Source organism: Ruditapes philippinarum, unplaced genomic scaffold, assembly GCF_026571515.1.
Source record: "Ruditapes philippinarum isolate M1 unplaced genomic scaffold, ASM2657151v2 ctg516_1_1_1_1, whole genome shotgun sequence".
Taxonomy (NCBI): domain Eukaryota; kingdom Metazoa; phylum Mollusca; class Bivalvia; order Venerida; family Veneridae; genus Ruditapes; species Ruditapes philippinarum.
The window spans coordinates 151,273-271,517 of record NW_026861855.1 but is presented as its reverse complement, the minus strand read 5'-3'; the positions used below and the strand labels follow the sequence as shown (position 1 = coordinate 271,517).

Here is a 120,245-nt window from a genome sequence, read left to right as displayed (position 1 = left end):
TCACGTTATCATAGTATTACGTATCGTCATTGTGATTCGGCGTTTTCATCATCGTACTAAGTATCGTTATTTTAACGGACATCTTTTGGAAAGTCCATTCTTGTCCTCAGAATACTTTCACTAAACGTCACATGCCTGATAACTGACATGTTAGGAGTCTTCTCTATATTTTCCTTCTCCTATAAAACCCCATTGTGGGCCTCTACATACTTAATGAATAATTTGAAGTATACGTGTTCCTATTTATATTGTTTATATTATCATTCTGCACCAGGAATGCTTGTCATACTCTAATGCACCTTGCTTGATCTTCTAATACAGTAAAACATTCCTTTAAAATACAGATAATGACATTTAACGATCACGCGCTTCGAATATCTAAAAAAACAAAAAAAAAAAAACATGTTTCTCTTACAGTTCTGTTGGGCAATACATTATTAATATAATATATTTTAGACAATCATTATAATCAATAATGTTTGTAGGTTTTTGTGTAATGACCGAATAAAGTTATGATCACCATCCCCACAACTCACCATCCTTTATAGTTATTGTTAAAAATGCTGTAATATATCTACATGTATATAGTATTACAATTTTGTGCACAATTTATTACAAAATGAATGTTTTGTAATTCTTTTTTTTTTTATGCCGTTCGTAAGTTACATTATTGGTCATATATCGGCGATCGATCCACTCACCGGCTCTTGGAATTCCTCCGCAAGCGACGACTACTTATATAACCCATCACCGACCCCCTTCCCCCCTGATTTCTGAATGTAAAAAGGCCATGATAATTGAGTGTCCTAGGTCAATTTTCACTAAGAAATTGCACCTTTCTGGAAATCGCACCTGCAATCCCTAGATTACGTATTTGGTGATCTTTCTATTAAAGACCCATTATACCACAGAAAAGCTTAAATTGGTTTAATTGACCTGTTATAGTTTCTGAAAGGTTTCTCATTGTCCAATCACCTGAATTATATTTGCGGCTGTTGCTGTCTAAGAATAAGTTCAGTTATAGTGATGTAATATTTTGTATGGACGTCAAAATATTATATTTTTGATACTTTAACGACAAAAAAATGTTACAATCAGCGCTACTCAGGCAATAAGCATCTAACATGCCCTATCACTTTATACTCATGATTTTGCCGGGTTTTTTAATAAGGAAATAATCATTCCTTTCTGGGGCATAATGTTTCTTTAAGCCTAGTGGACAGACAATAAAAATAAATAACCGGGAAGGCAATGGTGCTTTCTAACGTTGTAAGTTTAAAATGTTATAAAATTTAATATTAGGCCTAAACAAACGAACAAACAAAACAAATTAAATATTCCCATTTACGCTCCAAATTTTTTTATTTTCCGCGAGTGACATATGGCAACCTAAAAGTAAATAAGATTATTTTTCGTATTTTGCGTAAACCCCCAATCGCATCATCTCGGCCCTTCCGTCAAACTTTGGATGAGAACGTTTTTCTTGATAATAGCCGAGGTGTTCCGATTGTTGCGACAATGAGTCAATCAACGGGTATTAAATTTTCGTTATTTATAATGCTGGAGATAATGATTCATTCTGACTGTTTGCCGGTGCACAAGTATCATGATTCATTTCATGAAAGTTCCATGAGTTTATTGCCACCAATTTCAGGTTTATATCACAGGTGAACGTCGCGAGGTCATGACTTACACTATACCCCCGATTGTTAAGATTGAAAAATTGATGAATATATATGCGCTGATAATCGAGATGCTTGTGATATTTCTATGCAAAATGAAAGTAGATTAAAATACCTTTATAATTTTTAAGAGTTATAATTTTTTTTTTCATAAAATTTATTTTTGTCAATACTTATGATGTTTGGATGATGTTTAAGGGTTTTTGAGTTGTAGAGGGGGAACGGGGGTATAGAGTAAGTCATGGCCACGTGACGTTCACCTGCGGTTTATATATATTAACTCAAAAGTTTATTTAATTAATTTTGACATGACAAACAATATATCAGTGCTGCAGTTTACTTAATCAATATACAACTGTCTCCGCCCTAGCGTAATATTTATAAGCCGGAAATCAATTTTTGCCGGGTTTATAATATAGAGTAGATACCACTTGATAACTAGAAAAGCAGTCATAATAAAAACCACATTGGGTGAGGGGAATTTTTATTTCTTCGATAAACCTTGAAATTGATACAGTACATTTGTAAGGGATATGCCATAATGTTATTACTTAATGTGAATAAATATATTTATTTATTTATTTATTTTCAAAAAATAAGATAAAAAAATTGTAAAAATTATTGAAACTTAGCATCCAATCCTCCAATTTTTGTAAAAGTATATGATTTGTACAAAAACAGCACAATTTCAGTCACTTTTAACTATAATCTATAAGATTTTAAGTGCTTATCCGGGTTTGAATACATTTTCTTACTAAATACCTCTTACGTTTTTAACAGAACAGAACATGTATTTTTAGATTTAAACAGAACAGTTTATCATCATCAACCCATCAAGTATATACATACAATAATTACAAATAAATAAGTAGCATACATAGTATATAGATGATAACGAATTTAAAATGTTAATTGAGAGAGAGTAACATAATAATTGTAAAATTGCATTTAAATTTGAATATTCGTGTGAGAATCCCTAGATCACCCTAAGGCGCTACATATGTGATATTTCTTTTGTTCATGAACAACGTTCATGTAACAGCGTTAAACTCCGTACAATAGACAGACATCTTTACGTAAATAACATGATAAAATGTCTTCTATCAAAAATAAGAGAGAAGTACCTGTCGTCGTGATGTGTCTTTAAAACACTGAATCATTCACACTGCAGAAAGTAGCACTTCGTTATCGATCGACGCGCTTAAATACACCCCTGCGAAATATTGGAGTCAGCCTGCGCGAATGTTAGATTTCGGATTTCATTAGAGACAACACTGCCAGAAACACGTGTAGTTAGCAGAAGAAAGGATTTAACAAAACTGTGGTAGAAAACAAACACAGAACAGGTCAGTGTTTTATAATGTTTTCTTTTCCTTTGTTCATTTTCTTCATTTTATTCACCGTTTACAATTTATATCTCGTATAACCCTTAAGGAAAAATAAAAAAGGATGAAATGTATTATAATTTAATCGATGCGGCTCTTTTTTTTAAGAAAGTAAACCCCGATTTCGTCTGTACGTAAGAGGACAAAGGCCAACAAAGGGATTTTGAATTTTAAGTGTGTATAAACGGGATTTTGTTGCGTGTACGTCGTAGTGAAGTATTAAGTTGTTACTGTGAGCAGTCATAGTTTAAATTAACGGAGCAGATGTATGTTAATGAATGATAAAAAGCAACACATTTTAAGGTCAAACAAACCATACAGCTTGTTTCTGAACCAATATTTCATTTTCTACGGATTCAATATGGCAGAATATTTACATAACAAATTACATGAAAACAAGGGGGGAAAGAAATAGGAAAATAAAGCCTTTGTTTAGAAAAAATGATTTATGCGCATCGGCTGCTTTAACATCCGGGTATTTTTTCTCCTCGTTTGGAGTAGGAGTTAAGTTCTGTATAATTGGACATTAATTTCTAATTTTTCATAAATTATGCATGAATCGGGAGGCGTGCTGCTTTTTAACATTTACTACGCTTGATATCTTAATATTATCTAGACTGAACCTCTCAATATATTTAGGGATTTTTTTTAAAAAATTATGAGGATCGAACAGCGACCAGTCGTCTTGACGGCGAATATGACATTGGTTTGACCAGGTCGCACGAGAAGATCTAGTTGCCGACAACAGGGTAAATGTTAAGCGCAAATAATAATAACAATAATAATAATAAAGACTTTATTTAACGAGAGAACTCATTTGAACAACATATTAATCTTCCATGAGCCTAGTCAAAATATATTGACGTGCCGTGATATTTTTGTTCTGGGGCAGAATCTCGCTTTTTTGTAGAGCGAGACACGAAAATAGCACAATATCTCGTTGCGCAGTACAATTTGTTGGACTATCATGGGCCACGAGGTCCTCAACATGGAAGAAAATGCGCATAGTATATCTATATCTTTTAAAATGCCATCAGACGGATTGTGAAAATAATTTATTCGCTCTTAGACATATTGATTTTTGTGACCTTGACATTGATATCGCAAGAGACATTAAGAAAACAAAGAAGCCATTGATTACGTTCATGCAACTTCATAGTGATATCTATGGGCGAAATTTCGTGTACCTCTGAAAGCCAACTGTACATACATGTATCAAATTACTAGTTAATTATTATATTAGGAGATCTAGACATCACTGAAAGATTCGACAAAGGTGCTTAGGTATTATATAATGTTTGACAAATTATCTATAGATAATGAATGATAAGATGACACTTTGTTTATATACCGATCAAACTTGTGTCGATTGAAAATCGATTGAAAAAACAGACAATTTTAAGGGCATTTATTGGTAAAATTATAGATTATTCGTAATCTTTATATCAGACGTGCATGTCACTTAATATCACTTTCTTTAATTTATGTAGAGTTTGGTGGCTCAGGGGCCATGTTTGCTTGCAGTCGTTTATAATGGACTTAATAACGGTTATTAACCTGTCGAAAATTATTCTTACAATTGATGTTATACTCTTCTGGTCAATTCTGATTAATATGAAGCTAAAAACACCAACACACCGCCCAGATGTATCTGTTCATCGGAACAGAATGTGTAATCTATCCGGATCTAAGGCAATCCGAAATTACATCTTTATTCTCTCACACCAATAACACAATATGATATAATCCTAATCCTTTATTGGTCAGAGGTATTAAATGTTTTTAAGTTTTTAGAAAACAATCAGCAAATGTGAGTAGGGCAATATATGTGTTGAGTGATCCACCGGAAGTACTTGAAAGACAAATTGTTCAGACACCAAAACTTACATATTTACAAATGATTTTCTCTATAGTCACTGTATTATGATTGTGTAATGTTGTGAAATAATCAATTAAATTATTCATGGCTTTTTTGTTATTGTTTTTCTTTTCTTTCATTTGTTGCTGCCACGAACTTTAGTAAGCAGTGTAACAATACTATACTAAGAAATGACGCCAGTTATGTCACTTAAATGCTATGGTCAAAAAGCTGAAAATATATTTCAAATATATTACACGCTTTTCGCAAAGTTATTCTAATTGCCTTACACTACATAAATATACGAGACTTATAGGGTTTGATATTTTATTACGTTATCTTTATACGTTATCTCAACGTTTATTAACGCCATGTACTCGCTATCGGAGTTAAACGTATACAAAACCGTCACACGTGTTATTTAACAAAGGGTCTGTTCTCAATGCAAAGGAGCAAAGTGACAAAGTGCAATCACTGGCTCATGGCTTCAAACAATATGATAATTGAAATCCTGTTGAATGGTAACAGATAGCTTAGATAAGATACGCTTGTTACTATGTTTGTAAGTTGTTGGTAGTCAGTGGATATCGGGTTATAATTATCAGTATTTTTGTGATAATATGCTGTCAATACATAGCCACAGAGCTATATTTAAATACTAGACTAGTATAAGATATGTAATATAAGCTTTACTTTTGCAAAAGGAGTGTGTTAATAAACAGAATGCATTCACATGTTCAAACATGCCTTACTTTAAGATATATTGTTGGGTTTTTTCTACTAAAGATCATTTCAAGTGCATTGTAACTGAAAAGTAAATATATAAAAAGTTCATTTGCTTGACCCTTTTAAAGTCGTACCAGAGAAAAATAAAGTAAGCTACGCTATAAATGTGGGAAAAACATGAAAACATGGACATAGCTCTGTGGCTCGTTTCAGAGAAAGAAAGTAACTATATAAATATGGAAAAAAACATCGATGCAAAACACGAAAGAAGGAAAATATAGATATTGAAAAAAGAAAACATAAATATACACATGGAAATGAACCGCCTACTTGAATAAGCAACTAGCATTAAATGTAGAAAAAATATAACCTTAACGATATACATATGGAAAAAAAACCTATACGGTATAAATATGGAAAAAAGGTTAGAAATACATTCTATCGCAAAACAAAAACCAATATAAATGGAAAATATGATGGAAACCTTGGTACATGTATAAAAAAAATGAAAAACCTTTGTGTACATATGGAAAAAAATATATATATAAAAAAGTAAGGAAAAAACCCGCTTAAATATAGATAGACACAGTAAACACTCTGAAAATTTGGAAATTATTTCAACATAAAAACAGTATCTCTTCACTACACAATCCCTTATCAATAAAATAAATGTATCTTTATGAGTATATTGTTACATTGATACACATGTAGTTTCATTTAAATTTACTTTTGCGTGACATAGTTTTCGTAACTATTGACTTGTACATGTTTTTTATACGCAACTGATATTGAATGGCGGATTTTTTTTTATTTTTTTATATTTCATTTTAAGGATACGTTTCAAATTACTTTTTGCCTAGTCCGTACAGAAGATGTTATTACATTACAAAGAATGTTTTGTAAAAGGTTTTTGAGAATATATGGGAGGAGAAAAGAGATTCAAGTGCATTCGGTTATTACCAGAATTCATCTCTGATTTTATGCGGATTGAAAATGGTTCTACTATTTGAGCCGCGCCATGACAAAACAAACATAATGGGTTTGCGACCAGCATGGATCCAGACCAGCCTGCGCATCCGCGCAGTCTGATCAGAATCTATGCTGTTCGCTTTTAAACCTTTTAACAAGTAGAGAAACTGATAGCGAACAGCATGGATCCTGATCAGACTGCGCGGATGCTGGTCGCAAAGGCACTATGTTGGTTTTGTCTTGACGCGGCTCATTTATGTTAAGATAGACAGAGGTAATAAGTAACGGACAGCAATTGGCAAATAAACTGTATTAAAGGTAGTTTTATGATTAACAAGAAGTATCCTAAAAAAAGATACGCGGCCGAAGTTAAACTGCCTTTACTTGCGTAGGTTATTTTGGAGATGTTGTGTATATACATTTGTACATGATGACATAAAAGCAGTGACTGCTTAAACACGACAATTATTATATGTGCAAATTCTCAGTTATTGAAAGGCTATTTAGACTTGGAAAATATAAAATTGTAAAACATAAAATTAATAAATCTTCAAAGCCCGTTTTACAGTATTTTGTGCATGTGCCTAACCTAATACAAAGGTTAACTATACTGCCACAGAAAGTTTGATTCCATTTAGTTTGTTAAAGAATTAAGTCGTTTATAGATTTTAGTAAAAATCTTTTATATAATTTTACAAATTTTTGAATGGCCAATGAGATTTCTGGATTTCAGTTTGTAATTTTAAAATGACCAATGGAAATCCAACTTATATTCATTTCCTCTCTGTAAATTTTACAGGAAGTCAAACCGTTCTCAGACGAACTTCGTCCGAAAAATAAGTCTGACAAACATAATCATCTTTATAATACCCATTTACAAACTATTTTAATTTGATCGAAAATAAAGTCTGCTTGTTACAATTTATGTTATTTGTACTTTGAAAATAATTCGAAAATAAACCATGTACGTTTTACAATCTACATTTGGAAACCGGAAGTCCCGGGTTTAGATCGACAGTAATTTGATTTATAAGACACATTTTGTAATCAAAATATTACCAAAAATAATTTTATATTTTCCGACATATGTCTTTACTCAATATTCAAACTTAAGACTACATCCTAAAAACTTGATGGTCGTCTCGTAGATCTATTTTCAATCCGAATTAACTCCGAGATGATTACGAATAATTGGCGAGTTGTTCCAAATGGTGCCAATTGATGTGTGCGTTATTTAAGTGCCAACTGATGTGAAAGCAATGTTAATGATTGGTATCATATTTCTGAAATTAATAAATGATAGCAGTGGGATGCCGATTTATTTGCTTGCTTGATTTATTTCACTTTCAATTTTAACGATTCTATATTTTTTAAAGTGGGCGCCTGTTACGATTTTTTGAAATAATAGTTTAATGTAATTTGACGATCTGTAATTTGATGTACAAATCGATCGCATCTTTTCGACCCTTTTCATACATGAAAGGACTTTAAATACACAGAGCAGATACGGTATTTCGTTCCGTTCTGGGCTAAGAAACTAAACAAGTAAACAAATAGAAAGATAACAACTTCTGTTTTTGTTTACATAAAAAACACGTGGTAGAACTACTTTCAATCCTTGTTAAGTCCACGATTATTATTATTCAAGGTTTTCTGATAAGTCAAAACTCCTCTCGGCTTTTATTTATAATCCCGCAGTATGACGGAAAAGGCCGAGAAGATGCGATTTTCACATAGTGTCTACCGAAATAAAATTCAGTACATGCTTTAACTTTACAGTTTATTTACACTTATTTATGAAAGAACCAGTTGTTCAACCCAAAGAACATTTTATCACAAAGGTCATTATTATGAGAGTCATTAGCCGATAAAACGTTATTGGGGGGAGGAGTTCATACCGCACCTGGAAACATATTTCCGCTGAGTACGCTGATTAGTTGTATTGTTTTGACACAAACACCTAATCGAAAGTCAAAAAGTAAGATTTCATTTCATTTATGAAATTCAGAAATATTATATTGTAATAATAATGAAGTCACGTGTTTTAAATACCAAGCAACGCTAGAGAAAGTCTTTGTTTATTTTACCATATTGGAACCAGTCAGTACTAATTGTGTCTGACATTAATCCTGTGTTGGGAAACAGCCAACAGAAGAAAATCCCATGAAATATTCTCAAATTCTGCTTTTTGTTTAAAGCCATGAAAACAAAACATCCGATTGAAACAAAATGTTCAAGTTTACAACGCAAATTTCAATCAATTATATACAATTGTTCTCTGAAAGTTCAAGATCTCTGGAAGAAATTACATCTGATAAGGCTGGACTTTCATAATGATTGTATTTCTGGCAGAAATGTGGTGTTTATGTTTCCATAGGTTACTGACCGATATATAGATTTTTATGTTGTTTTTGTTGTTATTGGAATGCAGGAGAGAGACTAGGAGGAACCTACTTGTTGTTGTTGTTGTTGTTTGATCGCGTTCAAGGTCACTCCGATAGACAACTCTGAGAATTAGTGTAGATTCATTGTCTTTTTAAAATAAAATTGAGCCGCGCCACTATATAACCAACATAATGGGTTTGCGACCAGCATGGATCCAGACCAGCCTGTGCATACGCGCAGTCTGATCAGGATCCATACTGTTCGCTATCAGTTTCTTTACTTGTTATAAGGTCTGTAAGCCAACAGCATGGATCCTGATCAGATGCTGGTCGCAAACCCACTATGTTGGTTTTGTCATGACGCGGCTCAATTTAATTACATTAAGTCCATGAAATAAACTGGCGTAGCAATTGACGAATCAAGACATTCCTAGACTGCTAGGTAAATAAATTTGTATCATATATCATCCTCGTGCTTAAAGGTCTCATGTACGGTAAAATAAATCAAATGTTAAGTTGTTAACAACAAAACATGTACCGTATAACTTTTAAATTTTGTCATTTGTAGCCTGTTACTATGTTTAGAGCGTTTGGCCTTGATTTCCACAATTTCTCAACCAGCACAGATTTCAACAATAGTTTGGAACAAAAATATGAACACGAGGTTCCAAAAAAACCGGTTAAAACTGGTATCAAGTGAATATACTTGAATATACTTTCGATATGAAATGTCAGTACGAAGAGAATATGAGCCGCGTCACACAAAACCAACACAGTGCGTTTGCGACCAGCATGGATCCAGACCAGTCTGTGCATCCGCGCAGTCTGATTAGGATCTATGCTGTTCGCTTTCCAACCCTATTAAAAGTAAAGAAATTGATAACAAACAGCATGGGTCCTGATCAGACTGCGCGGATGCGCAGGCTGGTCTGGATCCATGCTGGTCGCAAACCCACTATGTTGGTTTTGTCGTGACACTGCTCATATAGTTACTAAATAGGAAATAAGATTGTTTATTTGTAATATTCTATTCAGAACTTTATACATACATATAAATGTACGTGAATAGACATTACAGCAATCTTTGCAGTACTGGAACGATCTAAAGATGTTTTTCGGTCAGAGGCTTTGTGCGACAGGCTTGACTTCCTGAAAAATTCACAAGGAAGAACTGAATATAAATTGTTGTATCATAGTTTGGGGACCTTTCTGTTGAAAATGTGTCAGAGTAAAATCGTATACATATACATGCACAGTGCGGTAACTGGAGTGCAGGTATCAGTTACCCGCACTCCAGATCATGCCCATTGATTGGTTCATTTTGTCCGTTTACATATTATGACGACAGAGAAAGGGATAGCGATGGAAACGTCATATTCAGATGCTCGGTCATTGGTTACTTTTTTGTGGGGTTTCATATTTTGGTATCAGGGAACGTGTTTTTATGTTTGACTATGATACAAAAGAGAAAGAACATCAAAACACTCGGCAATCTGATTTATACTCGGGGGCTACGCCCCCTCGTACAAATCAGATAGCCTCGTGTTTCGATGCTCTTTCTATTACAAATTTCATAGGTCATATTAATCATTTCTTCTCACAAGCGGCCTTAGGCCAAGGTCACGCGGTCAAGAATATGATATTTCTACAATAACAATATTCAATGTCAGTGGTGGTTGTAACCAGAAAATGAACACATTTGTCAAAGTTTATGTACGCCTGGTGGTATTTTCTTTTAATCAGAGTTCCAAACATTTGATTAACCAGAAACTTTCCGCTCTCAACAGTTTGCAAGGTAGTACGTTTCATTCTCCGTGACCGTGGCTATTTTTGATGTTTAGATAGTCGATATCACTTTAGTGTGGAAAATACTTTGCGGGTGTTAACAGTTGCTAAGTAGAAGGAATCTTTTCGGTGAAATTTCCCCAAGAATTTGTCTTTTCCCGCACAAATCAATATTTTCCATTACCAAGCGCCATCGTACGATCTCTATTATTGGCGTCCGCGCCGAAGCGCGGCGCTCTTATGGAATGAGATCAGATTTTGTGAAAGGGCGACAGCAACTTCTCGAGCCTTTTAGTCGGTCATAATAAAAGCCGAAAATTCCGATCGGTATGAGGTGCTTGATTATTAAATAAGAATGAAATGTCGCGATATGTTACAATGAATTTTCGCAATGCAAACATTTACAAATGAAATAACCTTTTCCGTCAATAAATCGCGCTCTTCGGGGTTTTTTATTTATCATTTTGTAGTACACAGTCGGTTATCATGTCATGGTATGTTATTGTTGTACATGTATCCTAGAATGATCAGTTGATGACCTAAATATTCCAAAAACCTATTTATAGATATATCTTTTTATCACTCCTATCGGTAAATGCCGGTCTCTCCCGGTCTATTTTGACCAGGATTTACTAGTGACCGGCGAATAGTATGGTGTCACCCCGGTACGGAATTAGACCCAGCCCGTTGTAGTCTAGAAAGTAGTTCTTTTAAATTTTGAAATGGCCTATTTCATATCATCTTAATTGATACTGGTTATATTTTAAGTATATCTTTAGTAATTATGTACATGAAGTTTCATTTCTGAGTACTTTAAAGGTTGTTTTTTATGTATTTTTGCAGGATTTCATTTCTGGGTGGAAGGTTTCATGAGGCACTATGCACAAGAATACACACCAGTTACTATTTGGAATATTCTATAGTGATTACAGAAATTAAAAGCTGCAGAAAAACTCCAAGGGCTAATGTATTATTTTTTTGTGCTAAATTTACTTGGACTGCATTGGTGTTTAAAGAAATGGTCATGAAGTTTCGGTACCGGATTTGTTTTGTCCAGAATTTAGCCTTAAATGTGATGGATTTACTATAGGATATATGGGTCGAAAATTCAGTAGGCCGTGTCCACACGTTTATTGTCCGGTCTCTCCCGGTTTTGGAGTAGATGTTTGATATCGTTACAATTAGAAAAAAACAACAATAGCATGTTTCATTTTATCTATATGAGATAAAAACAATAAATATGTACACGGATTTATATGTAATATAAATTCGTGATATGTACAATAATTGAGAAAAAGGTACATTTTTTATGGTATTAAAATGACATTATCAACTTTGAAACATTTTATTTAATTATTCAATTTGTTATCCGTGTTTAGTAAAGATGCCGAGGAATTATTCAAAGTTACAAATTAGATTTTATGAATTATTCAATTGATCGATAATTTAAAAAATGATAAAGAAAAATACAATGTACATGTACATGGTTTAAGAATAAACAATATTATATATTGAAAGATAAACCATAATTTACTGACTTTTTCCAGTTAAGCTTTGACTTATAATCGTCGGTCAATATTACAATTGAATTCTTAAAATTTATTTTACAATTTTAATAAAAAAGAGTAGTAAAAACTCAGTATTAAAATAGCACATAAAACACAAAAAAGAATAAAAGAAAACAATATTCATAAAATTTGTATTTTTTTTTTAATTAAAATTAATAGATATTACAATTATTGTATAATAAACAATTATGCTCAACATGATCAACATGGTAATATAACCAGTGTCATATTTTTACTAACTTAAAGTGTGAACAGATACCTTAAGGGGGTCTTCGCTAATAGCGATAACATGTACATAATAAGGGACAAATGTGTGGTACGTGTTGATCATGCGTTACACATATGGATTATAAATGATTGCATACATGTATATCCGTTGCTATTAATAACCACGATCATAAAGAAATAACAATCGCCTCGGTCAATATTAATTTTTTCAGTACATATCACATCATATTCAACAGCTAAAAAGTCCATATTTGTATAATATTCTAATCTCTAGCATGCTAATCAAAGTTCATAATGAACAATGTCTTTCGTCCGCTCATTCATAAGTGGTATACATTTCTGGTAGTTTATAAGAATATCTTGTCATCATATGTGTACTAGTTCATCTTCACTTGCTGCATTTCTTGCTTGGACGCCCTTTGATGCTTTGCATCAATGCTTTTCTTGTGGATTCCCTGGAAGGTATTATATGTGAGAGAACATATTCCAAATACTTACGTATTACGATCAAACATACCGAATTCTGCTGGGCTTTATAAAGCACTGATAAGATTGAATTGGAGAAAATGCCATCTCCTACGCCCTTACCTCACCCCTTTCACTGGTTTTAGGAGTGTTCAATCAAAAGCATGAAACATATTAGTAATTAATGATTTTGAAAGGCTGGAAAATATAACAACTTTGTGGAATTTTTCCTTAAGGCGCTCTTGGTACAAACTATGTACATGAATAATTTCGTAACAAGCATTCAAATATCAAGATATGACATTTATTTTGTACTTGAAAAAAAATCATGCTTTGTGTTTTAAATAGATCATTTCATGCGACTATGGCATAGTCTTTTCAATCGACACTCCTTAAACTTGTATTTAGTCATTATTTGTTAATTTTTTAATATCTATACGTATACGTCCTTATTATATACTTATTGCGTACGTAAATATGATACATGTACAATTAAAAGTGTTGCTTTTTTCAATGAGCGGTGGTTCTTTTGTATTGTATGAATTTTACATTAATTATTGATTGAAGTGTGATGTAACAATGAAAAGTTTGAAAGATAGCGAAATGTTCAAGAAAGAACATGAAAAGGGAAAGGTTCATAAGAAAATGGAAATAAGTCAACACGAAAAATTGAGAAAGGTGTAAATAAATATATTTATGTTATAAAATATACTGTTAATGTGTATATATGGTATATAGATTATTTAAGACCAAACTTTCCTGTGCATATACCATTTGTTTGAAAGACTGCAATATGAATTAACATACTTCTACTTGAAATCTACATGACTCACGTTTTCACACAAAACAAGCTTCGAAGAGTTAACGATTTTTAACGCAATTTTATACTCTTATCACTTGAATATTTACAGTGTTTAGCAAGGGCTATTAAAGGCATATTATGCCAGAAATCAATATTTTTTTAGAAAGGTCAGATTTGTGTAAAATGGATATTTTAATAATAAATTTAGAGCGTGTTAGATGTTAAACAACCAAAGAAAGTAGCAATGAATGTACAGTAACGTGTTGTAAAAGTAGCAAAATATAAACAAAGTAGTATTATTTGTCTTCCATACAAAATAGTTATACCAATTGCATACACACATTTAATGAGAGTGTGTAAATGTTTTGGAAATTGTAATAAGATACCAAAAATATAAATGTTTTGAGAAATTGAAAGCATTTAAGGGGTATAATGAGCCTTAAAGCTATGTGATTAGATAATATCGCAAAATTTATTCATATGTAAACAGTTATTGTATAAACAGTGATTTTAATTTACTGCCTACGTGAATTGAAAGCAGTGTCGTCAAGCTTTCAGACTCATGCAAAATCACACATCCATCATTGAAATTAAAGATCTCAAAGTGGTTAACCAGAACAAGTGAAGTTATATAATATATACTATTATATGTTCATAATTATGCATAATAAAACTATTTTCAAACATCGAAGAATATGGAAAATATGTACTGCAAATATTTGTGCATATTATATGTAATTATTAAAACATGTGCATTCATTTCTTATTGTAAAATTTGACTTAAACTTTATAGAAAATGATTTTTTATTACCTCCCTTTATTAACATGAAATGTTAAATTCGGTAATATCTTTATAAATCATGCTTTTTGGAAACCTACAATATTGATAAATTTTAATTTGAGCATCATATTTATGATCTAAAATCATAAAATAAAATGTGTTACAGGATCTTTAAACGTATCCGACGAAATAACTGAGCGAACGGTCGGATAAAATAACATATTGATATACATATATTTAAAAGATATTTTTGTGTATTGATATTCTTTTTTTACAGAATGGAGCAAGAAGATAATTTATTTGAGAAGCAACAACAAGATCTTTTAGTTGAAAAGCAACATGACGAGAAACACGAGGGGTCAGTTCCTAGTGACGAGAGTTCATCTTTAGATGACCAGTCCGACTACGTTGACAGGGAGCAATGGGGTTCCCAGTTCGAGTTTATTCTGGCCATCGTCGGCTACGCTGTAGCGTTTGGTAACTTGATGAGGTTTCCCTACCTCTGCATGCGGAACGGCGGAGGTAAGATTTTGGAATCGCAACTTTTCGGCTCTTTCCGTCAGTCTTCGGATAAATAATCTTCAAGGTGTTTCGATTGAAGAAATCATTTTTCGAAAACATCATTATATTATTCGAAATTTTACGTCAAAAAATGCAGAATCCGATTTTGATGAATGTTTTTTTTTTTTACCCTTTTTCATGTTTTACTTGTTTAAAAACGAAGTTACGGAGTTACACGAATCCTGTTGATGTAATGTTGAGATTTGTTGTTATTTTTTTGCTTATTTTTTTCAGGTGCCTTCCTTATTCCATTTTTCATATTCATGGTAATGGTTGCGTTCCCTCTCTATTACCTGGAAGTTTGTCTGGGTCAGTTTTCCGGAAGTAGCCCATTGTTCGTCTGGAGACTAGCACCACTTTTAAGAGGTAAGGATGTGTACCGTTTTGTTTCTAATAAACACCTGGGACATTATGTCATTGTTTACACCATATCTTAATAAATGCACCTTCCCTGAACCGTTTAATTACTACATCATTTATCATTTATTCGCTGCAGTGCATATACTTGAAGTTTTAAACTTTAAATTACACTGCACTTGATAACAGGAAATTTGCAGGTTTAAAATTTTATTATTGAAACACTTCCGAAATGTCGAAATTCGTCAATCCGGGACGGCTTACAACTGTACTTAGATAAAGATTGCCTAAGTGTAAACTAATAAAATGTTTGTGTGGTTTTAAATCATGTTTCCTGTACGAAACTATCAAGTCTTTTCAGAAACATTCGGTATTTTATAACTGTCAAAAATGGCTCTTCCATAATTCTACCAGTACAAGAATCTTACATCAATGATCAGGCTCGAGTACAGATCAGAATTTCTAGCTCGAGGTGATTTGTTTATAGTGGCTCTGCCTAATTTCCGCTTAACTGTTACACCGAGAGCCAAATATACCGACAGCCGGTGTAAAACAGCACGGGAATGGTCTTACACCAGTTTGTAAGGTTGGGTTTTCTTGCACCACTGTAAACATAAGAAACTCCTGTCTGATATACAAGAATAAAACTTACACTTTCGAACCGTTTATCTATCTCATAATAAAATTGCATGCTTAAACATACACTTCAATGTGATAGTAGACAAGGTGAAGTTTAATTTGATATATAATATAGTGAAATAATTACTTGATTTCTATAATATCATTTTAATTTGAATCATTGTCGTTTTTACATCATGATCTTTTACGTCATAATCGACGCTGTCGTCATTGTGGAATGTACAAGATTTCAAGATTTCAAGATTTTATTATTCACTCAATACACAATACATGTAAATATGAGGTAAATAACAAATAACAAATGTACACAACTACTGTTAATACTATTAAACACGACGCACATTGTGTTGTTCATAATATTAACTTTGATACGATGATTATAATGATGGTGGTGATGAAGATTATAGTGATACTGATAATGCTGGGGGTTTTGGTATGCTGAAGATGAATATGGTGTGTATTGATGATGATAATTGTTATGATGATAACAATGATGATAATGATGATGGTGTTGTTGTTGATGAATAAAATTATGAATAAGATAAAGGTGATAAGGAAAACGTTGTTGATGATAACGATTGTGATGACGATGATAAAGATAGTGTGGTGATGATGAGGATGCTGATAATGATGGCGATGATGACAATGATGGTGATGATGATGGTGATGGAGTAGGTGGTGGTTTGGTGTGGTGATGATGATGTAGTGAGGAAGATGGTTTACAAATGATGATGATGATAATTATGATGATGATGATAATGATGATGATGACCACTAGAAAATTTTAAACATATTTACCTGATAATACAAGGTTTTTCATGAAATGATTCAGTATGACTTGGAAAGAAAAATAAATTTTCCCTGTTTCATCCTTTATTCCCTGTACATTTGTTTTTGCAAGAAAAAGAATGTATAACAATAATAGTTTGTGTGTTAAATGTAAGTAGGTGAAGTAAATGCAACAATGATGCAACAATGAAACATGTATATCCCAAAGAAGGTACAGGGTGTGAAAAAATTCATTATCTTGATTAGTTGATGAAAATGAATAAGTAGTGAACTTTCTTGAAAAAAAGAAAAATACGAATTACATAGGTGAAATGAATGATATAATTGACTAATTTGTGATAAAGTAAGTTTAAAGTGATGCATATGTAACACTTAATACGTTAAAGGCCCATTATGGCCAAAAAATACTTGTACATTTATTTTGATTTCTCAAAATATTTCATTTTAGCTGTCCTGATTTTTTTTCCTGTCAATCAAGTTGGCAGGGGTCATAAGCCAGTCAACGATCGCTATCAGTTTCAGTTTAAATAGTAACTTAATATTTTGTATTGGACTCAAAATACTTCTTCGTTTACATTTAGCTACTTTTATGACATATAATTTCAACATTCAGGGCTTCATTGTTATGTGATAAGCCTCTAATATTATAAAAAAACAATTATCTAAACGTTATAAAACTTCTAACGAATGCAAAAAATATTCGTTTTTTAGGCATAATGTGCCTTTAAACGTCAAAATCTGACTTGAAATGCCAATCGCAGGTGAAAAATATCCCTGATATTTTATACTAATACCACATTGCTTTATTACTGCTATATCAAAGAACTAACGTCACAGTCTCAGTTATTATTACTCTTGGGGGGATTCAGTTGAAAGAAATCGCGATCCGTTAATTAGAAAAAAAATGGCATACATGTATAAGTAATAAAGTATGTATGTAATAAAAATGGAGATATAGTGATAAAAGAGGCATATGTTATAAAAGGTCAAAACACAGACAAAACATAAAAAATATCATAGCGTAGAGGTAATTTAAGATGTAACACAATGCTTGTATAATTACAGTTTCAGTAATTTTAATTGCAAATCAACCGCTGCTTTTGTGCGTTTAAAGGCTTATCAATCAGCCTATCGATTGACTTAAGTTTGTCATAAAGCTTGTTTATCTACGGACATTTTAACTCCATTAATTCACGATTTCTTCTGCACGAATTCACGATTTTAGCTTTGTGAAGTTTAAATGTCCCCTCCGACCTTTCGTAGTTATCTTCCCAATATGCTGTAACTTAACACATTCTTAAAATGGACTGGCCAAGCTTTCATTGTTTTTGGAAATGTTTATTATCAATGTGGGGGTATCAGGATACCAAAAGTATAAAGCCTGGTCAGTGGTCAGACTTGACGGATGTGTTGACTGGCCTAGCCCAATACTGTTGGCAAAGACGTCAAGCAAGGGGGCTCAAACCCCGTCAGAGGCAAGCCGTTGTTTCCTTAAACAAGAAACTTTAAACTCATTGTTTAGTACTGGTTGGTTTTTAGGAACGGATTCGTGAGTGTTTCAATAAGCTTATAGATTCCAACACGATCAAACTTAAGACTAAATTCGTATCAACTAAGCAAGGTAAGGGTTATTTAACTTACATGTCGCCACTGTTGTGCAGTAACGGGTTATCTACTTATATAATGTAATAGAAGTTACCCTTTACTGCACTAAGACTGGTGACGATGAATTCTTAATTTATGCGTTTATATTCTAGTTAACGCCATTTTTAAAATATAAAAAATATTTTTGCGTGAACTATTCTGTGGACGGCACCTTCTGTTATTAAATACATTTTAATGACGTGAATTGAAATGCTAGTCACTTAGAACTTCTTCCGTGCATATTGCCCAACTTACAGTATAGTTTTTTATCCGCCCACATCCCTGAATAAATTAGACTATCGATATTTTCAAATATGCATAGATAGAAAAAACGTGCTTGTTTTGCAGAACAAAATCTGATAATGTTTTATTAACTGATAGGAAATCTGCGTGACACCCACCATTAGAGAATTCGTGTAACACCAACCAGCAACATTTATAGACGGAAGTTGAGTGTTTACATTGAATCGAGAAATAAATTTTGTTTCGTTGGTAGTGTATTGATCTGGAAACATAACTTCCATGAATTGTGTCATGGCAAATATGTTTATGAAGGCAATAGCAAATTATTACACTATGTGTTTAATTTCGGTTTTCTTTAACCCACCTTACTTTATTTCCTGTACTCGTTCGTTGGCGGCAATCAAGTGCAAAAAAAACCACTTCTGTTAGACTGTGAAATTGAAATAAAAATATTCTAGGCTTATGTAGGTTTATATTTTAGTATAATTTGAGGGGGATGCAGAGTATACTTCTGTTAAACTGAACATATTTCCGTCTAGTGAAGGTTTGAAATTTTAGCTTAATTAAAAACAATAATCTGCAAAATAAACGGCATATAAAGTTATTATTTTATATCATGATTCCAAAATGTAAGTAAGTAAGCTTTTAAGTAAATCAATCAAAAAGGCACAGAATTCACCAGATTGTGTTGTTGAATGACTTTAATATAACCCTGCGAGCCCCTAAACCAACCCCAATACGAAAGTCAGTGAATAGTATTTTGGTGAGATGATAATATTTGTAATATGATATCGTTTCAGGTCTTGGCTGGTTAATGATAATCATATCTGGAATCGTATCGTGGTACTACAACACAATTATCGCGTGGGTTCTCTATTACCTCGTGAACTCCTTCAATCCCACACTGCCGTGGTCCACCTGTGACAACGACTGGAACACGGTCAACTGCCGACCCTCTGACCCGGAAGCGCTTAAAAAGATGCAAGACGAACGTTTGGCTGTTAACAATACAGGAGAAGATGTATATAACAATTTAAGCATAAGAAATGTCAGCTCGGCGAAAGAATTCTGGCAGTAAGTCAATACCATTGTGTGTGCTTAGAGCTTCTCAAATGTCATCACACGTATTGATTGCTTTCGTTTGACGTAATACATTTACAGTTTGGATGTTTAGCTAAATTATTTACATTAGATGTAACGTATTGGAAAACAATTTATCTTATCACGTGTTCCAACTTAATTAAAAGCACAATCCTCATATACATGTATGGTAGCTGGTGTATGCCAGATCGTTTATTCGTTCCGCTGGGCGTCAGACGAAAATATGACAAAGTAACCTTTCGCTTGGCGCCCCGAAAAGTGGAAGACAAAGTAACCTTTCGCTTGGCGCCCCGAAAAGTGGAAGTTCGACAATATGGTCACATTTTCATGTTTTTTTTCCTGGGGCTCCGCGGAGCGAAAATACCACTTGGCACACGTCAGTCCGATTGTACATGTAATCACTGTGAGATCTGATGTTAAATTTCTTTCGTATTGTTGTTATAGATACAATGTTTTGGAGATGTCATCCGGCATTGATGAGATGGGTACGGTTAAATGGCATTTAGTCCTGGCGTTGATGGGGGCGTGGCTTTTAGTATTCTTATGTCTCATCAAGGGCGTAAAATCTGTAGGAAAGGTAATGTATTGATTTAGTAATTAGACACGTCATGACAAAACCAACATAGTGCGTTTGCGACCAGGACGGATCCAGACCAGCCTGCGCATCCGCGCAGTCTGATCAATATCCATGCTGTTCGCGTACAAACCCTAAAACAAGTAGAGAAACTGATAGCGAACAGCATGGATCCTGATCAGACTGCGCATGGATCCATGCTGGTCGCAAACCCATTATGTTGGTTTTGTCGTGACGCGGCTCATATTAGACGCGTTATTTGATATGGTGCGGGTTTTTTGCCGTTATCTTTTATTTATGATAGAAAGTCAACTATAGGAATCAAATCTCCGTGCTGTTGACCCTGGCATTTTGGTAGATCTTTCACAATACCAGCACTAGGATGGGACTAGATTAGTAATACTTTTGCTCGTCGTTGAATGCTCTCCCACCAAGGCACAAGCATAATTTTTATTTTCATTAATCTGAAAGAAAACCCCCATATTTTAAAGCGTTAAGCATTAAAGATTTGCACCAACAAGTCAATTGTCGATATCAGACTCGGGGTCAGTTAAGAATATATTTGTAAGCCAATCAGTCACTACATACTCGTATTTTGAATTTTCCCTAAAAAATGATTTATAGTTTTATCCAGATTGAAAGATCGACGTCTCCTTTAAAATACTAAGCGTGCAAATGCTTGAAAAGAAAAGGAAGAAAAAAGCACATTTAATAAATGAATAAACAAACTTAAAAAGACGGAATGCCAATCTGCTGATTTTATTTTAAACTTTAAAGGTCAGTGTGACAGGAATCAAAAACGCTTCATGTACAGTAACATTTAGAAAAAGTTCCTGTTAAAAGATCTACCAATGACATAATACGTTTTTTAATGGAATACACTCAATAAGCCAAGTGATTTACGTGCAAATGTTATGAGAAATAATTTTATTACTTAAATGCGGTACTTTAGATGTAATATAAAGTAGTTTTTAGATATATTTCAAATACATCTAGTGATACCGTCTCCGTTATTTCTCAAGAATGGACAGATACTGGGCCTTTCTCCTTTGGGAATTTTGCTTAATAAATGTCTCTTAATGTTTTCATATTGTTCTGGATAAAATAGTTTCTGTAGTTTTGGTTACTAAAACAAATGAAGGTGCCATTAAATAAATGTAGAACAGAACAGACATCTTATTTTTAGACTTGTACATAGCACATAGCCTTGCAAATAGATATCACGTCACGTGGTCATGATAACACAAAATGCAATATGATACTTAATCATGTAATAATAAAAAAACATTTGATATATTACCACATAATGTTTTCTCAATCATAACAGTATTAGAAATCCTACTGGTTACCTCACAGGATATTGTATATCATATTTTACCCTGTGCACCTAACCATCCCTCCCGAAAAGGGCGCAGTTATTGTAATATTATATAGACGTTAAGAAAATGCGTGATATCGATTAGGCAGGACAAAAGTCACATTTACGCATTTATATCAAAAACAATTAATAACACGCGTGACTAAGGTTCTGATTAGTTGTAAGATTTCTTTATTTCCTGCAAGAAGAATACATAATATTTTAAGCTGGATTCCGGTGATTGTGACATACTAGTATTTAAGGAAATGCTTGTATGATACGATACACATATGTACACTTATATATGTTCCTCCTTCCGTCTTACAATACAAATTATTCATGTTTTGTTGAAGATATTTGATGATTAGTTTTATAACGATGTAAATTAAATGTTTTATCTTGAAACCGCTTTTTATCTTTATTGTAAAGTCTCGGTCTGAGTTGTTTCATAGTTTCCGTTGAAGCCAACTTTCAAATGAGTCATGTATTTATTTTTAGATAGAAATAATGACGTTTAACAATGAAGAACACGATTTTCAGTTATTCACAAGATTAACAATCAACTTTTCAATAGTTCAATATTCCTGTAATGTATTTCTATACTATTTCTATCAAGTATATCACGATCTCAAATGGATGATGAATGTGTTAGTGAGTGAGTGAATGAGTGAGTAAGTGAGTGAGTTGATGGATGGGTGGGTGATTGGGTGAGTGAGTGAGTGCATTGGTGAGTGAGTGAGTTGGTGGGTGAGTGAGTGAGTGAGTGAGTGAGTGAGTGAGTGAGTGAGTGAGCGAATGCTGTAACCAATCAGTTATAATGGTTGAATAATGAGTTTGTTAGGTCGCATACGTGATGACACTGTTAGCGAGCAGTAAAATTGATTTGTCAAAACTTCTTTAAGGTCGTATGCGTGTCGGCACTGTTACCGAGCAGTCATATTTTGTTTTATGAAACCTTTTTCTTCGTGTACGAGACGGCACTGTTACAGAGCAGTAATTTTGGTTTATGAATACTTCATTTAGGGCGTATCCGTGACGCCACTGTTACCGAGCAGTAATATCGGTGTATAAATACTTCTTTTAGGTCGTGTATGTGACGGCACTGTTACCGAGCAGTAATATTGGTGTATAAATACTTCTTTTATGTCTTGTACGTGACGGCACTGTTACCTAGCAGTAATGTTGGTGTATGACTACTTCTTTTAGGTCGTGTTCGTGACGCCACTGTTACCGAGCAGTAATATTGGTTAATGCATACTTCTTTTAGGTCGTGTACGTGACAGCACTGTTACTGAGCAGTAATATTTGTTTAGGAATACTTCTTTTAGGTCGTGTACGTTACAGCACTGTTACTTAGCAGTAATATTGGTTTATGAATACTTCTTTTAGGTCGTGTTCGTGACGCCACTGTAACCGAGCAGTAATATTGGTTAATGCATACTTCTTTTAGGTCGTGTACGTGACGGCACTGTTACCGTGCAGTAATATTGGTTAATGCATACTTCTTTTAGGTCGCGTACCTGACGCCACTGTTACCGAGCAGTAATATTGGTGTATGAATACTTCTTTTAGGGCGTATCCGTGACGGCACTGTTACCGAGCAGTAAAAGTTGGTGTATTAATACTTCCTTTAGGTCGTGTGCGTGACGCCACTGTTACTGAGCAGTAATATTGGTGTATGAATACTACTTTTAGGTCGTGTACCTGACGCCACTTTTACCGAGCATTAATATTGGTTTAGGAATACTTCTTTTAGGTCGTGTACGTGACAGCACTGTTACTGAGCAGTAATATTTGTTTAGGAATACTTCTTTTAGGTCGTGTACGTTACAGCACTGTTACTTAGCAGTAATATTGGTTTATGAATACTTCTTTAAGGTCGTGTACGTGACGCTACTGTTACCGAGCAGTAATATTGGTTTATGAATACTTTTTTTAGGTCGTGTACGTGACGCCATTGTTACCGAGCAGTAATATTGGTGTATGAATAGTTCTTTTAGGTCGTGTACCTGACGCCACTATTACCGAGCAGTAATATTGGTTTATGAATACTTCTTTTAGGTCGTGTACTAGACGCCATTGTTACCGAGCAGTAATATTGGTGTATGAATACTTCTTTTAGGTCGTGTACCTGACGCCACTGTTACCGAGGAGTAATATTTGTTTATGAATACTTCTTTTAGGTCGTGTACGTGACGCCACTGTTACCGAGCAGTTATATTGGTTAATGAATACTTCTTTTAGGTCGTGTAGGTAACGCCACTGTTACCGAGCAGTAATATTGGTGTATGAATACTACTTTTAGGTCGTGTACCTGACGCCACTGTTACTGAGAAGTAATATTGGTGTATGAATACTTCTTTTAGGTCGTGTACTTGACGCTACTGTTACCGAGCAGTAATATTGGTTTATGAATACTTCTTTTAGGTCGTGTATGCGACAGCACGTGTAACCGAGCAGTAATATTTGTTTATGATTTCTTCTTTATGTCGTGTACGTGACAGCGCTGTTATCGAGAAGTAATATTTATTTATAAATACTTTTTTATGACATGATAGTGATGACACTGTTACCGAAAAGTAATATTTGTTTATGAGTACTTCTTTTAGGCCGTGTAGGTGACAGCACTGTTACCGAGCAGTAATATTCGTTTATGAATACTTATTTTAGGTCGTGTACTTAACGGCACTGTTACCGAGCAGTAATATTGGTGTATGAATACTTCTTTTAGGTCGTGTATGTGACGCCAATGTTACCGAGCAGTAATATTGGTGTATGAATACTTCTTTTATGTCATGTAATTGATGACACTGTTACCGAGCAGTAATATTGGTGTATGAATACTTCTTTTATGTCATGTAATTGATGACACTGTTACCGAGCAGTAATATTGGTGTATGAATACTTCTTTTATGTCATGTAAGTGATGACACTGTTACCGAGAATAAATATTTGTTTATGAATACTTCTTTTAGGTCGTGTACGTGACGGCACTGTTACCATATGTTTTACTGGTCGTGTTTCTGATTCGTGGATTGACCCTTCCTGGTGCTATGGCTGGAATTAGGTACTACCTTTCACCAAACTTTCACAGACTACGTGACACCCAGGTAATTATGCACACCATTTTATGGTTTTATAATTAATTTATTTTCTAAAGTTTGCCTTTTAAGTATTTTATTTTTAATTTTATGGACGTATTTTAAAATTTTTAATAAATACTTGTAGAATTATACAATTTTATTACATTTTTTTCTGTATTTTAACGAATGTTTACAATATTGTCATCAATAATTTTATTTTATGTTTCATTGATACTTATGATTGTTTTACTGTTATATATTTTGAAATAAAAATGTATGTTTAAAAGCGGGCACGTGGCTTTTTTGTCTGGGGTATATGGGTAGCATTTTTTTAATTTGAATAAATCACAAATTGACTTGATCTTATTTTTTCTTAATTTTATTTTTTTAACACTGTATTTTTTCTGCTCGTCAAAAGTCAAGCAGTGAATTCTTTGCAATAAGTGAAGTTAAAAAATTCGTCCTTTAAAGCGATAAAAAGTCGTTTGTTTTATCAATTTCTTTTTTTTTTTCTTTTTTTTTTTCGAAATCACTTTTATACTTGTACACGGTAGCTATTACGGAGTAGTGCTACTTCTTGTGGATATGTGAGCAGATTTGTTTTGTAATCTTGCGCAACCTAAAATCTTTTTTTATGACATTGTTATGCATAATGTATTCTTTGCTATTTTTTTTACACGATTGGTACATAATTTTGCGTTTATTATTTATTTGTAATTATTTATTTTCGAACAAATTAAATATTTGGGTTTGTTTTGTTTTATTGTGAACATTAATCGTGATTTATACATTACCATTGGCGAATGTGACATTTGTGAGTATTATATATTCCGCTTTCTTTTTGTCCGGTTGAAAAAGAAATTCATACATAATCTTCCATTTGTGACAGGTTTTTTTTTCGGAATTATGGAAAGCCTTTTACACCAAATTTTTAAATCGAGATTTTTTTTCTTCAATTCTAAAATTCATCAATTCTTTATATACATGCTATAAAAATGTTCATAGTTACAAAAAATCATGTCCATTTTACGTATTATTTACGTCATTTTATGGAAGTCAATTTTCGTATATTTTCGACACTCGAAAGATTTTTCCTCGAGATATTTTATTTATAGATATGCCAGTTTTAATCTGGGGATATATGTCATTTTGTAGCGTGGTCAAGGTGCGTTGAAATCATATTTTTAATAATATTAAATTGTCCATTTCGCTATATAATAAATGATCATTCAATATATTTTTTCTGGAGTGGGATGAACATGTTTCTAGTACCTTAAAGAACATGTTATTTTTTTCATTCCCGACTCCATTTCCATTTATTCCATTTATTGTTATTTTTAACAATCCTGCTGCCTTTGCAGACATCATTTGTTCTGCGCCAGTTTGGAAAAATTGGCCAGAGAATATTATGCTATTCCATGATTGCTGACTTCCCAAACAGGTGTGGCTGGAGGCCGCCGTGCAAGTATTTTATTCCCTGGGACCAACATGGGGAGGCGTCGTGACCATGGCAAGCTACAACAAGTTTAGGAACAATTGCTTGAGGCAAGAAAACTGCCCCCTAAACCTCACATGACTCAAAACACGTGACTATGTATTCGTAATATAAATTACTTTCTTTTTTCCTAAGAATCTTTTTCGCGTTTTTTCATGCTAGTTATCGCGCATTTTTTTATCTTTTCAACGCGCAACATTTTATAGTTGTCTGTGCACCTTTTTTGCCTTTTTATTCTAAATATCATAAATCCTCAGTTATAAAAAAACAAACAACATTTTTAGTCAGACTGATGCATTTTCTATTAGGTTTCTTTTTATTTTTCCTTATAGTGTGTTTGTGAACACATATCGAAAAACACGTGTCGTACTTAACAGCTTAATGGATAGCACGGGTTTCGCGTGTATCGGTAAATGGTTACGAATATTATTACCACAAAGAGTCATGTGAAGAGAATATAGGGGCTAAAGTCACGTGATGTTAGTGAAACGCATGACATTCAACATCTAAAACTCATTATAGTATCCTTAAACTACATTTCTGTTTCGAAATAAAATTAACGACATTTATTAAATCAATAACTTTATAGTTAAAATAATGATTATTATGTAAGTAAATATGAATTATTGTTGGAAAATATACATGCATTTCATTAAATTCACGTGACTCGTTGATAAAAGGAAGAGTTAAAACTGTTTGATCTGTACTGACACAGACTTGAAATATTTTATGCATGAATATATAACTGGTTGATGCCATGTGATGAGATTTGAAAAGAGATTATTTGCGGGAATATATCGCTTTTGAACCTCATAACATTTCGAAAGTCACTTAAATATTCAAGCGAAAAGGTGCCTTGTTGCAAGAAATAAAGACCGAATTTTTAAAACCATTAAAACATTTCTAAAATTGGCAAATTTATTGAATCTTTTGAAACAGTTTAGACCATTTTCTTTGAAAAAAAGTTTGAGCGTTTGCTTTGCAATCTACCCTCAATTTCCATTAATCAATATAATATTTGTATCAAAGGGTCAATTTTATGGTATATCGAGCGAATGTTTGCATTTTATGTCAAACTAAGTATCTAAGATTGCTAAATTCGATGTTTTTAGTCCGGGCTATTGGACATGCATTTGATTTTATGAACAGAAATCTAATATGATGTATATATTTTTATAAAACGTAAAATTGATCTAAAATGATACATCTTTATTTGATACGAATATATAACTTAAACTTAGTCTTTAAATCATATCAAATTGACCCTTGATAAAACATACAATTTTACTAATTATTAACGAAAGTTTGTACAACCTTCACGAGTTAGTAAAAACAACCTTCTCCAAGTTTCTCGCTCGACACCAATAATAGGAATACATATTTATGCTAAATCGCTAGGTAATTACTTATGTAATATTTGTATTTTACTCTTTGTTCCAGAAGTGATTTGTCCATTCATCCGTTCTCTGTGAAATTATTATATAAAAAAATCTAATATCACATCTTGTAGATTTAAGTTCTTGTTTTGTTTTGTAAAACCATCAAGCCAAAATTTTCTTTAAAGCCAATCTTTTTTTTTCATTTTTTTAATTTTTATATATACTTCACTTCTCTATAAGTTGAAGGCTTAATTCTGATCATTTATCCCTATATTTTTAACAAACAAAACAATAAAAGAAATAGAAAATCCGGAAGAATGGCTAGCACTTTTGCAACAAAATTCTGAAAACCATTGACCAGGAAGTTGAATTGTTTCAATGTTCAAGTTAATGTATAAAATAATTCCATGTGAGTTATAAAATTAATTACCAGTGAATAAGCATAAATATTTATTATTATATTTGTCCATTTTTGTGTCAGAAAATAATAATTTCTCTTTAAAAAGCTCTTCCTTTTTGAAGGTATTAGCGCTTCAATCATAAACACATTTATTCGTTTTGTTGTAACCAACTTGCAAAGTGGGTTCACTACAAATAGAATAGAACTTTATATGAAAACGATACCATATCGCTTTGTAACAATTCTAATACTGCAAAATTCTAAAACACCGTTTTTTTCTTGTTTTTTTTTTATTCGAATTTAAATGAATATTTTTTTTTTACATTATGATAGATATAACACATTTTGGCTTTTTTATTTGACACAATAATATACGTTTTACTTTTAAGTTTTCATAAAAAGATTGTTACTTAATGTACTTATATTTATATGAACTTAAAAGAAACAAAAAGATACGAAAAAGAAAAATACATTAAAAGAAAAGGGTGAAAGGAGATTTTCATACGACGTATTTAAAATGCCTCTGAAAACTGGAGATTTTGGGTACTGCTTACATCACCGAGGGGAAGCGCTTGTATTTCGTCGATTGGGTGCTTTCATTTTTGATTGGGTTTTGTTCCGACATTCGTAGAACCCTTAACTTGGTTTGTTTATTCTGAAACACTGGATTGATTGACAATTTAAAATAGTAATACTACGGGATGATAGTTCATTCATGTGTTTTCAACGATTTGACTTCATTGGAAGGGTTTTGTTTGGATACTGTTTCATCGTCTTTCATCAAACTGTTTCTGCCGTTGAGGACAGCGTGTCATTTACGTTTCTAAAACATCTTAGTTTGTCATTGAGTATATGGCGGTGTTATAAGTTTATACAAAATCGCTCACTGATGAGAATGAGCACATTTTGTTTCATTTCCAAGATTTTAGTTACAGTCGTGCTTTTTTGTTTTTGCACCTTTAGATTTTGCTGGTGTATTTGGACAGGAATCTTATAGTGGATGTCTTTTCGTTTTTGCTTCTTTACCGACGGGGATATTGTTTTTTATAAAACTGAATTGAATACATTCGTGGCGTTTTAGTTTCCTGACTTTTACGTGGATGTTACCATGACAACGTCGACTGTTCGTTGCTGTTATTACTTTTCCAACAACTTCATCAACCAAGGGCGTTTTTGCGTTTATTTTCTGAAGATTTTTAACCAACGCCAAGATGTTTGTCGTCAATTTGTTTCTGTGTCATTTTGTAAGTATTTAAATTTCCAACACAGAATGTGTGAACCACGTAAGGATTACGAATATGGTAAGACAGGTATTGTGTTCGATTCTTTGTAAATGTGCTGGCCAGGTCCATCTGTGTTTCAGTTTGACATTGTACATCAATAAAAGATTCTTCAACCGATTTAAATCTCGCAATTTGTTTTTTTTTTCTCTCTAAAAATAACAACGATTTTGCTGTATAAATGTACCAATACAATACCACTTTTAAAATAAATCTTTTATATGAATGAATAAGAACTGTTGTTGATGATTACCGTGTCAAACAGAACCTTGACAGGTGGATACCCAGTACTAAAGGCATTGCTAAACGCACACTTCTAATGACATTTCAGGGATACCATTATCGCATGCCTTGCCGACTGCCTGACGAGCTTCTTCGCGGGATTTGTTGTGTTCGCGGTGGTTGGATATATGGCAGTGGAATTGAAACAGCCCATTGAAGAAGTTGCCACAGCTGGTAGGTTAATCCTTAACATGCTTGATTAGTTTGGTGTCCTGTTTTGGAGTCTGGAACACTGGAGCATTTCGTTCAAGATTTAAGATGTAAGGTGTTTCTTCAAAGTATGTCAAGTGCTTTTCAAATATTAACTAGGTCTGAGACATCACCAGATCACACTGTAATATCGACGGTTTTTACATCTTATGCTCTTTCCTCTACGGTTCCCCACCGGTGTCCTATCCGAAGGATACTGTCAGGGGTCTGTGCTCCGCGAACGACAATGCTCTCTCTTGTCATTCTTTGACTTCATATTTTGTGTGCATGCAAATTAAAAGCATATTTATAATATTTAGCGTCCAACAAATGAAGCATGTGAGCTATTAAATTTGTTCTTGAGATGATTCTTTACACAAGTTGTATAAATGACCCCGTTTGTTCAAAATTGGTCACGCCCTTGGGTTAATTAGTTTAAACAGCTTATGCAGATGTTTTAATAAAACAATGTAAAATTTTCTTGTGCGAAACTACATTGTACTTAGGTTAGATATGTGCTAGGTAGCATTGCCTTGTTGACTTCTACAAAGTTACACAGTATAGATGAGTGACCTGGAGCTAGAAATGGACCCCTTGGTCTACCTATTTATCATAAACTTCTTAAGTGAAATGCCTTAAATTAAATTTTCCAAAATTACAATTTCACATGAAAGTCAGTTACAAAATGTAATGTTCAATTGTTGTGGAATATTCAGGCTTCACTACAAAATGTCAATATATATATTGTTTTGATGTTATGGAGCATTGACGGCAGTTTGCCTTGACATGAACAGCTTTGATCAAATTTGACCTAAAACATTTTCTTTCTTCTTTTTTTCGCCTGTTGAGCGGTCTTAAATTTATTTTATGTGCCATGTAGAACGATCTTAAAGTGTTCTTTTTCTCTGCATTGTAGGACCAGGATTGATGTTCATAGCATACCCAGAGGCAATATCTAAGATGCCAGTACCACAACTGTGGGCGGTGCTCTTTTTCATTATGATGATTACAGTTGGACTTGATACACAAGTAAGATGTTTATTCTATGTGCATTGTTGAAATATTGTTTAAATTCTAGTATGACGTTTTATTGGTTTTTAACCTTTCGAGAAAGAATTATAAACACATGATTGTTTCATCGAGAACATTCTTTTAAAATTTACTTTATATTTGAATTTTATACTTCAAACGACTAACATAGCTTTCAAATTGTCTATTTGTCTATTGACTCGTAATATGCCACTTTAAACTGAGTTTACACATAACTTCATGTTTTCTTTCTTCTGTTTAAAATGGACCATGTTTTGTAAGAATCACTTGTTAAATTGTCTTTTTTCAAGTAAACAATTTTCAATTATTTGCATGATATAGTACAATGTACCTTTAGAAGATGTTTTGGATTTTAGCTGTTACAAGTCTGTTAATTAAGTTTAAAAAGAAACATTCACTCATGTGCATTTCGCGGCATCAACTTTATAAGGTAGATATTTTAACCATTGTTAAAGAGACAATTGCTAGCTGTTATAATTGTTACTTTTTTATACTACCATACTAATATTATTGTTATGTTATCGTTATGTTATTTTTATTTCATGTTTAGTTTGGAATGTTCGAGACGTTGTCTAGTGGCATTGTTGATGCATTTCCACATAAACTTGCTAAGCGGAAAACTCTAGTCACGGCCGCCATTGCTTGTGGCATGTTTATACTAGGACTTGTGTTTACAACTAGCGTAAGTTAAACACATTCTTTCCCAACATTTGGATCAATTATTACAATAGTTTGAAATCTTTAAGTTCACACGCGATAGCAATATTTAAATTGTTTGGTCAACTGTACTCGGTATATGATATTTAGAACAATTTAATACGTATGAAGTGTATATAAGTAGATTATGATTTAGGTATGTTGATAAAATACTGATTATATTAGAATCAATGCCATTGTATTACTAGAGTATCATTCCAAATGATAATTTGATAATAACATGGCCTTAATTCTAATAAAGTCAGTATTTCATCAACATACCTAAATCATAAATTATTTATTAATGTGAGTAATCGAAAAGTACATGGTTTTTTGCCTATTCAATAAAAACATAGGTTTTTAATCATATAAAGACGTTGATTTGAATTTCTTAATTTGAATTATTTTTTATTATATACATGTTTTGTTTCACCATCTGTTTGAAATATGCCAAAATGTTTTGATTAATATTTGAAAGTAAAGCTGGTATTGTTATCATTTTCTTATTCTTGATATTCTTTATATTATTTACAGGCGGGTATTTATATATACAACTTGATAGATTGGTATGCTAGTGCATATTGTATGTGTTTGGGAGGTGGTCTTGAGTTTATCGCAGTAGGATGGTACTATGGTATGTAATATTTTCTCACTTTAATTTATCACAACAACACGTGTCAAGTGCCGTGTGGCAGCCGTAAAACGTTGCCCCGTACTTCACCTCAGTGTTGTTATATTTTTCTGGTCTTTCGGGATCATTGATCCCAGCACTTTTATGTGTTGAAAACTGAGTACCGCTTAAGCCGGTGCTAGGGGGTGTGAGGGATGGTCCACTTTTTCATTATCCCTCATGTACAGACTCAATCAAACCGAGTCTGCAGTTTTCGTGTAATTTTGATGTTTAATGCTTCCGAGTGATCACTTTCTTTGCCCAGATAATTTATTGAAAATGTATAAAGCTATTTCTGAATATATTTTTTATTAAAAAAATAAAAAAAAACCCAGTAAAATGATGTATTTTTCATAACCTTATGGTTGCTTCTTGAAGGATTTGTAACATAGAATGCCCACGTAATATAATATACCTGAATATTGTACGTAAAACTGAATATAATGTTCCGGAACACAATATCCGACCGCTATTTTAGAAGGTTTTGGCAATGATTTCCTGTATGCTCCACTCGCTTTCAATGAAATATTCAGGCAAATTTCTTTCATTCTAGTTATTCTGTAATCATTTTAAACATTGATTTTACATTCCACATTCAACAAATATATAGCTGTATACACTAGAATATTTTCATAATATTTGGCACATCGACGTTTGTGTCTCTTCTTATTTTCTGAATACTATAAATGAGCCGCGTAATAACAAAACCAACAAAGTGGGTTTGCGACCAGCATGGATCCAGACCAGCCTGCGCTTCCGCGCAGTCTGATCAGGATTCATGCTGTTCGTTATCAGTTTCTGTTCTTGTAAGAGGGTTTGTAAGCGAACATTATGTTGGTTTTGTCACGGCACGGCTCAAATATATTTATATATGAGCTGAATGTTTAATACATTAGACTCATTAATAAGCTCTTGCCACTCAGAAGAACGCCAAGTATATAAAAATAGCATACTCACCAAGACGACTGGATAAATGTTGCTTGCCGGTGTTTGAAAAAAAATATAAAACCTTTAATTTGCAAGGATTGATCATGATCACACTTTAACTTTATTCTAAAAATAGAACTGTACAGATCAATATTGCCTCTCTCTGTAATGCTTTAGACAGACAATTTACGAGTAAATACGAATAATCGTTCCAGGAAAATGCCACGGATATATGCTTAGTCATAGCGCGTAAGTGTGACTAACAAAACAAATTCGCATAATTCATGTAATCACCATTTGAAGTTTTGAACAAATCTATAGTGTTTTAAAACTCATAGATATTGTAAGACTAATATTTTCACAATAAAATATCATTTATGTTAGTGCCTGAGTTGAGCGGGCGATCACTGTAGCACCGTTAATGAACAGGTGCAATCCCACCAAGACGACCCAATATTTGTTATCTGCTTTTGTTTGTTAGGCATATAATGTTCAAGTTCACTGTTATAAGATGTCCGTACTCTCAGTGCTTGAAAGGGCAGGTGGACCGTTATTAAACTTAGAACACACACTTCACTGTCATAACTACCTTATTAACCATTTGATTTTTTATTATTTTTCAGGAGCGGAAAGGTTTAGCAATGACATGAAGCTGATGTTGGGCTATAGGGCACCGGTTCTTCTTCGGATTTGTTGGTGCTTTATATCACCGGCCGCTGTGTTCGTGGTCTTTATACTTCTGCTGTCAAGGTACGAGCCGGCAACTTACGAAGGACACCCTTACCCGGATTATGCAATCAATTTAGGATTTGTTCTTGCATTAATACCGGTGCTGCCAATACCAATTTGCTTTGTCTATGGTCTTCTGACAAAAAGTGGAACTTTATCTGAGGTATGCTAATTTCTAACAATATTAAGTTTTATTTGGCATACTCTTGTGGAATTATTTATATTATTGTAATGATACATTATTTGATTAACTGTTTTATTCTAATTGTTTGATATTTTACATGAAACCTTGAGAATTATGATCATTTTATAAAATAGTGCAAACTGACTTTAAAGACAATTTAAATGTACTACTTGTGTTGAGTGAAAATACTTTATATCATTGCTTACCTGTCAAAATAATAAAAACTTTTGTATTTAACTCACAAATATGCCATGAATCATTCTTTGTATAGTCTTTGGATTTAGTATTAAAAGCAAAAAGTTTCTTCAATTCGCAAAGATGAACGCAAAATTATGATGCTTATTTTTAAAGTGAATAAAACACAAAAATAATTTATCAATTTTTCAGCGCGTTGTCAAGTTAAGGGAACCAGAAAACTGGAGACCAAGTGACCGGAAGTTATGGGATTTGTATGACGCAATGCAGAAACCAAGAGCTAATGGATTTATGGACTATGTCAAGATGACCGTATTCGGTCGACCTAATTCACCTAGATTAGATTCCGTAGTCATGCAATAACAGAGACAGACTCATGCGCATGCGCACTGCATATACATAGAAAGAAACATATCTGATACGCATGCATACTTCTAAAATAAAGATGAAATAATCAAAAGATATATCAATTGACACAGCAACGTGAACAATGCGTTTTCATAAACTTCATGTCATTTGTTTTGTAAAGTGTCTTAGTTATATTTCATAGAAAGTTCATGGATTCCTCACCGGAACGCCATATCATAAACATGAGACTTTCATAAACGTTTGAATATCGTGTCTTTTAAAAATCAATACGCAAAAATCTATTTTTTAAGAAGTTTTATGTTTAATTCATAGGAACTACGTCATATGTGTGCTACTCATTTTCTCTTCTCTCGGCGAAATACTTGTAATAGATGCCATTAGTAGAAAGTTCTTGATTTTCACAATATTTAGCTCCCTTGACGAAAAAGGCAGCCGTTTTGTCCATAAAATTGATAAAATAAGAAAATAATCCATGAAAGTAACTATATAATAAGATGAATTACTTAGTACTTTCACATATGTGAAGAAAACTGTTACTGTAGCAACAGTATCTCAGGAGTTTGTATCAGCAAGAAAATGCTAGAATTATCAAATTTGACTCTTTATGTATTAAGATGGCGACCAAGGGAGGTAATGCATGTGTGAAAGACATAGTTTTCTGTATTTTTTATCATTTTGAGTCGCCCTTACCAATAATTATCTTTTTCCTTATTTAGAACATATTGAAGGTCATCCAAGTTTTATTTCATCATGTTTAAATCAATTGTTACCACCATAGACATGTTTAAAATCAACTGTCAACATCGACCCTCTTAAGTTTATTTTATATAAAAACAAGTCCTTTATTTGAAGGTGCCCGTATTATATGGAGGACATACGGTCTCATTTTTCAATCATCAGGGTCGTTCAATATGTTGAGATTTATTATGTTAAGTATAAAGTATATGTTTTCATCTAATTTTCTTTCATTTACAATCATTTGTATTATTTCATAAATAATGTTCACTACATGTTTAAAACTTTTTGATGCGAAAGGTTTTCTATATAAATAGAAAATCATTGATATTAAAGTTTTGTCATCATCTCATAATGGTGATATTTTTTTTAAAATACAATTTTATTTGTCATTAACTAAATAATGTTCTCGAGATGTCATGTACTATCAGCCCAGCATTTCGAATGGGTAAATTGCCCATTCGAAGCCTCCGGAAAGACATTTGTGTAAATTTAGCCACAGGGTTCGTCTTATTAATGCCGGTGACTACTTTTTTTTATCATTTTTATTTTAAGATAAATGTTAGTTAGTGTTTTATTTATTCTACATTTCCAAATCAACAGTATTAGAAATTTTCACTTATTTTGTTTAAGTTAAAAAACTCGTTATCAAATTTTGCTTTCTTGAACATAACGTCTGGATTGCTATACCGTTAAGCAAATGAGATAAATGAGCCGCGTCACGACAAAACCAACATAATGGTTTTGCGACCAGCATGGATCCAGACCAGCCTGCGCATCCGCGCAGTCTGATCAGGATCCATGCTGTTCGCTTACAGACCATATAACAAATAGAGAAACTGATAGCGAACAGCATGGATCCTGATCAGACTGCGCGGATGCGCAGGCTGGTCTGGATCCATGCTGGTCGCAAACCCATTATGTTGGTTTTGTCATGACACGGCTCAAATATGTTTAATATTTCTTAAAATATGCTGTGACAATACCGTCCATGATCAGGATTAGTCAAACAAAGCCTTCAACATTTTCAGTTTTGCCGTTTTTGGACTTACTTTAGGGATTCATATTTTCTTTTTTGTAAGGTCCAAGATGTAAGAAAAATTGAAATTATGGGCCTTTAAAGTAAATATTATCACTGAATTTGATGACGTGTTTTCTATCTTATACTTGTGTTTGATTTATTGTACCAGTTGTTTTAGATTGGTGGTATTTTAATGATAAGTGTTACACAATTCACTATCATACATTTTCATAACTTAATTTTCAGTTGTTATAAACTGAAGTGTGCTTATAGATCTATCTATGATCACGTGACTAGGATCGAAATGTACTGTGCGTATTGATATGAATATATTTATGCAGGCAGTTTTGACCAATTCGGATAGGATCTCATTTTTTGATTTTAATAAGTAGTTATATGATTACTTTGCAAGAAGCTGATTTAATTGAGTGAAGAATTACTAAATTATTTATGCGACTAAATAATTGTTAGTTTAAGTGAATAAAATGCTAGTTTATTTAGATTATGACATGTTATTTTTTGATATAGAAATGCTAGTTTGAATTGATAAGACTACTTTCTGTAAGACTGCTTGTTTTAGGAAGTTTTCAAATTCTTTAACCCTTACCACGTTTAGTATATAAAATGGACTTGTCCATCTTTTAGTCTGGGCGAAATCATTCATTTAACTGTCAAGGATAATTATAAGATAAGTATTGAAAGTGTTGCGTTCAGTGCAGAGTTTAACGGACGACACGGGCGCACCGGCTGGTTATGGGCTGTACTGGTAGCATTGCCGCCAGCAGGATAAGGGACAAAAATCTAACAATGCCACACTCATTGTAAAAGACCACGTCAGATTCCTATATTTAAAAAGTTAATGTTTAAACAGAAAATATTGCAGCAGCAGAATGAAAATAGAAAGTTGAAACTAGTAACTTTTGGGGATTTTTTTCAGTAAAAGTGCTTGCTGGTTACACATTTGTATAGAAATCATGCACAGATCATTATCCACAAAGTCAAAACAGTTTTTATTTTTGTTTGAAGTACCGAAGTGTTCCAATCAATATACATGTACATGATAAATCGTTACCCTGCAGGAAACCAAAAGTCCTCATTCTTTTCCATTGTTAAACATATGCCCTGATAGCGCCAAACATTATTATTCTTTGCCTCCATTATAGAGCCATGTCAGTCCTGCACAACTAGGCTCTACACTGTTACTTTACTGTTATTTACATTACATGTTCATCATTATATCCCTTATTTTGATAATGGACAGTTCTGAAAAATGAAAGTTGGACAAGTCTATTATACATTTTTAAGCAAGTCAAGGGTTACAGATGAGATTCTGTGAAACACATGCCAGTGTACATATAGGTTGATTTTTAATTCTCTTAAGTATCAAAATTTTTGTATTAATCGAATGTCATTATTTCACAATCATTGTAGATTTACAACGAAGTTAAACCTCATTTATAAATAGCAGTTATATCTTTAACGCACTGCTTCTATGTAAAGAGTTGAATTTCCATGCAGCATGAATCGCATGGTTCTCAGTTTCGATAAAATGAATTTTTAAGCATATCTCGTAACATCAAAAGCCTGCAAGCTTAACATAATTCTATTTCTATAGGGATTCAATCTTATAAAGACATTATTAAAACTCAACCTTATAGAAGAAAAGAAAAGAAAAATATTTGTTTTGTGGCGATTTTAGATTGTATTTTTATTACAATGCATTATCTATTCTTGCCAAATTGTCTGACCGACCGTCTGTGTTTTACATATGTTCCCCGCTTTATCCTGCTTTTATTCCATGATTGATAATTTGACAAAATTTTGCAGACATCTGTAGTGTTTATATGTTGTTGCAATACAATGTGGATAAATAAATGTAAAAAGCTCAAAGTAAATTTAGATATAGTAAACACATATCCTTGTTTTTCTTTGATCCCCATTAATTGTGAGATTAGGAACAATTCACGAATATTGATGAAACTTTTAATAAAAACCAGGCCTGTTTTGACAATGAAAATAAATCTGTGGTAGGCAAAGAAGCATCTGAGGCTGATTTTGTTTTGATTGCTTTATGTTTTGTTAGCATAAATCTTTTACGCAGAAACCCATCTTCTGTGCTTCTAAATTGCACAAAAGTCAACTCATATTTATGTAATTAAGAAATTTACACAGAATTTTGATAAAATTAAGCAACAATACTAATATAATGATCCCTTTAAAAAACTAATCCATGGTTCCTGTCCGTGAACTTTATGACCTTACGTCAGTGATTTATTTCCCATTGAACATAAACCACTAGGCAATATCAATTTGGATTGAAGTGACCACGACCAGAACATGAGTCAAGCTTTGCTTTTGTACGAATTATGTAAATTAAACAAAACATTTTGCATTATATACATGTTTCACCCACCGTTTGCAATTCTGTTGTGAATTAAACGCACTTGGTGCGTACACGTGAACACAGTGAAAGCAATAGTTATAAAATATACAACATACTTTGAACTCATTGTAAAATCTCAGAAGTTAAACAGAATGTGTGCTACGTTAAGACTTGTTGAAAACACAAGGAAGACATACCAGATTTGAAAACATAGCTTCCAAATTTTCTTATTTTCAATGACGAATACCCTGATGTTATGAGGTAAACAGTTCTTGGCTGTTAGTAAATAAACACATGTCAGCCAACTGGTTGTCAGAATTAATTTCGTTAATATATTTATCAGAATATTGTATTCTACAAGGTAACACGTAAGAATGAGAAAGAACTATATAAACACAATAGATATTTCTATAACAGCACAGTAGTCTTGCAAAAGCTACCCATAACAGAACGGCATTCACGAATACACGATTTCAACTTCATAAATTCCTGGTTTCAACTTTACGAATTCACGATTTCAATTTTTCAACTTTACGATTTCAACTTCAAGAATTCACGGTTTCAACTTCACGATTTTGATGTTTTGAATTTCACAATTTCAATTTCTCGAAGTTCAAAACGGCAATTTATGAAGTTGAATTTTTTAAGTTGAAATTGTAAATTTGTGAAGTTAAAATCGTGAATTTGTGAATTCTGTATGTTGTTGTAATCGTAAATTTATGTTGTTGAAATTGTCAAATCCGAGAATTCAAGAAAGTTGAAACGTTACCACCGGTATTTCGTAATATTATTACTACAATGATATTTCTATTATTCAAAACATCTGAATTATTTTAATATTTGTTATAAAAATCATATGTATTTACAGTAGTCAAGCTTTTTTTAGCAAGGGGGCCTAGACTTTCAATTCCGTTCATGGTTAGGCTCAATAAAACCGCATCTGCATCATTCTCAACTCTTTTTTTTTTGCTACACAGAAGCATATGTCTTTCAAGATATATTTCAGATTGGAATTTAAAATAACTTGATGAAAGGTGCATTTCTCGTCGTATATCAAAATCATTTCAATATACTATTTGGCGATGAATTCACACATGTTAAATACATCGAAGAAATCAATCATTTGTTTGGTGATTAAAACATTTATAAACGAGTGAGACTAAAAAAGATGTTGGAGCACCACACTAAATACCATATTTAGGTATATACCGAACAAGGCGCTTGAATTATTAAGTGTTCTCCCCCGCCGAAATGCATTTATATTCTATAATTAGTGAAAAATATAAGAATCGGCGAAAAAAGCGATATTTTTTCTACTTTGTGATCCTGATTTCTGCAAACGTCTAGAGGTACTATTCCAACACTGTAGTAAGTCCAATTCATTATACAAACGGGTATTTCTTACGTTTATTCCAAACACGTATAATTACTGTTCTAGAAGAACGCAGTCTCCTTGGCTTGTTCTCGAACAATCTAATTTCGGATGAGGAATAAAAAGAATTCTGCAAACCTGCTGTATTGTAAACAAGTATGGCATTGACCTCATTACTAACTAACTGAATTACTGCTTTGGAATGCATGTTATTCGGTTAGTGATAACAAAAATCATACGCATTGTTTTGTTTCATAATAACAGAACAGCTGATTCAACTTATTGATATACTTATATGAGGCAGCGAGTAGGAATAAAAAACTAGAATAAAGATCAACATGGCAAAGCCAACGTTAACAGGACGCAGCCCCCCGACACCCCCAAGCAGGGCACCAAACCAAAACCGGGAGTGGACATAAGAGCGGCGAAAGGAGAGGGACACCTAATGTGAAGTAGTTAATACCATTTTATAAATTTTAACATATTAAAGGACACACTTCAGAATCCGCCCCTGGGCCTAGCAAGGTAATGAAATTGTCATTTAAAGATAAATGACTGAAATGTGGAAAGTGCACAAAAGAGTAACATACAGAATGAAAAACAAAGATACATATAAATTGCATTTTATTAACACTAACTATGCAGATGAAGATGTACGTATAGCATTTATTCTTTAAAAATACTATGCATATATGCAAACGAAATGTAATGTCTGTTGTCATCTAACAATGTTCAGTTTGGTTGATGCGTCGAACTGGTTATCTAAGGATCGCAAAAACATTTCATACTCTTTGCTGGTTTGTTCCAGGAACGGATTCGAGAATGAGTTTTTAGGCTTTCAAATCCTACACAATCGAACTAAAATAGATTTTGTATAAACCAAATATAATGATATTCAAACATGAATTCATGCATGTATTTATGAACATACTATCATAAGTAATTTGAAAAAAGTACATTATTTCAATTATATAGCTATGTATTTGTGCGCATTTCTATTTCTTGAATAGATGTTTGAAATATATCAGAATTAAAACTTTGTGTGCCTTAAAACGTAACTTAATTTGTAGGCCAGTGTTGGGGGAGAGGAAAGTAATGTAACGACGTAGGTAGAACGTCAAAATAATGATAATATGCATATTGATATGCAAAAACTAACGTTGGTGAATTTTCTTAAGGGAATGTTTCCCATATATAAGGACACAGACCACTCTTGGTGGTGAGCTAGCTTTTCACCGACAGAAATTGTGTGCTTTTCATTACAAATTGGTGAGTGACAGACAAGATGTACTATCGAGACATGATTCGTGATTAAAACCAAGCAGAATTTGTTTCCCTTTGTTAAGATAAACAAAAGATTGCCAAAGTCGGAGATATTTTGAACTATTCGACTTTTCATGTTTGAATGGTTGATGATGTATGACCATATTGATAATTGTGTTTTACTAAGATTCTTCTGGAACATTGATTACAAATTCGTTTATTGTTGAAAATTGAATAATAACTGACATATGTTACAGTATGACCAGATAAAGCAGTCAAACCAATCTGCCATTTTCAACTGGTTATTTTCGTTGTTCATTTTCCGGTATAACTAATATTATGAACGCCATGTTTAATGGCGTTCTGCTCGATTCAGTCGTGTGTAAAGTACAAAAAATGACCGAATGATGCTCAAGTTAAAATAGTATTGTAAAAATAACTGTGGTCGCTATTTAAAGATTCATTTATCATTTTAATGATTGGTTAAATTGCAATTTAGTACATACACTTATGTAAATGTTATAGGAACCTTATTATATAGTGTCCTGCTTGACAAAATGAATGTTTTCTGTTCAATTTAATTATAAAACACTATGTACACTGTATATACTACCAGTCACGTATGCCAATGTTAAATTTATGTCAAAATTTCGCTTTTAAAACATTTCCTTTAAGATAATTTTATCAAGGTTCCATAATTATAATTGCAATTTGTTTAAGGCCTTCTGCCTCATGGTTAATGAAAAATTAATTTTCACTCAAACTGATTTATGATAGCAAAGTCCAAAGAGTATAATATTTAAATGCGTTTTTTTATTTAACGCGCTATAAAATCAAATTAACAAATTTATGACAAGGATATTAGATTTATAGCATTATATAAGCAGTCTATACCAACCGAAATAAAACATTTACATATAATAAATATTCATGTTTATTATATACTTATAATGAAATATTATTTGTTATTGATTTGCTTTTAATGAATTAATGAACTACGGAAGCGTCCTGGTGCCAATTTAACATGTTCTATAAAAAAAACTCCTACGTTGGACTTTGTAACTCCTACGTAGGAGTTTATAACTCCTACGTAGGAGATATAAAAACCTAATTGGGAGTTTTAAAGTCCTACGTAGGACTTACAAACTCCTACGTAGGACTTTATAACTCCTACGTAGGAGATAAAAAAAAGCCTAATTAGGAGTTTTAAAGTCCTCCGTAGGAGTTTAAAAGTCCTACGTAGGAGTTTATAACTCCTACGTAGGACTTTATAAGTGTTCCTCTACGTAGGAGTTATAAAGTCCTACGTAGGAGTTATAAACTCCTAATAAGACTTTTTTTATCTCCTACGTAGGAGTTACAAAGTCCTACGTAGGAGTTTAAAAGTCCTACGTAGGAGTTAAAAAGTCCTTCAATCAAGAATCAAGATTTATTTGCCTGTTTGTCTGTCGTTCTATGACTTGATACATTCTCTCAGCATAACAGTATATCAAGATGCGATCACTTCCGTTAAAAAAAGTTTGCCATCATTATATATTTACATTATTCAGTCAATTTAAAAAAAAATATGTCAAGATCAAAATTTACAATTCCGAAGTCTTAAAATGAAAGTTGTATACTTCATTACTGACAAAAACATAAATAACAAAATGTAGGGAATGTGAGAAATTTGTTGTAATTTATATTATTTTCCATAAACAGACATTAAACCGAGCCTGAATTTTACATTTTTTAAAGGGGGGGGGGGGGGCCTTTCTTTACATTTTACTCTTTTACAAAAGAGGTTTACTGATTCCTCGTTTGTTTGTTTTTTGCTGTTGTTGTATTTGTTATAATACGAAATCATATGTCAGGATAAGTATATCCAAAATATGAATCTCTGTATTGTACCTTTGCATTAATTACATTAATTTTCAAATTCCGATCCTGAGAGCAAATGGACATAATACATCTCCGTGTATATAATACCATCTAATATTGAATTAATTATATCTTTATTTTACGTCTGAAATATATTTAATTTTATCATATACATATTTCAACTCATGTGACGAACGGCAGTCAGCTGAGCTTATATAAGGAACAAAACATAATTTCTTGATTAATTAAATGTGTTCACTGATAAAGTAGTATTTCTCGGTCATTATTTATTATCACGAACTCGGATAATAAAAGAAAAAAATAATTATTGCCAATTTGCATAATAAATATGGCATATTAAGATGGCATGATTATGGTCATCTGTCAGCGTGTAATATTCTGATGTTATAATAAAAATATGCATTTAAATATCATACAATATCAGAGAATTTAGTCAAATGATCATTTTGCAAATTTATTAAACAAAGTTCATAAAATGTTAATCATATGATGGCAATAAGAAAGAAATTGTCACAATATAAATTTTGCAGAAAAAGAAACGTTTTATCATGTTATCTTAATTCATAAAATCAGCTGATTTTATCCTAATTGTAACACATTCATTATCTATATAAAGCATTTGCAAAACTATGGTCGACACAGTTTTCTTGTTGTTTGAAGCGAGCATCAGCACAGAAAAACAAAGATGGAATTCAAATCTCGAGTTTTCGTCTGCTTATTAGTTGTCGGTGCTGTAGCCGTGTCATGTAAGATATTTATTTTTTATATTCTGTTAAGTTGTATCTTCTTAAAAACATAGATATTTAAAGACGTTTGATCATTAAATGAAAATTTTGGAAGTGTCTTAAATACATGTATATGAAGTATTTTAGCATGGTATTTAAAAAATGATTGCAGTGACCAATGCAATATGCAATATGCAGTGCAGCATATGTCTCTTATTTTCTTTATTTGTCTAGATATTACTTATCATATGTGTCATGTATTACAAGTCGGATCAGAATATCTGTCTCGAGGGTACCCGCCCATTTGGTGGTAACGAGGCTTACCGAATTGCCGCCTTTTGGGCTCGTATTCAAGACACGAATATTCCAAACTGCACCGAAAAACTCAGGTTTGATATTTTTCTAGATATTCTATAATAGTTTACTATTTTTTAAATGGCTTACATTAATGAATAATCTTTTATGGACAAACAATATTTACTTATAATATCTGGTATATGCTGAGGTTTTAATTGAAATATCCATCCCGAGAGTAACGCTTTCCGAGGAACCGCCCATTGGCAGATACACCGGGAATGATACTCCGATTCACAATTTTCTCAAACTCAAATATATTGTTCCTTTATTTACTTATTCAATATATTTCGTTTTCTGTCGATTGACCATCAGCTGGTAGTGTGCAATTTTGTTGTACTGAACTTTGTAAAATATTAACATTAGTATATGTTCTTAACTATATAAAATGTTTAAGTCTAGATATTTAACTTAATTCCCTTAGATGGGTACTCCCTCGGGAAAATATTAACTGAAAACAATCAGTCATTTAGATAGTTTTTCATATTGGGTAGGAATATATATTGTGCGGACGTAAATTTAGACGACCACACAAAATGAATTCTTAGCAAATATGAAAGATATTTATAATAAAAACATTTAAAAAACGGCGTATCTATAAGAGCCACAATGATATAAAAAGCAAGTTTAACAGTTTTAAATCAATGTTTCTATCATAAAAGCACATACAAACTAATGTATTCAGATTCTTAATTCAATAAATACAATCTTGTCTCATTTCAGGCTTCGGGCAGAAGTCGAAAACTAATAATAACAATGGCGATCGTGTTCCCTACGGAATAGGCAAGTTGACTTGGGCGGAATATGCACTTCTTGAAGACTCTGTTAAATATATCGTCGGTCCACACGCCCCGGTAACTCCTGAAATACTTGCCTTCGCTGAATCTCAACCAGGTATACCCAGAAACTTCCATGAAATGATGCTTTACATGCCATTTTACTTTAGCCAGGCCAGACAGATTGGTTTGAAGCCAGTTCCAAATGCCTACAATGAGGGCATTGAAAACCCAGCTAATATTGATACGATTGTCAACCGAAGAGCAACACAGTGGTGGGTCAACAATGGATATGTTAGCCAAACTGGTAAAGATTATAACTACGGCGTTTAATTAAAAGGTTTTCAATGACTTTATTCCCAAAACATTTGTTGGTAAAAACAATTAAAATCATTGCAAAAAGTGAAAAGCTGGATATAGATATCGCATACACGAGAAGATGGCATCTTGCATCAAGTTATATATAGTTATACATAATTCACCAAATTTATTTATCCACGCCTAATTATTTTAACCTTGTATAACATCATGATTTATATAATTGTAGTAAAATAAAACAACATTTTATCATATTTCTGTTTGCTTTTTATTTTGCTTGGCAAGAAATGGGAGGTGAAATGACATTGTATGAATAGGTTGTTAGTATGTTGGGCGCCTGTTGGGTCCCATAATTAGATTGTTTCGTTTTGTTCAAATTAGAACCCAATAATCATTATGACAAATGGTAAATGCTTAATAAAGTCAGCGGCATCCTAAGACTATAAAATTTTGAATATGATACGTTCAATGTTGACCGTGAAACATGATATGCACCTATAAACGATATCACATTTTTTCTTTTATTTTTTGTTATATATATATTTTTTCATTTTTAACTTAATAACAATGATCGCATCTTCTCGGCCATTTCCGTCATTATTGATAATAGCAGAAATGTTCCAATTGCTTACGCTGATCATTACTCGTAAAATTGCATCGTTGTATTTACATGGATGCCTCAATGAACTTAAAATTATAAATATGCATCAAACACGAATAACATACTTTGTTGGACAATCGGATTTTTATTCGATATATATATCCCTGTAATTTCGACACATATGGCTAACACATACACGATCACGGTCATGTTAGATAACAACCAAATATTATATAAAATAGGTTTCGAACATGAACACACGATAATAACGTATCGATTTAAACAAGAATTTTATCGAATCTGGGACAAACTTATTGTAAGGTTTGATATAAAGGAATATAAATAGATTCAAGAAAATCTTTATCTTGCAAAGAAGATCAATGATACAGATAAAAAAATCTTGAATTTGACTAGCTGATTACGTTGACGTCGCATAATTGCACGAATTGTACGCACAAATAATTCAATCAGAGTATTACAATGTATAAATAGTATACAAATATGGAACAAGAATTGAAAAAAATAAACAACATGAAAATAACAGACTTGGTGTGATCAAGCCGGTACATACAGTGCAACATCCCTCACGGCCCCTAGCAACGTTTGAGCGGCACTCAATTTTCAAAACGTTATGTGTTGCAATAAATGATCTCTCAAAAGACCAGAAAAAATATAACAACACTGAACCGTTTTCAGCTGTCGCACGGCACTTGACACCTGCTGTTGTAAAGTATAACAATCTGGAAAGAAGGAGCTCCATCGGAAGCATTAAAACAACAAAATTACATGATTATGAAACATCGAATGATGTATCCTGTCTTCTCCTCATGAATCACGTGGATCACGTGGATCACGTGGATTTTTCAAGAATGATTCTCTTCTCCAGAATGGTTACATATTTAAATTTTGTTTAATTAGAAAAAAAGACATTTCCTGCGATAAAATTAAGGTCTTACTATAGTCATTTGAACAATTCAGCTTTTAAGAACCCAAATACTGATGTCGTTATTAAATCGGTATGGATAAATCTGTTAAAATTGTCTTAGTCTCTTAGTACTAGTATATTATCAATCAGAGGGTCTTATGAATTTTATTTACACTTATAATTGTTTGCTTTGTAAAGAATTATTTTTGTGTAAACAATTTAAAAAAAATATTTTTATTATAATCGAGGCCTTTATTATCATTAAGTCCGTCCTGACACATTATTCGCGCATAAAGGCACCTAATATTTTGGATGAAATATGTTTCGGATATATTTCTTTTTCGTGCATTACCACTTATACCCATTAATTTTTTTTTTATTTTTTTCAATGTTATAGAAATGAAAAAAATGGAAACCTTTACGAGCACCCTAATTGGTAAAATTTAAAATGCTGCATGAACCTGTACATTGACAGTAGTGGTAATTGCAATTTCTCGTCCGCGTAATTTTGGATGGTACGTATTTCAGAAAATATTTCGTACCTATCCTTTATCGATTGAAGCGATCGACATTAAAATATGTTTATTTTTTTTTTCAATGTCACGACAATTGTCAGCTTCAACTTTAGTCGTGCTATTCCATGATCATGAAAGGTGGCATATGGTCCAAAGTAGATGAATGTAGATGCCCTAAACAAGTTAACCAAACAATGTCCATGTTATCTCAATCGTAGGGTTTTAATAAGATTTTCTTTGTTTTTTATTTCTTCTTTTTGAACGGGGATATTTTTTGTTACAGCTGCTGCTACTGTTGATGCTGTTTTTGTTGTTCAAACCGAACTTCTTATGCATATTGTCCCTCCTCTGTGGCACATTTGTTAACTTAAAGTCAAGGTTTGTGTAGTAATGTACAGGTATTTAATTTGCTCTGCAATTTTTCTTCATATGAGACAAACATTCCGGATACAATGTATCATTCCAATTCATTTTGACCATTCACTGCGGTGTTCATACCATCACGTGACTTAAATATTTTGAAAGAGGTCTGTATCAATCTGCCGAATGGTAGTGTAATTAAACTTATTAAAAATAACTCAATACACATCGATTTAAGAAATAATGGATCGTCCACTATTGACAAGTATATTTGTATCAGACTAGTCAAGATTAGAAGATTTTAAGTCTATAGAAGTCGGGCACCAGTACCATACGTCTCACTATAAAAACGTGTCTTTCGTAATCAATGCGTTATGCTGAAGCCGGTGCTACTGGAAGATATTGGGATTCGAATGGAAAGTTAATTTGTGCATTGTTAAATATTACTTTGAATCCTTTGAACCTGTCAATAGATTGTCGTTACCAAATACGGAACACTTTTCTTGTATCAAAGTTTTAATCAAAATCTAGATTTTATTAAAACTGAATGAGGAATGTATCTTATAAAATATTAGGTTTTTGCTTTAAACTAGATAAATGTGATTTATATCATGTAATTGTTGAATTGTTGATTGATGTCATGTAATTTAAAAGAATATGGATGAATCTGGTGCGGGAAAAATATTTTCCACATTTTCATCATTTCACTTTCAAACAATATATTCTTTGAGAGATAGAGAGAGGGGGAGAGGGAGAGAGGGGGAGAGAGAGAGAGTTATTTTTCTCAGTTCAACATTTATTGTAGTATTTATTTCAATCGTAAGATTAAACAATTATATATTTATATTGGGTGTTTACGCTTTGATCAGATAAAAGGATTTTTATTATCACGTGATTATCTTCGTTGCAACTTCCTCTGTTGAAATATTGATGTGGCAATCATCATGTCATATTGACAATATATATTTGACAATATATGTCAAAATTGTTCACATAAATCTATAATTTTGACGCTTACTCTGAATCAAATAATCTTTGACGAAACAAAATTCTTGACCGACTCTTAAGTAATCGTTATTCCATTTTACTTGACTACTGCATCATTGCCTTCAATGAACAAAATTTATTTAATTTCCAATAAGAACAATGTATTTAAAAGTAATATATTTCTTTATTATCAAAACAAACTAAAATACTTTATAACAAGAAAACCAAACCAATTATGAATCCTTTTAAATTAAACATAAAATACAAACCGCATTTGTAACATGTAAACATTCAGATATCTGTTACATATTGTGAATTGATGAAAATCATACTGATGTATTTTGATTACGCAAATTTTAACATAAAAATAAATCAGAAAAAAGTCTAATTTGTCCGTTTAAACACGATTTTCGAGTCCTCTAACATCGTAACCATTGTTCGCCAACCACTGTGCGGCTCTCTGATAAATTATCTTGTCTCTATTTGCTGGGTTATCTATTCCTTTGTTGTAACCACCTGAAACTCGAGTAATTCCGATTTGATCAGCTTGGCTGAAGTAAAAAGGCATGTAAGCCATCATCTCGTACAGGTTTCGAGGGACACCTGGTTGTGATTCGGCGAAGGCTAATATTTCAGAAGATACCGGGGCGTGTGGGCCGACGATATATTTGACAGAGTCTTCGAGTAGAGCATATTCTGCCCAGGTCAATTTGCCTATTCCATATGGAACATGTCCTTCCTCGACTTCTTTGGGTTTGGCGGGCTGAGCGAAGCCTGAAATGGAAAAGCATCGTTATGTTTTAATAACTGTTTATTACAAAATTTAAGCATTCATTTTTTGACATTGAAGTACTATACAGTTACTTCATGGGTGCTTGTTGAACAGTCAAAACTATTGCCCCAATGTATCAATGATGACATTTGGAACTTTTCCCAAAGGTTGAATACTTTAAGCTGTATTTTTTGTCCTGGTATCTAAATTACTTAGTGTACATAATAGGAAATTATGTCATTTAGACTGACTTTAAAGCATATAAAACATATAAATTGTAAAGTACCTAAACTTAACAGCATTAATGAAACAGTCACATACATCTTAAGAAAAGATATTTATGTGTTTTGCAAGAACATGTCAAATAACAAAATAAAATTATAATTAATATATTATGTTATTTTTTTTAAAAAATATAAGTTTTAATTCGTATATTAGATTAGACATATTGAATTAACTTACATGCTACTGCAACAGCACATGCTACAAAAACGTAAACGAAATTTCTCGAACTTGATACCATTTTCGATTTTCAGTGCAGTGACTTATCTCTCGAAGAAAACTGTGCAAATAACGGTCCTGCAATTACCTTTTATAGATGCTAAACATAAAAAAACAACAGCTGATTTTAAGAACACATGTGACAAAAAAAGTATTTTTTGATCTATGTTTTTCCCTCATTAAAAATAGATATGACATATATTTTAGTCCTCTGTTTTGTCGCTGTTGTAATCAGTTGACTCGGAAACGTATTTAAATGAATGTAACGTGTCTTGTGATATTTAAATCTTGAGGTCTCTTGATGATATAAAAGTCAGTAAGAATAACATTTAAATCAAAACCTGAGCATGTGACTTAAAATATATTGTTTGTGTACTTCGACCTTTTTCATATTTTGTACAATAACCAAACATATATTCTGGTTTGAATAAATTATACGATGCTATTGGTCATGTTTATTATACAGTTTAAAGGTATGTTTTAAATGGACTTGGTGTTTTCATTTATAGTACTTTTATAGTACCACAATATTGTTTGTCATTTATCTATGTCCAATTGTAAATATAGTTGCCTTAACATTGAAATAAGCCCATAAAACTTTTTTTCTACCTTATAGATGTTATAGTGCAACTGATCAGCTTAAACGTGTTAATTTTCATTCTAGAAAAAATATTGTCTTAGACGTATTTTCTTTTCTTGGAAGGCTAAGTGGTGACACCGTTATATAATTTACATTGTTGCAACAGACATGTCAGCTGTTATTTCTAAAATGGGAGCATAAAAAACTAAAACGTTGTAAACCACATCTGTTACAACAAATGACTTTTCTTGTACAAGTGTACAAGGAAAATATGTTCATTTTTGTTTGATTTATTCAGCTTTATTTCATGTTTTTTTAAAGTTTATACAGGTGTATTAATTATCGTACTGTATACATAATAAGAACATATCTATGATTAAAGACACATTTTTACAAGTTAACGCGTAATTACATGCAATTGCATTTATCGTTTATGACCATAAAACGCATTTCTACTATATAACATCATGAAATAGAAAGAGGTAATTAAACATTTTAGATCAGATAAAAAATACCAGGCAATCAATTGTTAACAGTAAAAAAACTATTTCAAATATAAATATATCAGGATTTGCCAAAAAGAGCTGACCATTAAATGTAATATTGAAGTATTTTTGTTTATGGTTATGATGAATTTATCTCCAAAGACAATGATGTTACCCTCGACTTTAAACTTTTATCTGCTGTATTACTTGAGTGGATTTACTCATTATCTATTTTTGAACGTTTCTCATTTTAAATTGTAAAAATTGAAGTGTAATAAATAAATTTTACTTTCAATTGTTATGTTATAAATTATCGCATACTTCAAATCTCATATTCCTTCATATAAGTATCAATAACCAATGCTTTGTATAAATGGTTAAAATGTGCTCAAAGTGGATGCGTGTTTATGTTTGATAAATTAGGAACGTTTTTCCGTATCAAGTATTACAATGTATATCCTCTTGAGCTATAAATGAAAGCTAGTAAAACTAATTCTAGACCGACTGTGTTATAACAGAAAATGACAAATATGCAGTTTCATAATTAAATATGCATCAGTTTGTTTATTGTTATACGTATCTGAGAACACAAACTAATCATAAACATAAAAATGAAAATATTTAGTCATATGACCATGTCAGCCTAAAGTGTTTCCCATCTGACTTTTATTTCCTTGAATAACAACAACTGAACAGTAAAGGTTTGTGAGACATGAAACATAAATTATTTCATTGCAGGAACGCAACACTTAATGTTAAAACTTTTCACATGTGCGGAAAAACGTTTAAATGGAAAAAAAACGCAATTACCTCACATGAGTTCTTTAAAATCAACTGACTTTTTAAGCATTAAGCATGCTTGTATAATCTATATAAGGTAGTTTTAAAACTATGGTTTTCACAGTCTTCCTTGTCTGAAGAGAACGTCTGCACTAAGATTAAAAATGACAACAAGTTCCAGAATGTTCGTCTGCATTTTTGTAGCAAGCGCCATTGCTGTATCATGTAAGTATTTCATTTTGTTCTTATTAAGTATTGTAATAATAAAAATGTTTTACGCTAACGAGTCGTTAACTTTTTAAAACAAATATTTGTGACTAGATTTATATCTTTGGTTTTAAATGAATTTGATGTTTTATCTAAATTTTATCGATGTTTGGTAATTTCGTATTTATACTTAAAAGTCGAAAATGGAACGTAATAACCTATGTTTATTTGTTTGTTTTAAATACTAACAACAAATTTGTTTAGATAATCAACTTATTTTATTTGTTTGATTTTAAGCAAATTCATAATACTAGTATATACAAAATCAATAAATAAAATGATACATTTACATTGTTATTTTCATACCTATAATTTTATTATTTATATCTATTCATCATTATTGTTATCTTATTTACTAGTAGTTGTCTGCTCAATTTTTCAGTTATCTTTAATCCGTAGTTTTTTAGTGATGTTCTTTTTATAATTTATACTATTGTTTGGTAACATGATGTTATTTTTTTTTCTTCAAATTAAAAGTGGGTTAGTGTGAAACCACGATATATTCAGAGTGAGTGACTAAATGCAGACAATATTTAGTTTTGTACAAACATGACAAATAAACAACATATAAATAAATAATTATTTTAGGATATTAATGCAAGGTAAATGAAAGCTAGAAGATCAGTATTATTCATAAAAGTTATCGTTGAATTTATTGAATATTAAAACGTATTGCGAATCATCAAAACTCATTCGCTTATAGTTGAAAATATTGTATTGGAAACATGATTAATAAATAAAATGTTTCAACAAATTGATTGCTTCCAAAATAAGTGAAATTGTTAGCTGTTTTTAGAAAAACAAATAAAAAAACTAGAGATAATACAATTTGAATAGTAAATGAACTTCTTTTATGAAAAGTTGAAATTTTTCAGGCTTTGCTCAAAAGGCACTTGATAAAGAGGTTCGAGATGGTCGTGTTCCCTACGGTATCGGCAAGTTGACCTGGGCGGAATACGCACTTCTTGAAGACTCTGTTAAATATATCGTCGGTCCACACGCCCCTGTAACTCCTGAAATACTTGCCTTCGCCGAATCACAACCAGGTATACCCAGAAACTTCCATGAAATGATGCTTTACATGCCATTTTACTATAGTCAAGCCCGCGAAATCGGTGTACAGAAAGTTGAAAACGCTTACAACGAGGGAATTGAAGACCGAGCTAATATTGACACAATTGTCAACAGAAGAGCAACACAGTGGTGGATCAACAATGGATATGTTAGCCAAACTGGTAAAGATTATAAATACGGTTATTAAATGGACCAAACTTTCTGAATTTAAATTTATTTCGTTTGTAATCGTCCTAGATGTTTGGCAGTTGTATCCAGTTAAAACCAGTTCATGATTTAAGGGTATTCTCTAAGACATATTCAGAGAAAGATATGAAAAAGCTTTCGGAAGTGAAACCGAAAACGATGCAAAATGTGTAGAAATGTCATATAGTTTAAACTGCAGGTTGTTTATTTCTTAATGCACTTTAAATTTGTTTTATGTACCAACACAACTGACTTCTTTCAGTCGTTTGTTACGCTATGATTTAATTTTAGAAAAATAAAAATGTAACACCATTTTATCATTTCTTGTTTTTATTTAACAACACGGGAAATAACTTACTTTCTCTAAATAATATTTTGCCTGTATTATATCATATTGTGAAAAAAATGCTCAATTCAAGAAATTTTTTGGAAAGTAAGCTATCAATCTGTTTAAACAATTACACCAGTTAGCTGAATAGCTTCCTTACGGACGGTCGGTTGGTCTACTTAGGTATCCGATTTGCCTTTAACAATGCAGGTGGAGGTACTTGAGGACTTCTTGCACTGGAATGTATTAACCTTTTGATATTCTATATAATTCTATAGTTTTTAAATACACCTTTTACATCTACATTTTATTGCGAAGGTTTGTTACTTTTACGCATTTGAAACAATATTATGAATTATCTGCATTCTGGAACTACACAATAACGGTTCCAGGTATAAGAAAATGGTTTCTAGTAAGAAGGACTTACTTACATTCAATTTACATGAAGAAAGAAACAAAATGACGTAATAATCTTTGTAAATTTGTAAATTTTTAAAGGACATGCGTTTAAACATAGCCATCGAGACTTTCACAGACTTACAAACATAAGAATTCGACCCATATACAGTATATATATATTTGTTTATTTGTGTCTCATCTATGTACACACAACATATTACAAACATAAAATATCATAAGACATGTACACAGCCATTCTATATAAGAATTATAAGAGACAAGAAAATCATTCACACATAAAAGAAATCTACTTACTACTAAAATCAAGTACAAAGTGGCTAAAAGGAATAAAAAGTTGTTTTTAGTCCCCTACCGGTTTAACCGGAGGGGACTTTAGGTTAACCCTCCGTCCGTCCGTCTGTCTGTCTGTCCGTCTGTCTGTCTGTCCATATGCCTGTCAGTCCGTCAGTCCGTCCGTCCACAAAACTGGATCCCGCGATAACGCAAAAAGTACTGAAAATATTTTTTATGAAACTTGATATATGGATAGATGGCAGTATGGAGATTATGCACGTCTTTTTTTCTACCTATGTTGAAAATTCTGGTTGCTATGGCAACAAATAGTCTGAAAATATGGCAAATTTAACACATAAACTAGATCCAGTGATAACTTAAAAAGTACTGAAAATATTTTTATGAAACTTAAAATATGGGTAGATGGCAGTCTGGAGATTATGCACATCTTTTTCTTTTCTTCCTATGTTGAAAATTCTGGTTGCTATGGCAACAAATAGTCTGAATTTCAAGATTTCTGATTTAAATTTTTCAGCCTTTTCACTATAAGTTCTTTATTTCTTAAGGTGCTTACTTCAAACTTTAAATACAAGTTTCAGGTTATCAACCACATCATATGTGACAAGGTTTACAACTCTAGCACAAAAATTATCAGTATTACCTCCCTTGAACTTAGAATTTTTATGAAAAAAACAAGTTGTCTTTTTTAAATAACTTCTTTATTTCCTAATGTATCTACTTCAAACTTCATATATATGTTTCTTATTATCACTCGACATTTTTGAGAAGGTTAAATACTCTAGCAAGACTATTTCCAGAATTATGTCCCCTTTGAACTTAGATTTTTTTCGAGAAATTGGTATTTTTCACTCCACCTTCTTCATTCCTTATAGGATTACTTTAAAATCCCACATTGTAATAATATGACAAGGTTGTATAAACATAATTTCCTTACTAGGCAGGGAAACTTAACACATTACTGTGATATAGACAAACTTAGAACTCAAAAGATATAAGTTCATTCATGTAATTCATTCACTGGTAAAATTGAATGGCCAATGGCCCATCAGAATGTTGCTGGGGTTCTTAGCGGTAGGGGACTTATGGATTGCTTGCAATACTATGATAATTGCTTGTTTTTTTCAGAGTACCTGTAAAAAATAATTTATATATATTGTAAAATGAAGCTTGTAAAATACTAATTACTTAAAACCATATGAAACAGTTAAAATTTTGTACTTATGATGTATTTAGTCCTAATTACAAGATATTACTTCTTTAAAAATAATAATTTCCAGTTAGCTTATAAACATCTTTAAATTGTACTTGTATTAACAAATAAAACCATTAAAACTTGTTATAGTTGTGCTATTGTATAGTTAAACAATAGTGGTGTGTTACAATTTAATTAGTATTCTTACTATATAACAAATTGTTTCTATATTTAAGAATCTCACAGCAGGAGTTTGCGAGCAATCTTATCATATGAGTGTCCTGGTGGGCAAATAAGTACATAAACTTTTCATGTTTTGACATTGTAGTAAATAAGTCACAAGTATAGTTAGCATAATCTAACAATGGTATCCTAATGTTGTCATACAAAGAACATTCCATTATTACATGCATTTCATTTACAATACCATTTAGACAAAGTGGACATATCCTTTCATGTTCAGGTAAGTGTTCATATCGACCAGTTTCAAGACGGATAGGTGCAACTCCGCAACGGAATTTAGCCAAAGCTGACCTGTTAGAAACAGGAATTAATAAACGACAATATTTCTATGTAACATACTCTTTTTTGAAATGCCTGTATGTACGAAGTTTATTTCTCCCGGAACCATTGCTACTGTTTTCCCTGGAAATATCCGCTTTCCACTGATCGATATGAACATCAACCAAAGCTTTAGTTAAATCATCAACCATACTTTTGCGATTAAACGGGAAATGAACATATTGATCAAGTCCTAATGACAATAAAAAGTTTTCAACAATATAGCACCAGTTTTTACAATTTTTTCCCTTTTTGTTAAAAGCCCAGTTGAAAATTTTCTTATTCATTCTACTTTCTCTAAGACAAAGAGTTCTGTGCCAGTGGTTACCCACTGCTTTCCATTGCTCAACAATAATTGGATTCCAACCTGTTTCACCATATACAGCAGCATTTAGTGTGTATTTACTCGTGCCTAGGAAATACCTCATAGCTCTGTTATGAATACTATTAATACAACTATAAGATTTTGTACCCCAAATAGAAGCTCCATATGTTATAACAGGTACAACACATGTATAATACAGTTTCGTATAAACATTAAAATGCAAACCCTCTGAATTTTTAAATTTTGCTATAAGGAGACCAAGACTTGCACTTTGAGATACATGTTTAGCCGTGATATTGTAATCCAAATATTCGTTCAACAATAGGCCTAGATGCATGTATTGGTTAACAGTTTCTAACATGTAAATTTGAATTTGATATTGGTGTAGAAGGGTTTCTAAAATGAATAACATTACTTTTTTCAACATTTATAGACATACCATTTACAGTACACATTTAGACAATAAATCCAGCATGCATTGAAGGTTTTCTTCGTTTTCAGCTATCAATACAATGTCATCGGCATATAGAAGAATTGCAATAATATCTTCATTAATGGCAATGCCTTTGTTACTATTTTTTAGTAACAAAGCTAAGTCATTAACATAGATATTAAACAATACAGATGACAGCGAACATCCTTGTCTTACTCCGGAATTTACTGGGAACCAGTCAGTTGTTAAACTGTTTACCCTGATACAAGATGTGACATTGCAATAAAGAGATTTTACAGCACTTAACATTTTTGTTGAAATACCTATATTTTCTAACTTTTTCCATAGCACGTTTCTATTAACTGAATCAAGTGCTTTTCGAAAATCAATGAAGGCACAAAAGGTGGATAATTTGCATTTCTTGCGCGTGTCAATGATATTAGGTAAACTAGAAACATGGTCAATAGTACTTCCGATTTCTTCGAAATCCATTTTGCTCTTCGACTAAAGTATCAACATTACTGGTCCACTTAACAATTCGTTCATTAAGAATGCTGGTATATAACTTATACATAGTACAATATTTGATAGAATTTGTAGGGAAAACCCGGAGCCTTTGTTTTGCTTCAAACCATCCAGAAAATCAATATAAACGACGTTAGGCACATGGAACTTCATTGTATATTATTATATATTACTTTTAAAACTCGTTTTGAACATTATCTTACAATAATAAACATGCTTATTAGTGATTTTCAAGATCTTTTCTTTTGCATTTTCACTGACCAACAATCAATTTCCGGAAGATTGTTGCTAACTAAACACAAATATAATGAGCATCTATGAACATTCATTCCGCGGGGCTGAAAAAATGGACATTTTTGAACACTGATATGTACGTGTATTAGATACTCTATTCTCTCTAATTTCATTAATTTTAACCATGCATTAGTAAATGCAACACTTAGTTCTAACCTAATTCTAGAATTCAATATTTGTCATAGAAGTAGAAATGACCCACAAAATGCAGAGATGAGCATATCGGGCCTGGTAAGAGTATGGAATGCCCAGGCACAACTTATTCTGGAGCATATTCAAAATAAGAAAAGGGAGAATTTTTTAAAAAAAAAAAACAAGCTTTCAGTTAGAGATAGAAATGGGACTCACAAGAGACCCAGAGGCAACAAAAGAAACATTTTGAAAGAGTGAAAATGTCTATTTATCCTTAGAGTCAGATTAGAAAATTTTAAAAGCACTGAAGAAGAAGAAGAACTAGACCATATAAAAGCACGAGCACATCCAAAATTGAACTGCCCTGTAATGTCACCAAATCTTATACCAGATATGATATTAGAGCACAACAGATTATAAAAGAACCAAATTATCTCGCAAGTCCGATAGGATCTGCAATGAGCATATAAATTATGGTAGCCATAAAATACTAACTGCAATAACAGAGTTAACTAATCTCATGATACAAACAAGAAAGCTCCCCCAAAAAATATAAATGGGTACGATTAGATATCTTTGTCTGTCTCTCGGGGCAACAACTCTTGCAGAAATTGCATTTTCTATTGTAATAAATAAATAGAATGTTATAGAACTTTTTGATATACGTCTCGTTTGAAACGTCAATTTTCATTGGACAACCATGATGTTTATAGAATTCATATACAATATCGAAATCAAAGGGAACAAATTTGCAGTTTAATAAATTTGTTATATAGACATTTTGACAGGTTATATTGCCGTGAAAAGACATACTCGACGCCCTGTAAATGCTGTTGCTTATAAAGCCTCGCCTATATTATCTAACAATTATTTAAACAACCTGTCAAAATAAAAAACAAATCATTATTTACAGCAGCAGCCGTGTGCATACTCAATATGAATGACACGATTATCCAATTGAAATCGACGTTACAAACGTGCAGACAGAATAATAACATTAATGTTAAAGTTTAACTCACGTGACGCAAAGGAACATGACATATGAAAATTGAAGATAAATGCGTCAAATGATATATGTTGATAGTCTTATGTTATTAAATCAGTTTTGTAAATTAAACTTGATACAAAATAAGTTTTCATTATCTACCACATACAGTATATGATTTTCTTTAATCTTGTGTATCCTTATTTCACCAAACCATATTAAAGACCCATTATTCGTCAGAAAAAAAGTTTTTTTAATTTTTATTTTCAAAAAGCTATTTATATCTATGTCCTATTATAGTTTTAAAAAAAAGTTACTCATTGCACTATTACAGGAATTATTTTTATATATATATATAAATTTTTTATTTTTATTTTTTTTATTTTGACAATTTTTGCAGTAAAAGTGATTTAGTATATTGTATTAAAGTCCATAATACCATTTTATTGACATTTTGGTATTGGTATCACAACTTTTCAATGTCTTCAGGCGTTTCCATGCCCTAAAACCATTATTTTATGTTATTTAACTCATTGTTTGCCCTTTCTTAGGAAGTAAATTTATTATTCGTTTCTTAGTCGTGATGATATATTTATTTAAAGTAAAACCCCAAACCTGTTATTTATGTGAATACTTTAATAATTTTTATATTGTTATATGCCCCGGACAGAAAAAAAATCAAGGTATTGACCAGAACCACTTATATTTCTCTGAAAAGAATGAAAAGAAAAAGGTTTATTTCACACAGAACATCTTGTTTCATCATTTTCCAATTTGATGTACTAAATATGATCTCATACAATTCTAATAACAAAGTTGAGATTCTTTGGTATAATGTATGCGTCAAAATTTAATGAAATTTGTTCAAGATTATGGACAAATAGCTGTATTGTTGTTGCGTATGTAAACCAAGAGACGCTAGTTAATTTTAATTTATTACGTGCAATTTATCAGTGACAAAGTACAAATGCACTTACTGTGCGGTAAATTGTCATCAATTATATGCTGCACGATATGATAAACCATGGATTAAACTCAATTGATATACGCTAGGGAAACCATAATTAAAGGAATATCGGTTAATGAAAAAAGCATAATGGTATGAATCTTCGTTAAATAAACCATAAACGCATGAATCTCGATTAAGCCTAACATAATCGTATGGATCTCCGGTAAAAAAACTAAAATGGCATGAATCTCGGTAAAGGAAACCAAAAACACCATAATGATACGAATGCTGATTAAGGATACCATTATGGCATGAATCTAGGTATAAACATCCTAATGGCATGAATGTCGGCTAAAGAAATCAAATTGATATGAATCTCGGTTAAGGAAACCGTAATGGCATAAATCGCGATTTAGGAGAAAATATACTGTATCCCTTATCCCTAATGAACGTCCAAAACGGCAACAATGAACTAGCTTAAGCATAATTCAGCATTAAAACTTGAAAAAATGGCGAATTGTGGTATTATGAAACACCCTCAGATGTGTTTATATAATTGAACTTTCAATGTGACACGTTTGTACGATATATTTCCTTTAACAAAAGAAGACCTTTGCTTTGTTATTAACAATATGTATATGTGTTTGGTTGTTCGTGAATATAAAGATAAAAGTTGGTTTGTTCGTGAAAATAGAGATCAAAGAGAAAGATACAATATTGAGTACATGCCCTTACTGTATTGAATGTTTTCTTCTTTAAATATGAGAACACTTAATTCAGATAAGAAAAGTCTCAAATTAACTTGAATCTTTCAAATAGAGTAATTTTAGTCACAAAACCGTAAGTAGACCAATCGTAATTTAAATCATGATGGTTCTTTACTGATGAAATATTTTAAATTCTATCTAATTTCAAGTTGTCGTATGGAACAAAAGGGGAAAAGCTTGCATATGAAAATGTTTCCTATAAAAAAGAAAAGTGGCTGTTGAAGAGTATGTAGTCATTTTCAGATTCAATGTAATGATAAGTTACGCCATATCACATCAAGGTCAATCAAGTTGAAATATACTTCAATTAGACCAGCAGATTCGGAAAAAATGTTGCCGGCGCTAATAGTAAACCAAGCATTAAGTCACATGTTAAAAGCATCATCATTTTTTATAAAAAAAAAAATTGCGTTCCATGTATAATTTCCTGATTAAGATGACCTAAAGGTCCAACTGGCAAAGAGTCTTTGCATATTTATTTGTCTCTACTTGTTTCAATGACACGTCACTATGGTATAAAAAGGTTTTACTTACTATTTTTAATTTTAATTATTTCATGAAAGTCATTTTATAGAAGTTTATTTAATTTATATGTTGTTGAATATGGTATAAATATTTAAAAGAAAATAAAAGGCATGGCTTTCCCAATTTTTGTTTATCCTTTCAAATTGAAATATATTTTAAGAGCTATATTATTACATTATATATAAGAGCTATATTATTAATGGTTATTTCATCATATATTGAATTCAAAGTGGAGCAATTAATCAAGACTTTTTTCTCGTTCTCATCCTTTTGACGAATGAAAATAATTATGCCTGATACCTTCTTGTATGAACATTAGTATGTATACTTTGGGAATATAATAAGTTAAAATTCAATACTTGTTTTTTTTCTTTTATGTTTGATATGTGACTAACGATATTTAAAGTCCAAGGTTTGATAGGTGAGATTTGAAGAAAAGAAATAATTTTTCTTACATACCAACATCAAATTTTGCATTTTAATGATAAATGGAAATACAAATTTTAATTTACTTAATCATTTATGCTACATTTTATGTTTTAAATGTTTTATTTCGTTTAAATTCTCATAAATTTGAATATTTGTTGGGTTTTTTTTGCGTTTTTTTTTTCAAAATCGAAATAACAATTCAAGATTTGTAATAATTCCCATATTATTATGGCAGACCAAGTTTAATGACTTGTCATTGTGACAGGTGCTGTCAATCTAATCTTTTGCTTTTGACAAGTATAAATTAAGTTAGATTTTCTTTGAACAGTCCAGTTTTCGACATCTGCTAGAACAATGAACCGCAATTCAAGAATATTAGTATTTTGTCTTCTACTGGATTTCTTTGCTACAATATGTAAGTTTTTTATAAATCAAATTTTTCAAACTTATTATTAATGTTTTAAGAGATAATTTTAAAGAGAGAAATTTTGGGGGAAAATAAAAAACATTAATTTTGTAAGATTGTAAATATGTATTTTATTATTTTTATGATTGGATACTACACAATCAATCTTGTTTTAATTTAAAAAAAATTGCAATTGTTTAGAAATGAAATCTCAATTTTAAATCAAGACACAATTATAAACTCCATTTGACTTCATAAAGGTGTTGAAATGATGTTCTCACACAAAACAGAGACATGTGGAGTGATCAAATATGAATGCATCTAGAATGTTAAATTGTTTTATATTGCGAAAAATAAAAACAAGCCGTAATGAAGATTATTAGCTAGACATACATGTTAGCTTTACATTGATCAATTCATTAAAAAAATCCGTTCACTTTGACTCCTCACATATTGTACTACAACAATTGTTGGTAGAAGATCTAGACGATCAGAGTACGTCATTGTATAAGAATCGCTGTCTACTTGGCATAAGGAGCTACTGTAAATGAATTTTTTGTGAAATCTGTACTGTATACGAACAAAATGAAATATATTTTTTCATCAGTTATTCGTAGGATAAGTAAATTCAAGTGTGGGTCAATATCGACTGAAGATATAACCCGTTTCTGTCAGCTTATAATTGCAAAGTCTGTTTGCGAAATAAAAAGAAATGGTAAAGAACACCATTAGGCAAAGAGCTAGTATCATTGGCATCTCATTAAGAGCAGCTCATACCATTCTAAAACGCAATGAATAAATGAGAAAGATATGTGCTTAGTGGATTCCCCATTTAATGACAGATGACAAGCAAGGCTCGCGTGCAATGAACTTAGTTAATGGCTTCTATAAGCTTCTGCTTTCGGCCAAAATCTATAATTATTGTTATGTTGTTATTTACACATGTACAAATATTCTAAATAAAATATGTTTAAACCAATGAACTTAGTTGTTGTTCAAACGGTATTTAAAAGGAAATGCACGGTCTTTTGCAAATGTCGTCACTGGTGACGAGATATGTGCTCGTTTTAATGAGTCAGACAAAAGACTTCAAAACAAGATTTGGGCAATAAAATACAGACAGAAGGAATCCCTAAAAACTGCCAGAAACAAACAAAAATGTTGCAGGCCCGGTTTGACTGACACATGTTCATGCCCTTTAGCACCGACTTAAGCAGAACTAAATTTAAACATGAAACTGTTGAAATTATAAAGTCTGACAGAAGACCATGCATTTTAAAAGGGAATATCAGTATAGAGAAAGTAATTTTCTTTACATCTCAGGGATCAGCCATTCAGGTTGCTCTGTATACGCGAAATTTTACAAGTCGAAAGTTCTTCGAAAATTTGACAAAAACTTTTGGAAGGTAAAAAGACCCACCAGAGGTTTGGCCAGTGTCCGATTGGTGCATAACAACGCGTTTTGCTGCATTACAACGTATCATTGGTGCATAACAACGCGTCTTGCTGCATTACAAAATACCATTGCTGCATTACAACGCACCATTGCTGCATTACAACGTACCATTGGTGCATAACAACGCGTCTTGCTGCATTACAACGTACCATTGCTGCATTACAACGCGGCATTGCTACATTACAACGTACCATTGCTGCATTAAAACGCGGCAATGCTGCATAACAACGTACCATTGCTGCATAACAACGCGTCTTGCTGCTTTACAACGCGGCATTGCTGCATAACAACGCGTCTGACTGCATTACAAAGTACCATTGCGCATTACAACGCGTCATTGCTGCATTACAACGCACCATTGGTGCATAACAACGCGTCTTGCTGCATTACAACGCACCATTGCTGCATTACAACAAGTCATTGCTGCATTTCAACGCACCATTGCTGCATTACAACCATTCATTACACTAGGCGTCTATCGTGCAAGACTTTCGGAAGAAGAAAATAAATGCTGTGACCCCCCCCCCATCATTCGTATGAACCTCACATTGGCCTTTGTAATTTCTTTTTGTTTTCAAAGTTAAAAATTTGTTCAATGCAAGCACTCCTGTTCTGAAGTATTCCAGTGTCTTCATTGTATTCCTAAAAGGCTATGAAAATGCTTTCAAAGATTGGATCAGAAGACTTTCTGTATCTGTAAAAGGTGAATACTTTGATTGAACACAATAAACATTCAATGAAAATTAAAGAACCTAATTCGATGTGCTTGATGCATTCATATTTGAACACTCCTCGTAGTCAGTCTATGGACCTTTTAGATTTCCTTTTATGTTACATGATTTGTTCAAAATTCGTCAAAAAGAATAATTATTATCACTCACATACGTGTACTTACACGCTCGCACGTACACGGTACATTACAAGGCAATACACGCAAACACATACACACACTCACACGAGCACACGCGCGCTTGCGCAAACACATAGAAAGTAAAACGGGTACACATCCTTTCTGCAAAATTGAAAACACAAAACTGAAGGAAAACAAAAAAAAGCAAAATCAAATCATTGATTATCAATTAAGCTTGTTACCAAGTTTCTTTAAATATATGTATTGGAATCGCAAGTTAAAAACATCGATATCTTTGCATCAATAATTAATCTGAAAATTATAAATGTTCAGGTTTTTCACGAGTTTGTTAATTAAGCATATAACATGTTTTAAACCCAAATCCAGCTTACTGTGATTATTCATTTCTAAATGATTTTGCAACAGAGACATAAAGCATATATGTAAACTTTATCGGAATATCAATGTTAATTTATGACAATTTTGATTGATTGATAGAAATACATGCTTTTACGTTGTTAAAGAAACCGTTGTACTTAAAAACATTCATAATGTTATTCGTGAGACGAATCACGTGAGTTTTGTCAAAAGTTTGAGATGCTGACAGTAAAATGAACTAATGTATTTCCTTTAGACCAAAATTAAAAACTTATATTAACAATCAGACGTGAATTACGATTAATAAAATATTATTCAAAGGAAGTAATTTATACACTATTACAATTTTTTTGAAGTTGATGATTATGTATTTCCTGCTTAATAACATTTTATTGAATATTTATCTAAACTTGACCATAAAACTGCATAAATTTAACCTTAAATGTGACTTTTGTTATCCTTAGATAGCTGCTATCAAAGGTTTTGGTGACAAACATATTTTCGTACGCTCTTACGTTAGTAAATTTGAAATGTATTAATTAATTCTAAAAATTGTTAGATTTTGTGATAAAATCCATGCAATTATAGTATTTCATATCGGATGCTTTGTATAAAAAGCGGATTGTGAAGTATTGTTTCTCACTAACCAGATTAAAAATCCTTAAATGTTACTTAAAATAGCGGTGTTGGAAAATCTTATCTCACATGGGCTTATCTCACACTCAACGTGCAGCACTTCTAAATAATACGCGATTCACTCCTATTTTAACAAAAATGAAACGTCAAAAAGTCAAAATGTATTAAAAATTTGTGAGCTAATCTATTAAATTGTCTACGGAATCAAAATAGATTGATTTTAACTTTCACGCTGCAATGAGTCCTACTCTACCTAGAGCCGCCCTTTTCAATAACGATCTGTTCCTAAAAATAGCACACTTTAAAATATCGAAACATTCTTCGTAAAATCGGATATTATGACACTTTGCCTGAAAAACATTCACGTTTTTTGTTATGATAATGATGCTTCTTGATGGCGAATCTCATTTTGATATTTTTTAATTGAATATTCGGCCAAAATAACCGAAAAAGTAGAAAAATCTTTGCAAAGTGTAATCGCTTTTTTGTCAACCATTGAAGTATGGACTGAATTCCTTATAAACACTTATATTATGGCACTTTTCGTTTTTAATATCGATCTGTTTTATCATGATAACCTTGCTTTTTGATGAAGGATTTCATATGAATTTATTTTCATTAAATTTTTTACACATAAACTTGGTCAGATGAATTTTTTTGCGGATGTACATAATGCTAGTCAGGCGCCTAAGCCCCGCCCTCTTTTCAAAACTAGGTACGTTGTAATGCGCGTAGCAAGTAGATTCACTGATATTTGTGTGTCCAGGTGAGTGAGAAAAATAATCAACCATTGGGTTAGATAGAGGTTAGGGAAATCCCAACCCTCGGGCAATCGGTTCCATCGGGAACTCGCCAAGGCTCGTTCCCGATGGAACCGATCACCCTCGGGTTGGGATTTCCCTATCCTCTATCAAACCCAATGATAGATTCTATTATTCACGTATGTTACACTTAATGACGTATTGTTTATTCTTTTTCAGGTATTGCTCAGATACAAAACTTGGGAGTGGTACCTTTAGCTGGTGTACCTGGTGGCGGAGGTAATAATAGATTAAGTGCAAGTCTTGCTATTGGAGTGGCAGAGATGCCACCGATGCAGTACGCGGTGCTTAACAACGCAGTCCAAAATGTTGTGGGTCCTCATGCAAGTCCGGATATGGCTCTTATAGCTTATGCAGCAAATCAAGGCGGTCCACCGAGGACAGTACTTCAAATCTTCGGATATATCCCATTCTTACAAAATATTGCCCGTAAAGTTGGACTTGGACCTGTTCCGGGCGATGTCCAGAATCACAATGGGGCAACGAATATTAATGACATCATTATGCAGAGATCAATAAGGTGGATGAGAACCAGGGGAGTAATGATGGCAGCAGGTGCGGTCGCTGTATAATACTCGTATATCAAATGACTTGACTATAAACAATAAAAGAGATAATTTAAAGGTCTCCTAACTATATGTGCAAACATGAAAATACGTAAGGAAATAAATAATCAATAAATTTGAAATTTTCACTTTTTATTTACATTTATTTCAAGTTATTCAAAGGTACTGTAAATAGAATTTACATGAATTCTCTGAAATACAACATATTACATGTGTTTGTTCTGTTATCTTAGTTGGTTATCTAAAAGACAGCAGCTGTAAAAGCTCAGGTTTATAACCTGTTACTACTCATGACCTGTTATGTTTGCATATAATTCAGTTATGATAATGTTTTCTTACTTATTCGAATTAATTATTATGTTCATTTGGCAAAGCGATTTTTTAACAATTTGTTAAGTATTAATATAACAAGCATGTTATATGTCTTGAAATTTCTGAAATTCGCAATAAAGTTCCTTTAAGTAAATCAATAAGACCTTCCAGGAAGGACGCCAGATAATGTTGGTTTACTTGTTGGTCAAACACTTTTCTGTTTGCTAAAACAAAATGATGTGTATGTTTTTATACATCAAGTACAGTTATAAATAAAATATTATAAAATTTAACAGTTATGATGTATGTGAAATTATGAGATAATTTGGTAAAACTGACACAAATATATACATTTGTAGTACCAAACATCGTCCTATTCAGAGTTAAAGACATACGTGATGACATGATGATAAAAATAAATGAAAATTCCTCTAAATAGTATACAATAAGTACTCATGCAAGGCATAAAAAGTACTGGTCCATGATCCATGGTTTGGTCGCAAAAACTCTGCGTCAGCGGACCATCTGATTAGGGCAATTCATCTTACAGGGATAAATGGTTAATGTATGACAGTGTAATATTCTGCACTCACGATTGTTAGCAGCACTTGTTCTGTAAACGATCAGGTAGATATTCAAAGGATAGTAAGTATGTATGCAACACGATCGCAACAAAACTGAAATGGAGGCTTTTCAGATGGCTGGGCCATGTGCTTAGGATGACACAAGAACGCATACCTAAAGTAGTCTTACGATGGATTCCACCTGAGAAAAGAAAATCTGGCAGAATTCGGACCACCTGGAGGATAACCATCCAATCAGAGCTGCATGACCAGGGTTATAGCTTCGGACAAGCACAGAAAATAGAAAAGGGCAGTGGGAAATGAGTTGAACTGGTTATAGCCTTATGCATCAGTGGGGATAAAGAGGATAAGTGAGGTAGGTGAGGTATGCAACACGATCACTTGTATGTACGGTGACAGTACAGGAAAGATTTCAAAATCCTGTCATTTCGACAAAAGGGAGCATTTTATCATCTGTTTAAGGGTGATCTGGACATAATATCCAGAGGTATGCGAATTTCAGAGCATTCAGACGTGCTATATTTAAAAAAAAACAAAAAACATTGCATATGTAGGAAATCGATTGGTGAATAAAAGTTTGAAAGTAACTAATCTTTATCGAATACATCCTGGAATCATTTCATAAAGTGACAAATGTCGAACTTTCATGAGAGTTCATATGTTTACAAACTGATGCAAGAACAGCATAAAAATTTTCATTTTCAAATGACATTCTGATATAAATAGCGGACATTAAATGTATGTATGTTCAATACTGAATATATTGAACGAGTTGAATAGATTCAGTAATGAACCTACATGAAAGTATTATATTCCGTTTATCCAAAACGCAACATAAAATAAAAACTTATGAAAGTGCAAAAGAATCATCTTTTTTTAGCGAGAATATAGTGTTACGCTACCATTTAGCGCAAATTTACACAATGGTTGTATACGCAAATAACATTACGTTAAGATACATGAAATAATCTATAAACAGCCATGCAATACCATTATTACGGAGTTAAAATCAATTACATGACCACCTAAATATTCGTCACAAATTTCGTAAACATTACTTCTTTCGTAAACCATAACGTGTTTCATATACGCAATATTATGAGGGCTCTTGGAAAATTCATACTACGAAGAAGGGTCAATCTTTTACCATGGTTGCCTCATAAGTAATTTCAATATTGTTCAAAACCCTTCCCGCGAAAATGCCGTTATTCCAATGTTTAAATATCGGCCGACTCTTTTATCGACGTTTCTCTTTTGCAGATGTAAGATAATGCATTCAATAAATAATAGTGATATTCAAGGACCGATTTGGGGCTTGAATAAATACTTAGTCACATAGTTTTCATGATAGATTTTAAAAGAGGCTGTATTTTGTACATTTTAGCTCAAATATTTGAAGAAAAAATTGAGCTATTGTCATGACCCTCTCGTCGGCGTTGGCGTCAGCGTGAGAGTTCGATTACCTTTTCGCTCAGGTTCATTTTCGTAGAACGTATTATATCTATTGTTTTCAAATTTGGTATGCATGTTTCTTGACATAAAAGAACGCCATTTTAATAGGGCAGATAATTCTAAAATAATGTTATGCAATGGTATGTCCCAATTTCACCTTTTGGTTAAGACCCATTTTCTCAGAAACTATCAAAGTAATAAACCTCAAACTATATTTTTATGTTTACTATCAAAATATTACACATTTACAGAAAATAAAATAGTCATAAAATACCATTTCAATATTCCCTTTTTTGACTTTTTTCTTATTTTCTGAGATCAATTCCTCAAAAACTGTCAAAGTTAATCTATTAAAACTTTAATTCAATGTTTAAATTAGAATGCATTTCTAGAGGGCAGGTAACTCATACTTTTTGCTCATTTATGCGTCTTTCTTACTTGAAATTTCTTGGCTAACTCTTTTGTCAAGATACATTTTTCGAAAGGTATCAAAGATATTCACTGAAAACTTGGAACTCTTGTTTACTTTAAAATTTAAAATGCACTTGTAAGAGACAGATAAAGCCATCTTTGCTTAATTATTTCTCTTTTTTGACATACAATATTTGCCTTTTTCTCAAACACCGTCAAATGTTTTAACTTTAAGTTTGAAACTTTTGTTGGCTATCAAGGGCAGGTATGTCTTCTGAGTATATTTTCGGAATTATTCCCCCCTTTCTATAAATTATTTGACAACTGAGAAACGTTGAGCATGCTGTCCGCGGACAAGTCTTGTTATGAAAAGTTGAGGTCATATGTTCATATTATGTGCTTAGTGGTTTCCCCATTTGATGACAGATGACAAGAAACACTCGCGTGCAATGAACTTAGTTGTTGTTCAAACGGTATTCAAAAAGAAATGCACGGTCTTTTGCAAATGTCGTCACTGGTGACGAGATATGGGCTCGTTTTTATGAGTCAGACCAAAGACTTCAAAACAAGATTTGGGCAATAAAATACAGACAGAAGGAATCCCTAAAAACTGCCAGAAACAAAAAAAAATGTTGCAGGCCCGGTTTGACTGACACATGTTCATGCCCTTTAGCACCGACTTAAGCAGAACTAAATTTAAACATGAAACTGTTGAAATTATAAAGTCTGACAGAAGACCATGCATTTCAAAAGGGAATATCAGTATAGAGAAAGTAATTTTCTTTACATCTCAGGGATCAGCCATTCAGGTTGCTCTGTTTACGCGAAATTTTACAAGTCGAAAGTTCTTCGAAAATTTAACAAATACTTTTGAAGGTAAAAAAAAACCCACCAGAGGTTTGGCCAGTGTCCGATTGGTGCATAACAACGCGTTTTGTTGCATTACAAAGCGTCATTTCTGCATAACAACGCGTCTTGCTGCATTACAACGTACCATTGCTGCATTACAACGCACCGTTGCTGCATAACAACGCGTCTTGCTGCATTACAACGTACCATTGCTGCATTACAACGTACCATTGCTGCATTACAACGCACCATTGCTGCATAACAACGTACCATTGGTGCATAACAACGCGTCTTGCTGGCATTCCAAAATACCATTGCTGCATTACAATGCACCATTGCTGCATTACAACGTACCATTGGTGCATAACAACGCGTCATTGCTGCATTAAAACGCACCATTGCTGCATTACAACGCGGCATTGCTGCATTACAACGTACCATTGCTGCATTACAACGTACCATTGCTGCATAACAACGCGTCTTGCTGCATTACAACGCGGCATTGCTGCATAACAACGCGTCTTGCTGCATTACAAAGTACCATTGCTGCATTACAACGCGTCATTGCTGCATTACAACGCACCGTTGGTGCATAATAACACGTCTTGCAGCATTACAAAGTACCATTACTGCATTACAACGCGTCATTGCTGCATTACAACGCACCATTGGTGCATAAAAAAGCGTCTTGCTGCATTGCAACGCACCATTGCTGCATTACAACAAGTCATTGCTGCATTTCAACGCACCATTGCTGCATAACAACCAGTCAATGCACTATGTGTCTATCGTGCAAGACTTTCTGAAGAAGAAAATAAATGCTGTGACCCCAGTCATTCGTATGAACCTCACATTGGCCTTTGTAATTTCTTTTTGTTTTCAAAGTTAAAATTTTGTTCAATGCAAGCACTCCTGTTCTGAAGTATTCCAGTGTCTTCATTGTATACCTAAAAGGCTATGAAAATGCTTTCAAAGATTGGATCAGAAGACTTTCTGTATCTGTAAAAGGTGAATACTTTGATTGAACAAAATAAACATTCAATGAAAATTAAAGAACCTAATTCGATGTGCTTGATGCATTCATATTTGAACACTTCTCGTAGTCAGCCTATGGACCTTTTAGATTTCCTTTTAATCATAATAAGCAAATACCTTTTTCCTGTATCTTTATAATCAATGTTATATGATTTTGTTCAAAATTTGTCAAAAAGAATAATTATTATCACACACATACGTGTACTTACACGCTCGCACGTACACGGCACATTACAAGGCAATACACGCAAATACACACACACACACACACACACACACACACACACACACACGCACACACTTATAATTGAGCATGTTCCACACATTCACACACGAGCACACGCGCGCGTGCGCAAACACAAGCAAACACATAGAAAGTAAAACGGGCACACACACGTTCTGCAAAATTGAAAACACAAACCTGAAGGAAAACAACAAAAAGCAAAACAAAATCAAATCATTGATTATCAATTAAGCATGTTACCAATTTTCTTTAAATATATGTAATGGAAAAACATCGATATCTTTGCATCAATAATGAATCTGAAAATTATAAATGTTCAGGTTTTTCACGAGTTTGTTAATTAAGCATATAACATATTTTAAACCAGCACTATGATTATTCATTTCTAAATGATTTTGTAATCATATATGTAAACTTTATCTGAATAACAATGTTAATTTCTGACAATTTTGATTGATTGATAGAAATGCATGCTTTTATGTTGTTAAAGAAACCGTTGTACTAAAATACATTCATGATGTATTTCGTGAGACGAATCACGTGAGTTTTGTCAAAAGTTTGAGATGCTGACAGTAAAATGAACTAAATGTATTTCAATTAGACCAAAATTAAAAACTTCTATTAACAATCAGTCGTGAATTACGATTAATAAGATATAATTCAAAGGAAGTAATTTATACACTATTGCAATTTTTTGAAGCTGATGATTATGAAATGTTTATCTGAACTAGACCATAAAACTGTATAAATTTAACCTTAAATGTGACTTTTGTTATCCTTAGATAGCTGCTATCAAATGTTTTGGTGACAAACATATTTTTGTACACTCTTACGTTAGTAAGTTTGAAATGTATTAATTAATTCTAAAAGTTGTTGGATTTTGTGATAGAATCCATGCAACTATATTTCATAACGGATGCTTTGTATAAAAAGCAGATTGTGAATGTTACACTTAATGACGTATTGTTTATTCTTTTTCAGGTATTGCTCAGATACAAAACTTGGGAGTGGTACCTTTAGCTGATGTACCTGGTGGCGTAGGTAATGATAGATTAAGTGCAAGTCTTGCTATTGGAGTTGCAGAGATGCCACCGATTCAGTACGCGGTGCTAAACAACGCAGTCCAAAATGTTTTGGGTCCTCATGCAAGTCCGGATATGGCTCTTATAGCTTATGCAGCACAACAGGGCGGTCCACCGAGGACAGTACTTCAAATATTCGGATATATCCCATTCTTACAAAATATTGCCCGTACAGTTGGACTTGGTCCTGTTCCGGGCGATGTCCAGAATCACAATGGGGCAACGAATATTAATGACATCATTATGCAGAGATCAATAAGGTGGATGAGAACCAGGGGAATAATGATGACAGCAGGTGCGGTCGCTGTATAATACTCGTACTTCAAATGAATTGACTATAAACAATAAAAGAGATAATTTAAATGTCTCCTAACTATATGTGCAAACATGAAAATACGTAATAAAATAAATAAAAATGAATTTGAAAATTTGACTTTTTATTTACGTTAGTTTCAAATTATTGAACTGATATAAAATTTATGTGAAATCTCTGAAATACAACATATTAGATGTGATAGTTCTGTTGACTTGAAGAGTATTGTGAAAGACAGCAGTTGTGATAGCTCAGTTTTATAATCTGTTACTACTCATGACTTGTTATGCTTGCATATTATTCAGTTATGATAATGTATTTCTTACATATCCGAAATAATTATTTTTGAGTTATCTGACCCTGTAACAGAATTTTTTTGCTTATTTGAGGTCATTTAAAGGGCAAATAACTTATACATACGTAACTGAATTCTTGTTTTTGCTTCTGGATAATATTTTTTTCATTTTCTTTGTTGAATAGTATACATAATTACATGCAATTCCTTATATCGTTTCTTTCTATTAATTTGTTTCCAATGAAAATAAAGGTACTTTAAATTCATATAAAAATAGGCCATTTTTAAGAAAAAATGCACAGGTTAAAAGAAGAAGTTAGAAAAAAAGCTATTCACTCTTAATTTGTTCTTGAAATTTTTCATTTTGACTAAGACAAAGGTAAGCTTCATGAAAATAAGAAGAAAAAATGTATTGTTTCGCTTCATTGAAAGTTATCTGCCCCTGACTTAAACGAAAAAGTCCAATTCAAGGGCAGATAACTCGAACATGAGAACGGTGACCAAAAATTGTGTTCCGTTTAAAATGTTTCTGTTATCATATTCTAATAACATGCCAATTTTGCCTATATGTCTATATGAAAACTCTGGAAAATGTCTTTAAGTTCTTTTGGCAAAGCGATTTTTGAACAATTTGTAAAGTAATAATATAACAAGCGTGTTCTATGTCTTGAATTTTTTTGAAATTTGCAATAACGTTCCTTCCAGGAGAGACGCCAGATAATGTTGGTTTACCTCTTGGTCAAACACTTTTCTGTTTGCTAAATCAAAATGATGTGTATTTTTTTATACATCAAGTACAGTTATGAATTAAATATTATAAAACTTAACAGTTATGATGTATGTAAAAGTATGAGATAATTTGGTAAAAACGACACAAAATATATGCATTTGTAGTATCAAACATCGTCCTATTCAGAGTTACAGACATAAGTGATGACGTGATGATAAAAATAAATGAAAATTCCTCTAAATAGTATACATTAAGTACTCAGGCAAGGCATAAAAAGTACTGGTCCATGATCCATGGTCTGGTCGCCAAAACTCTGCGTCAGCGGACCATCTGATTAGGGCAATTCATCTTACAGGGATAAATGGTTAATGTATGACAGTGTAATATTCTGCACTCACGATTGTTAGCAGCACTTATTTTGTAAAGAGTTTCAGATGACTGTGACATATGCTTAGGATGACACAAGAACGCATACCTAAGTAGTCTTACGTTTGACTCCACCTAGGAAAAGAAAACCTGGCAGACTTCGGACCACCTGCAGGACACTCTCCAATCAGAGCTGCAGGACAAAAGATATAGCTTATGACAAGCACAGCAATGTCATTTCGAAAAACGAGAACTCATTTATTCATCTGTTTCAGGTTGATCTGTACATAATATCCAGAGGTATGCGAGTATCAGAGCATTCAAACGTGATATACTAAAAAAACATTGCATATTTAGGAAAACGATTGTTGAATAAAAGTTTGAAAGTAACAAATCATTATCGAATACATCCTGGAATCATATCTTAAAGTGACAAGTGTCAAACTTTCATGAGAGTCCACATGTTTTCAAACTGATGCAAGAACATGATCCAATGTTTCCATTTTCAAATCTTTCATTTATAGCGGATATTGAATTGTATAGGTTCATTACTCTCTATATATATAACGAGTTAAATAGATTCAGTAATGAACCTACATGACAATAATATTCTCTTAATCCGATACGCAACATAAAGACTTACAAAAGTGCAAAAGAATAATCTGTTTTTAGCGAGCATATGGTGTTACGCTATCATTTAGCGCGAGTTTACACAATGTTTGTATACACAATTAACATTACGTAAAGATACATGAAATAATCTATAAACGGCCGTGCAATACCATTTTTCTCAGAAACTATCAAAGTACGTAATTAACCTTAAACTAAATGTACATGTTTACTATAATAATATGACACCTTTACAGAAAAGAAAATAGTAATAAAATTCCATTTAAATATTACCTTTTTGACATTTTTCTTTTCTTTTGAGATCAATTCCTCAAAAACTGTCAAAGTAAGTCTCTTAAAACTATTATTAAATGTTTAAATTAGAATGCATCTCTAAAGGACAGGTAACTCATACGTTTCGCTCAGTTATGCGTCTTTCTTACTTGAAATTTCTTGGCTAACTCTTTTGTTAAGATACATTTTTCGAAAGGTATCAAAGATATTCACGGAAAACTTGGAACTCTTGTTTACTTTAAAAATTAAAATGCACTTGTGAGAGACAGATAAAGCCATCTTTGCTTAATTATTTCTCTTTTTTGACATACAATATTTGCCTTTTTCTCAAACGACAAATTTTATGTATTTGGCTAACATAGTTGTGTTTGTTTATTTCATAAATTTTGATGGTTATATTTTGCTCTGCTCATTGTTTTATGAATATATTTATTTAATAAAGTAACAAATATAGCAGTTTTTCTGGGTCAGGGGAGTTACTACAACTGGGGTTAAAAAAAATTTTACAATGTAATTAAACTAAGCTTGTAATTGTGCAATGATTCTACAAGAGTTCTGACATTCTAACACCATGTTTAACTTTATGACAATGCGTGTATTGAAGCATTTTCGCGTGGTTATTTACTTTGATAACTAAATGTAGGTAGGAAAGGGAGCAATTTTGTCTAAAATATGATTGTATTAGATGAAAATACTGTCTTTACAATCACACATGATGACCTTTTCGTCAAAATCGACAAAGTGTTACAAAAAATTAATTAAAATGATGCGTTGATTTTCAAGTTTTTTAATCTATCAGGAATAATAAAAAGGTAAGAAATTGTCCCGTTTCATATTCCGGTCATATTATGATAGAAAACAAACAAAATTCATTTTCTTTTAAACATAACTTTATTCTTCGTTACAAATTGTATACAATATTTAAAAAGAGCAATATTCATGTTTGCTTCAAATAAAGCATAATGCAATCTGTGCCATTTTCGTTATACACTGTTCACTCTTGTAAAACAAAGTTAAATATTATATCTTGCATGAATATATGAATACAAAGATAATAAGTAATATTTCAAATATCATAAATATTTCAAATATCATTGATATAACAAACGTAAATAATAATGTATTGTAAGGAAAGTTTATAACTTAGGGAGAAAAGGGGATCTTTCAAAAGTGATTACATTAAAATTGATAACGAAATCGTATATCCAGACTGTAAGTTGGGCATGGGCATGGATATTCAAGTCAATTAATTGTGCAGCAGCCATTTTGTGAGTTCTAGAAGGGACTATCACAAATTCAGTGTTTTAAAAGAATAGTAACAAAATAAATATAATCGGCATTGTTTGACGTACTAAACATTGTAAATCTTGTCATTCTGGGCGTCCTGTCAGGACAATTTTTCTCTGTATTCTTTAAAATACGATAAACGAGATCAACAAGGAAAGGCGGCGTTCAATAAACGCAACCCCCATACGACCCAGCAACAAGAACCAGTTTAAAGGCTTCACACAGCTCTTTATATTTATAAATTTACATCTAATAGGTTATGAGAGAGTTATCATATTCTCCTTAAAGAAGATAACATTACTCTTTCAATTCATCAAAATAGATGAAAAGTTTTCAGAGAGACCGAAAACACTGACACGATTGTCTTTTGCAACAATTTTTGAACATGTTTAGTTAAAAAGTCAGAATTCTTCAATGATATCTTTTTACAGTTTGTTTAAATGATGAAAATAACAATTTGCCCTATTCTAATCACTTGTCATCTACATGTATTGTGCTGAAATTCCTCTAATCATATTAGGAATCATTCGTCCCATAGCTGCCATCATACCAGCTCCCGCGGCTGCCTGCTGTGTCTGTGGTCTGTTCATATATGATACAGCCCTTCTCATTACTGTCGCTTCAAGGGCTTTTTTCAGGGCAACAAGATTTTTAGCTTTAACTGCTGGGTCAGTTGGTCCAGTAGCCGGATTTGTACCATTCGTTGAAGGTGGAGCCGCGGCCTCTGCCTCAAGCCACGGTCCGTACGATGTTAGAGCAATCTTTTGTAAGTAAGGCATATAAGGAAGCATTTCAAACATTGTACTAGGAACGCGTCCCTGAGTTGTGGCGTATGCGATAATTGCTTGGTCCGGCTTGGCTTCAGGACCAACAATATAATGAACGGCCTCAGTAACTTGTTGTCTGATCATATTAGCAGCAATTGGTGGCAATCCATTTCCATTTCCATTCCCAGCTCCAGCTCCATTTTCAGCTCCAGCGCCGTTTCCCATCATAGACGCAAATGCACTCATCATTCCGTTATTTCTTCCTCCTTCTCCACCGCCTCCTCCTCCACCACCTCCACCAAACATACTTGCAAAATTCCCCATTCCGCCCATTCCTGCCATCATCTGCCCCATACCAGCCATGCCTCCAGCCATTCCTTCACCTCCCCCGGCACCAGCATATTGACCAAGACCTAAAATAACAATTCAATTATATTGTTTATATTGATCGAATAGAATTTAAGGTGTAGACTGATTAAAAACATTTTGCGGGTGATTCAAGTCTAGTGTTATATAAAGGACACTGGCTTTGAGTAGTCCGGTTGTACTCGACTAATAAGTTGTTGGTATTATAGCTGATACCTTAAATGCTTAACCACCTGAAATCTTTACCGATTATTATTTAGACTGCTAACATACTTCAATCCTAGACGTTTCGTCAAAAATCTTCAAAAATATGACCATTGAAAACCCCTCTTGTAACTGATGTATGTTTTGTATTATGCACTTAAACACAATAACAGCCATTTCAATTGAATCTTGAAGCTAATGACTTGAACTTATATATATCTTACATCTAGAATAACAAGAAAGAACATAAAATAGAACATGAGAAGGATTATAAACCTCCAACAAAATAAAATACAGTATCTTCCGTTGTCGAATGTACATGAAATCATTTTATTAACAAACTGAAATAACCTTCAAGAACATATTATTCAGATTACATTTGTATCAAACTGATAATGGTTAAGTGTCCGAAAAAGCATCTTGCAATAAATGATCATCTGAATTGAAGTTAAAGCTCATGAAATTGTAATTTCTGTTCTGATCTTTTTCGTACCTCTGACAGTACTATTGATAGAAAAAAACTTACACGGTGATAGATCCACAGCAAAAGCAGCTAAAATCGGTAAAAATCTGGCAAACATACTTCTGGTTGAGTGGTGTGATTCAAGAAAGAGCACTACTTCATCTATGATTCGAATAAGCTGAAACTTACTTTTATATAATAATCATTTGACAATCATTCAAATCACATGCATTGCAACCACGTGCTTTGCATATCATTGTCGATGTGTAGTGACAATAAAATATGTCTTCCGTGTTTTAATTAGCGGTACATAAATATTAAGCAAAAGGTTTGATATTCTTAAAATAGTACTGTTGTTTTGTGATGTTTAAACCGTGAAAAAATATTTGAAATAAAAGTTATTTAAATTTGCCATTGGAAAGAGTTTGATTAAAGAGATATTTAAAAGAACAATATTCGACGTGTATTGATATTCGCTCTGTTACACAAAATATTTTAATTTATTCATTTTCTTTCTTTGAAATGAACATGTAAAGACTGTCTCGATAAGTCATTGACATACAAATACACCACGGGCTTTTGTACAACTGTTGCTGATTAAACAAGCAAAATACAGGAAAGATATCACTTATTTCATTTGATTACACAGAACAAACTCAAACAGACTATCTGGTTGAAAACAATGCGGCCCATGCTCCAACGTCATAATTGTGTTATGCTACAATAGTTTCAATGTTCCTTCTTTTCAAAGATCCTTTAACAGTCTAAAACTTCTAAGGTTTGATTGTTTGTTTGGGTTTTACGTCACACCGACACAGTATAGGTCATTTGGCGACGTTTCAGTTTTACTGGTGGAGGAAGACCTCTGGTGCCCTTCCCGTGCATTATTTTAGGCACGAACGGGCACCTGAGTAGAACCAGTGACGTTTCCGAAGCTAGCTGGATAGCTTCCTCACATGAAAGAATTCAAAGTCCCTGTCGGGATTCGAACCCACAGTGGTGAGGGGCAAGTGGTTTGAAGCAACGGCCTTAAGCACTCGACCAAGGACGCCCCAAAAATGTCTTAGGTACTGTGAACTATTGGATGTATATCAGCAATAATGTTTTCATTTCCCTTTGAATGTTACTCTTTTTGATTTTATATTTCCGAATATTTAACATTTGCATCGGCGTTTTACAATTGATGTTAAGTCTGAAAGCTTTCATTTCTATCTTAAAAGTTGATAATTTTTATAAATTTTCTTTAAATTTTGCTTTAACCTTTTTTCTTCATAAACTTTTAGTCTCTTACTTGTCATTCATTTTAGATATTTACCAGGTTTTAAGTCATTTGGTGTTAAAGACGGTGTAAATACATACGTAAATGCGTTATCAATCATATTGCAATGCTACTTCTTGTTTCTTGAATTGTAACAAATAAAAGGTTCAAAGAATCTTGTATTTACTTTTTTATCTATCATTCTTACATATGTTACATTAATAAATGGTGGTCTCCTCCAACGCTGTGGATGCAGATACCGTAAGGGGCTTTGGAATCTTTAATATCAGGAAGCTTTCAAACTAGCTTATGGACGGTCGGAGGTTTCTAAGGTAATGATGGGATTAAGTAGGTTTTCCTCCACTATTGAACAGGACAGTTTTTATATATCATTTACAGTGCCGCCGATGATTTGAAGTCAAATAAAACAACCAGACATCAGTGAAACAGGGATAACACTAACTAAATATATAGTGTTGTTTTTATTTCTTTTATTATAACATACGATACTTTTGTGCTGGAAAATATGTTATAACATAATAACAAAAACCGCCTTTGCTTGGACGAAATGTACATTGAATAAGTTTCCTATTTGAAAATATAAGTAATTTACAATTACAAATATTAAGACATGTGTCATGCATACACAATATAAAATTTTAAACCAAAAATAGTCAACAATACATAAACAATTTTGGAAACTTGTCATAATTTATGTCAAAAGGTCACCATGTAATAAAACTATTTAAGTAACATTTATCTTGGCATTGATTTTTCTGATTTTAACGATTTAAGAATTTAATTTCGTTTTTTAATTCAATAATATTACATGGTGAACTCTTGTATAACAAGTTGACATGGTTCAACACATTCCGTGTATGACTCAAACATTTTTATACAAGCACAAACTGACTTCTTACAGCACGCCATATCCGCAGAACCTAATATCTTTTGTGGCTGTAGCATTTTCCGTGTCCTGAGAATTACAATAAAAATGGTGGATTAATGTACTATCAGCATTCGTAGTACCAGTTTGTCTACTGCAGATATTGCATTTATTGCTAGGAGTTCTTATCAAACAATAAGCGATCTTGAGCACGATTGCACGTCACATGTATCTTTCTTGATGACGTTGAGGGTCAAACCGATAAAGTCTAGATTTTAAACCAAATCAAGTACGTTTACAGTTATCAATGCATCATTTCAACCCTAGCATGAAACATAAAGAACTTATGATAAACATCAATTCAGAACAGATCAATATTCCATAGGCATACATATATAATCAATGATCAAACAGCTACATGTACTGTGCTGCAATTCCTCTAATCATGTTAGGAATCATTTGTCCCATTACGGCCATCATACCAGCTCCCGCGGCTGCCTGTTGTGTCTGTGGTCTGTTCATATATTCTATAGATCTTCTCATTATTGTCGCTTCAAGACTTCTTTTAAGAGCAGTTAGATGTTTAGCTTTTGCTGCTTGATCTGTTGCCACTGTGGAATTTGATTTTGTTCCACTTGTTGAAGAAGTAGCACTGTTAGCGGTGGCCTCTGCCTCAAGCCATTGTCCATATGTTGTGCGTGCGATTTCTTGCAGATAGGGAAGATACGGCAGCATTTCATACATTGTACGAGGAACTCGGCCTTGAGATGTTGCATAGGCCATGATTGCTTGGTCCGGCTTGGCTTCTGGGCCAACAATAAATTGAACGGCGTTAGAAACATGTTGTCTTATCATATTAGCTGCGATACCTCCTCCTACGCCAGTGCTTGTACCGCCGCCTCCCATCATTGAATTCATTCCTCCCATCATTCCACCTCCACCTCCTCCGCCCATCATGAAATTTCCCATTCCACCTGCCATCATCTCACCTAAACCAGCCATACCCGCTCCCATTTCCCCGCCCGCACCAAATTGACCGAAACCTGTATAAAATATAATAAAATGATTCAAATGATTGAAATGTATATTCAACCGAAAATTGTAGAAGATATTTTTTGTTGATTTTTTTTTTGCCTTAAAATTTTGCTTCTTGCACTTACAAAGCAGGATTCATTTTTGAGTAATAATATCAATGATCTTGACTATATCCGACAAAATAATATTTGTGCCGTACAAAAAAATAAATTACCATATATAACACTATGATATTATATTTCAATTGTTCATAATCTCTCATAGAAAAGTTTTATGAACAATAAAAAGGAACATTCGGCCCTTAACATGCAACACATACTCTTTTTTACTTATCAAAGCTATACATGTTTGTATTCTGTTATTGTTTCTGAAATGATGTTATTTGTTTGGTCGTTGCTATAGTTATCGCCGAGACAAATCGATATTTTGTATGAAAGATAAAATACCACTTTTTTACATTTTGCTTATTACAAATTAATTTTGTTCAACGCTTCTTTATTCATGTGTTAAGCATTTAACATGGTCTAAATCCATTAAAATGCAATGCAAATTTGCCTTTCAGTCAGCAAAAAGAAATGCTCTCAATATCTTAGGCTTGAGATATCACAAAGTAAATATATATATAATATATAAATATATATATATTCATTCCATTTTCTCAATGTTTATCGTAGCAATAACTGACATACTGAAACATTTTATCCGAGTTAAATGGGTGCAAGCTGTATATCACTCCTTTGCTGTTTATTCATATAAAAGAGCAACATATTTTTTAACATTGTCCTATGATAAAACATGAAAATAAGTTGCGACCGTCTTTATCCATATGCAACGTCCCATATTCTGCACCCGTACGAGAATGTAACATAAGGATGAAAACAGTTCTCCAAATGTAGCTTCACTTTATATCCGTTGACAATTTTCATGATTTCAACGATAAAACAATGTTATTAATAGCGTTATGTATTTCTTCAACATTTATCAGGTAATACTTATCAAAATATCTATCAAAATGTAAAATTATTTTAAGATTAATTGATAATTCTGCATTAACTTACATGGTGATAGATCCACAACTGTAAAAGCTAAAACCGTTAACAATTTGGCAAACATATTTTTGTTTGGTGAATTGGTTCAAGGCAGTGTACTATTTATATATAATTTAATCACTTAAACTGTCCTTATATAATGCGACTATAGTCACGTGAACAAGAAGCACGTTTTTTCATAACTATAAAGATGTTGTGAACACAATGAGTGGTGAGCATAAATAACAACGCTTGATTTTCATGAGCACCAGTAAAATTCCTGAGGCTAATCAAGCCCGGATCTGCAAAACAAAATGTTACAAAAACGCCGTTTTGTATTGCAAACCAAAATAATACACATGGAGGGGGTATTGAACATGATGTTGAGATTTGCCATTATAGTGTTGTGATTTTAAGGCCTATGTCTATATTTTAGGTACAATTAGGCCTAAACTTACTTATATGTTTATACATGGTAGTAACAATTGGAAGTACAGTTACAAATTGGCCGTCCGCTCCAAGAGTCGTGTAATAGTCTGTTTTTGGTGAAAATGTGACAAGGCATGAAAACACCAATCACGTTATAGATGAAAATCATATAATGTCATAATGTCATATTTATAGATATATAATATTAATTAAAACAAATCATACAAATTAGATGTGAATGTAAAATATCAAATATAATAGTTTGAATAAACAATAATACTCGTAAATAAATGTAACGTAAAATAATTTTCATTATTAAAGAAAAAAGATTACTTATGATTGTGACAATGCGTATTGGCAATTTTTTGCATATTATTATGACAATAGACCGGGGATAGTATGCTCTCTGCCAAACTACACGTTTACATATCTATTCACATCTTATAAGACACTTATTAATTAATTAGTATACAGCCTTAGCCCTATAGGTTTTAAACGCGACATGCAGTATATAATTAAGTCATCTGATTATGAGACATCATCTAATTTATTTGACTGGTTTAGTTTAGACAATTATTATGTAAAAATGCATGAATAAGTTAAAGATTAAATAAGGTGTTTTAAATACGCTATTTACGTAGAAGTTAAATCATTTAGAACAAGAAAATTAAAGTAACTTTTATAAAGGAAAATATATGGTAAAGTGAGAAACGCTAGGCATCGGCTTTAGCACAGAACCGTCTTTTTGACTCTAAAGCACAAAAAAGTTGTTAAAAATGTTATTGTTTTCTTTTTTTAAAGTTTTTATAAACGGCACTTTCCTCCTGCAGGAATTATGTAATTCTGAATGTTACCATTATACCAGAAATACCATGAAACATATTTTTTTTTCATTAAAAAGAAATTGTTATTTCTTAATATCTAAGTATAATAGAATGTTCGTTGAAACTATTTGTTTTAGCGTTTACTAGAAATTAACAGATAATAAGTGACCGAGACCATTTTTACGATGTTACGCCAATACCACGAATGTTTTATCGGCACAACGCTGGTTCCCTTATAAGAACACTCTGAATAATTTCATATGCTTCTTTTGTACTATTTTATGACACTAGAAGTTTGGAAAATCTCTAAGGTAGACTAAATATCAAAACTATAAAGTTTTAAATAAGTTATTATTCTTTTTTGTACCGATGAAACACAAATTCGCCATTTGCAGGAATGATCTATAAAAGTTAATACATTCCTAACATATTTGTTATGCTGGGGTAGCAGCCGTATGCGCTTATTCATTTCTTTTAATTTGATTTACGTAAAAATAGTTTGGTCTGTTTACTTACCGTTTTACTCGTTTCGGCGATAGCTTTGCACAGATCCGACGTTACTTTTTCACGATTCTTTTCACATTCCTGCGTTACTAAATATACACAGAGGTGGTACATGTACCTTGAGTATTTTGTCTAATAGAATAATAAGCCAAATCTTATCTCAATAACATTTATAAAGCATGTAACAATATTATAACAACAGATAATTTACCTTTATTATATGTATTTATTTATTTATTTATTCATTTATTTATTTATCTATTTGTTTTGCGTTGCTTTGCTTTGCTTTGCTTTACTTTACTTTACTTTTTACTTTACTTTACTTTACATTACTTTACTTCACATTACTTTACTTTACTTTACTTTTCTTTTCTCTACGTTAATTTCTTACTTATTTTGCGCATTCATAATATTTATTTTCGCTAATTATTTTACTATTTAGGTATGTTTAAAAGGTTATAGTGAAAAATGATATGCACATTCAAACTGTTCTAAAATAATGTATACTTCATTTTAAGAACATTTGTCACAAATGCTATGCTTTATTTCCTTATTTATTAAGATGATAAAATTGTCACAGTTGATCTAAAACCTAAATTTGTGATGTTGTCAGATGATTACATCATATTGTATAAAGAATTATTCCACCAATTGCCATTTCCGAACGAGAGGCAGGTACTCTGGAATAATACACCATTGTTAAATTGAATAATTAACATGTTTTGATATGTTATTTAATTACGGCTTATCATCATTTGATGAAATTTAGATTTTATGCTAAATATTAATTAAAACGTAAAGCCAAGAAAAATACGTCCAGTCATATGATTTGGTTTTGTAACATATGATACAAGCAAATATGTTATCAATTTCAATTGAATTTGGACATAACGTAAAAATAAGTCATTTGATTTCATCTGAATATCAAAGTTTTCAGTTGCTTCTTGTAAACTGGAGAGAAAAAATTAAGCCAAAAGATTCATGAATCTACCTTTGTGATATCAGCTGATTTTCCTAAATTCCTAATGTAATTAATATCTATAAAAGGGACCTGACGACCAATGGTTGGTACAGTTTCTTCTCTGAAGTAAGCAGTAAGACAGAAATTAACGATGGAATTTACTTCTAAACTTTTCATCTTCATATTTGTAGCAAATGTCTTTGCTGTGTCATGTAAGTTGTTTTTTTATCATTTGTAAGAGAAAATATTTTATAATATGTAACTATGTTGAATATTTTAAAATTATAGATAGTTATTTATACCAATCAACAATGATATAAACATTTATTCACTGTCATAGTTTCAAAATTCAAAGGTTTTATTAGACTAAGCGAGTCTCTTATTTCATTTAAATTGTAATGTTCCTGAATTAAACACAAGTATTATTAATTTCAAACAAAAGTATTTCTTTTTTTTCAACAGCTGGATTAAATCTAAATATACACGTAACATTAATATATGAAATTTCCTTTTTTCGAGAGACGAAATGAATTAAATATCATGGAGTAAATTCTTCATTGGTTCATGACTTTTGCATTGTAGCTTCTTTTTCATTATACCTTAAATAATATTTTTAATAATATAAAAATAATGTGACAGGAAAATTACAGCATTGTTTTCTAAAATTACGGACGATTTAAATAAAGTAGCATTTGTTGTTTATGACTGCATAACACATGAAATGTCAAGATAATTTGCTTTGGCTTGTTTTGATTGTGACTCAATTTGCAGACGTATTCTTCTCCCTTTGTCTTCATTAAATGATAGGTAACCTTTTGTTGATCGTAGTTCAGGCAAACATTTGATCATATCTTTAAAAGAATGTTATCTAAATTGTATAAAAAAGTGACATTTAAAGGAAATTATAAATTGATTGTGGGCAACCATGGCATGTATTCCATATGACCCAATATTTGGCAGGCAAGAGACAAACTTATCATCACTTTTTAATTACAGGCTTTGCAAGTGTTATACCTGAGGAAGGGCATGTTCCCTATGGAACAGGCAAGTTAACCGTTGCAGAATATGCACTACTGGAAGACTCTGTTAAACAAATTGTCGGTCCACACGCCCCGGTATCTTCTGAAATATTAGCCTTCGCCGAAACCCAACCAGGTAACCCACGAGACTTGTACGAGATGATGGCTTACATGCCTTTTTACTTCAGCCAGGCTAATCAAATCGGAATTACTCGAGTTCCAGGTGGTTACAACACAGGAATAAACAACCCAGCAAATAGAGATAAGATCATTTATCAGAGAGCCGCAATATGGCTAGCAAACAATGGGTACAATGTTAGAGGAATTGGAAATGGTAATGGAAATGGTAATGGCAATGGAAATGGCATTGGAAATGGCAATGGCTATTAAAACTGGAACAGGATATGGAAACGTTACTTAACTTGACATTTGTGTACAATCTGACCATGTGTAAAGACTAGCAAAATTCAGAAATAACTTGAATGACTCAAATCACCACAAGGATTTATTTACATATATTTAATTCTATACATTTACAACCCATTTTATTTTGCTTATCAGTAAAAGGCAGTTTTAGTTGCTGTATCTTTAGTTTTATCTCATAGAAAAATTAATAAATTGTAAAAAATAACTTTTTCTTGAACATTTCCATGAACCCTAACTTAACTAATATTCCTGATTAATGAAGTGACAAAATTAAGGCAACAAGCCGTCATAAGAAGAAATTTCCAATATAAACTGAAAATATGAATTAACTCTACTCGAAAAACTAAAGTACACTAATGAAGTTGATTATGTATCTCCAACATTTGGAGAGAATGTACTGTACAACGCCGTTGAATATTGTTAAATAGAAACAGGCGTTTAATTAAATAAAAAGTTTCAAGTTTCAAGAGAAAAAAAAACAATATTATCGGTTTACTTAAACAAATCTAGGTTTGCTCTTTTTTCGAAGTTAAAGAAAATTTGATATTTATATCAGCTAAATGTACGCTAACATTAACTTTATTCCAAATAAATGCGCTTTTAAGTTTAATAAGATGTCAGATTAGATATCCATACCTGTTTAATTCACTGTGAAAGAAGTAAATCAAATAGAATAAAACAGAACGAAATGAAGGACTCAACAGTCGGTACGCTTTAGTTGTACAACACTAATTAAAGATGTGATGTACACTTTTCAAAGCAATGTAACACTTGTTTGCTATACTGTATACTTTTAGGTTTCCTTCTATAACACTTTCCTCCAAATGGAAACCTTGCAGAGTTTACAAACTTTTATTATTATTGGAATATTTGTAAATGTTATAATTGTCGATATTGACCAATTACGGAGATTATTAGAGAGGTATTCTTAAAGGTTCAACTGTAGATAGCATGGCATTTAATAATTTATCATGTTCTTCTTATTTAAATGGAATAACTGAGCACCCTAAAGCACGTTCTGTATTTTCGTCTTACGATGAAGAATTAATTTTTTCTTCATGAGGAATTTTCAAAACAGAAAGAATTTTTTTAAAGTCTATAATCATTTTCTGTGTAATTTTGGGATTCGAACGTGCTACAATTTGTGGACCCTCGAAGAGTTTTTCAACCTCTTTACTCCGTCGTCTTACTACTCATATTTTTACATTTTGGCCCTTATTGTTTTGGCATTTCAATCTTTAAACACATTAACGGAGGATAATTTGTGTCATCGTGGTAGGACTATACCACAAGAATTACAAAAAAGAACATATCTATATCCTGTAAATCTAGTATTACTTTCACGAATTCAAGAAATCAAAGCCTTCACACATTAAGATTTGCTTGTACATGTTCATCTAATTTTGTATTGGGTGTACAGCCAAATCCTACCTGTCTATTGAGGCCTTAAAAACAGACAGTAGGGTTAAGATTGACAACATCAATAAGATAAGACGTGCAATTTTAAAGCAATACAACACTGACATTCAGACTGTAATTCTATTTCGTGAGAATTATCACGTTTCAGACCTTATGGACCCGGCCTGATTAAGACATAAGTATTACTGGAATATATGTAAATGTTATAATTGTTGGCATTTAGTAATTAAAAAGATTGTTTTAAGTATCAAGGAGTGAGCATTTAAGAAATGGTTATGTTCTTCTGGAATACATGAAGCAACTGAGCAACCTAAGCCTGATCTATGTTCTAGTCTTACTGTGAATGATTTTGTCTGAATGAGAAATGATTCCAACATGGAAATTCCTCCATTCTTTTTAAACGTCTTATCCTTGAATTCAAATAAATCAGTCTACGTATGAGTTTCTCAATATCATTTTTACTCCACCACATTGCTATGTTTACATTTTAGCCCTAATTCTTCTGGGGTTTTATTCATTTACACTTGATCAGGTTATAACTGGGAAATTTGTCACTTGTCGTCCTGGAATGTCTGTAATTAGAGCATTAAGTTTTACGACCTTCAAACATTAAGATTTGCCTGTACATCTAAGTTCTAATTTGGTGTTATATCTCAAAATCCTACCGACGGTTAAGACAACGTTGATTCATTAAAATATGTCATATAAATTTACAATTATATGAATAAATAACTTTACTCTGTGACGTATAATACGAAACAACATCTTTTACATTACATGGTAACAAAATGAAAATGTAGCCTTGTCATTTCTTATACCACGTGACAGATTTAAATACACATACGCGTGAAAATAAGATTTATTATAAGTAAACAATGATTATCCTACTTTAACATGATCTCGTGACATTAATTAGTTGCCCTATCTTTTCAGTAGCTGTGGGTTTTTTATTAGACACGTGGTCGTGCGTTTTCAAATGATTTTAGATAATCAAATTTTGAAAAATAATACAACTGTAAATTTTCATTCGAAAATTTTAATTGAAAAGACTAACAAACTATGTGTTGTTGTTTTTGTTGTTGTTTATTCTTTTTTAGATAATACAAAACAAACGAATCTCGCTCATACTCATACCTGCGTTTACAGAGTGTGAATTTCAAAATGTAGGGGGTTGCCAATTTCTTACCAACTTGTCATAAATTCACGTGATTTTGACTAATATCATAAGGCTGTATATATAGCGATATTTATAAACAAAACAAATAAAGAAGACTTTCTTAAAATATTATATGATTTCAAAGCGAATAAGATAATTATTATCATGGACATTACTCCTAGACTAATCGTTTACAGTTTTGTTTTGGAGTCATTTACTCTATTATTATGTAAGTATTAGATATCAAGCAATTTCAAAAACAAATATTTTCTGATCATGTCATAACAAAATGTGAAATAGATTTATTTCTATTGCTTTCCATAGGAAAATCGCGATATCTCATAGATCGAAATATGTATAATTGTACTAATCTATTCATAGATTCATAATGTATGGGGGTAGAAAACAATTCAAATTTTCTTATAACAATGACATAATTAACTAAATTTGCAACAACAAAACATTTTGTCAAATAATGTCTTAGTTGTGGGTAATACTCACGTTTTATGTGACCCTTGTTATTAAAGGTTAGTAAAACCTTATAGATTTTTTTTTATAAAATATATTAACAGTAAAATATTTTGCGTCCATAATGTAATGGTCGATTCTCGAAAGATGTGTAACGCCGGATGTCTTTGTTAATTATTAAAACAAATGAATTGTACTTAAATAGAATAAAATGTCCCGAAACAAATTAGTACTCTGCAGTTTTAAGTATTATCCTATTTGTAATACAATTATTTCGTGCATGTGCAATTTTAAGTCAATTTACCACGGTAACCGTATATATTTCATACAAACATTTTGAAAGTATTTAGTTTAAATCTAAACGGTACTTTTGCAGCAGATGTATTGCTTTATACACTTTAAGGATATGTGGGGGTAAAAATATAACCCTTTAATTTACATTTATATGTGAAGGTTGGCGGCGCATTCTTGAATATTGGGTTTTGTACGGTCGCAATACTGACCATTTGTAATTGATTCTTTCTATTATATGTTTACTTGCTTTTAATGCTCATTTTTTCACTAATGATGTAGTAGTATCTTTACTTTTTGAAATCTCTATCTTTAATTAACTTATATCAAATAAATTTTATGTATCATTGAAATTAACTTATAAATCTATACACATTGATACACAGGAAACGTTTAAATTAAGGCAGTGCCACAGTTCGTTTGATGCAGTGAAATGATTTAAGCCGCTTCACGACAAAACCAACATAATGGGTTTGCGACCAGCATGGATCCAGACCAGCCTGCGCATCCGCGCAGTCTGATCAGGATCCATGCTGTTCGCTTACCAACTCTATTACAAGTAGAGAAACTGATAGCGAACAGCATGGATCCTGATCAGACTGCGCGGATGCGCAGGCTGGTCTGGATCCATGCTGGTCGCAAACCCACTATGTTGGTTTTGTCGTGACGCGGCTCATTTAAGGGACTCCGCTGAGGTTTTTTGACATCACGGGACCGGAAATGATTTTTCGAGATTTGATGAAGATCTATACTAACAACTTATTTGCAAAATTTCAGATTTCGATCCGTTTTCCAGAATGATTATTCTAAATGTGAAAAATGACACAAAATTTGAAAACGTTGCAACGTTTTGCACTCAAATCGCACAAACATACGATTTTCAATGTATTTCTTAGTATATTTCTTAATATTTTATATATATTTCTATTTCAAGGGCCCAAGTTGATCTATGCGAGAAAATAAAATTTTCTGTCTTTAGGCTTTTAGAACTCAGTGGAGTTCTTTGTACACTGAACATAATGGTTAAGTAATTTCTTGAGTAAGTTAGTTTAAACATATTTATTCCCGAAAGAATATATAATGTACATACAAATATATAACAAACAAAACATTTTTACACAATGGAAAAGGATGAGAATGAAAGACAAGTCTTATAGAATTCTTCTCCTTTGGCGAACTATATTGTTTGTCTTAAATAAGATTATAATTAGTATATACTAGACAAGGGAATAAGTATTAATTATACACACATAAAAATATATATTTATATATAAACTTTTAAACTTGAGTAAGTTCACTACCTCCACAAAAGAAACATATAAAAAAGTGCTTCTTAAAGAGACTTTACAGACTTTTCTTTGTAAACTACGGGCAGCAGAAATAGTGCAAGCTTTTTTTAGAATTTAATGTTAAAGTTATTGTTTTCTCATGTAATCAGAGTGTTTCTAGCTTCCTCTTATTTCTGTTCATGATTGTTATCTCAGGGTATCATGTTCGAACATGGAATTAGTATCATAAAAATGTGTCAAAGACGTCTCGAAACAATCATTCTTTCACTATTGATTGACTTTTGCTAAAAGAATATTTTTAAAAGGATAGTGCAATCCTCTTCCACCCATTAACTTTGCTTAAACTGTTAAATTACTTATTTCCAAGGACCACAGGACCAGTACAATAATCATCTACGTTCAGCTGAAATGATCAAGTTAAAGCGGCCTTCAGCTTTTGTAAAGGTTAAATATGTTATCTTTTCATAATTATTATTGTCAAAAACATAAGAATTAAATGGAAAATAAAATAAAAATAATAAACAATAAGGAAACCCTTCGATACATCTAATCCATCGCTTGCTCATGAGAACTCCTTTCCAGATCTTCTATTTCTAGAACAAAAACACTGACGCATTAAGGGCGCTGTTTTGATGAAGGCTAATCAGTGATAGGATACACTTTTGAAAGATAAAAAACAACACGGAATTGTTTATTCAACAGAATAGATTGCCGCTTTAAATGAAAGACATAAGGAAGATATTGTTAAAGTCATAACAATATCGAAATATAGAAAGTTCTGAAAGCTGCCTCCAAAGGATCCAAAAGATTTTAAGAAAAATGAGCCGCGTCACGACAAAACCAACGTTATGCGTTTGCGACCAGCATGGATCCAGACCAGCCTGTGCATCCGCGCAGTCTGATCAGGATCCATGCTGTTCTATTACAAGTAGAGAAACTGATAGCGAACGGCATGGATCCTGATCAGACTGCGCGGATGCATTATGTTGGTTTGTCATGGCGCGGCTGAAATCATTTTTTATAAAATTGTACTAAGATTTTATAAAAAGTAAAATATTCACAATCCAAGAAATTATTTACATGTTTTATGTAATTATTGACTGATTGTGCAGTATTTATCACGATATTTCTACTGCGAGTCTATCGCACGACAAGGATTTTTGCATAGTATGGCCTGTTTTTTGGTAATTTACGTAGAATTTAAGTGCCGTTTGCAATGTGTATTTCACTTTATAATATTAACCTTTAAGAGCATTTTAGAGTATTTATCACTTGAACAACGAAGCGAAATTATTTATCATGAAACCATCCAAATGTTAGCAAAGTAGTCTTATATAATAGTGACTTCCATACAAAATACTAAATCATTTTAACTGTAAGCATAAGAAGGGAAAGATGTTGCAGGTAATTGGTCAATAAGTAACTGTTTCAATAATCGGACGCCAAAAAAATAAATATACACATTTGAGAAATGAAGATTAAAATATTTCGCAAAAAAACGTGATTTAGCGTGTTGAGACTATTTCTTCTTTCATAAAATATAATGGTTTTAAGAAAAAAAAACCTTCAAGAAAATCAAAATTGTGAAAAATGTACTAAGATTTAATAAAAGTAAAAGATTCAAAATTTAAATAATAATATACATGTTATCGGCGATATTTTGCAGTAAATACCACTACCCCGCAGTACGGACAATTTTTACATAATTTGACCTCTTTTTGGTTGGTTGGGTTGGGAGGGGGGTATTTACGTGGTTTGTAAGTGCCGTTTGCAATGTGTAAATTACTTTCTTTTTTCCTATAGCAGTATATTTTTTAAATACATCTTCAAAACTTAAAAAAAAACAGCATGAATCTGGAGGCATGTTACTTTTATCATAACAGTCCGCTATTAAAGCTAATATACCATAACAGTTAAGTTCATTATCGTTTTGATAAAAGAATTGAGCATGTTAAAACTAATTATGATTACAGTGGTTTTAATGTCATAAACGCATAAGTCAAAGTTGAGGATGAAAGAAGAAAATGTAAATTAACGCGTGTACTTGTTTAATGTATGTTATAATTGGCATGCATTCAGGTGACAATTTCAACAGCATTTAAAATTCAAATTGTTAAGCATATATTTTTTCTTTTCCATGGACAAGAGATCGATATTAAGACTGTTTAAAATGAAGATGAGGGACAGAAAGTTTCTAGTTACGCAAATGTCTAACCTGTCATTTACATAAATGTATCAATCTTGTTTCACGTGCTACCGCGCATCACATGATATCTGTCAAAACTTGTATATAACTTTTCCAGCACGTGACTTTGTCATAACGCTGACATGAAGCTTACCGCCCTTTTGATTTTCATTAGTGGAAACGTAGACATGAAATACGAGGTCGGTGCACACTTTTCGTGAAAAGGAAAATTTTAAAAATATAATACATGCAAATCATTAAGCCTTCCTTACTTAATCATATAGATAATTTACAGTAGTACCTAGGTAACACTATTAATAAAGAGCTATTGCTATGTCAAAACAGTAAATATAAACGATTAAATTAGAAAAGAATGTTTAATATGTAGATTTCTTCTATTTCCTTCCTCAGTCATTATAATGAAGAAACACCTTATGTATCTCTTTAATATTTTCTTAACTTTTTCGTATGTTTTTTTTTTATTTCTGTCTTTATTATTCTATAAATTAAATGATGATAATGATGATGATTATGATTATTATTTTTGATGTTGATGAGGATGATAATGATGATAGAAATGCTAATGTTTGATAATAATGATGATGATGATGACGGTGATGATGATGATGATGATGATGAAAACGACGACGATGATAAGGATGGTGATATTAATAAAACACGTGAAACAATAGTGGTAATAATAATATGATAATGAGGATGATGATAACGACGTTGACAATAATCAAAACGACGACGTCGATGATGATGATGATGTTGATGATGAAGATGAAATGATGATGATGATGATGATGATGATGATGATGATGATGATGATGATGATGATGATTATTATTGTTATTGTTATTATTATTATCATTATTATTATTATTATTATTATTATTATTATCATTATTATTATTGCTTTTTATTATTATTTAGGTCATGGCCAGCTCGAAAACATGGGCATGCTAGCCTTAATGGGCGGAGGTGGTATGGGTGGTATGACTGGTGGGATGAGTGCTGGTCTGGGTATGGGGATAGGTGGAATGTCATCGATGGAATATGCGACACTTGACAACGCTGTCAAAGCTATTGTAGGTCCGCATGCCAGTCCAGATATGGCTCTTATAAATTACGCAACGCAGCAAGGAGGTTCGCCAAGAGGTTTCATGCAGATGATGGGATATATCCCGTTCCTCCAGAATATTGCCCGTACAGTTGGAATTCGGCCCGTACCAGGTGATACCCAAAATAATAATGTGGCACAGAATAGCGATTCCATTATTATGCAGAGGTCGGTAAGATGGATGCGAAATAATGGACTCCTTTTCTCGGCAGGTGGCGCTATGTTTTAAATTAAATATAACAGGAGAACGTGCATTGCGTTTCTTACTTTTCCTTTAGATGTATAAGTATTCTATAACAACTTGAATAAAAAGAATAAAGTTCACCTTCCGTGGATTTATTAATTTAGTTTTCGCGTTGAATCGTCTTTGTAAATAAGTATCTATCATTTGTATTACATTAAATGTGACAAATGTTGAGTTCTTCATAGAGTTTCTGTTTTAAATATATCCATGTTATAGTTTTGATTTGCCGTTTTCTTGCAGAATGTTTCAAAAATAAACGGTGAATCATTTTATATACATTTCTTTTATATATTTTCAAGTACCAGTTGCCCCTTTTCTGTTCGAGGTGCAACCATTTAAAAAGGGAATAAAACATTACATGCCTATTCATAGCTATTCAGGCATTCATAATAAGTTATGTCCCTTACTTTTGACCAGATTTGATATTCTTGGAGGATACGAATTTGTTCATATTGCCATTATATATTTAAACTGTAAGTTGTCTTTCCAATGTTTGTTTGGTGCTCAAAATTAAAAGGAAATGCTAGCCACTTTGACCAAGCCTGTATTTTAAGAGAACAAAAAGTGTACATATCAGTTTCTCTACTTGTGATAGGGTTGGTAAGCGAACAGCATGGATCCTTATCAGACTGCGCGGATGCGCAAGCTGGTCGGGATCCATGCTGGTCGCAAACCCATTATGTTGGTTTTTCTTGACGCGGCTCATATGTGTTCACTGCATGTTAACAAGACGATGTACGTTGTATAAGTATAGAAAATAAAAGTTCTGTTCTGTTCTGTTCCATTCCACAGAGCAATGCTAAATAACATGTGCTTTTTATCAATGCATAAAGTTACGTTGACTTTCCATCTGACTACACTGTCTTGATGGGATCAAATCCTAGCCTACGTCTATCATCATTGTCCATAGAATTGATGAAAATTCACTAACCAGATGTTTGTTGCAAAGATCTATAACCTTCTAGATTCTAGAGAATGAATGAAAAGGCCAAAAAACACACACAATTGAAATGTTTAGATCAAGAGTTCGAAACAATATTTCAAAGATAAAATTTAAATACCGTGTATAAGTGTTTTAAATAAATCTTTACAAAATCGTAAATATTTTTCAGTCCTACAGCAAGGGAAGTAAATGTCTCATGACTGTGATAATTTTTAACACTGGTACAGTCCCTTGGTTTATTTTACGAAGAAGATTTGTAAAATTTGAAGAATAAGCTATTTAAACGTTTAAACTGTGACTTATGACACAGATGGGACAGTTACAAAATAAACAAAAACTAAAGAAAAACCAAACTCAGCATATAACACTCTTTTTTATCTATTTTAATTCGAATATAATTCCCGGCCCTACTCTTTTTATAAGATATTTCTTCACTACTGTTAAAATATTAATATTGATGTTTTTTTTTTGCTCTTTTTCTCTTTTTTCTTCTTTTTATTGTGCTTGCCTGATGTTTATTATGGGGGTGTTGTGGTATTTATGTATTTATTTATTTATTTAGTTAGTTAGTTAGTTTGTTTGTTTGTTTGTTTGTTTGTTTGTTTTATTATCTTTTATTTTTTGTTAATCATCTATACATAACCGTTTAAAAGATTTACGATTCAAAAGGTTCCAGAACACAGGGGTTTGAGGTTTCTTTTTGTATTTACATACATTTACATGTTGTATATGTGATCTGTATTTCTCTATCATATCAAATTTTGATTATCTCCCATTGACTATGATTTTGAAATCAGCGTCATTACAATTCTAACATTTAACCCTTTACCTCATATATACGCGAAACAACGCACTTTCGAACCCCCCCCCCCCCTTTCTGGTCTCAAATAGTGAAAAAATGTCCTATTTGGGCCCCATTTGAGAAATTTTGTTTAAAAAAGTGACCACTTTTTCGGCGCGGCTCCCAAGCGAAATATACATCAGGGGGTTGCCAGAAGGGGGATGTGTCCCCTTCTGTTTGGGGGGTTTGAAGGGGGCGGTAGCCCCCCTCATCGCCAAGAAAATTTTGGACTTGTGAGAGGCTAAAAATGACCCCAGGTCGATCCTAAGGTAACGTGTAACCAACGCTGAAAAGCCTTAGACTCTATATCAATACCTTGAGAAGTTGCAGCACTTTGAAATAAATTTTGATGGAAAAAATCAAGGCAAAATAGTGATTTTGGCAATTTTGAGATGTCCCCTCGTTGCCATGGTAACAGGAAATTTAAGACTGAGCATGTCGTTACAAAGGCAATGGTCTAGACAGCATTTGTGCCAAGTTTGATAAGTATTTGAAGCATTTTTTATAGTTTCTTAGCAGTTTGAACTTGTAACAGGAGGCTTTTCAATTAAAACGACCATTTTTCACAATATGCTCATGAGGGAAAGGGTTAAACAGAAAATAATATGGTTACCTCCAGAAACAACTCCACCATTAAGTGTTTCATTGGTGTTTGTTTAAGACGAATAACATGTTAGTAAAGAAATAAGAAACAAAAAAGATTTGACAAAAATGTAGAAGAAAGGTGTTTTATTTCATATAAAGGAAATTTTTATATTTCAAACTATTACTGGTGTTGCAAGGAAATGTCACTAAGGTCAGAAATTGTAAAAAATCATCTGATGTCTGCGTTCAACTTCTTCCGGAATGACGTCACTTACAGTTTCATTTTTTTGTACTGATATTCCGTGTACATCCATGGATGTTTTCATCCCAGTAAAATTAGTTGTTTTCTTCCTTATTTCATAATCAACAACACATAGATCAAAGAGAACCTCACAAATAGGTTTCGCTAAATTAGATCACATTCACTGTGAACATTTTGGCAGACAGTCTGAAATATAGGATGTCAAGGAAAAAATATGATGACCTTAATTTCAAAATTTCCTAACACAAGCTGAAAAGTGTATATACTGTTTTTAGAACAAAAAGGTGTGCAAATTGTGCGTAAAATAATAGCTTAAATACTCAAATGCTTTTATATATGTTAAGATTAGAAAAAAAACATAAAAAAAACAACAACAACATGACTTCAAGTGCAATTAATTATTTAGTATAAACCAAAATATCAAACATGTACTTTTCTGGATATTTTACATATATACATATGATTGCTTATATACTGGATGTACTAAATATTGTTTCCAATCACCCTTTGTCCAGTCTCCACATCAATCGTCTAGACTATTGCAATAATAAGTAAAAGAGAAAAGGGCAAACGGGTTTTTTTTAATGTAATTAATTACAAAAATCCTTGCAATGAGTTTAAAAAAAAACAGACCGAAAACAACTGATTAATTCTGAAATCATTTGAATATGCTTATAATAACGCAAAATAAAAGACAGTTTAGAAATACCATCAGTTAGAATTAATAGATACAACAAATCTTTATATATTCCATCGGTTGAAATCGTAGTTAAATGTTACGTATGGTATAAAATGATAGACAACAATTCAAAAATAGTACAGTCTGCAATTTTCATGTAATTTCGCTGTAATGATCACTTTTTTACCGGCTACTTCCATTATAGACAAATTCACTTTAAATATCACATATATAATACTTTAAGTCGTCTAATTTCATTAATTTAAAAGTGTCAAAGTAGGCGGAGAAAGAGGCCAAAATATTCAAGCGCATTTTTTCTATCTGATTACAAATTAAATCTTAACAAGTCCATGTCATTTTTAATAATTTCATCCACAGATCTTCTCTTCATTTTGTGTTGATTTTTTTTTCTCTATATTTACCACGAAATTATTACACGCCTATTTCTAATCTTAAATTTGTGCAAGTCTGCTGGCTCGGTGATACACTGATTGTCTTCACGCAACCTAAAATCATCATTAAAACCACTTCTAAGCTATCTTGTTTGTCCAAACGACACTTACAGCGGGTACACAAAGATTGGAAGCAACGTACTGGCGCCAATATATTGTACACGTATATGTTAAGGAACTTAATTTCTGTGTGTGTCGGAAAATGGGAACTTTTAAAACAATTCATCATCTCGAGAAAACAATTTATTATTTCGAGGGCTTATTGCGAAACGGTTGTAACTTCTTCTTTGTGTCATGTGAGTTAACACCATTTCAAAACAAACTCTCGATCTGAGCTGCAAATTAACATTATTTATGTATGTACGACGTATTTGTCAATCAGTAGCTTTTTGCAAAATCCACGCAGACTGATCAGGATCCAAGCTGTTCGGTATCAGGTTCTCTACTTGTAATAGGGTTTGTAAGCGAACAGCATGGATCCTGATCAGACTGCGCGGATGCGCAGGCTGGTCTGGATCCATGCTGCTCGCATACGCATTGCGTTGGTTTTGTCGTGACGCAGCTCATTTGAAACTTAGAGTTATCATTGCTGAAACACCTTGAATGGTTCAGAAATTACGGTGTTTGTTTCTCACGTTTCCACTATCAAAATCACCATTTTAAAAATATATAGATTATTTATTCATTTATGCCAAATATTAAAGAGATAAATTTGAAAAGTTTCGATATTTTTTTTACTCTTCTAGTCTTTGTTTTAATATCTAATTATTGTTGCTTCTTTACCAATCATTTGTTGGTTTTCATCTGAATTGATATCTCAAGTCATTTGAAGAAAGCTTTTTATTTCTCTAGGACATGTGCTTTCGTTGCGTTTGTAAACGTTTGTATTTTCGTTCAAAACCAGTTGCCCTCTTTATCATATCGAATTATCTGAATATAATGCACTGAAAGAGAAATGCTTTCAAATTATTATAAAATCTATTACAGAAGAAACATCTATGATCAAAAGAACCTCCTTATCTAGCCTTACACCCCATGCATCTATAAAATCTTTCAATTATATATCTATCATACATGTTACCGCTTCAAGTAAAAGCTAATAAACGCAGGGATTTCGACATGATGACCGAAGATTTCCGTCAGATTTGACTTTTTAATATATCTTCATATAATCAAACGCTTTTTTCTTCCCTTTAATCAAGCCGATAACCTTATCATAAGAGATCCAACACTCTTGGGATTCTGTATGAGCAATTCAAAGAACCGAAGGGGGCCGCACTACTTTCATTCATGAAAATAAAAAGTAAATAAAAACGCTTTATTACGTTACTTAACCTTATTTACGGGTGATTGTTAACCTGTTTTCATCGTTGAATTTTGCAGTTTTCAAGTTGAAATATCATTTTAATTGCAGCTATTATCGTTCTATCGCTTAAAGGAACTGCTTTATCAAGTGGCGATCATAATACTTATTAAAGATTTAATATGAAATACTTGTATGTCAAGTGTTTGTATAATGTAAAAATAGATGTATTATATGTATATTTCTTCATAATTTTTTTTTAATCTTTGCAGTTCATATGTGTAATGCAAAGAAAAGAAGATAAATAAGATCCGACAAGCTAGAATCACTTAATACCACAAATTTCGATCTCTTAAAACTTTTTTTCTTTCTTTCTTCTTTCTTTTTGTGAAGTTGAACTTCAAACTTTAATCCTAAAAAATCTGCGGTACATGCCATTAGAGTATTTGCGTCATCTATGGTTAGTTACGATTTAAACAATTAGTATTTAAAGGTACGAAAGACCGGTGGGGACATTCTAACTTCATGAATTCCCGATTTAATCTTCATGAATTCCCGATTTCATCTTCATGAATTCCCGATTTCATCTTCACGAATTCACGATTTCAACTTCACGAATTAACGAATTCAACTTCATGAATTCACGATCTCAACTTCATGAATTAACGATTTCAGCTTCATGAATGTTTAAATTCACGATTTCAACTTCACGAATTCACAATTTCAATTTCATGAAGCTGAAATCGTGAATTCGTGAAGTTGAAATCGTGTTTTCACGAAGTTTAAATCGCGATTTCATGAAGTTGAAATCGTGAAATAATGAAGTAGAAATCGTAAATTCATGTAGTTGAAATCGTGAATTCGTTAAGTTGAAATCGCGAATTCATGAAGTTGAATTCGTGAATTTGTGAAATTGAAATCGTGAATTCATGAAGTTGAAATCGTGAATTCGTGAAGTTGAAATTGTGAATTCATGAAGTGGAATCGTGAATTCGTGAAGTTGAAATCGGGAATTCATGAAGCTGAAATCGTGAATTTGTGAATTCTGCATGTTGAAAACGGGAATTCAGGAAGTTAAAATTGTGAATCCATGAAGATGAAATCAAGAACTCATGAAGTTGAAATTGCCCTACTGGTCTAATAAAGGAACTCCACTGAGGTCCAAAGTTCTAAAAACATTACATTTGAATTTCTTACATAAATCAACTGGGACACTTAAAACGGAAAGATATGCAAAAGATAATTGGAAAATTGGGAAATATATTCTGGCATAAACTGAAAATTGTTTTGGTTTTTTTTGTGCTACTATTCTTAGCCTGTTTTTAGTGAAAAGTGTTGCAACACTTTTCAAATTTGCAAAATTTTCACAATTAGAATGAACTGTAATGACCCAATTTAACCAGGTGTTTGTATGCTTTTAAAGTTAACAAAAACATTGTATTAAGTTCAAATAAGAGATGCATTATGAAAATTATATACTAGAAGAAACTTATATGCAATCACAGGTGAATGACATTCATCTTCTATTACCTACAAACAATAAGTTGTGAATATCACAGATTGGCGCTTACAAATATACTATATAAATGCAAATTATAATTATACTTTTCTTATATCATATTACACCATGTGCACAAGAGTTTTTATTAAAAATGTTTTATTGTAATAAAGTATTTACTTTACACTCTCTTCAAGTTTCACACGTTATTAATTTGAATTATATTTTCATTAAATGTAACTGTAAACTAAACTGAATTTTTAAAAAGAAAAAATATCAACTCTTTAAAAAAATGTTTTAAGGATGAAACAACCTTTAACTTGCAAACAAAGTTAATGACTGCGGTAAAATTTCTTAAATAAACTTCTATCCTCTAACGATAGATTCTGTCACAACATATTAGTAGATTTATCTTCACCAAGACTTAATACTCTCTAAATATTACAGTCGTCCTATTTGATACTCTATACTTTTTCCAAAAATAATGGCGATAATCTGTTATACGGTTTAATATCGAATTGCTTTGTAGTGTCTCTACACATAACGTTTAAATTAGTATGTTTATCAGTTAATTTCATATTTCATGCTTCTTTCGTCAGAGATTTATAATTATTTCGCTTAAAGTAAAATAGAGAAAATAAGAATCCCGAACGTTTGTGTTAGTTCCCTTAAAAAGTCATTTTCAGAAACAAACATAACTCAAAAACAAATAAATGAATTTTGATGAAATTTAGAGAGCCTTATTTCCCTAGTTATATATATTATACATTCCTGAAAAGTTTCAAGACAACTGGCAAACTGATTCTATGATATGGGTTTGAATATATTCCATTAGCTTTTTCTTTGATTTTTATGTGGCATTTTTTGCATAAACAAGTGAACATTTCCACTTAAAACAATCGTTTTCTAATGTGTATTTTTCACACTCTTATTTACTTATGATTTTGGACGGGAGAAGCTCGATGATACCTGGGTGATTACCCATGTGGACTGCTGGATGTTCGCCATTCCAATATCATCTTTCGATTTTTATCGGTGGGCGATAGTAAATATGTTTTGTTTAAGAATAGTTTTGATATATGTATGAGTGCTACAAATCTTTTACTACAAATTATACTATTGCAACGGATGAAACAGTAGATTGGACTGGCAATATTAATGAACCGGCGAAATCTACAAATCAATACATTTTGACCACAATTGCTTTAGGACTTTATGATATTGTAAAATATACATGCGATGCATATAATACTTTCTAAGTGATAACATATAATAGCTGATATAAGATATCAATAATAAATGATTCACAAAATGAAAACAAAAATAGACTGTTTATTTTGGTAACAGTAGTTGAATCTATAAATCTAAAAGTGATATGAAGTATGTCTCAACTGACTTTAAGATAATGCGGTTTTGAATCTTGGATACATAGGGTTATAAAGACAAAGCTTAGTATAACATACCACGAAATCTTAATAGTTGCCGTGACCAGGATTTTGTTTGATTTCGGATTTATGTAGGGATTTTCACGCTGCCAAATGTCACATTCTTAAACAATGATACACATAAGATTATCAATATAACTAAATACTTTATCATACTAATCGATATGTTGTGCACGCACGATGCATTTAAATGCCAATCAGGCTTGCTTAACTGAATGTAGCTTGTGACCTGATATGATACAGCCGCGATTAAAAATGAAATTCACTGTCATTTAGATCTGTTTGGAGGGAAATTAAATTATTTTGTATTAACCTAAACTTAGTTCTGCTGAAGTAAGATTAAGCCCCACGCTAAGAAGTGACTCTTTGCTTAAAGTTACTTCAAAGCGGGATATACGTTCAAGAGTCGTTAAGGGCATATATTTCGTTTATTTATTTTTCAATGTCAAATTGCTATGACAAGTTTATGTAATGAAATTAAATGCCATTGCTTGTAATCTATTTATAGTTGAAGGCATAACATTTATTCTGTTACTGTCCATACGACAAACGGCAAATTAAACCGGCATGTTGTCGCTTGGGTAAATTGTGTGGAAAAATCAAACAATAATTCAAAATGAATACCAATGTTCTAAAAAGGATTCAATTTAAAAATGTTTGTAAGTGCATAAAACAAACATATTTTGTGTTTGTTTGGGTTTAACGGCACAGAAATACAGTACTGGCCATACCTCGCCGAACACTATAATTGTTAACATAATATTATTAAACATAAAAAGGGTCAATACAAGGTTATCAAATGAGTTAGATATTAGAATACAGGTTTATAAATCAAACATATGAAACAATTTGAAATATAACATATACAGAACCAAAATCACAATCAGTAAAAGCAAAGTCAAGAAACTGAAACTGTGAGAAACCCTGAAAGTCCCGAGGTATATGAAACAAATCAGTATGAAACAAATTATACCAATAAGTATCAAGAGTAATGTAAGAAACACAAGTTTCTTCTGCTAACAAGTGATAAAAATATGAGTATTTTGTTACACTGACGTGAAAAAACGTTTATAAAATTATAACATGAATAAAAATTAAAAGTAACCAAGATAGAGATATATGTTTGATGATTGATTTAAATGATGAAAAATACATGTGTATCACAAACAGATTGGAATGAAAAACATTTGTTTAGATATTAATTAATGAAATCAAAATAATTCCAGATCAAATCATAATGCATTTCTAAATTTGAAATGAACAAAAAAATTAGCATGTCGCTTCCAAGTAGTGTTCCTGTGTTTAAATCATTTTCATGCTAAATATCTTGAAAAAAAAACATGTCCAACTTTCAATCTGTACAAAACGATTCACCCATTTTTTTAAAAATTTTTTCAATTTAAATTTTCCCTAAAATCTTGGGTTTGCTGATCTGGAAAGAAAAGGGCGTTTTGGGAGCAAGCAAGAGGTAAAAATATGGGGGTACAAAAATTGGGGTTTGGAAAGGGGTAACCCACCCCCCAATTTGGGGGGGGGTTTTCCAACCCCCTTTTTGGGTTTTTCCGTTACCCAAAATCCCGGTTTACCTTTCGCTCGAAAACCCTTTTGGTTTTTTTAAAAAGGGGGCCATTTGGGTAAAAATCGAAAAAATTCCCTTTAAAAATGCGTTTTAAAAAAAATTTTTAATTTATTTTTTTAATTTTTAAAATTTTAATGAAAATTAAAAACAATTTAAAAAATTTGTTTTCATTTTAAATTAAAATTTTAAAATTAAAAAACATTTTTTTTATTTGTTATATTTTTTTATTTGGGGGAAGGGAAAAGGTCATTTTTTTTATTGCTGATGTTGTTTTGTTGACGTTGTTTTATTGATGTTTTCATGAACAAACAATTGATATATTAAATTTAAGTGCACTATAAATTTCTTAAATATTGTTGTTTTTAAAGATATAACTCCGACTTCTGTAGCAGACGATAAAACAAAAGTTACTTAAATTATACGTAATCGTGAATAATAAAAAACACATTACAACGCTTTGATTTGAGTTTTTCAATAAACAGAAAAAATAATAATAATTTAACACAAAACTCTGTCTTTCATGGGTAAAATTTGAATTTTTCTTTAATTTATGAAATTTATTATAGGAAGTTAGAAATAAAATCATCAAGTACTGTTATATTAATTAAATAGGACTTTACAATGAAAACGTTGCAAATGAAAGTCTCAGGTGAACACTTTACCTGCTTGCAGTAACTGATTCTATTAAAGCGCAATGGGCTGACCGAAACAGTCGGAAATTCAATGCCGTCTGAACATGGTCCACAAAAGATGGACAAAACCATTAAAAAACGTTTTCGGAAGTTTTGTATTTCCATTTAGACAAAATTATAACTGTTCAGAAGACTCTATTTAAACATGGCAAGTTGTTAGAATAATTATGATAACAGAAACATTTAAGCGAAAGAAAACTATATATATATAATGTATAGCATGGTGACGGTAATTTATCTGTGACACTGTATCATTATATCCGTGGATTTTCACTAAAGGAAAAGACAACTAGAAGCGTACATTTACCAATGCGAGTGTTTGCCTGCCTATGTTCACCCATGATTGCAGGAATTTTCTCTGAAAAATATTATTGGACGTTTCGCCCTACATGGCTTAGATGATATTAGAATGCATTATGATGCTGGTAGCCTATAGCAAATACTATGCAGCCACTTTACGAATTTCATTCTTATTGCTAATAGCGACTCTTCAAAATAATATTGCACCGCTTACAAAATAGTAGATACACGTGTACTAGTGTTTTATTCCTTATGACACAATTATATAATAGTTCGTTCCAAATAATGACCGGAAACGTCACATTTTATAATTCGTAAATATTCACTTAAATACAATAATTTTTAGATAAAACACCCGAATAAGTTTGTGGTTTCATCCATTTACCACTTTCAAGCAATCTATGACCCTTATCTCCTCAAGGTCGAACTTCAAACGATCTTAGCTTTCTTCTCCAACAAAGATCGCGAGTTTTGTTTTCCATTCATTCCTTCTCCAATTTCTACTTAATGTAGTAAGATAAACCACTTAATATCATTTAATTATATAAAAATATTTAATCTCGTATATATCGTTTTGAGTCATAAGGCACTCTTGCTCAGATTTACGGGGAAAGGGTAGCGTGATTAGGTAACAGCGGGCGACCACCGCTGACCTTTCGAGTAATCGTAGAAAGTGTAGGGATGTATGCGTATACTACGAGCAGACATAGATACCCCTTTAAAGAGCAGAGAAGTTCCTATATGTCGCGCCAAAAAGTCTGATATTTAATACTGTTTTGTTACAACAATTTCATTCATAGATTATTTGTAAATTTTGATGCTGTATCTGTAACCATGAGCAAACGGTCTCTAACATTTCATTCAGAAAACAAAATAATTTAATGACAAGGATCACGCTCAATTTAGAACTGCCTTTCCGGCTGAATGCTTATACGAACAAGCTGCGAAATGAGTAACTTGTCAGTGTCGTGTTAAATACTGTCGTTATTGCGGGATAAGACAGGGGGTGTCCGTGATACATAGACTATTATAAGTATTTGATAGTGCCATAATAAGTATATGTGCTGAAGAAATATTGAAAAACTGTACTTGAAAGTATGTTAAATAAGTCAGGTGAAGTAAAACATTTATTGTGTTCGTCAAAAGGGCATAATTAATATTCACGGCAATTCCTTAAAAGGTAGTATTCCGTATACTAAAAAAGATGGGTTTGTACACAAAAAAAACTTGGGGCAAAAAAAGGTACAATTTTTGTCAAAATCTGTAAAAAGAGTTGTGTCTCTTGCCTGGAACTTGGTGTTCAAACATTAAACGGGTATAGAACAAAGCAGAGCAAAGATAAAATTAATTATACCTTAGTTATATTAGTCAAATTTTGTGAAATAGTTATGTTCTCTTGACTGAAAGTATGTATTGTGGTCAATATATATTAAATTTTCAAAGCCATGGTTTAAGAAGTAAGTGGAACAATACAAAACAAAAACAATAACTAAAATTCTATGTCATAAAGGGGTATAATAGATAGGAGTATTGACCTCTGTCCTAGAAGTGATAATTATGGTCACTAAAGTTTCAAAGCCGTATCTCAAAGGTTTTTAGAAGTAATCTGGATAGTACAAAAAAGTAAAGAGAATTTCTAAAAAAAAAGAAAATCTCCCCCCCCCACCCCCGCCCATTTTTCAACAGGAAACTTAGTGAACAATGTTTTGTTTCGATTCTTAATAAATCATGATTTGTAAAGTTTTTTTGTGGTATACAACAGGGCGACACGTAACATTGTACCAATGAGTCATATCTAGTCATAGTTCCGTTGTAAAAGATGAAAGATCATTTGTTGAGTATTTCTATCAAAAAAGTCCCCTTCTTCATGTGTTTGCGTGCTCGCTTCCTTTTACCTGAACCATCGGGGGTCTCCGAAATAAGTTTGAAAACATGTTGAATAAGAGTTGACTCGAGATATAAAAAATGTTGAACATCTAATACTAGATCTCGGAGACGAATTGTCTTGGTTAATCTAGAGATATTGAAATTTAAAACACGTTCTTAGATTCGAATTTCTTACCAGTGATAACAAAAAATCATGTTGGCGTCATACGCAGCGTTTGTATTCGTTTCAAAAAGAAAAGTTGAACTTTTCTGATACTTGTTATAGGTTAAAAGCATAGAAAGGGATGTTCAAGATTTTTTTTCTAAATATTATTCAAAATTCTTTTTACTATTACAAGTGTATCACAATCAATTTATTCTTTTGTAGTCTCATCTTTAATATGATATGTTTTCTCTTTTTATACTGTAACAATGAAATTAGTAAGTAATATTTGGTTAAAACGATGATGATTATCGTCGGATATTATGTTTAAGCTTAAGTTTGTCCAAAGGTTGAAAAAAAGAAAAAGTACTCGTATATGTTTTATCATTGTTTCTTATTATAAAACTTGTATATATTTCTATTCGTATTTTCTTTTTCTACAAGCAATACTTTATTGTATTAAAGGCAATGTATGTTTTTAACATATTTTTCTTTTATAGAATATTCTGTGTATGAATAAACATGAAAGTTCAGTTATAATGTAGTTAGTAATATTATAAATTAAAAAAAACAAAGTTCACTGTTATCATGATTAAAAAGAAATTATGTTTTACATTAGGTTTCAAATCTCGGCATAATTCTATTTATTTGACCGGTACCGTTGGCCTAGTGGTTAAGGCGTCCGCCTTCGGATCGGGAGGTCGAAGGTTCGAGCCCCACGGGGAGCGTTAATTGAAGGATGAATGTTTCTCGTGGGACTCGTTCCGAAATGGCCGCTTCGTGAGCCGCGAGGTAGTTAAAATGAATGGTTACCGATTTCTATCCGCCTGGCGCCTGGCATAGTGGTAGGAATTGGGAGGTACATGGTATGCAACCAAAAGGTGTCTCATAAGTCAAAATGGCTGGCCCTTTCAGTAAGGGTGACACTATAATAAACAAGACCTTTACCTTATCTATTTACTTTTTGTAAACTGACAAATTGTCTGGATTTAAGAAGTAAAGATGCATTCCTTTCCTTTTTCTCAAAATGTGTTCATAGTCCTTTTCATAGCTTTTTACTGGTATTGAAATGTATCATGGTAATTTGATGAAAATCCTTTCAGCTCTTCAGATACATATTTAACTGTGACCCTTCATCTGCTGGATTTGTTTAATGGAATATCCCTACCTTAAATTTCGAAGAGATCATTCAAAGTGCAGGGCTTTCAATATCAAAATATAAAAAGACATCGTCAGAATTGAGCCTGGTCAGACTGCACGGATGACTTTACTGGTGGCAAAGTATAATCTCTTATGGTTCTAGAAGATAAAGAGCTAAAAAAATCGTCAGGAATGGAATCTGTTGAATTTTGCACACGCTAATTCTTTATCTGATTTGGACAATATAAACACTATCTATTGAAGTGAGATGTGGTTGACATGAAGGAAACATAGATGTATTTCTTGACTGATATAAAATAGGAAGGTCTCAAAGAAAATTCTGAATCACGATATCGCTATGCATTTTTTCACATTTTGAAGATTTACATAATTTTTTATTCATTTCATTTTATTTATTTCATTTTTATAATAATAATAATAATAATAATAATAATAATAGTTTCTTTTTTCTTATAGTGATATAACATTTTTATATATCATTTATCATTCCAGAAAAATCTGGAAAAAGTGTAGTCCTCATAAGCATTAATCACAACAAAATTACATGAAAATTGCAGATTCCGCTTACATGGGGGAACACGAATAAGTTCAACATCCCTCACGCCCCCTAGCACCGGCTTGAGCGAACTCATTGTACAACACTTAAAAGTGGTGGAATCTTTGATCCCAAAGGACCAGAAAAATATAAAAACACTGATTCAGAAGTGAAGTACGGGCAACGTATATTGTATGTTATATTACAACTGTTTAAATTGCCTTTATATTTCTTGAAGTTGTTTTACATTATTATTACACCCTTTCTCCTTCAAATTGTATAAATCTAATATGCTTACAAATTATTTTCATCTCTTCAGGTTTAATCACATATACATTATATCCGTTCTTATTCTTTATACTACTTTACGTTTATTTACATAACTTATTTACTTATAAAAAATGCATTTATTTCATATTTAATTATACAATGTATATCATTTAATTTTCATAAAATTTAATCAAATATACATGTATTCACAAAGCAATGTATATCTTTGAAGTTGTATAATATTTATATAATATGCTTTTTTTATTTTTATATTACATTACATCGGTTTACATAGCATTTTTACATCTTGACAATTTTTACATTTATCTATATATCATTTTCTTTTCTTTAAATTGAATTGCATATATCTACATAAACTTTATATTGAAATTGTATTGCATTTATCTAGTATTCTTTCTTATTCTTTAAATTGTATTACATTGAATAGGCATTTATATTCTTAAAGTTGTATTACATTTGTTCGTGTATCATTTCATTTTCTTAAAATTGAATTACATACATGTATATTTACATAGCCTTTTTTATTTCTTGAACTTGTATTACATTATTGTCATTTACCATTCTTAAAGGAATTCCATTGAGGACCTTAAACCTAAAAACGTAAACTTAGAAATTCAACTGTGGCACTTTCAAACTTAAAAACAGAAAAAGATACAAAAGACAATAAGAAATTCACTTTCTTACTATTATATGAAAATAAATTCCGTATTTATAGAAACAAAACTTTTTAATTTTTTTTTTAATTTTATACATTTTATCTTTTTTGACCTTATAATTCAATAGAATTCCCCTCTGATGTTGTGTATTGGCTAAAATGAGAAAAGACACCAGCAAACATACGGAAAATATGTTGCACAGCAGTAAAAAATTAAATTTAAAGTGAAATACGAAAATAGAAATACGAATTATATTTCATCAATATTTCTCTAGTATGCAATAATGTTTTCTTCCACGAAACACCACATGTATATTTTTTCATTTACATATTTTCCCCATTTTCTTTGTCTTTGGTGTGATTAAGAGACTTTGTTACTTTGTAAAACGATGCGGTAAAGGATGAAAACTTTATAAAGTAAAGGAGTGGGAAGAAAAGTGACACGAGAATTGTGTTAAAAAAACGTGAAAAGCGTGAAAAATCTACGTGATAATCAGTTTCATCTAACCTCCTAAAACTATCGCCTTTAGAAAACTATAACCCAGAGTTAACTAAACAGTTTTTCTTCACGAAAGTTTCATTCATTATGACCATATTTTTGAAACAATGCTTTTTGATCCACGAGATAGCGAACCTTTATCTTCGCTTTCTTTCGCCGACTCGAGTCACTGGAAACTACACCGCAGATGGGATTAAATTTCTTACAATTTTGTTTTTTAAACTTTAAAACTCCCTTTTATACAAAAGAGTTAGGAGAAATGAATGTTATTATCATTTTGAATCTACCAAAACAGTTTCCTATCATGCAAAATTTCATTTTTAAAAATGTAACAAAAGTCTTATCGGGAGAGGCTCTCTACAAAACAAGATAGAAAAGACACTGTATCGAAGTCATAGGATATCTGATATACCATGAAAAGCTGATCAAGATAGAATAAACCTTTGCCTGAGATTTTTGTAACACAATTTGTAAAAATATACTAAAGTGAAAAGTTCAATTCAACGGATACAACAATTGCAACAGTGGAAGTTTACAGCCTTTTTCCCGCTTACATATTTGTGTGAAATGCCCTTTGTTTTTCCTACCCCTTTAACTTTAAAATCGTCCAATTTAGATCATGCAATAGATGATTATAATATTTATTGTAATAAATTTAATCTTGGCAAAGTAAAGGATGCTAGTTATGCATGATTTTGCGTTAAGTATAGCGACTAAAAACCCAAATAAGTCGTCAACCGGATTTTTGTGTAATGGAATTGTCCTAGACAGTCTTTACGAGGTTTTAATTCGGGATTTCAGTATAAAGATTCACCATCTAAGTAATCAACAGAATATAGCCCGTTGAGATTCCAGCAGGATCAATATTAAATACTAATTACCATTGCTTGTTTATGTCTGCAAGCTAATATGTTAACCATTATCAAGCTAAATATCTTAAATTGATTGTCCATCTTTCAATCAGATCAAAACCATCCATCATTTTTGTTAGAAAATTGCAAAAGAAAAATGTACTGACTGAATAGCGAGAACAGTGCAGACCATGATAAGACGATACGAACTTGGTCTGAGCTTGTCGCAAGTATAAGGCGTATTCTGTAGCTGTATGCTGGTCGAGGGTTTATTCTAATATTACAAAACAGAATATTATTTGCAAGCTTATTGTTTTTAAATAAAGAAAAATACAAACATTTATTTAATAGAAGGGAAACATTTCAAAAAGTATCATTTTTATAAAAATGCTGCAAACATTGTGTTCCCACCCTTATGGGCACTATAAGGAATTTAACAAAATTCGCCGTACGGTCACTTTTCTCTTGTGGACGTTGACAAACTGGAGCCCAGAAGATCCAATTAGGTCTTGATTTATACGTTGCTTATGACATATACCATTATTTACATACTACACAATATTTTGACAGCATGAGATTTTCAAAATAAAACAATAATAATTTAACCCAACACAATTCAAACATCGAATTGAATAAGATGTTTTATTCACTATTTCAACGTTAAGGTGCAGTAAGACCATTGAGGAAAAAGATAATCGAAACTAGAAAATTAATTTAATGGTTTCCCTAAATGGGTAAAGTAGCAATCGAAGGAGCGGCAACACACAGATTGTGATCGGAATTCAACCATTATTTGTCTATTTTGAAAGTTGATACGTAATCACCTGAATATTTTCCAAAAAGAAAACAACAAATGTTCGTAAAATATTTGACGGTATCGAACATTTGTAAAATGCCTCATTACGCATGCGATAGGAGATAAACAGGTGGCCATCTTGTACTAAATGGGATTTCAGCGTAATCATTTAAAATAAATTACATAGATAATAATTATCACCATAAAAACCTATGTAATTATGAAAATGCAAGTCAGATGTTCGTATCTTTAATCAAAAATGATTTCATTTTTTATCTTCAGATATGAAAATAGAGTTGGAATCATTTTTTTCGGGAGCACCCGGTGCTAGTTTCCGGACCCCGGCACCGGCTGAATGTTAAAGATCTTTCCACACGTGCGTTTATAAACCTACTGTAGTTTCTGATATATCATTGATACTGCCGTCATTAATAAGCCTATCTGGCTTATTATAGATACAAAACATTTGAAATACCATTCCGTGCATTTTTTCCTTTTCGCATTTTAACTAAAAGTGCAAAATAATCGTATTAAATATCATTTTCAGCTTGAAGACTAAACGAGATTAAAAGAGAGCAATTATAAATAATATAAACGCTTGGTCTAAGTAGTTATATTTTTTGCACTGGAATGAAAATTTTAATATTAAATTATTTATTTCCAAATATAAAATATAATAATTTTATTATTTATTTATTCTCACCTATAAATATCAGCGGTCGAAGTATCATATCATTTTAGAGGTAAAGCAATATTATACCTTGGAATAACAACAATTGTCAACATGATCAAAGTAAATGTTTCAGCTCTATAATGCAAAGCAATATACAATACTTTATTCAGAAATTATAAGACTTCCGGTCACGTGTTCACTAAGATTTAAGGATCAGATCAAGATCATGATCAAAATTCAAAACTCAAAAAATTCTCAATTGATTATTTTAACTGTACAAAAGTGGACTTGGAATAGCATGCTTGTGAAATTTTATGAACAACTTATTACAAAGTATTTTTATTTACAAGATATTCGCGTAACAAGTTGATCTGAATATTGAACTTCATTATAAAATCGATTTTTATTTTTATTTCACTATTTTTCTAAATTGTAATGTTATTTATTTTAAACAAAAGTAGATCGAATTTATTTTTGGAAAATCAGCAATTTATATATAATATATGATAAACAATATCAACAAGGAAAGGCGGCGTTCACTGACCGCAACCCCAACACGACGCAGCAACACGAACCAGCATCAAGGAACCCAGAAGGACCCCAAACAAAAAACAGGACAGGGCACAAGTCAGATCACGGACAGGCTAATCACTTAAATGATAAATAATTTGTATATAGTTTGTACATATACCATATCATTTTAGCCTAATATAATCAAAAGCAATCATGGAAATAAAATCAGGACCATTTAATCTGATCCGGAGTTTTCGTTTTTGAGCATGGGACCAGGACACATTAATGTCGTCAGGGATTTAGTCAAGCCGACTATATTAATGACAGATGGTGACATGAAAGGCAGATATTATGAACCATTTCTTACTTGATTCTTACATTATTCATTTGGACAAGAGCTGCAGCAGTGGTAGAGTTCATTGACCCTCCGTCAGCTTGCATGATAATATCAGAAAATGTCAGTTTTTAATATGATTTTCTTGTACCGCACTTGTTTAAAAAATTTCATATATATTTAGGTGACACTTCGTTGAAAAATGATTTTTAAGCTTGTCTCAAATTAAACGAGATCTTCTACACACTATTTATTTCTGATAATAACTGAGAAAGTATGATATTAGAGGGATATACTTCTTAATTAAAAGACAAATATTATAGTACTCAATTGTAATAGTACAATGCACTGTTTACGGTCCCTTAAAGTGTGTAAAGCTATATTTATACTGCCTGTAGGTTACAAAATCTTTGTTTGACTTTTGAAAAACAATTCCAATGTCTGTATGAAAGAAATATGTTGGTAGATTTCCTTACGAGATATGGCATATGCACGAAATTATTGCTAAACGGTTAAAATCCTACTGAAAATAGCAGCTAAATTTTTTTGTTCATGGAAATATTTTATTCTGTTTACGTACAATATAATGAGTGTTATAAAAAAAGACATTTTATGTTGCAACTCTTTCGAGTATTTACCATATGATAATGTAACGTCTTAAGTTTATCGTTTGTAAATTTTATAAAAAAAAAACTTAGTTCATGAGATATAGCTTTATACCCTTTAAGGGAATACTCATTTTCATCATGTTACATTTCGGGTGGTCCACTAAAAAAAGGCCTTGTTAAATGTTTTCTCCACATGTAATTTTCAAAATTAATTGACGCGATAATTTTGTGAAAGTTAAGTTTTTGTATCAGATCAGAGATCGCAAAATCAAATGTTCTGTGACTAAATTCACTGACTTTAATCACGTGATAGGGCCTTACCCAGCTGTTGAATGTTATAATTATACAGTGCGAATGTCAATACAGCTTTAAACACGTAACTTTATAGCTAAACTCGCACTCCCAGCTAGCGTCCGTGCACGCGGTTATCTGTGAACGACTGCGGACAAAACATTCGTTGAAAGTTCTTTATCTAGCATCTGAAAGATATATATGTTCTATCAAGATGAACTTTCTTCACTGGATAAAATAGATCATCCGTGCAACGGACTATAATGACAGTGCTGACCAAATACAGTGTCTGTACGTATAGAACCTTGACGAGACCATTGACACGAGTCATTTGGCTTTAAGGACCGTTTAAAACACTACATTACCCGCAAATTGATATCTTTAAATACAAGTCACTTGTGTGCTGGACTAGTTTGTGATACAGGTCAATAACACCTATGTTCGTCAATCGGGAGAAATTTGAAATAAAATTACATATGAAACCACCGTAGACATCGCTAATATTTGAAGCAAGTGACAAATATATAGAGAAAGATACCACGTGATTAAAATAACACGTCGTATTGACATTAAGCCATTATTGTAATTTACCTAAAATAAACATGTTATTGTAGATTTTGTATTCAAAAAAGAAACAACAAATAAAAACAAAACCATTAATTTAAAAAGTTCATTTAGAGGATCATGCATGTGCATGTATGTTTGTATATTCACTAGCAAGTTACTAGAAACTTTTACGCGACTCCTGTCCATAATGCCTCTAGGTTGCCAAACGCATTATGTTTCCAAACATCTTTTGCCAAGTTCATTTGATTTCAAGAAATACGACAGACATTGGAAGAGAGTAATTAAAGCTTCACAAAGCTTAGTTTCAGTATTTTATATACCATTAATAACAATGTCAAAATGTTCGAATGCTCAGGCTTTTTAGTGTAACGGACAAAGGACATGTTCAAGACAATGTCAGTTCTACAACAACGCAGGTTAGCTTTTCAAATGCTGTCCTTGTGACTTGTCTGTGCTATTTGTACAAATTCAAGCCAGAGTGCACTCCCATGCAGTCTAAACAGACTCAGTTCATCCGATTGTTTATTTGATAACGAAACCCCTTTAAATTAGCAGTTCAAACCATGAACTAGAAATGTGTCATCATGCCACGGATGTCCCCGCATGCAGCCAAAATTTCAGATGTTTATACAATATTCAAGGCACTGAAATTATTCAGTCTTAACCTTTTGTAAATTGCATATTGCATATTTGTAGCCAAAATAATGGCTACATACATTTCCACAAAAGTATGAGTGTTGAAACTGAAAGTTCAAAATTTTTCCAACATTCAGGAAAGATAAGTTTGTCCAAAATCATTGAACCACGACCAAATTCAAACTTAAACTGCTTATTCCTAAGATGTATCTATATGTTAAATTTGAGTTCAATGTGTACAACCATTGGGGAGATAATGAACGGAAACTTAAAATTTCTGATTTTTTTTTCAAAGTTCAAGACGGATAACTCTGTCAGCTATCATCAAACCATGACCAAATTCGAAATTGACCAATGCATTCTTATCATATCTTTAATTTGAGTTGAATATGTACAACTGTTGGGGAGATAATGAATGGGAACTGAAAATTTCCTTTTTTTTTCAAAGTTAAAGGGGCATAACTCTGCCAAAAATCATCAAACCATGACAAAATTCAAACTTGACCTGCGCATTTCTTTGATGTATCCATATGTCAAATTTGAGTTGAATGTGTAATACCCTAGAGGAGATAATGAACGGAAACTGAAAATTTCATATTATTTTCAAAGTGAAAGGGACATAACTCTGCCAAAAAATCATCGAACCATGACCAAATTCCAACTTGACCTGCGCATTCCTTTGACATATCCATATGTCAAATTTGAGTTGAATATGTAACACTGTTGGGGAGATAATGAACAGAAACTGTAAATTTCATATTATTTTCAAAGTGAAAGGGGCATTACTCTGCCAAATATCATTGAACCATGACCAAATTCGAACTTGGCCTGCGCATTCCATTGACATATCCATATGTCAAATTTGAGTTGAATGTGTAATACTGTTGGGGAGATAATAAACAGAAACTGAAAATTTCATATTATTTTCAAAGTTAAAGGGGCATAACTCTGCCAAAAATCATTGAACCATAACTAAATTTGAACTTGACCTGAGCATTCTTTTGACGTATCCATATGTCAAATTTGAGTTGAATGTGTTGTACCGTTGGGGAGATAATGAACGGAAACTGAAAATTTCATATTATTTTCAAAGTAAAATGGGCATAACTCTGACAAAAATCATCGAACCATGACCAAATTCGAACTTGACCTGTATCTTCTCATGACATATCCATATGTCAAGTTTGAGTTGAATGTGTTGTACCGTTGGGGAGATAATGAACGGAAACTGAAAAGTTCATGTTATTTTCAAAGTAAAAGGGGCATAACTCTGCCAAAAGTCATCGAACCATGACCAAATTCGAATCTGACCTGTATTTTCTAATGACATATCCATTTTTCAAATTTGAGTTGAATGTGTGCAACCGTTACGAAGATAATGAACGGAAACTGATGATGACGGAATGACGGAACAGGGTAACACTATATGCCCCGGCCATTATATGGCGGAGGCATAAAAATACGTGAAGAGTATGGAAATGGTTAAGCTAGGACATGTTATATTATGCCCTGGAGTAAAGATACTGCAAAGCAAGTGAAAATTTAGTACAAGATTATCATCTTTCTTCTTATCAATTTATATAGTCTATATCGTTGTCCGACCTTCTCACATGGTGGTAATATACACACAAAAGGTAACAGGGTACATAAATGATTAGCGTCAAACTCACGAAGAAGGCAAGACAATCTACATTTGGACAAATGCAGTGAAGCTCATGCTCATCATATATGGTCGCAAAATAAAGGTACCAAGTCAGAACTAGTGTCAAACTCACGACAAAAGGCAAGATCCATTTCATTTGGATAAATGCAATCAGTCCTTGGCAAGTGAAGCCCATGCTCTTCATATATGGTCGAAAATATGTAACAAGTCAGACTTACGACAAATGGCAAGACCTGCTACATTTGGAAAAATGCAGTGAAGCCAATGCTCTATATGGTCGCAAAAAATAGTTACCAATCATAATTATTGTCAACCTCACGACAAATGGCAAGATCGGCTACTTTTGGACAAATGCAATCATTCCATGGCAAGTGAAGCCCATGCTCTTCATTTATGGTTGTGAAGTAGGAAACAAGTCAGAATTAGTGTCAGACTCACGACAAAAGGCAAGATCCATTACATTTGGACAAATGCAATCATTCCATGGGAAGTGAAGCCCATGCACTTCATAATATTATATGGTCGAAAATAGGTAACATTTCAGAGCGAAATCGGCATTTTCATCCAAAACTGTAGAATGTATAGCTTTTTAAGCATTTTAAACTTGTAGCGCTCTCACGATAGTGTCCAAGTACTGATTTCTACTGTGACCTTAAACTTTTGACTCTCTATTCTTCTAGATAACAGGTATTAACCTTTTCCTTTTAAGGCGTTTAATAATATGATGGTAAAATGCACATTGCCATATCTCATGCAGTTTTTTTTTTATTTGTGTGTGCATGTTCAATCGGGAAAACGTTTTAGATTGGGTTAAAATAATTATTTTTTTCCAAAGTCCCCCAAACTGTCTTTCTGCTCGCCACTTTAAATGTCAGCTAATACGTTTACTTTCAGAATTGTCTACTTTCAGAATTGCCGCTAGGAACTCTTATTTATTACAGCTGATTCACGCGCTTCAGTTTTTGGGGTTGTTTTTTTTGGACATATATAAGGAAATATTGATCAATTGACGAACGTACGCCCGAAGTTGTAGTTGCAGTATTATTCTGTTGGGCTTGGTAGCACATTGCTGGACAATATCTTCATTTGGCAAAATAAACTTCACTCTCCAGCCATAAAATTGTAAGGGGTGGGGTTCACACTAAAAACAAGCTACGAATCTTGTATCACTTTTTAAAGTTTTATTTCAACACAAAGGACCAAATACAATATGACTAAATCGTCTCAATAAATACAGTGTATTGTTTTAATAAATGCATATTTCTAAACCAATATTTGAACACTAGATTATTTGTACCATAAATAAGGCATGCAGTTCTATAAACTTCAGCTCTTATTAAATAAACTTAACTGAGATATAAATTTAAAAAATTGAAAATTAACTTAAATTATCAATTAGTTTTACAACAAAAACATTATAAGGAAATAATAAGTCATGTATTTTACTTGCAAATTCCAACAAAACTCAAGATTTCTAGTAGAAATCAAAATAGTACACTTTGTTCAATTTTGTTTTCTTCAATTATTTCAATTTCTTATTTCTAATAAATTTAAAAATGAAAATATAATAACTTTCTAGCATTGAGTCAAGACAAACTTTTTGGTCCAAGTATTTTTTATCTTTGGCATGTACAATATCTTACAAACTGAACAAAAAAATAAATAACAAATAAATATACAACAAGAATTTAAAGAAAAATGCAAATTTGGTGGTCAGGAAAATGTGCGTAAATTTTAACTGTGATAGTTCTAACAACTTTTAAAGCTATGTAACAATAATATACTAGTATACCTTATGACATTTTTATTTTAAAGATTCTAAGTTGGTGTCAAATAAAATTGACAAAAAAGAATGAACATTTTTCGAAATACCTTGATAAATTGAAAAATGGTAAAGTAATTTGTAATCTTAAAAAAAAAATGATGCCAAATACAGATTTCACTAATGAAATACTTATTGTAAAGTTTAATTAATTGATATGACATTATTGTTGTAACAAAAATTCTTTACAAATCCTTTCTAACAAAAAAAAAATACTGCCATTTTAAAGAATAAATTTAAACAGTTACAAAAATTAAATACTTTTTATTGTTTTTAGTTAACAAATATCTGTACAAAAAAGACACAGGAAATGTTTCCAAGAATAAATAGTTTATACCATAATTATGTATTACTCATACAAAATCTAAAATACTGATTACATTTGTGTTAAATTATGCATTATATGTGAGATACATGTACAATATGTGTAGACATATAAAATACATAGAATTTATAACATACAAAATATTATCACTACAGAACAGTACCTTCTTTTAGAGAAGAGAATTTTGGGGTGTTTTTTTTAAAATTTATTTCTTAGTATTTATGTAGAATGAATTGTATTTCTTTAT

The 120,245-nt window shown here is 32.1% G+C and overlaps 8 protein-coding genes across 8 annotated transcripts; 6 read left to right on the top strand and 2 right to left on the bottom strand.

Moving 5' to 3' along the window:
• The first annotated feature begins 2,869 nt into the window (after positions 1 to 2,869).
• Positions 2,870 to 38,494, top strand: LOC132717138 (sodium- and chloride-dependent glycine transporter 1-like). Its single transcript, XM_060700545.1, has 13 exons — positions 2,870 to 3,028; positions 14,911 to 15,155; positions 15,429 to 15,560; positions 19,667 to 19,940; positions 20,412 to 20,544; positions 24,874 to 25,008; positions 26,423 to 26,526; positions 29,867 to 29,991; positions 30,923 to 31,035; positions 31,607 to 31,738; positions 32,287 to 32,386; positions 33,973 to 34,241; positions 34,650 to 38,494. The coding sequence occupies exons 2-13, from the start codon at positions 14,912 to 14,914 to the stop codon at positions 34,818 to 34,820; spliced, it is 1,932 nt and encodes a 643-aa protein (XP_060556528.1). The 5' UTR covers positions 2,870 to 3,028; position 14,911; the 3' UTR covers positions 34,821 to 38,494.
• A 5,599-nt stretch (positions 38,495 to 44,093) lies between these two features.
• LOC132717133 (uncharacterized) lies at positions 44,094 to 45,908 on the top strand. Its single transcript, XM_060700537.1, has 2 exons — positions 44,094 to 44,227; positions 45,284 to 45,908. The coding sequence occupies exons 1-2, from the start codon at positions 44,167 to 44,169 to the stop codon at positions 45,667 to 45,669; spliced, it is 447 nt and encodes a 148-aa protein (XP_060556520.1). The 5' UTR covers positions 44,094 to 44,166; the 3' UTR covers positions 45,670 to 45,908.
• A 6,189-nt stretch (positions 45,909 to 52,097) lies between these two features.
• Positions 52,098 to 54,002, top strand: LOC132717132 (uncharacterized). Its single transcript, XM_060700536.1, has 2 exons — positions 52,098 to 52,385; positions 53,303 to 54,002. Exons 1-2 carry the CDS (start codon positions 52,325 to 52,327, stop codon positions 53,686 to 53,688), a joined length of 447 nt encoding a protein of 148 aa, XP_060556519.1. The 5' UTR covers positions 52,098 to 52,324; the 3' UTR covers positions 53,689 to 54,002.
• Positions 54,003 to 62,136: 8,134 nt separating this feature from the next.
• On the top strand, positions 62,137 to 67,551 carry LOC132717131 (uncharacterized). The gene is made up of 2 exons (XM_060700535.1): positions 62,137 to 62,261; positions 66,553 to 67,551. The coding sequence occupies exons 1-2, from the start codon at positions 62,201 to 62,203 to the stop codon at positions 66,963 to 66,965; spliced, it is 474 nt and encodes a 157-aa protein (XP_060556518.1). The 5' UTR covers positions 62,137 to 62,200; the 3' UTR covers positions 66,966 to 67,551.
• An 8,863-nt stretch (positions 67,552 to 76,414) lies between these two features.
• LOC132717130 (uncharacterized) lies at positions 76,415 to 78,836 on the bottom strand. Its single transcript, XM_060700534.1, has 2 exons — positions 78,686 to 78,836; positions 76,415 to 78,002 (listed from the first exon to the last, which is right to left on the bottom strand). The coding sequence occupies exons 1-2, from the start codon at positions 78,738 to 78,740 to the stop codon at positions 77,305 to 77,307; spliced, it is 753 nt and encodes a 250-aa protein (XP_060556517.1). The 5' UTR covers positions 78,741 to 78,836; the 3' UTR covers positions 76,415 to 77,304.
• A 1,513-nt stretch (positions 78,837 to 80,349) lies between these two features.
• LOC132717129 (glycine, alanine and asparagine-rich protein-like) lies at positions 80,350 to 82,984 on the bottom strand. The gene is made up of 2 exons (XM_060700532.1): positions 82,860 to 82,984; positions 80,350 to 81,809 (listed from the first exon to the last, which is right to left on the bottom strand). Exons 1-2 carry the CDS (start codon positions 82,912 to 82,914, stop codon positions 81,181 to 81,183), a joined length of 684 nt encoding a protein of 227 aa, XP_060556515.1. The 5' UTR covers positions 82,915 to 82,984; the 3' UTR covers positions 80,350 to 81,180.
• A 2,625-nt stretch (positions 82,985 to 85,609) lies between these two features.
• On the top strand, positions 85,610 to 87,197 carry LOC132717128 (uncharacterized). Its single transcript, XM_060700531.1, has 2 exons — positions 85,610 to 85,759; positions 86,544 to 87,197. The coding sequence occupies exons 1-2, from the start codon at positions 85,699 to 85,701 to the stop codon at positions 86,954 to 86,956; spliced, it is 474 nt and encodes a 157-aa protein (XP_060556514.1). The 5' UTR covers positions 85,610 to 85,698; the 3' UTR covers positions 86,957 to 87,197.
• Positions 87,198 to 89,640: 2,443 nt separating this feature from the next.
• On the top strand, positions 89,641 to 95,258 carry LOC132717127 (uncharacterized). The gene is made up of 2 exons (XM_060700530.1): positions 89,641 to 89,796; positions 94,740 to 95,258. Exons 1-2 carry the CDS (start codon positions 89,733 to 89,735, stop codon positions 95,153 to 95,155), a joined length of 480 nt encoding a protein of 159 aa, XP_060556513.1. The 5' UTR covers positions 89,641 to 89,732; the 3' UTR covers positions 95,156 to 95,258.
• Positions 95,259 to 120,245: the final 24,987 nt, after the last annotated feature.

What these genes read in the sequence shown, in the direction of transcription:
- LOC132717138 (XM_060700545.1), top strand. Translation starts at nt 14,912, where the DNA reads ATGGAGCAAGAAGATAATTTATTTGAGAAGCAACAACAAGATCTTTTA. An exon ending in GCGTAAAATCTGTAGGAAAG is followed by an intron (nt 20,545 to 24,873) that starts GTAATGTATTGA and finishes TACTTCTTTTAG; the next exon opens with GTCGTGTACGTGACGGCACT. An exon ending in TGAAGAAGTTGCCACAGCTG is followed by an intron (nt 29,992 to 30,922) that starts GTAGGTTAATCC and finishes TCTGCATTGTAG; the next exon opens with GACCAGGATTGATGTTCATA.
- LOC132717133 (XM_060700537.1), top strand. Translation starts at nt 44,167, where the DNA reads ATGGAATTCAAATCTCGAGTTTTCGTCTGCTTATTAGTTGTCGGTGCT. An exon ending in CGGTGCTGTAGCCGTGTCAT is followed by an intron (nt 44,228 to 45,283) that starts GTAAGATATTTA and finishes GTCTCATTTCAG; the next exon opens with GCTTCGGGCAGAAGTCGAAA.
- LOC132717132 (XM_060700536.1), top strand. Translation starts at nt 52,325, where the DNA reads ATGACAACAAGTTCCAGAATGTTCGTCTGCATTTTTGTAGCAAGCGCC. An exon ending in AAGCGCCATTGCTGTATCAT is followed by an intron (nt 52,386 to 53,302) that starts GTAAGTATTTCA and finishes GAAATTTTTCAG; the next exon opens with GCTTTGCTCAAAAGGCACTT.
- LOC132717131 (XM_060700535.1), top strand. Translation starts at nt 62,201, where the DNA reads ATGAACCGCAATTCAAGAATATTAGTATTTTGTCTTCTACTGGATTTC. An exon ending in GGATTTCTTTGCTACAATAT is followed by an intron (nt 62,262 to 66,552) that starts GTAAGTTTTTTA and finishes ATTCTTTTTCAG; the next exon opens with GTATTGCTCAGATACAAAAC.
- LOC132717130 (XM_060700534.1), bottom strand. Translation starts at nt 78,740, where the DNA reads ATGTTTGCCAGATTTTTACCGATTTTAGCTGCTTTTGCTGTGGATCTA. An exon ending in TGCTGTGGATCTATCACCGT is followed by an intron (nt 78,003 to 78,685) that starts GTAAGTTTTTTT and finishes TTGTTATTTTAG; the next exon opens with GTCTTGGTCAATATGCTGGT.
- LOC132717129 (XM_060700532.1), bottom strand. Translation starts at nt 82,914, where the DNA reads ATGTTTGCCAAATTGTTAACGGTTTTAGCTTTTACAGTTGTGGATCTA. An exon ending in AGTTGTGGATCTATCACCAT is followed by an intron (nt 81,810 to 82,859) that starts GTAAGTTAATGC and finishes TATTTTATACAG; the next exon opens with GTTTCGGTCAATTTGGTGCG.
- LOC132717128 (XM_060700531.1), top strand. Translation starts at nt 85,699, where the DNA reads ATGGAATTTACTTCTAAACTTTTCATCTTCATATTTGTAGCAAATGTC. An exon ending in AAATGTCTTTGCTGTGTCAT is followed by an intron (nt 85,760 to 86,543) that starts GTAAGTTGTTTT and finishes TTTTAATTACAG; the next exon opens with GCTTTGCAAGTGTTATACCT.
- LOC132717127 (XM_060700530.1), top strand. Translation starts at nt 89,733, where the DNA reads ATGGACATTACTCCTAGACTAATCGTTTACAGTTTTGTTTTGGAGTCA. An exon ending in GTCATTTACTCTATTATTAT is followed by an intron (nt 89,797 to 94,739) that starts GTAAGTATTAGA and finishes ATTATTATTTAG; the next exon opens with GTCATGGCCAGCTCGAAAAC.